The following is a 141,596-nucleotide window of genomic DNA, read 5'->3' on the forward strand; positions in this document are numbered from 1 at the left end:
TCCACTCCCCCCCACCCCTCCACCCCCCAACCCCTCCACCCCCCCACCCTTCCACCCCCCCACCCCTCCACCCTTCCACCCCTCCACCCACCCACCCCCCACCCCACCACCCCCAACCCCTCCACCCCCCACCCCTCCACCACCACTCTCACCATTTCTCCAGTGGTCGCGCATAAATCCTCGTTTTACACCGAACGCTGTAAAACTAAAACTGTGCCAGCGCCGTGTGGCGCCACACACACCGCGGGGGGGGGGGGGGGGGTGGTGAGGTGGGCTTGGGGGGGGGGGGCGGGGGGGGGGGCGATTAGTGGGGATTGGGGGGACAAAGCCTCACGCTAATATCACTGCTACCCCGCGGGATTATCCTGCTGTCGCGACGTCTGGGTTGGCTGGGACACGGCAGCGGCACGCGGCTCGCCGCGAGTAGCGGCGAGACTCGCGCGGCCCCTCGGCGCGCTCCGTGCGTCGCTCCGCTGGAATCCGCGCAACAAATATCGCCCCCCTCCCCCTCCCCACCGCCACTGCGGAATCTGTGCAGGGCTTAGCCAGGATTGAGACTCAGCGAGGCTTCACTGCTGTGTAAACAAGTAGGGATGACAACAACAACAACAATAATGATACGGAGCAGTGTTCTTCATCGCAAGGCTCGCGGGCCACTGGTGGTGACTGGTGGACTTTAGTGCGGCCCCCGACAAACCACAAAGAGTGAGAGAACAGCCCTTGCAGGCCGTGTCGCGGCCCTCGCACTGATGATGTCCTTGTCGGCGAAAGTGAAGCCCCCCCTCTCGTAAAAGTAGTGAGAGAACACCGCGCTGTGATAACCCCCAAGTGTTTGGCGTCAGCGTGCGGTGAGGAGGGCTGTGGGATCCCGGGTCCGTGGTGGTCCCAGTGCGCCCCCTGCTGACCCCCACCGCCCCCCACCCCCCACCGTTGTTGAGTTTGTGTGTTGGTGAGTTTGTGTGTTGAGTTTGTGTGTGTTGAGTTTGTGTGTTGATGAGTTTGTGTGTTGTTGAGTTTGTGTGTTGTTGAGTTTGTGTGTTGATGAGTTTGTGTGTTTGTTGAGTTTGTGTGTTGTTGAGTTTGTGTGTTGATGAGTTTGTGTGTTGTTGAGTTTGTGTGTTGATGAGTTTGTGTGTTGTTGAGTTTGTGTGTTGTTGAGTTTGTGTGTTGATGAGTTTGTGTGTTGTTGAGTTTGTGTGTTGTTGAGTTTGTGTGTTGTTGAGTTTGTGTGTTGTTGAGTTTGTGTGTTGTTGAGTTTGTGTGTTGTTGAGTTTGTGTGTTGTTGAGTTTGTGTGTTGTTGAGTTTGTGTGTTGATGAGTTTGTGTGTTGTTGAGTTTTGTGTGTTGTTGAGTTTGTGTGTTGTTGAGTTTGTGTGTTGTTGAGTTTGTGTGTTGATGAGTTTGTGTGTTGTTGAGTTTGTGTGTTGTTGAGTTTGTGTGCTGTTGAGTTTGTGTGTTGATGAGTTTGTGTGTTGTTGAGTTTGTGTGTTGTTGAGTTTGTGTGCTGTTGAGTTTGTGTGTTGTTGAGTTTGTGTGTTGTTGAGTTTGTGTGCTGTTGAGTTTGTGTGTTGATGAGTTTGTGTGTTGATGTGTTTGTGTGTTGTTGAGTTTGTGTGTTGTTGAGTTTGTGTGTTGTTGAGTTTGTGTGTTGTTGAGTGTTTGTGTGTTGATGAGTTTGTGTGTTGATGAGTTTGTGTGTTGATGAGTTTGTGTGTTGTTGGGTTTGTCGTGTTGATGAGTTTGTGTGTTGTTGAGTTTGTGTGTTGATGAGTTTGTGTGTTGTTGAGTTTGTGTGTTGTTGAGTTTGTGTGTTGTTGAGTTGTGTGTTGATGAGTTTGTGTGTTGTTGAGTTTGTGTGTTGATGAGTTTGTGTGTTGTTGGGTTTGTGTGTTGATGAGTTTGTGTGTTGATGAGTTTGTGTGTTGATGAGTTTGTGTGTTGATGAGTTTTGTGTGTTGTTGAGTTTGTGTGTTGTTGAGTTTGTGTGTTGATGAGTTTGTGTGTTGTTGAGTTTGTGTGTTGAGTTTGTGTGTGTTGAGTTTGTGTGTTGATGAGTTTGTGTGTTGTTGAGTTTGTGTGTTGTTGAGTTTGTGTGTTGATGAGTTTGTGTGTTGTTGAGTTTGTGTTGATGAGTTTGTGTGTTGATGAGTTTGTGTGTTGAGTTTGTGTGTGTTGAGTTTGTGTGTTGATGAGTTTGTGTGTTGTTGAGTTTGTGTGTTGATGAGTTTGTGTGTTGATGAGTGTGTGTGTTGATGAGTTTGTGTGTTGATGAGTTTGTGTGTTGATGAGTTTGTGTGTTGAGTTTGTGTGTGTTGAGTTTGTGTGTTGATGAGTTTGTGTGTTGATGAGTTTGTGTGTTGATGAGTTTGTGTGTTGATGAGTTTGTGTGTTGATGAGTTTGTGTGTTGATGAGTTTGTGTGTTGATGAGTTTGTGTGTTGATGAGTTTGTGTGTTGATGAGTTTGTGTGTTGATGAGTTTGTGTGTTGATGAGTTTGTGTGTGATGAGTTTGTGTGTTGATGAGTTTGTGTGTTGATGAGTTTGTGTGTTGTTGAGTTTGTGTGTTGATGAGTTTGTGTGTTGTTGAGTTTGTGTGTTGTTGAGTTTGTGTGTTGTTGAGTTTGTGTGTTGTTGAGTTTGTGTGTTGATGAGTTTGCGTGTTGATGAGTTTGCGTGGTTGATGAGTTTGTGTGTTGTTAAGTTTGTGTGTTGATGAGTTTGTGTGTTGATGAGTTTGTGTGTTGTTGAGTTTGTGTGTTGATGAGTTTGTGTGTTGATGAGTTTGTGTGTTGATGAGTTTGTGTGTTGATGAGTTTGTGTGTTGATGAGTTTGTGTGTTGATGAGTTTGTGTGTTGATGAGTTTGTGTGTTGATGAGTTTGTGTGTTGATGAGTTTGTGTGTTGTTGAGTTTGTGTGTTGATGAGTTTGTGTGTTGTTGAGTTTGTGTGTTGTTGAGTTTGTGTGTTGTTGAGTTTGTGTGTTGTTGAGTTTGTGTGTTGATGAGTTTGCGTGTTGATGAGTTTGCGTGTTGATGAGTTTGTGTGTTGTTAAGTTTGTGTGTTGATGAGTTTGTGTGTTGATGAGTTTGTGTGTTGATGAGTTTGTGTGTTGATGAGTTTGTGTGTTGATGAGTTTGCGTGTTGTTGAGTTTGTGTGTTGATGAGTTTATGTGTTGATGAGTTTGTGTGTTGATGAGGTTGCGTGTTGTCGAGTCTGTGTGTTGATGAGTTTGTGTGTTGATGAGTTTGTGTGTTGATGAGTTTGTGTGTTGATGTGTTTGTGTGTTGATGAGTTTGTGTGTTGATGAGGTTGTGTGTTGATGAGTTTGTGTGTTGATGAGTTTATGTGTTGATGAGTTTGTGTGTTGATGAGTTTGTGTGTTGATGAGGTTGCGTGTTGTCGAGTCTGTGTGTTGATGAGTTTGTGTGTTGATGAGTTTGTGTGTTGATGAGGTTGTGTGTTGATGAGTTTGTGTGTTGATGAGTTTATGTGTTGATGAGTTTGTGTGTTGATGAGGTTGCGTGTTGTCGAGTCTGTGTGTTGATGAGTTTGTGTGTTGATTATTGTTTCGCCTGCAGCGTGAACTTTGCCCTGGGCCTCATTGTGGAGTGGGCGGTCGCGTCGCGGAGCCTGCATGCGGCCTTCCTCTCCTCTTCGCCGCTCGCCCTTTTAATTTATTCGTTTTTATTTCTCTGTTTTATCCCCCCCACTCCATACACCCCCCCTCCACCTCACTCCCCTCCCACCTCCACCTCACTCCCCTCCCCGCTGCCTGCTAACATCACCACATCCATGCCAACGTTCCGCGTGGCTCTGCCCCGCTCGCCCGTGGTCACAACGACAACCATCACTCACCAACCATCCTCACCAACCCTCACCAACCATCCTCACCAACCCTCACCGACCCTCACCAACCCTCACCAACCCTCACCAACCCTCACCTACCCTCACCAACCCTCCTTACCAACCCTCACCAACCCTCACCAACCCTCACCAACCCTCACCTACCCTCACCAACCCTCACCAACCCTCACCCTAATCAACCCGAAAACCTCCATCATAACCCAACACCCGACCGTGACCCTTGACCGCCTTAACTCGCCACGATTCTCAAAAACCACGAACGCCAACGCGACCACCACCCCCACGCCACCACCCCCCACTGCCCCACGGCGCCGTCTCACCCACATGCTGCCAACACCCCCCCCATTCCCCTCCCCCCAACATCTCACCCCCCACCCCTCCCCCCAACATCTCACCCCCCCACCCCTCCCCCCAACATCTCACCCCCCCCCATTCCCCTCCCCCCAACATTTCACCCCCCCATTCCCCTCCCCCCAACATCTCACCCCCCCCCCACCCCCCCCCCCACCCCTCCCCCCCCCCGCGACCTCACAGAGGCCATGCTGGGCTTCTCTCTTGCAGCGGCGCAGGCCCCGTCCCCGCGCCTCATCGCGGGGCCCCCCCCCGCCCCCCGGAGCGTCATGACGGCCGCGGCGCTCCGCACGGCCCAGGCCGGGGGGCCCAACGCCCCGCCCCCCCGCCACCCCGGCTGCCTCGGCCGCGGCCGCCCTCATGCCGCTCATGCGGCCCTTCCAGGGGGCCCCCCTCCCGCGGGCCTGGTGCCCTCGCCAGGCGACGGCGGCGGCCTCATCTACACCCCGTACGAGTACTCGTACCCCCTGGCGCACCCCGGCGCCTCCATCCTCGAGTACCCGTTCGACCCCAGTGCGGTTGTAGGTACGTGGTGGTGGTGAGCGCTCGCTCGAATAAGGAGTGAGAAGGGGGGGCCGGTCCAGGGGGGGTGCCTGCTCCCCCCCCCCTACCACTACCCCCTGCTTGGCGATTGGGGGGAGGGGTGGGGGTCGAGGGGAAGCAAAAGATAGTCCGCACGGTGGTTACCTCTAACCCCAGCCACATTGCCCAGCCAGACTTGGAGCCCAGAGCGTTAGCCATGAACCACACTGGCCAATCGGCATCAAGCCCGACCGCTATTGCTAACCCTCACCCTGCCTCTACACAATGTGGCCCCTGCCTCTGAAGCCATCCCTCAGGGGCCCAGAGCCCCCCCCAACCCCCCCCACACACGCCCCAGCCGCCGAGCTGCCCCCTCTTGTCACTTCTTGTTCACCTGTTGTGCTCGTGTGGTGCTCACTGCACACTCGTTATGTACACGATGAGCGTCGATGCGAGTGGGCGAGTAAGTGAGCGAAGTGAGCGAGCGAGTGAGCGAGCGAGTGAGCGAATGAGTGATCATGCGTGGTGCAGACAGCATCGATGATGGGACCTGGGAGGCTGCGGGCTCTGTCGTGATGACGACGACGATGATGGTGACGGTCCTGTCCGCGTCTCACCGTTACCCCCCACCCCCCCCCCGAGCCACGCGAAGGCGAGCCAGACTCCCCCGTCTCGCGAGAGGCTCGCTCCCGATTGCTGAGTCGACGCGGTTTAATTCCAGGAGCGGTCGGAGGACGGCGGTGGCAGCGACGGTTGTCAAACGGAGAAGTGTGAGAAGTGTGAGCGTGCGGGGCTGTGTGAGTGCGTAGGGCCCGCGTGGGTGCACGCACGCGCACACACGCACGCACACACACGCACACACCCGTGGACGCACGCACTGGCACGTGGAGACACGCACGCACACACGGACGCGCACGAACACAGAGACGCGTGGTGACATGCGCACACGCAGACATCCGAATCTTTTTTTAGACTGCGGGAGGAATCTGATGAGCTCTGAAGCTCTTTCTCACAGAGGTCCAGTGGACAGGTGTCCACACACACAGACACACACAAAGATCCCCCATATAGCCTTAACAGACTGTAGGGGCAAGTGCTGTTAGCGAGCACCTATGAAGGCCGGAACGGCACACGAGGGGGTGGGTGGCCAGCACCACGCCCGACCGCCTTTGTCTCCCTAGTGGCAATGTTTACACACAGACACACACACACACAGACACACACAGACACACACACAGACACACACACACACACAGACACACACACAGACACACACACAGACACAGACGCGTGGGCACACACACGGACAAGGCAAAGACAAAGATCCCCCCGTGTAGCCTTCACAGACTGGTGGGGCAAGTGCTGTAAGCGAGCACCTATGAAGGCCGGCAGCGCACACGAGGGGGTGGGTGGCCAGCATCACTCCCCAGTGGCGATGTTTACACTCCGCAAAAGGTACTCATTTTAGGCTGAGTCGACCTAGGGGAGGTCCAGGACCGGCTCATAAAATCGTCACTAATGTTGGTCGTGAGCGAGATTCATAGCGCAGCGTGCCAACCGCTACACCACCGCTCCTCACACGGACACACAAAGACATACACACAGACGCATGGACACACACACATACCCTGAACAGACTGATGGGGCAAATGCTGTAAGCGAGCACCTTATGGACAACAATAACAACAACAACCGCCATTCACCGCTCAGTGGCGGTGACGTCACCAAAGCGCTTGTGCCAGGCTACGTGCACTATAAGGCCACGTGGAGTGTCGAACGCCCGCTGGCAGGAGGTCACGGGACAAACCCAGGTGCCGTGGGTTGACTGACTGAGATGACTAAGATGACTGGCAGATGCACCACCTGTGCCCCCTACTGTGCCAACTTATGACACACACACACACACAGATGTGTGGACACACACAGACGCCTGAACACACAGACGCACACAGATACACACGCACACAGATACCTGGACACACACACAGACGTGCACACACAGACACACACACAGACACGTACACACAGACACGCACACACAGAGACACGCACACACACAGACGCGCACACACACACAGCCACGCACACACACACAGACACGCACACACACAGAGACACGCACACACACACAGAGACACGCACACACACAGAGACACGCACACACACACAGACACGCACACACACAGAGACACGCACACACACACAGAGACACGCACACACACAGAGACACGCACACACACACACAGACACGCACACATACACAGACACACACACAGACACGCACACACACACAGACACGCACACACACACACAGACGCGCGGTGCCGATTCACGATCAGGGCAGCAGGCGAGAGATGCCCAGGGAACGGGGCGCTATTCACGCTCCCTCCACAGTGCGATGCCCAGGAGGAGGAGCAGGAGGAGGAGGAACGAGGCCCCTTGTGAGTTCATCGATTGGAGATGCCTCTGGGCCTCTACCGTCACACGCGTAGACTCGTAGACTCCGTAGACTCCGTAGACCCTGCGGGCGGTAGCAGCGCACAACATCTGTAGCGGTACATACTCTTAGGTTTTTTCGGTAAAGTCACGTAGGTAAAACATTAAAATTAATAAAAGTAAAATAAAATAAAAATCACGACGTTTCGGAGGCAACACAAGCTTCCGTCTTCAGGTGGAACCGTCACAGCCACGACAGCTGTGTCAAGTAAATGAGAGATTGCAGGAGCTACCACTCCGTTTATATAATGGTTGGAGAGGGGGGGGGACTGGGCAAGTACAGCACACTTTTTATTCAAATCTAGAATCTGTAGCGGTGCGATTCTGTGAAATGTAAATCTTCATAATTGGCGGTGGGTACATCCACGCGTGCAGCCTCGTACACACAGCGGTGCATGAAAGGGATGTGTAGCGGTGTGCATTTACATCGGCTAATTGGCGTTAATCGATACAATCTCGAGTTATGTGAAGCTATACAGCGCGATAGAATTGATGGACTGTACAGCTTGAGGATGAGCATATTTATCAATCAGAATCTGAATTTAGACTTCAGGAGTAAACGCGCATCCATCTCAATTCGTCTTTATCTGCAGGCAGAATTAGTTTGGGTTGATTTTATCAGGAACACGAACAGAGATCAATGAGCTTGAGCCCAAGTTCATCAACAGTCGCATATCGATTAATCGATCGATCATTGATTCATTCCACCCTCAAGAATATCCCCTCCCCTCGGAATCGACCAAAGCGTCGCACCCCGATTACGAATCGTGAATCGTCGCGCGCCAAGTGGAAACACAAACATCGGGGGACACTGAAACACAGTAACCTCTGTCTGCGCGAGTTCCTCCCCCCTCCCCCCACCACTCAGAGTCTAGGAGGGTTGTCAACTTCGTGTCCTGGTCGCAAAGTTTGCGCGATGTCTCTACCAAAGCGGACCAAACTTGTGCAGACGCGGGGGTTGTTATCACGCAAAACGCGTCCAACGATTTGGTGGAGAGTCGGTGGACTTCTGTGCTAAAACGTCGAACGTTACGCGTGGGTTTTCACGACCAATGTGACTGTCCAGAGCGGGGTGCCGTTTGCTGAGATGTCGTGTACAATGTCAGTGTCCAGCGACTGAAACGAAACTATGACAACAGCAGATTAATTATCTTACCAAGTAAGGATCACTGAGCTGTGTGTGTGGCTCTCTTTTCAGAAGCGATCTGACCACACATGTGGCTTATCACGTGGAGGTGTGTAGCGGTCACAAACTCTAAACGCGTGATGCTCATTCTAAACGTGGATGGAAAACCGGAGGACCCGGAGAAAAATCCACGCGAACACGGGGGGGAGAGACACGCAAACTCCACATATACATAATAGGATTTTTGTTGGGGTTAGCTCGCGTAAATATAAATGTGTCGTTAAACCCGCCACCACCCGACACAGCCATTAGTCAAATTTGTTATGTAAACAAAACATGGCAATTTCATTACTAATTCAGCACACCCGTGTGTTGGAGAGTGAACCCACAACATTAACAATTCGAGTACTGTGACGTTTGCCAGTTACTACAAGCGGACAGATTTGGCGCCTGATGATGCTGGTATCCTGGTCGCAAGTTCGTGGGTTCGATCCCGACCCTGACGCCTGCTGCTGTATATTTGGAGATCTCGACGTGGTCGTGTGGATTTTTTTCATCCGGTTTTTCCCTCCACACTTAGAATCAACGTCACGCGTTCACAGTATTTGGCTGCTACAAATTCCCACGTGATAACCCACTTCGTCGAGCACGGCATTTGTGGCTAGCTTTGTTCTGAAAAAAACAACTATATAGCTTAGTGAGCATACGCTCGTGCCCTCTTTTAGCCCCCCCCCCCCTCCCGATACGTTCCATTCATTGGCTACCACATTCTGATAAGCTCCCCCCTTCTCCTCCCCCTTAACTTGTATTTAAGAACTTGCATCTTGAATCCCTGCCTCACTTGATGCAGCAAATCTGGCTGTGACGGTCCCACCTGATGACGGAGACTTGTGTTGCCTCGGAAACGTCGTGATTTTTATGTTATTTTTATTTGTATTAATTTCATTTTTTACCTACGTGACTTTACCGAAAGAACTAAGAGTATGAATCATTGCAGTCACGAAAGCTTCAAATCTAGAATTAAGCTTAGTGAGCCTCACTTAGTAACATAAACACGGTTTCGTTTCAGTTTAGTTTTAAGATGACCAACCAATCGTTCGTTGGGCGTGACGTCAGCGGGCACGGCTCGGCTTCTGCAGTGGAAAAACCCCCCCAATCATCCCGAGCCGCGCCGGATTCTGGCTCGGGTCGGATAGACCAGTGGAAAAGAGTCGTCGGCGTAGTAGGTAGCGGGCGTGGAGCTCACCGCGCTGCCGCCGTGTGTCCCGTCTCCTCCCCCCGCAGGCGTCGTCTTCCCCATGAAGGGCTAAGAGAGCGGGCGGCGCGGGGCCCCACGCGCGTGCCGAGACCCCCGCTGCTGCTGCTGCTGCTGCCCGGCCACCCGCCGTGTCTGTCGTTCCCACGCGTTCTAGCGGCGCCAGGGGGAGGACGAGGAGGAGGGGGGGGGGGCGGACACGGCCCTCCTGATCCCACCCGGCAACGCGGAGAGGGAGAGTGCAGAGCGAGGGCCCATCGCATCCCCCACCCACCCCCCCATTCTCCTCCTCCCCTCCTCCTCCTCCACCCTGCATGGGTGACCCCTGGCTGACCCGGGGACGGCTGGGTCTGTGACCTTCTCCCCACCCTACCCACCCCCCACATCATCCACCCCGCAATCAGCCACCCCCCACCCCCCACCCCAGCACCCACTGTAGCCCCAGACGAAGTCGGCTTCAGTCGAGGCTGATGTAGCACGCGAGGTGATCACTGCTATTGTTGTTGTTGCCGTTGTTGTTGTGGTCACTGTTATCGCCGCCACCGTCGATTGTTGTTGTTGTTTGTTTGTTTGACGTCGCTAAGGGGACCAACTCGTGCGCGTGGACGGAGGTAGTCGGTCTCCGCTAGTCGTGGTCACTGTGTGAAGTGGGGGTCTCACCGCACCCCCCCCCATCCCCCTCCTCTCCCCTTTCTCCACCAAATCAACTCCTCCACCCACGTCCCCCCCCCTCCTCCTCCTCTTCCTCCTCCTCCTCCGCCGCGGTGGTGGCGGCGCCAGCGGAGCCCTGGAGGTGGGAGTTGGAGCTCGGAGCTGCGCCGTGGCTGCATGGAGCGTGGGCGAGGTGTCGGGGAGGGTGGGCGGTTTGAGAGGGAGGAGATGGGGGCCCTGGTGGTGGTGGTCAGGGGGGGTCACTGGGGCAGGCCGAGGGAGATCGGCCCAGGTCCTCCGGCACGAGCCTGGCTCGCGTGCAGCGGTGCCAGGCACGATGAGGTGGATGACGAGGTGGGGAGGGGGGGGGGGGCTCGTGGTGGCCTTCTGCTGTGAGACTTCTCATCTCTTGAGAGGAGTTCGCAGTGAAACGCGGTCGGGTCCAGGGTTTGCGGCCAATTCGTCCGCCGTCGGCTGGCGCTCCGGGCCTTGTCTCTACCACTAGCACCAGCAGCACTGTCCACGCTGCCTGCTACAGAGCACCGACCCGTATCGCGAGCTCAAAGGGTACTGATCCTGCCGCTTCTATGAGCGACGTCGTTGTGGTTAGCACCGAGATTCGCCCCGTCACCAACGCCGGCACGCTAGCACTGGCCCTGTCCATATCACCAGCCACGCCGCTGACCATATTCATATCGCTGGCGCTATCAAACTCTCCCTATTCATATCACTCGCCCCGTCACCAGCCCATACACACCATCGCCAGCACTCTCTTGCTAGCCCGACGTGGACATCACGGGCCCTGACCCTGACCCCCTCCCCAAACCCAGCCAGCCTCGTGCCGGGGGAGGGGGGGGGTTGGTGGCGGGGGCTCTGTGTGCGACCCCGCGTCACGCCGAGCCGAGCCCGGGATACGCACGCAACTCCCTCCCTCCCCACCCCCCCCCCCCCCCCCATGTCGCCCTCCCCCCCCAGGTCTCCACGCGTGTAAATACGGGAGCCCCCGCCGGGCCGTGTGACGGGACGCTAGTAACATGCGCAGCTGTGTCGGAGCAGAGCGCGCTGGTTCACGGACGGCGCTACCGGGGGGGGAAGGGGGGTGGGGGAGCATGAGTGTTAGGGGGTAGTGTGGGGGGGGGGGGTAGTGTGGGGGGGGGGGGTTAGTGTGGGGGGGGTAGTGGGGGTAGTGTGTGGGGGGGGGTAGTGTGGGGGGTGGTGTTGGATAAGGATTTGGGGTGGAGTCAACGCCGCAGATGTAAAATAGGAAGGAGAAAGTCACCAATTCTGGTGGATTTGCTGTTGCCCAGGGGACACGGGGAGGCTGAGTGTAGCTGTGTGGAGGGGCTGTAGCTGAGGGGACACGGGGAGTCTGAGTGTAGCTGTGTGGAGGGGCTGTAGCTGAGGGGACACGGGGAGTCTGAGTGTAGCTGTGTGGAGGGGCTGTAGCTGACACGGTGAGCTGTGTGGAGAATGCCAGTCCATGGTTGAGTCCCAGAGTGTGTGGGATGTCCCCACCACCTCCTCGGCTACAGGGGCTCTCTCTCTCTCTGTCTGTCACGCACGAACGGCGCTGTTATGTTTTTATCGCGAGCCATCTCGAGTACATTCCACGTTCGGTTGAATAGCGGAGTCGTGTTAACACGAGAAGTTAGTAGCCCAATAATAACGATAATAGAAACATACGTTTAATAATGCATATTGAGTGAATTGGCTTTTACACCCCCTCCCCCCTTTCTAGAGGTATATTTAGCTCGCTGTGGGGGGGAGGTAAGTGTATTGTTTGCCCCCCACTCCCCACACCTGGAGCCCCCCTCCCTTTCTTCTCATGTTCCTCTCTTGCATCTCGATTCGCACGGTACAGACGCGTGCTCCCCACGTGCTTCCCACGTGCTCACCACGTGCTCACCACGTGCTCCCCACGTGCTTCCCACGTGCTCACCACGTGCTCACCACGTGCTTCCCACGTGCTCACCACGTGCTCACCACGTGCTTCCCACGTGCTCACCACGTGCTCACCACGTGCTCATCACGTGCTCACCACGTGCTTCCCACGTGCTCCCCAACGTGCTTCCCAACGTGCTTCCCACGTGCTCCCCGCGTGCTCCCCACGTGCTCACCACGTGCTAACCACGTGATCCCCCACGTGCTCCCCACGTGCTCACCACGTGCTAACCACGTGATCCCCCACGTGCTTCCCACGTGCTCCCCGCGTGCTCCCCACGTGCTCACCACGTGCTAACCACGTGACCCCCCACGTGCTTCCCACGTGCTCCCCGCGTGCTCCCCACGTGCTCACCACGTGCTAACCACGTGATCCCCCACGTGCTTCCCACGTGCTCCCCGCGTGCTCCCCACGTGCTCACCACGTGCTAACCACGTGATCCCCCACGTGCTCACTACGTGATCCCCAACGTGCTCACCACGTGCTCCCCATCTATGCGTCGGTCGCGTTAGGTGGAGTCGGGCGGGCGGGCGGATCTGGAGCTGCGGGAGGAGGGTAACTTGTGGTGGGGGGCAGACGACACAATGACACGAAACAGAATCCCCGCCAGCCTCCCAACGTGGCCCCCGATCCTCCCCCGTGTCCAGGGAGAGTGGCACGGCGCCTGATAGCCACACCACTACCCCCCCACCCCCCACCCCCAGGTGTACACGTGCGTGTGTACGTATGTGTGTGTACCTGTGCGCGTGTACCTGTGCGCGTGTACCTGTGCGCGTGTACCTGTGCGCGTGTACCTGTGCGCGTGTACCTGTGCGCGTGTACCTGTGCGCGTGTACCTGTGCGCGTGTACCTGTGCGCGTGTACCTGTGCGCGTGTACCTGTGCGCGTGTACCTGTGCGCGTGTACCTGTGCGCGTGTACCTGTGCGCGTGTACCTATGGGTAGGCGGGGGCGTAGCGGTCACCGCACTGCGCTAAGAAACCCGGCGACCCAAGTTCGATTCCCGCTCGCGGCAACCGACTTTCAGTGACGATTGTCTGAACGGGTCCTGGGCCTCCCCTAGGTCGACTCAGCCGCAAATGAGTACCTGGTGCGATGAGTAAACATCGCCAAACGGGAGACAAAGGCGGCCGGGCGCGGTGTTGGCAACCCACCCCCTCGTGTGCCGTGCCGGCCTTCATAGGTGCTCGCTAACAGCACTTGCCCCTACAGTCTGCTAAGGCTACACGGGGGATTTTTGCCCATTGGGCACGTCACGTTATAAACCCCCCGAGAGAGAGAGAGGGGGGGGGGGGCACTCAGACGCAGGCGTCAACCCCGGGGTCGATGAACCCTCGTCAGAGGCCGAACTGGTCGAAGCCACCTCGGTGGATCTCGGAAACTACGAGCATTGTTGAGCAAACCAGGTGCTATAGGCTGCCGCTGCTGCTGCTGCTCATGTGGTAGCGCGACTAGGCTGTGGGCAGCAGAGGGCAGCAGCGCAGCAACATTCACCGCTGCCCTTTTGCTTGTGCCCCCCTCCTCCTCCTCCCCCGTCACCTGACCCCCCCTCCCCCTCACCGAGCCACGCTGACCGGGCCCGTCAACCACGAACCATTAACGACCGCCACGGACCCGCACACACGTGGGGGAGGCCCTCATCCAGCAGTGGATTGACACAGCGGCTGTACAAGTGCACACACACACACGTGCACACACGCACGCACGCACACACACACACACAACAAAGTTCAAACAAAGATCCCCCGTATAGCCTGTAACAGACTGTAGGGGCAAGTGTTGTTAGCGAGCACCTATGAAGGCCGGAATGGTACACGAGGGGGTGGGTGACCAGCACCACGCCCGACCGCCTTTGTCTCCCCAGTGGCGATGTTTACACATCGCACCGGGTACTCATTTGAGGCTGAGTCGACCTAGGGGAGGCCCAGGACCGGTTCAGATAATCGTCACTGGGTGTTGGCCGTGAGCGGGAATCGAACTCGGGTCGCACGGGTTCATAGCGCAGCGCGCTAACCGCTCCACCACCGCTCCCCCAACACGCACGCGCGCACGTGCACGCGCGTGTGTTGAGACCTGCCCAGGGGTTCTCCACGCGGCAGATTCCTCCTCTCTGTCACCTTCACACTCGAGGTGGTACTGCTCGGCCCCACGGCCCCCTCGCGTGCGCTGGCTAGGTTGTGTGTGCGTCTCTAACCAACTCGTGCTCACGTCTCTACCCCCCCCCCCCACTAGCTCTCTGCCCCCCCACCCACCCTCCCCACTAACTCCCCCCACCCTCCCCACTACCAGCTGCAAGGCCACGTTGTTGTGACCGGCTCGGTACTCGTGTGTTGTGTCCGCGTTGTGTCTCAGCCACAGACTGAACTAACTCACCAATCCACCCACCCACCCACCCTCTACCCCCCACTACCACCCACTACCACCCACTAACTCGAGCTCTCAGTGCTCGCGTCTTTGCCTTGTGTGTCAACAACAATTAAGGTGCCACTCGCTAACAGCGCTTGCCCCCACAGCCTGTTAAGGCTGACGCGGTGGGATCTTTGTCTCTGTGTGCGAGTGTGTGTGAGTGCGTGTGTGAGTGTGTGTGCGTGTGTGTGTGTGTGTGCGTGTGTGTGAGTGTGTGTGTGCGAGTGTGTGCGAGTGCGTTTGTGTGTGTGTGTGCGGGTGTGTGAGTGTGTGTGTGCGAGTGTGTGTGTGCGAGTGTGTGTGTGCGAGTGTGTGTGTGAGTGAGTGTGTGTGTGCGTGTGTGTGAGTGAGTGTGTGTGTGCGTGTGTGTGTGAGTGAGTGTGTGAGTGTGTGCGTGTGTGTGCGTGTGTGTGTTGCGAGCCATCCAAGCCCAGTTGTGACTGGACCCTGTTCGCTAACCGTGCTTGGTGGTGGTGGTTGTTGTTGTTGTTGTCGCTGCGTGGTGGTGGTGGTGGTGGTTGGCGTACGCCGCAGGAGCCGTGGCGAGTAAACTGCGAAGGCACCACGACCTGCGGGTCCATCCTTACCAGAGGATTGTGGCCGCAGACCGAGGTCAGTGGTGCATGAGCACGTGCGTCTTGTCGCTTGTCACGTGTTGTGACCCCCCCCTCACTGGACTCAGTGCATGCCCCCCCCCCCAGCCCCCCCCCCCCAGCCCCCCCCAAACCACCCAGCCCCCCACCACCATCTGTCTTACAAGTCGACGCGTTCATTCACTTGGTGTTTCATTCACTTGGTGTTTCGTTCACTTGGTGTTTCATTCACTTGGTGTTTCATTCACTTGGTATTTCGTTCACTTGGCGTTTCGTTCACTTGGCAGCTCCCAGGAATGTCAGGATTAGTCTTTTTTCTAAAACTCGTTCACACCTCCACACACCACCGCCGTAGTGTTACTGGGGATCGCACCGTGGACTTGCGATCCAGAGGTTCGATTCCCATCTCCCTTGGTGCGGCGGCCGAAAGGATTTGGTGGCACAGATTTCTCTTAGAAATAAAATGTCCCATCCGTGAAAACACGAGCTTCATAGCTCATCGGATTCTGGCAGTCGAAATGACGATTCTGATGTAAATGGTCACCGCCGCCGCGGTGAAGCCGGCAGGGATTCTGTGTGGTGGGGAGAAGTGCGGCCACTCCAACCTCCTTCAAGACATCGTCTGGCACAGCGTGGAAGAGTAGGCCAATTACCCCCCCCCCCCCCCCCAGGGCAGTGGAGCGAGTGAGCACTTTCACGGCGGCGCCTTTACCTTTCTAGCAGCACCACCGCATCCTGAAGAAATGGGTTTCGGTATTCAGGCAAATTGAAAGGGGATTTTAACACCGTAGTTGTATTGACACGTGCGCGTGTGTGTGTCTGTATATATGTGTACACACATTCGTTAATAGCACTGTACGTGGCCTTAAACAAATATACAAATTATATAATAGGCGACGTTTCGGGACATGGGCCTTCTTCACAGCACATGGAGAGAGAGAGGGCAGAGAGGTAGCGTGAGTGGCTACGAGCCGGAGCCGGCTCTTGACAGCGATGAGTGTATCTCGTGGTCTGTAACATTAAAAACCCTCCTGTATAATAATAATCATAGGGGTTTTCCCCTTTTTTCTGGCAACAAAACTGAAACCTTTTTTTACGAGGAATCACATCTGCATTAACCACAATGCTTGTGGTCAAAATGCAAGCAAAAAACACACTCTGATAATAAATGCATTGTCCTTGAAACTGATTGGTCCACGCCAGAGACGGCTTTCTTTTGAGCCTCGTCTCAATTGGTGCTAGACCAGAGGACGCCAAAAGGCGTACACAGCTCAAAGACAATGCACTATCAAAGTAATGTGAGCTCGGGGTGAGCATCTACATCATTAGACCTTCTTTGCCAGTACCAAAATATAATCATAGGGTTTTTCCCCTTTTTCCTGGCAACAAAACTGAAACCTTATTTTACGAGGAATCACATCTGCATGAACCACAATGCTTGTGGTCAAGTATTGTGGTTAATGCACACGGGGTTACAGTTTTGTTTGCCAGAAAAAAGGTGGGGAAACCCCTATGATTATATTTTGGTACTCGCAAATGAGTTCTAATCATGTAGATGCTCACCCTCCAGTAGCAGCGTTGCGACTGTGCCCACCGAGGAGAGGCCCGCACAACGCGTAACGACGCAATGCCCCCGATCCACAAACACGAAGCAGACATCACGACGATGAACTCCTGATGCGGCTGTCCGGGCTTGACCCCCTGGACGTGGCAGGGCAGTTGGCGCTCTGCATCTCCGCGCATCAGGCGCCGTATGCAAACTCTATTCGGGACCACCCCCCCCCCCCCCCCGTGTAAGCCAGAGGTCGCAAACGGGTTTTGATTTCTTACCCGTACCCGGCCGCACCAGGGTCGCAAATGGGTACCCGTACCCTACCCGTACCCTACCCGAAATGAGTGACAAACGGTTACTCACCAGTGACTCACGGCCTACCCGTACCCGTACCCGGCCGCACCAGGGTCGCAAACGGGTACCCGTACCTGGCCGGGTACGGGTAGCCGGGTATCGGGTAGGGTACGGGTATCGGGTACCCGGATGCGACCTCTGGTGTAAGCCTCGCGTGGCTTGCCACTTGAGACGCCCTCCCTTCGTCAGATCTTACACGGATCGGCGTCGCGGAGATTTTACCCAATCAATTATTTCCGACAGCGGACAACTTTTCTTTTTTCCTTTCTTCAAATGTTCCCCGATTCACGATCGCGCGTTTGACCAGCGTCGATTCCACATTGGCCGTGGATCAAATCGCGCCCCCACAACAGGCGCGTGGCATTTTACACAAAGATCCTCCCAAGTAGAGCCTTCGTATTGTTGGGGCAAGTGCTGTTAGCGAGCACCTATTGCACAGACACACGTGTGTGTCTGTGCGCGTGCGTGGTGCTGGCCACCCACCCCCTCGTGTGCCGTGGCGGCCTTCACGGGTGCTACTCGCTAACAGCACTTGCCTGCCCCCCCCCTACCGCCGGTTAAGGCGATACGGGGGATCGCTGCCTTCGTGTGTTCGTGGGAATCTCTCTCGGGATGAAACGCCAATTGACGTGATCCGCAGATTGGTTGTTCATCCATTCTCGCCTGCGCGCGAGCTCACTGCATGTGTCGCACTTGCCACAGTCGACCGTTCATCATTGCACCTCTCATCATCTCCCGAGTGCCAACTTCTCATCACCTCCCGAGTACCAACCTCTCATCATCTCCCGAGTGCCAACTTCTCATCATCTCCCGAGTACCAACTTCTCATCACCTCCCGAGTACCAACCTCTCATCATCTCCCGAGTGCCAACTTCTCATCACCTCCCGAGTACCAACCTCTCATCATCTCCCGAGTACCAACTTCTCATCACCTCCCGAGTACCAACTTCTCATCATCTCCCGAGTGCCAACTTCTCATCACCTCCCGAGTACCAACCTCTCATCATCTCCCGAGTGCCAACTTCTCATCATCTCCCGAGTACCAACTTCTCATCACCTCCCGAGTACCAACCTCTCATCATCTCCCGAGTGCCAACTTCTCATCACCTCCCGAGTACCAACCTCTCATCATCTCCCGAGTACCAACTTCTCATCACCTCCCGAGTACCAACCTCTCATCATCTCCCGAGTGCCAACTTCTCATCATCTCCCGAGTACCAACCTCTCATCATCTCCCGAGTACCAACTTCTCATCACCTCCCGAGTACCAACCTCTCATCATCTCCCGAGTACCAACTTCTCATCACCTCCCGAGTACCAACCTCTCATCATCTCCCAAGTGCCAACTTCTCATCACCTCCCGAGTACCAACTTCTCATCACCTCCCGAGTACCAACCTCTCATCATCTCCCGAGTACTAACTTCTCATCACCTCCCGAGTACCAACCTCTCATCATCTCCCAAGTGCCAACTTCTCATCACCTCCCGAGTGCCAACTTTTCATCACCTCCCGAGTACCAACCTCTCATCATCTCCCGAGTACCAACTTCTCATCATCTCCCAAGTGCCAACTTCTCATCACCTCCCGAGTGCCAACTTCTCATCACCTCCCGAGTGCCAACTTCTCATCATCTCCCGAGTGCCAACTTCTCATCATCTCCCAAGTGCCAACTTCTCATCACCTCCCGAGTACCAACCTCTCATCATCTCCCGAGTGCCAACTTCTCATCACCTCCCGAGTACCAACCTCTCATCATCTCCCAAGTGCCAACTTCTCATCACCTCCCGAGTACCAACCTCTCATCATCTCCCAAGTGCCAACTTCTCATCACCTCCCGAGTACCAACCTCTCATCATCTCCCGAGTACCAACTTCTCATCACCTCCCGAGTGCCAACTTCTCATCACCTCCCGAGTGCCAACTTCTCATCATCTCCAGAGTGCCAACCTCTCATCATCTCCCGAGTACCAACCTCTCATCATCTCCCGAGTGCCAACCTCTCATCACCTCCAGAGTGCCAACCTCTCATCATCTCCCGAGTGCCAACCTCTCATCATCTCCAGAGTACCAACCTCTCATCATCTCCCGAGTGCCAACCTCTCATCATCTCCAGAGTACCAACCTCTCATCATCTCCCGAGTGCCAACTTCTCATCATCTCCAGAGTGCCAACCTCTCATCACCTCCCGAGTGCCAACCTCTCATCACCTCCAGAGTGCCAACCTCTCATCATCTCCCGAGTGCCAACTTCTCATCACCTCCCAAGTGCCAACTTCTCATCATCTCCCGAGTGCCAACTTCTCATCATCTCCCGAGTTCCAACCTCTCATCATCTCCCGAGTACCAACTTCTCATCACCTCCCGAGTACCAACCTCTCATCACCTCCCGAGTGCCAACTTCTCATCACCTCCCGAGTGCCAACTTCTCATCACCTCTCGAGTGCCAACTTCTCATCATCTCCCGAGTGCCAACTTCTCATCATCTCCCGAGTGCCAACTTCTCATCACCTCCCGAGTACCAACTTCTCATCATCTCCCGAGTGCCAACTTCTCATCACCTCCCGAGTGCCAGCTTCTCATCACCTCTCGAGTGCCAACTTCTCATCATCTCCCGAGTGCCAACTTCTCATCATCTCCCGAGTGCCAACTTCTCATCACCTCCCGAGTGCCAACTTCTCATCACCTCCCGAGTGCCAACTTCTCATCATCTCCCGAGTGCCAACTTCTCATCATCTCCCGAGTACCAACTTCTCATCATCTCCCGAGTGCCAACTTCTCATCACCTCCCGAGTGCCAACTTCTCATCACCTCCCGAGTGCCAACTTCTCATCATCTCCCGAGTGCCAACTTCTCATCACCTCCCGAGTACCAACTTCTCATCACCTCCCGAGTGCCAACTTCTCATCATCTCCCGAGTGCCAACTTCTCATCACCTCCCGAGTACCAACCTCTCATCATCTCCCGAGTACCAACTTCTCATCACCTCCCGAGTGCCAACTTCTCATCACCTCCCGAGTGCCAACTTCTCATCACCTCCAGAGTACCAACCTCTCATCATCTCCCGAGTGCCAACTTCTCATCACCTCCCGAGTGCCAACCTCTCATCCTCTACCCTTGCCTCCATCCCACTGAGTCCCACCCCCTCTCCCCCTGCCACTGTGTGCGATATCTTCCATGGGAAGACACCTGCTGACGCTCGTGTCGACGTCTTCGTCACTGTGCCTGGCTGCAGCTGCCTTGTCACTCCGTTGCGGCCCTTGTCCTCTATCCGATGGCGTGAATGTAACCGTAGCAGTAGAGAGAGAATGGTGACTGGAAACTCGATGCCTTCATTGCCCTAGAGGCGCTTCCTTCCCCTCCACTGTACCGCCCGCCCGCCCGCTCGCTCGCTGCGCTTTTATCCGCCCGGTGCGCTCCGCTCGTTGTTGTGAGCTTCGCCTCGGTTGTTGTTGTTGTGGTTGTTGTGGTTGCTGTGGGAGGGCGGCTGCCTCCGATGCTACGTCTACTGAGAAGAGCGGCCCGTCGCAGAGACGAGGCTGAGTCGATGTCACTGTTGCGGGATAGTTGCATTATGCTGGTTACTGTCACGGGACGCGCAGGCTCGCTCTGCGCGCCCGTGGGCAGACCTAGAGGTAGCGGAGTCGCGTGTTAGTCCATCAGCTGCCCCGTGCCGATAATATCCGGCAGCGTTTGTGTCCGCGAGTCGCTCGTGTGGAATTGTCTCGGCCGACGACGACGACGACGACACCCGCGGCAAGGGGACCCATTGGCTCGTGTCAGAGGAGCTCACAACTAGCGCTGATGAAATGGGTGCAGATGATTGTTTGGTTGAAACAGATGCTGGTCGATACTATTGGTCTCGAAGCCAGGAGCTGATGAGTATTATTCTTGTTGTTGTTGTTGTTTTGTGTTGTTGTTGTTGTTATTATTGCCGAGCGAACTGCAGATACAGAGAGATGATTCTATATTTCACACATCGTGTTATACTGTGTGTTCACTGTCATGTGCGTGAGTGACACATTGCTCCTCCACCCGCCGACCCACCCACCCGCTCACCCACCCGCACACCCACCTACCCATCCATCCACTCACTCACCCGCCGACCCACCCACCCGCACACCCACCTACCCATCCATCCACTCACTCACCCGCAGACGTACGAACCCACTCACTCAGCCACTCACCTACCCGCTCGCTCACCTACCCCTCTATCCACTCACTCACCCGCTGACCCACCAACCCAATCAGACACTCACCCACGCGCTTACTCACCTACCCCTCTATCCACTCACTCACCCGCTCACCAACCAACCCAATCAGACACTCACCCACGCGCTTACTCACCTACCCCTCTATCCACTCACCAAACTGCTGACCCACCAACGCACTCATCCACCCACTCACCCGCCAATACCCCTACCCACACGCTCACCCACTCACTCACTCGGCAAGCTGCTCACGCACTCACTCGACCACCAGCTCACCCACCCACCCACCACGCACTCACCCGTTCGCCTGCCCTGCCTGCCTGCCTGTCCCCCTACTCGCGAGGCCCTGGCCCTGCTGTAGGCGCCAGTGATGGGTGATAGGCGATAATGATGATGGTGATGGTAGTGGTGGTGGGTGATGGTGGGTGATGGTGGTGATGGTGGAGGTGCAGGGGGGTGCACCCCGGCTGGTGGAGGTCCCAGCGGTGTGGTCGTTATATCGCACCGAGGTCTCGAGTCATTTTGAAACAGAATTTTTGTTTTCATTTAAAAATAAAAGTTCCCATAGCGTAACTACGATAACTTTCGTGTATTTTTATCTTTTTTTTTGTTTTTTGTTTTAAGATGTCATTCTTACCTCCGTTGTCCCCTCCCGCCCCCTCCCCGCGCTATCGATGCCACGTGGTCTCATTAAGGGGGGGGGGTCGCCCCCCGTCTCTGTCTCCATATTATATTTGTGTAAACTTACAAACACAAATACATCAATACATTTCATGCAGCGTCTTCTCTTGGCAGATTCCAGGGCAGGCAGAGCTGTCACGGGGGATAGGGGGGGTGGGGGGTGGGGGGGGGGGCTTGCCCGCACAGTGCCCCCCCCCCCCACCTCATCCCGTCCACTGGCTCCGCACAAGCCGTGGGCTGTCCGCGAGAGAGACGGAATATTCTGTTCTCTCCTCGTCATTCCTTCGCTTCGTTACCCCAGAGGGCCTCCTCGAGTCCACGGCATTCTTTGCTTACGAGGGTCCCTGTCACGAATTCACGGCAGGCCAGGGGCCAATGATTGCGATCCCGCCACTCGTGCCAGCTGAGTAATGTGACAACAGTTTTTACAAATGTTGGACACCGTGGCCCAGCCTCGCGAATCACGGCCCTGGATGTTGAACGGTCCGCCGAGTGAGTGGAGCCGACGGCGCGCAGCGAGCGGTGTTAATGTACCGCACACCGCCGTGGTTACCAGGGCGGCCCGCCTGATTCGAACCGCCGGTCTCTATGCAACAAGCGGCGGACGCGCTACGAGGCCTCAAATATATAGCAAATAATCCCGCGTATGACCTTAACATATCGGCGATGAAAGTGGTGTTTGCGAGCACCGATGTAGACTGGCCGCCTTTTGTCATTTGAGGCCGAGTAGACCTAGGGGGAGACCCAGGACCGGTTAAAAAAATCCGTCAGTGGTGCTGGCGCGCAATCCGCTGCACCACCGCTCCCCATACCGTTCCTCACCAGCACACAGACTCACAGACGGAGAGTGACACTCAGGAGAGGGGCGGGCGGTGAGGGGGTCGGGGGGAGGCTGGGACACCTCGGAGCTCCGTGACCTTCCCCGTGACCTTCCCCGTGACCTTCCCCGTGACCTTCCCCGTGACCTCGCCCACCCGCGTGGCTCTGAGCACCGAGCCGACACTGCCCCTCCGCACAACCAGACGCACCGCCCTGCCGCTTCTCACGATGCTGCTGCTGCTGCTTCTCCCATGCTGCTGCTGCTTCTCCCATGCTGCTGCTGCTGCTGACCGTCGGCACGTGGCGCGTCTTTGCTTCATCTTTCTCTCTCTCGCTGATACTGCTGCTGCTGCCCCCTGCTTCCTGCTTCATCCACGTGCTCGTGACGGCGATCGAGCCGTTAACACCCCGCGCCCCATGCTAAGACCCGTGCCTGAGCTCTCGCCCCGTGTGTCTATGGGTCAATGGGTCACGCCGAGGTGCCCCATCGCTTACATTTGCGCGATCAGAATTGACACAAACGAAACTCAACTATTTTATTCAGCAGGTAAAGCTCACTCAACTACAGGCCACCTGGCCACACGTGATGATAGCTCATCATCGCCGTGGCTGATATCATCATCATCATCACACGTGGCAATCCATAGCAGCAGAAGCCAAGGGGGGGTCCCTTGAGCAACGTTGGGGCGGCGGGATTTTCAGCCATCCTATAACCCTCGCACCTCTAACATCCCGACGTTTCGGGGCCGCATCCATCGATGACCGACAGCCAGCGAGGCCGTCACTACCGACTAACAACCTTGTGTCCTTGTTTGTCTTCTCTGGCTCTGTGCGTCTCTCTCTCTCTCTCTCCACGTTTAACCCTCAGCCGCCAACGGCAACTAACCCCATGCTGCTCCTACTGCTGCTGCCGTCTGTGAACTGTGATCCTGGCGCCGGTACTCGGCCGGGAGCCCTCCCCGTGAGCCGCCCGTGGTCCCCACGGCCGCCTCCACGCGCACGCCGCTGCCGCACTGCCCGCGTCTCTGAGCTGGTGGGGGGGGGGGGTGACCGTCTCCAGGTTGTGGTCAACCCCCTGCCTCCCCCCCCCCTAACCCACGCCCCCCCCCCCCAAGCCCCCACACACACCGCGAGGGATGAAGACCAACGCAGCCCTCCTCCTCATTGCATCCTCCTCCAGCCAGCGACCCCCACACACGTCCAGCCGTGCTGCAGGAGTCTAAACTGTGCCCCGACTCTCACGACCGCGACCACCACCGTCAACAACAACAACAGCAGCAGCAGCAGCAACGACAACAACGAGACCCCCGCCCGCCTCGCCGCGCGCTGTTGGGAACAGCAGCAACAACAACAACAGCAGCAGCAACAACAGCAGCAGCAGCAACAACAGCAGCAACAACAGCACTGTCCCACTGGCTGTGAAGAGGGAGACACTGAAATGTGTTCGTTCTCGAGACAGACGCCGGCACCGTGGCTGAGAGAGAGAGGGAGCGGAGAGAGAGAGAGGTACTTGCTCCGGCAGTACAGACACTAAGATTGGGACGATACAGAGAAGATTAGCATGGCCCCAGCGCCAGGATGACACGCGAATTCGTGAAAAAAAAGAGAGAGAGGAGAGAGAGGGAGGGGAGGGAGAGAGGGAGGGGGGAGAGAGGGAGGGGGGAGGAGGAGGTTCGCGTCCACTCTGGAGGCGGAGGGTTGGCGTGGCCAGGTTGTGATGGGTGTGGTGGTGGTGGTGTGAGAGGGGTGTGCGTGGTGGTGGTGGTGGTGCCGTGTGAGTGTTGGTGGTGCGGTGTGAGAGAGGTGTGGTGGTGGTGGTGTGAGTGGTGGTGGTGTGCGTGGTGGCGCGCAGGCGGTGCAACTGCGCCGGTCTCCCCCCCCCCCGGGGAAGGCTGGAGTGGGGGTGCGGGTGGGGGGCAGGCCCCGAGCTACGAAGAGAAGGGGGCGGAGTTAGACAGCCCCCCCCCCAAACCAATTTAAGTTCGTGGACCAAGGCCGACCAGAGAGGGACGATGGCCTCGGGTGGGGGCTGTGATGGGGGGTGGGTGGGATGGGGGTGGGGGTGTGATGGGGGGGTAGATGGGATGGGGGGTGGGGGTGAGATGGGGGTGGGTGGGATGAGGGATGGGGGTGTGATGGGGGGTGGGGGTGTGATGGGAAGAGTGACACTGGGTGAGGAGTGACACTGGGTGGGGAGTGACGCTGGGGGCGAGGGGTGGATGTGAATTCAGTCCCAGATGAAGCCCCCACCCCTCTCCAATTCACAGGGACCCCCCCCCCCCCACCGACCCCCCCCCCCTGGAGAGGCGGGGTGAGGGCCTAAAAGGCAGAGCCCCCGTCTCGTCCACCATCAAAACGCAAAGACAAAGGTCCTTCATGTAGCCTCAATTGGCTGTTGGGGCAAGTGCTGTTAGCGAGTAACACCCATCAAGGTCGACGCGGCACGCGTGGGGTGGTTGGCCGGCACCACGCCCGGCTACTTTGCACATCGCCACTAGGAACTCGCTTGAGGCTGAGTCGACTTAAAGGAGGCGCAGGGCCGGCTCGTCACTGGCTTTGGTGGTGAGCCGGAAATCGACCTCGGATCGCCAGGTTCCTAGCGAAGCACGCTAACCGCTGCGTCACCGCTCCCCACACACACAGACAGACACACACACACAGACACACAGACACAGACACACAGACACACACAGACAGACACACGGACACACACACAGACAGACACACGGACACACACACACACGCACACACGCACACGGACACACACGGACACAGACACACACACAGACAGACACACACGCACACACGCACACGGGCACACGGACACACACGCACACACACACAGACACACACACAGACAGACACACACGCACACACGCACACGGACACACACGGACACAGACACACACACAGACAGACACACACGCACACACGCACACACGCACACAGTCAGACACACACACACACAGACAGACACACACGCACACACGCACACGGACACAGACACACACACAGACAGACACACACGCGCTGTGCAACTCCATTACACGCACGTGGTGGGTTCGTGCTGGTCGTCCCAACGTGGCCCTGATGATGAGCGTGCGCGTGTGTGTGTGTGTGTGCGTGTGTGCGTGTGCGTGTGTTTGTGTGCGTGTGTGTGTGCGTGCGTGTTTGTGTGCGTGTGCGTGCGTGTGCGTGTGTGGGTGTGTGTGTGTGTGCGTGTTTGTGTGTGCGTGTGTGTGAGCGTGTGTGTGCGTGTGTGTGCGTGCGTGCGTGTGTGTGTGCGTGTTTGTGTGCGTGCGTGTGTGCGCGTGCGTGCGTGTGTGCGTGCGTGTGTGTGTGTGCGTGCGTGTGTGTGCGTGTGTGTGTGTGCGTGTGTGTGCGTGTGGGAAGCGGTAGCATATGAACCTGGCGACCCGAGTTCGATTCCCGCTCACGGCTAACACCAATGACGATAGCTGAACCGGTCCTGGGCCTCCCCTTGGTCGACTCAGCCTCAAATGACTATTTGGTGCGGTGTGTAAACATCGCCACGTGGGAGATGAAGACAAAGGCTGCCGGGCGTGGTGTGCCATGCCTGCCTCTATAGGTGCTAACGGCACTTGCCCAAAAAGTATGTTCAGGCTATACGGGGATCTTTGTCGTTGTGAGTGTCAGTGAGTGAGTGAGGATGTTGCAGAGAGTATGAGTTTGAGCGTGTGTGTGTACATGTGTCTGAGTGAGTGTATATGTACATGTGAGTGTGTATGTGTACATGTGAGAGTGTGTCTGAGTGAGTGTGTGTGTGTGTACATGTGAGTGTGTATGTGTCTGAGTGAGTGTGTGTGTACATGTGTGTGTGTGTGTGTACATGTGTCTGAGTGAGTGAGTGTGTGTACATGTGAGTGTGTATGTGTCTGAGTGAGTGTGTGTGTACATGTGAGTGTGTGTGTGTACATGTGAGTGTGTGTGTATGTGTCTGAGTGAGTGTGTGTGTGTACATGTGAGCGTGTGTGTGTACATGTGTCTGAGTGAGTGTGTGTGTGTGTACATGTGTCTGAGTGAGTGAGTGTGTGTACATGTGTCTGAGTGAGTGTGTATGTGTACATGTGAGTGTGTGTGTGTACATGTGTCTGAGTGAGTGTGTGTGTGTACATGTGTCTGAGTGAGTGAGTGTGTGTCCATGTGTCTGAGTGAGTGTGTGTGTGTACATGTGAGCGTGTGTGTGTGCATGTGTCTGAGTGAGTGTGTGTGTGTACATGTGTCTGAGTGAGTGAGTGTGTGTACATGTGTCTGAGTGAGTGTGTATGTGTACATGTGAGTGTGTGTGTGCATTTGTCTGAGTGAGTGTGTGTGTGCATGTGTCTGAGTGTGTGTGTACATGTGTCAGAGTGAGTGTGTGTGTACATGTGTCTGAGTGTGTGTGTACATGTGAGTGTGTGTGTGTGTACATGTGAGTGTGTGTGTGTACACGTGTCTGAGTGTGTGTGTGTGTGTACATGTGTCTGAGTGAGTGTGTGTGTACATGTGTCTGAGTGTGTGTGTACATGTGTCTGAGTGAGTGTGTGTGTGTACATGTCAGTGTGTGTGTATGTGTCTGAGTGAGTGTGTGTATGTGTCTGAGTGTGTGTGTTCATGTGAGTGTGTGTGTATGTGTCTGAGTGTGTGTGTGTACATGTGAGTGTGTGTGTATGTGTCTGAGTGTGTGTATGTGTCTGAGTGAGTGAGTGTGTGTACATGTGAGTGTGTATGTGTCTGAGTGAGTGTGTGTGTATGTGTCTGAGTGAGTGTGTGTGTATATGTGAGTGAGTGTGTATGTGTCTGTGTGTGTGTTTATAACGACCCCTGGGCGGTCGCAGGGGAGTTTGCGTCACAGCCAGCGGGCAGCCACAGCACGCCTGCTGTTACACAAGTGCCTTACCGGTCGCGTGCACAGCTCCCCCCTCGCCCACCCACACCAACCCGACTCGCACCCCTCCCTTGTACATGGATTCTCCCAGTGCAGAGCTGTCCGTCCGTCGTTGCGTGTTCGTTACGATGAGCTCCGTTAGGCGAGCTCATGTCGTTTTATTGGGTGCCGGGCGGGGTGGGTGGTGTTGGGGCGTTGTGCGTTATTCCATTATTGCGTTTGTATTGAATCGATGCGGTGTATACATGATGCGGACGGAGAGAGAGAGATGGGGGAGGGGGAGGGGGGCAAAGGGAGGGGGCTGCTTCTGTTTGGGGCAGACACGTGACACCCCCCCGTGAGCCGTATTTAGCAATCATCAGGCACGGCGAACAGGCACAACAGGCGGAACGCCCTTCCCCGGATTCTGCGGGAGGATGGGGGAGGCTTGGAGTGTCCTCTCTGATACTTCGCCCCGCCCCCCCTTACCCCAATTACCCCCACCCCCCCGTCCCTTGCGAGCAACCCCCCAAGGGGCCGTCCCTAAATGACGTCACGCAGCTAGGGAGGGGGGGTCAAACATTTGTGACGATGTGTGACGAGGGAGGGGGGGGGTTTGAGAAGTGTGACGTCACATCAAAATGCGCAACTTTAAATAGATATAGACAACACGTTCTACTTAATTAAATAGACTTTTTAATAAATGTTTTCTCCTACAACATCAGAGTGCAGCGCCACATTAAATACGCACTACAATGACAATAGTTTAAAGCGATTTGAAGCATGTTTAATTTTTTTTAGGGGGGGGGGCAGAGCTTCGTGACGTCATATTTGAGGGGGGGGGGTCTGACTTTTTGTGACGCCGTGTGACGAAGGGGGAGGGCTCAAAAAATCGTCCACAATCGCGTGACGTCATTTATGGACGGCCTCCAAGCTCGCATGGCCCCATGGGCGGCATCTTGAGTGTGTGGGGGGGTGGGGGGTCAGTGGAGGTCACGCGTGCGATTTGTGTTCATTTTGGGGAGTTGAGAGGCTGTCATCCAGCAGTGGAACGACCGTGGCTGTTGACGACGTTGATGGAGGCGATGTCTGAACAGTTGGGAGGAGGCGGGTGTGGGACGCGTCCTGGTGGTGGTGGGTGGGGGGCTGGGATGGGATGGGGGTCTCGGGTCGCGCGTAGGCGCCGTAGCCCCCGCGTTGGGGGGGGCGACCCCCCGTGGGTGGGGGTGCCCCCCCCCTCTCCTCCACCAACGGGGGTTCTGATCCGCTCCTCGGGTGAACGCGGCCGCACCCCTAGCCCATCGGCTGCGGCGTCTCTCTCCGGAGCGGCGCGGCTTTTGACCTTTTTTTGTTACAATAATGGCGGTGAACCTTTGTAATTACGATGACGGTGTTGATGATGATGGTGTTGATGATGGTGTTGATGATTATTGTGTTGATGGTGTTGATGATGATGTTGATGGTGTTGATGATGATGTTGATGGTGTTGATGATGATGTAGATGATGATGATGTTGATGATGATGGTGTTGATGATGGTGTTGATGATGATGGTGTTGATGATGATGGTGTTGATGATGATCGTGTTGATGGTGTTGATGATGATGGTGTTGATGATGATGTTGATGATGGTGTTGATGATTATTGTGTTGATGGTGTTGATGATGATGTTGATGGTGTTGATGATGATGTTGATGGTGTTGATGGTGTTGATGATGATGTAGATGATGATGATGTTGATGATGATGGTGTTGATGATGGTGTTGATGATGATGGTGTTGATGATTATAGTGTTGATGATGATGATGATGTGGCTGACGAGGAACGGGTGACGCTGTTGCAAGCAGAGTGCGCGCTCACGATCACGCACGACCACGTGTCCACAGGGGTGCAAGTCGAGAGGCGGGGTGGGTCCATCAGCTGTTGGGTTGCCACCTCGGGCAGATGACGGGATGCAGGTGAAGGGGGCCTCGCAGTGCCAGTCGAGGGGAGAGCTGCGCGCGGATCGCGTTGCCTCGACTGGTGAAATGTTCATCAGGAACAGGCGACTCATGAATTCTGGATTTGTAATGTCCCCTCAGGAGTGACAGATTGCCCAGGACGGATTCCGCCGGGATAGATTCCTCGGGACAGATTCTCTAGGACAGATACGTCGAGATAGATTGTCCAGGATAGATTCCTCGGGACAGATTCGCTAGGACAGATACGTCGACATAGATTGTCCAGGATAGATTCCTCGGGACAGATTCGCTAGGACAGACACGTCGACATAGATTGCCCAGGATAGATTCCTCGGGACAGATTCGCTAGGACAGATACGTCGACATAGATTGCCCAGGATAGATTCCTCGGGACAGATTCGCTAGGACAGATACGTCGACATAGATTGCCCAGGATAGATTCCTCGGGACAGATTCGCTAGGACAGACACGTCGACATAGATTGTCCAGGATAGATTCCTCGGGACAGATTCGCTAGGACAGACACGTCGACATAGATTGCCCAGGATAGATTCCTCGGGACAGATTCGCTAGGACAGACACGTCGACATAGATTGTCCAGGATAGATTCCTCGGGACAGATGCTACCGACTCCACGCAGCCCTCACGATCCCCGTGAAGCTGCACGTGGACTCGAGCGCGAAAAATGTTAAACAGCGGTCAACAGAAATGCGACTTTGTCGGAGGTTTATTCCTTCTGAGCTCAAGGGAAGAGACCAACAGGGCCCCGGAAACTGTGTTCGAGTGCGGGTTGCAGCCACTGACCCACGATTAAACCGGAGTTTGCAAGTGCAGTTAGTCAATGGTCTCATCCTGGTCACAGATGATTACGTTACAAAAAAACAAAACGCCATCGCGTCCAATTCGGCACTGCACCTAATGTCGATCAATTCGTCGTCGTCATCATCGTCGTCGCCAGCGAGTGAGCGAGTCGCGTGGTCCCTATGCAGACAGCTCCCCACCGCGCCAGCGCGGTGGGGAGCTGCGAGAGAGGCGCTGTTCTTCCCCTCCCCCTCGTTCCGCACTCTCTCTCTCTCACCAAACAACGATCCCCCCGTACAGCCTTCACAGACTCTGGGGGCAAGTGCTGTTAGCGAGTAGCGCCCATGAATCCCGGCACGGTACAGGACGGGGTTGGGTGGCCAACACCACTGACGGACGGATGACACCCACACTGCACGCCCCGTGTCGCCCACACAGAGGAAGGATGACACCCACACTGCATGCTGGCGGCCAGAGTTGTTTGTAAGCAACTATTGAGGCTGGCACGGCGCACGAGAGGATGGTGTGACCAACATCAAGCCACGCCGCCGCCTTTGTCTCCCCAAGTGCTGATGTTTACACACCGCACCTAGGTACTCATTTAAGGCCGAGTCGACCTAGGGGAGGCCCAGGACCGCTGCGCCGATGTCGAGAGTCAGGTCAGCCTGCGCGAGGTGATGATGGTGGTCGTGGTGATGATGGTGATGGTGATGATGGTGGTGATGGTGGTGATGGTTGGTGGTGGTGAGGATGGTGGTGGCGATGGTGGTGGTGGGGATGATGATGATGGTGGTGGTGAAAAAGGTGGTGGTGGTGGGGATGATGATGGTGATTTTTATCATTGATTTGTTATCTTGATTTATTGATTAATCGATTATTATTTGTTGTTGACTCTTTATCGTTTCCGCCGTCGCTCGCTGCCGATTCTGATCGAAGGTTTCTGTTCTTTTAATAAAAAACCGTCTCGGAGTTCCCGCGTCCCCACGAGCCACTACTGTCGCGACTGGGAACTCCGCAGACCACGTGGCCTCCAGAGTTCAGCCAGAGACGCGGAGCACCTGGGTTCGAATCCAGGCTTCGGCTCCCTGTGACGTGGGGCACACGCTGAGGTGTGATAGTTCAAAACAGTACATACACTCCAGCACACAGACAAAGATCCCCCGTATAGCCTTAACATAATGTTGGGTCAAGTACTGTTATCAAGCACTTGCCGTAGAGGAGAGTTCCCCACGAGGTGGACGAGAGAGAGATTAGAGAGCTGTAGAGGAGAGTTCCACACGAGGTGGACGAGAGAGAGAGATTAGAGAGCTGTGGAGGAGAGTTCCACACGAGGTGGACGAGAGAGAGAGATTAGAGAGTTGTAGAGGAGAGTTCCACACGAGATGGACAAGAGAGAGATTAGAGAGTTGTAGAGGAGAGTTCCACACGAGGTGGACGAGAGAGAGAGATGAGAGAGCTGTGGAGGAGAGTTCCACACGAGATGGACAAGAGAGAGATTAGAGAGCTGTAGAGGAGAGTTCCACACGAGGTGGACGAGAGAGAGAGATTAGAGAGCTGTGGAGGAGAGTTCCACACGAGGTGGACGAGAGAGAGAGATTAGAGAGCTGTGGAGGAGAGTTCCACACGAGGTGGACGAGAGAGAGAGAGGAGAGAGCTGTGGAGGAGAGTTCCACACGAGGTGGACAAGAGAGAGATTAGAGAGCTGTGGAGGAGAGTTCCACACGAGGTGGACGAGAGAGAGAGAGTAGAGAGTTGTAGAGGAGAGTTCCACACGAGGTGGACAAGAGAGAGATTAGAGAGCTGTAGAGGAGAGTTCCACACGAGGTGGACGAGAGAGAGAGAGGAGAGAGCTGTAGAGGAGAGTTCCACACGAGGTGGACGAGAGAGAGAGAGTAGAGAGTTGTGGAGGAGAGTTCCACACGAGGTGGACGAGAGAGAGAGATTAGAGAGCTGTGGAGGAGAGTTCCACACGAGGTGGACGAGAGAGAGAGATTAGAGAGTTGTGGAGGAGAGTTCCACACGAGATGGACAAGAGAGAGATTAGAGAGCTGTAGAGGAGAGTTCCACACGAGGTGGACGAGAGAGAGATTAGAGAGTTGTAGAGGAGAGTTCCACACGAGGTGGACGAGAGAGAGAGAGTAGAGAGTTGTGGAGGAGAGTTCCACACGAGGTGGACGAGAGAGAGAGAGTAGAGAGCTGTAGAGGAGAGTTCCACACGAGATGGACAAGAGAGAGATTAGAGAGTTGTGGAGGAGAGTTCCACACGAGGTGGACGAGAGAGAGATTAGAGAGCTGTAGAGGAGAGTTCCACACGAGGTGGACGAGAGAGAGAGAGTAGAGAGTTGTAGAGGAGAGTTCCACACGAGGTGGACGAGAGAGAGATTAGAGAGTTGTAGAGGAGAGTTCCACACGAGGTGGACAAGAGAGAGATTAGAGAGTTGTAGAGGAGAGTTCCACACGAGGTGGACAAGAGAGAGATTAGAGAGTTGTGGAGGAGAGTTCCACACGAGGTGGACGAGAGAGAGATTAGAGAGCTGTAGAGGAGAGTTCCACACGAGGTGGACGAGAGAGAGAGTAGAGAGTTGTAGAGGAGAATTCCACACGAGGTGGACGAGAGAGAGATTAGAGAGTTGTAGAGGAGAGTTCCACACGAGGTGGACAAGAGAGAGATTAGAGAGTTGTATAGGAGAGTTCCACACGAGGTGGACAAGAGAGAGATTACAGAGTTGTGGAGGAGAGTTCCACACGAGGTGGACAAGAGAGAGATTAGAGAGCTGTAGAGGAGAGTTCCACACGAGGTGGACGAGAGAGAGATTAGAGAGTTGTAGAGGAGAGTTCCACACGAGGTGGACAAGAGAGAGATTAGAGAGTTGTAGAGGAGAGTTCCCCACGAGGTGGACGAGAGAGAGATTAGAGAGTTGTAGAGGAGAGTTCCACACGAGGTGGACAAGAGAGAGATTAGAGAGTTGTAGAGGAGAGTTCCACACGAGGTGGACAAGAGAAAGATTAGAGAGTTGTGGAGGAGAGTTCCACACGAGGTGGACAAGAGAGAGATTAGAGAGTTGTAGAGGAGAGTTCCCCACGAGATGGACGAGAGAGAGATTAGAGAGTTGTGGAGGAGAGTTCCACACGAGGTGGACGAGAGAGAGAGAGTAGAGAGTTGTAGAGGAGAGTTCCACACGAGGTGGACGAGAGAGAGAGTAGAGAGCTGTGGAGGAGAGTTCCACACGAGGTGGACAAGAGAGAGAGATTAGAGAGCTGTGGAGGAGAGTTCCACACGAGGTGGACGAGAGAGAGATTAGAGAGTTGTGGAGGAGAGTTCCACACGAGGTGGACGAGAGAGAGAGAGTAGAGAGTTGTGGAGGAGAGTTCCACACGAGGTGGACGAGAGAGAGATTAGAGAGTTGTGGAGGAGAGTTCCACACGAGGTGGACAAGAGAGAGATTAGAGAGTTGTAGAGGAGAGTTCCCCACGAGATGGACGAGAGAGAGATTAGAGAGTTGTGGAGGAGAGTTCCACACGAGGTGGACGAGAGAGAGAGATTAGAGAGCTGTGGAGGAGAGTTCCACACGAGGTGGACGAGAGAGAGATTAGAGAGCTGTGGAGGAGAGTTCCCCACGAGATGGACGAGAGAGAGATTAGAGAGCTGTGGAGGAGAGTTCCACACGAGGTGGACGAGAGAGAGAGATTAGAGAGCTGTGGAGGAGAGTTCCACACGAGGTGGACGAGAGAGAGATTAGAGAGCTGTGGAGGAGAGTTCCACACGAGGTGGACGAGAGAGAGAGATTAAAGAGTTGTAGAGGAGAGTTCCACACGAGGTGGACGAGAGAGAGATTAGAGAGCTGTAGAGGAGAGTTCCACACGAGGTGGACGAGAGAGAGAGATTAGAGAGTTGTAGAGGAGAGTTCCACACGAGGTGGACAAGAGAGAGATTAGAGAGCTGTGGAGGAGAGTTCCACACGAGGTGGACGAGAGAGAGAGATTAGAGAGTTGTAGAGGAGAGTTCCACACGAGATGGACAAGAGAGAGATTAGAGAGCTGTAGAGGAGAGTTCCACACGAGGTGGACGAGAGAGAGATTAGAGAGTTGTGGAGGAGAGTTCCACACGAGGTGGACGAGAGAGAGAGAGTAGAGAGCTGTAGAGGAGAGTTCCACACGAGGTGGACGAGAGAGAGAGATTAGAGAGTTGTGGAGGAGAGTTCCCCACGAGGTGGACGAGAGAGAGATTAGAGAGTTGTGGAGGAGAGTTCCACACGAGGTGGACGGGAGAGAGAGATTAGAGAGCTGTAGAGGAGAGTTCCACACGAGGTGGACGAGAGAGAGAGAGTAGAGAGCTGTGGAGGAGAGTTCCACACGAGGTGGACAAGAGAGAGAGTAGAGAGTTGTGGAGGAGAGTTCCACACGAGGTGGACAAGAAAGAGATTAAAGAGTTGTAGAGGAGAGTTCCACACGAGGTGGACGAGAGAGAGAGATTAGAGAGTTGTAGAGGAGAGTTCCACACGAGGTGGACGAGAGAGAGAGATTAGAGAGCTGTGGAGGAGAGTTCCACACGAGGTGGACGGGAGAGAGAGAGTAGGGAGCTGTAGAGGAGAGTTCCACACGAGTTGGACGAGAGAGAGAGATTAGAGAGTTGTAGAGGAGAGTTCCACACGAGGTGGACGAGAGAGAGAGATTAGAGAGCTGTGGAGGAGAGTTCCACACGAGGTGGACGGGAGAGAGAGAGTAGAGAGTTGTAGAGGAGAGTTCCACACGAGGTGGACGAGAGAGAGAGATTAGAGAGTTGTGGAGGAGAGTTCCACACGAGGTGGACGAGAGAGAGAGAGGAGAGAGTTGTAGAGGAGAGTTCCACACGAGGTGGACGAGAGAGAGAGAGGAGAGAGTTGTGGAGGAGAGTTCCACACGAGGTGGACGAGAGAGAGAGAGGAGAGAGCTGTAGAGGAGAGTTCCACACGAGGTGGACGAGAGAGAGAGAGGAGAGAGTTGTGGAGGAGAGTTCCACACGAGGTGGACGAGAGAGAGAGAGAGTTGTAGAGGAGAGTTCCACACGAGGTGGACGAGAGAGAGAGAGGAGAGAGCTGTGGAGGAGAGTTCCACACGAGGTGGACGAGAGAGAGAGAGGAGAGAGCTGTGGAGGAGAGTTCCACACGAGGTGGACGAGAGAGAGAGTAGAGAGCTGTAGAGGAGAGTTCCACACGAGGTGGACGAGAGAGAGAGATTAGAGAGTTGTGGAGGAGAGTTCCACACGAGGTGGACGAGAGAGAGAGATTAGAGAGTTGTGGAGGAGAGTTCCACACGAGGTGGACGAGAGAGAGAGATTAGAGAGCTGTAGAGGAGAGTTCCACACGAGGTGGACGAGAGAGAGAGTAGAGAGCTGTAGAGGAGAGTTCCACACGAGGTGGACGAGAGAGAGAGATTAGAGAGTTGTGGAGGAGAGTTCCACACGAGGTGGACGAGAGAGAGAGATTAGAGAGCTGTAGAGGAGAGTTCCACACGAGGTGGACAAGAGAGAGAGATTAGAGAGCTGTAGAGGAGAGTTCCACACGAGGTGGACGAGAAAGAGATTAGAGAGCTGTGGAGGAGAGTTCCACACGAGGTGGACGAGAGAGAGATTAGAGAGCTGTGGAGGAGAGTTCCACACGAGGTGGACAAGAGAGAGATTAGAGAGCTGTAGAGGAGAGTTCCACACGAGGTGGACGAGAAAGAGATTAGAGAGCTGTGGAGGAGAGTTCCACACGAGGTGGACGAGAGAGAGATTAGAGAGTTGTGGAGGAGAGTTCCACACGAGGTGGACAAGAGAGAGATTAGAGAGCTGTGGAGGAGAGTTCCACACGAGGTGGACGAGAGAGTGAGAGAGTAGAGAGCTGTCGACGAGAGACGCAGATGGTGGCAGCGGTCACAACAACAACCCAGAGGCCTTCAACCAGCCCTGGATCCAGAAAGCGACGGTACATTCAATGGCAATACACAGCGATGCATGACATAGGTCGTAACCGGGTACCCGATACCCGTACCCTACCCGTACCCGGCCGGGTACGGGTACCCGTGTGCGACCCTGGTGTGGCCGGGTACGGGTAGGCCGTGAGTCACTGGTGAGTCACCGTTTGTCACTCATTTCCCAACTTCTTGTCTCTTCTCACAATTCAAGATCCTAGAATCAACCCACCCGCGCCTGCAACATGGCTTCATCCCAGAGGTCGAAATCAGGTACCCGATACCCGTACCCTACCCGTACCCGGCCGGTTACGGGTAGGGTACGGGTGCGGCCGGGTACGGGTACGGGTAAGGAATAAAAACCCGTTTGCGACCTCTGATGCATGACAGTCCAACAACAACAACAGCCAATCGCCACTCAGCGGCGGTGACGTTACCACGGCGCTTGTGCCAGGCTAGGTGCACTCCGGGGCCACGCGAGGCGTCGAAGGCTCGCTGCTGACAGGAGGAGCGTGCCTCCTCCGCCCTCCGTCGTTGCTGGATGACGGCTGCCTCCAACTGCCCGGTAGCAGCAGCAGCAGCGTCCTTCACCAACCTCCTGCACAGAGGCCGATGTTGACACCGCTGGTACATCCCGACACACCGGGGGTAGCCTGGGGGTGAGGGGGCGTGGGGCAGGGGGCCCCTCGACTCGAGCCCCGGGTCCTTCGTCTGAAGGGGTCCAGGGGAGATCGAGGTACCCCCCGACCCCCTTGAGGTCTGCCGTGGGGGTCACGCTCCCCCGTTGGCTCTGCGAGGGGATACCCCGCGGGGAAGGCGGGGGGGGGTCTCCCCCCCCCCGCCTTCCATGAGGACTTCGCGGAGGCGGCGGCCGAGGTGGAGGAGGCGAGTGGCGAGGGCCACGTGGGCAAGGTCCACGTGGGTGAGGGTCACGTGGGTGAGGGCCACGTGGGCGAGGTCCACGTGGGTGAGGGTCACGTGGGTGAGGGCCACGTGGGCGAGGTCCACGAGGGCGAGGGCCACGTGGGCCCCGCGGCCCTCCGGGAACTCCACGAAGACCCCCCCCCCAGAACGGCAGGGTCCACCTAGCCTGGCACGGAGACACGGAGAGAGAGACACACAGATGGATAGACACACTTACACACAGACATAGCCATACACAGAGACAGACACATACAGATAGACACACAGACATAACCATACACAGAGACAGACACATACAGATAGACACACAGACATAGCCATACACAGAGACAGACACATACAGATAGACACACAGACATAACCATACACAGAGACAGACCCATACAGATAGACACACAGACATAACCATACACAGAGACATACCCATACAGATAGACACACAGACATAACCATACACAGAGACAGACACACACAGATAGACACACAGACATAACCATACACAGACACACACAGATAGACACACAGACATAACCATACACAGAGACAGACACATGCAGAGAGACAGACAGACACAGACACACACACAGACACACACAGACACACACACAGATATAGCCATACACTGCTGTTAGCGAGCACCTATAAAGGCCGGCAGAGCACACGAGGGGGTGGGTGGCCAGCACCACGCCCAGCCGCCTTTTTTCCCAAGTGGCGATGTTTACACAACGCACCAGGTACTCATTTGAGGCTGAGTCGACCTAAGGGAGGCCCAACATCGGTTCAGATAATCGTCACTGGTGTTGGCCGTGAGTGGGAATCAACATCGGGCTGCCGAGTTCGTAGCGCAGCGCGCTAACCGCGACACTACCGCTCCCCATAGAGAGATAGACACACACGGAGACACACGCAGATAGACACAAGCACAGACATTGCCAGAGATAGACACACACACAGACATAGCCATACAGAGAGACACACACAGAGATAGACACACAGACACAGACACACACACAGATAGACACACACACAGACATAACCATACACAGAGACAAACACACACAGATGGGCACACTTACACACAGACATAGCCATACACAGAGACAGACACATACAGACAGACAGACACAGACACACACAGACATAGCCATACAGAGAGACGCACACACAGAGATAGACACGCAAACATAGACATGAACACATCCCCAACTCTGACAGTATCCACTGTGTGTCTCTGTGGCCTCTCTCTTTATTTATGTGACGTGAATCAAGTTCAAGTTCATTGATTAGGTGTAGCCCTGTGAGCCATTCGGCTCTTGAATCGGGTGCAACCGCAACAAACAAAAAAAACATGAACAAAAAACATCTTAAAGTGAATATGTGACTAAGTGCAAACAGAAAATCCAAGAAAAGACAGCAAAATATTGCAGAAAAAAACACCGTACACCAACGCTGTGTGCAAAAATCCCAGTGGGATGCAAGTCAAACAACAACAACAACAACCACAAGACAATTTAGATTAAGGCCATCAGTCTAACTCTGTACTACAACAAACAAACATGGCTAAACCAATACACTTTTCGAAATCACCAAAATAAAGCCATGAAAAAGCAATCATCATAGGAACTGTGACGGAATTTTCACAATAAATGGCAATCAAGAGAGAGGCTTGCGACAGCGACAGGTGACGTCAGCGTGGAGCCTCCGTTCGGCGAGAGGGGAGAGAAAGGGGAGAAAGAGAGAGAGAGACATTTCTCCCCGACGGTCCTCATCTTTGGATACCCGAAGGGCGACGGATCCCAACACCTTCAGGGGCTGTTCAACGTGCTCATCGGCTACGCCCAAGCTCGCTGTGCACAGGGCGAGGAAGGAGGCCCTGGAGGGGAAACGTCCTGCCAGCAGCCTGGGCATCTTCCGCGCTCTGGTCGGAGCCCCCAGGGTGTGTGGGCTGGTGACCCACGCTGTGCCGGCCTTCGAGGAGCAGTGGGCGCTGTAGGAGGCCGCGTGCTCGGTGGCAGAAGAGGGATAACTCTACATGCAAGAGCTGAGCTACCGTCGGAGGCCGTAGGACTGCGAGAAAAGCTGGGTGCAGATGCAGCGCTTGTCGTAGTAAAACATATATAAATATTACGTAGAAAACACATTGTCCTTCGGAGGGAGCTGGTAGGAACGTTGGGTTGCTCGGTCAATGGCCAGGGTCAACGGCGGCGTGGTGTATTCCGCAAATATGGTCGACTGTGAGGGCGGGCACAAGCCGGCGTGAGTAGGTTAAACGTTGAGTTTTATAAGGGCACCACGGGGTGACCAGCGCCTCCCCACCCAGCCCCACCCTCCCCACCCAGCCCCTCCCCACCCTCCGTACCCAGCCCCACCCTCCCCACCCAGCCCCACCCTCCCCACCCAGCCCCACCCTCCCCTCCCCACCCAGCCCCTCCCTCCCCACCCAGCCCCTCCCCACCCGCCCCTCTCCACCCAGCCCCACCCCTCCCATTTTTGGATTCACGACGGACGGACGGACGGACACAATAATCCCCTGTGGGCTGGTGTAACCAGGAGGTTCCTACCAGTATAAAATCGTTTATTTTAATTGTAATCACGTGTTCATCATCATCATCGTCGGTCATGATCAATCCACTGCTGGATGAAGGCCACCCCAAGCCGGCGTTGAGACGCAACAATCCCACGTGACTCCTGCTCGTGATCTCATTTCATCGCTCCGTCTCCTCCAGGGACGTGTCCCTCGCATCGGGAAAGGTCACTCGGATGCGTGAGTGGCGCGCTGCTGCTGCTGCTCTCAGGCGAGGGGACAGCGGCCTCTAGCGGACGCGCCGGGGAGCGTGAAGGGTTGCCGACCAGCACGAATAACGTCAAGCGGCCAGCAACATTCAGCACCATCATGTTTGTCATCGATGAGAACAGGTTCCTTTAATTGAGCAATGTTATACGAGCTGGGGGGCGGGGGGGGCAATGGGGGGGGGTGAGACGATGTTGGGAGGAGAGTGGACCAGTGCGAGGGAAGACGCGGAGAGAAGTGAGGTGAGCTGCAGGGTGGTGAGTGGGTGAGTGGGTGAGTGAGTCGGTGGGTGGGTGGGTGAGTGGGTGAGTGAGTGGGTGGGTGAGTGAGTGGGTGAGTGGGTAGGTGGGTGAGTGGGTGAGTGAGTGAGTAGTAAAGTGGGTGATCGAGTGGGTGTGTGAGTGGGTGGGTGGGTGGGTGAGTGAGTGGGTAGGTGGGTGAGTGGGTGAGTGAGTGTGTGAGTGGGTGGGTGGGTGAGTGAGTGAGTGGGTAGGTGGGTGAGTGGGTGAGTGAGTGTGTGAGTGGGTGGGTGAGTGAGTGGGTGAGTGGGTAGGTGGGTGAGTGGGTGAGTGAGTGTGTGAGTGGGTGGGTGTGTGAGTGGGTGGCTGGGTGAGTGAGTGAGTGGGTAGGTGGTTGAGTGAGTGGGTGACTGAGTGAGTGGGTGAGTGAGTGGGTGAGTGGGTAGGTGGGTGAGTGGGTGAGTGAGTGAGTAGTAAAGTGGGTGATCGAGTGGGTGTGTGAGTGGGTGGGTGGGTGAGTGAGTGAGTGAGTGGGTAGGTGGGTGAGTGGGTGAGTGAGTGTGTGGGTGGGTTGGTGGGTGAGTGGGTGGGTAGGTGGGTGAGTGGGTGAGTGAGTGGGTGGGTGAGTGGGTGAGTGAGTGGGTGGGTGAGTGGGTGAGTGGGTAGGTGGGTGGGTGGGTGCGTGAGTGAGTGTGTGAGTGGGTGGGTGGGTGGGTGAGTGGGTGAGTGAGTGGGTGGGTGAGTGGTGAGTGGGTGGGTGAGTGGGTGAGTGAGTGGGTGAGTGGGTGAGCTGCAGTGTGGTGAGTGAGTGGGTGGGTGAGTGGGTGGGTGAGTGGGTGAGTGGGTGGGTGAGTGGGTGAGCTGCAGTGTGGTGGGTGAGTGGGTGAGTGAGTGGATGGGTGGGTGAGTGGGTGAGTGGGTGAGTGGGTGGGTGGGTGAGTGGGTGAGTGAGTGGGTGACCTGCAGTGCGGTGAGTGGGTGAGTGGGTGGGTGACCTGCAGTGTGGTGAGTGAGTGGGTGGGTGAGTGGGTGACCTGCAGTTCGGTGAGTGAGTGGGTGAGTTAGTGGGTGAGTGGGTGACCTGCAGTGTGGTGAGTGAGTGGGTGAGTTGGTGGGTGAGTGGGTGACCTGCAGTGTGGTGAGTGAGTGGGTGGGTGAGTGGGTGACCTACAGTGTGGTGAGTGAGTGGGTGAGTGGGTGGGTGAGTGGGTGACCTGCAGTGTGGTGAGTGAGTGGGTGAGTGGGTGGGTGGGTGAGTGGGTGACCTACAGTGTGGTGAGTGAGTGGGTGAGTGGGTGGGTGAGTGGGTGACCTGCAGTGTGGTGAGTGAGTGGGTGAGTGGGTGGGTGAGTGGGTGACCTGCAGTGTGGTGAATGAGTGGGTGAGTGGGTGGGTGAGTGGGTGACCTGCAGTGTGGTGAGTGAGTGGGTGAGTGGGTGGGTGAGTGGGTGACCTGCAGTGTGGTGAGTGAGTGGGTGAGTGGGTGGGTGAGTGGGTGACCTGCAGTGCGGTGAGTGAGTGGGTGAGTGGGTGGGTGGGTGGGTGCGTGGGTGGGTGAGTGAGTGGGTGGGTGAGTGGGTGGGTGAGTGGGTGGGTGGGTGTGTGAGTGGGTGGGTGAGTGAGTGAGTGGGTAGGTGGTTGATTGAGTGGGTGACTGAGTGGGTGGGTGGGTGAGTGGGTGAGTGGGTAGGTGGGTGAGTGGGTGCATGAGTGAGTAGCAAAGTGGGTGATCGAGTGGGTGTGTGAGTGGGTGGGTGGGTGGTTGGGTGGGTGAGTGTGTGGGTGAGTGAGTGGGTAGGTGGGTGAGTGGGTGAGTGAGTGTGTGAGTGGGTGGATGGGTGAGTGGGTGGGTGAGTGGGTACGTGGGTGAGTGGGTGAGTGAGTGTGTGGGTGGGTGAGTGAGTGGGTGGGTGGGTGGGTGGGTGGGAGTGAGTGAGTGAGTGAGTGGGTGAGTGGGTGGGTGCGTGGGTGCGTGGGTGAGTGGGTGGGTGAGTGGATGAGTGGATGAGTGGGTGAGTGGGTGGGTGGGTGAGGTGGGTGAGGTGAGCGAGTGGGTGAGTGAGTGGGTGGGTGAGTGGGCGATCGTGTGGGTGGGTGAGTGAGTGAGTGGGTGTGTGAGTGGGTGTGTGAGTGGGTGTGTGACTGAGTGGGTGCGTGGGTGGGTGGGTGAGCGTGTATTCTGACCCCGCAGTGTGGTGAGTGGGTGGGTGGGTGAGTGGGTGGGTGGGTGAGTGGTGCGTGGGTGAGTGAGTGGGTGGGTGAGTGAGTGAGTGGGTGGGTGGGTGGGTAGGTGGGTGAGTGAGTGGGTGAGTGAGTGGGTGAGTGGGTGGGTGAGTGGGTGAGTAAGTGGGTGGGTGAGTGGGTGGGTGAGTTGGTGGGTTGGTGGGTGAGTGAGTGGGTGTGTGAGTGGGTGGGTGAGAGAGTGGGTGAGTGGGTAGGTGGGTGAGTGGGTGAGTGAGTGAGTAGTAAAGTGGGTGATCGAGTGGGTGTGTGAGTGGGTGGGTGGGTGAGTGAGTGAGTGGGTAGGTGGGTGAGTGGGTGAGTGAGTGTGTGAGTGGGTGGGTGGGTGAGTGAGTGGGTAGGTGGGTGAGTGGATGAGTGAGTGTGTGAGTGGGTGGGTGAGTGAGTGGGTGAGTGGGTAGGTGGGTGAGTGGGTGAGTGAGTGTGTGAGTGGGTGGGTGTGTGAGTGGGTGGCTGGGTGAGTGAGTGAGTGGGTAGGTGGTTGAGTGAGTGGGTGACTGAGTGAGTGGGTGAGTGAGTGGGTGAGTGGGTAGGTGGGTGAGTGGGTGAGTGAGTGAGTAGTAAAGTGGGTGATCGAGTGGGTGTGTGAGTGGGTGGGTGGGTGAGTGAGTGAGTGAGTGGGTAGGTGGGTGAGTGGGTGAGTGAGTGTGTGAGTGGGTGGGTGGGTGAGTGGGTGGGTGAGTGGGTGGGTGAGTGAGTGGGTAGGTGGGTGAGTGGGTGAGTGAGTGGGTGGGTGAGTGGGTGAGTGGGTAGGTGGGTGGGTGGGTGGGTGAGTGAGTGTGTGAGTGGGTGGGTGGGTGGTGGGTGAGTGGGTGAGTGAGTGGGTGGGTGAGTGGTGAGTGGGTGGGTGAGTGGGTGATTGAGTGGGTGAGTGGGTGGGTGAGTGGGTGAGCTGCAGTGTGGTGAGTGGTTGGGTGGGTGAGTGGGTGGGTGAGTGGGTGAGTGGGTGGGTGAGTGGGTGAGCTGCAGTGTGGTGGGTGAGTGGGTGAGTGAGTGGATGGGTGGGTGAGTGGGTGAGTGGGTGAGTGGGTGGGTGGGTGAGTGGGTGAGTGAGTGGGTGACCTGCAGTGCGGTGAGTGGGTGAGTGGGTGGGTGACCTGCAGTGTGGTGAGTGAGTGGGTGGGTGAGTGGGTGACCTGCAGTTCGGTGAGTGAGTGGGTGAGTTAGTGGGTGAGTGGGTGACCTGCAGTGTGGTGAGTGAGTGGGTGAGTTGGTGGGTGAGTGGGTGACCTGCAGTGTGGTGAGTGAGTGGGTGGGTGAGTGGGTGACCTACAGTGTGGTGAGTGAGTGGGTGAGTGGGTGGGTGAGTGGGTGACCTGCAGTGTGGTGAGTGAGTGGGTGAGTGGGTGGGTGGGTGAGTGGGTGACCTACAGTGTGGTGAGTGAGTGGGTGAGTGGGTGGGTGAGTGGGTGACCTGCAGTGTGGTGAGTGAGTGGGTGAGTGGGTGGGTGAGTGGGTGACCTGCAGTGTGGTGAATGAGTGGGTGAGTGGGTGGGTGAGTGGGTGACCTGCAGTGTGGTGAGTGAGTGGGTGAGTGGGTGGGTGAGTGGGTGACCTGCAGTGTGGTGAGTGAGTGGGTGAGTGGGTGGGTGAGTGGGTGACCTGCAGTGCGGTGAGTGAGTGGGTGAGTGGGTGGGTGGGTGGGTGGGTGCGTGGGTGGGTGAGTGAGTGGGTGGGTGAGTGGGTGGGTGAGTGGGTGGGTGGGTGTGTGAGTGGGTGGGTGAGTGAGTGGGTAGGTGGTTGATTGAGTGGGTGACTGAGTGGGTGGGTGGGTGAGTGGGTGAGTGGGTAGGTGGGTGAGTGGGTGCGTGAGTGAGTAGTAAAGTGGGTGATCGAGTGGGTGTGTGAGTGGGTGGGTGGGTGGTTGGGTGGGTGAGTGTGTGGGTGAGTGAGTGGGTAGGTGGGTGAGTGGGTGAGTGAGTGTGTGAGTGGGTGGATGGGTGAGTGGGTGGGTGAGTGGGTACGTGGGTGAGTGGGTGAGTGAGTGTGTGAGTGGGTGGGTGAGTGAGTGAGTGAGTGGGTGGGTGGGTGGGAGTGAGTGAGTGAGTGGGTGAGTGGGTGGGTGCGTGGGTGCGTGGGTGAGTGGGTGGGTGAGTGGATGAGTGGATGAGTGGGTGAGTGGGTGGGTGGGTGAGGTGGGTGAGGTGAGCGAGTGGGTGAGTGAGTGGGTGGGTGAGTGGGCGATCGTGTGGGTGGGTGAGTGAGTGAGTGGGTGTGTGAGTGGGTGTGTGAGTGGGTGTGTGACTGAGTGGGTGCGTGGGTGGGTGGGTGGGTGAGCGTGTATTCTGACCCCGCAGTGTGGTGAGTGGGTGGGTGGGTGAGTGGGTGGGTGGGTGAGTGGTGCGTGGGTGAGTGAGTGGGTGGGTGAGTGAGTGAGTGGGTGGGTGGGTGGGTGAGTGAGTGGGTGAGTGAGTGGGTGAGTGGGTGGGTGAGTGGGTGAGTAAGTGGGTGGGTGAGTGGGTGGGTGAGTTGGTGGGTTGGTGGGTGAGTGAGTGGGTGTGTGAGTGGGTGGGTGAGTGAGTGAGTGGGTGAGTGAGTGGGTGAGTGGGTGGGTGGGTGGGTGGGTGAGTGGGTGAGTGAGTGAGTGAGTGGGTGGGTGAGTGAGTGGGTGGGTGAGTGAGTGGGTGAGTGGGTGAGTGAGTGGGTGGGTGAGTTAGTGAGTGGGTGTGTGAGTGGGTGCGTGGGTGAGCATGTATTCTGACCAGTGTGGTGAGTGAGTGGGCGCGTGGGTGAGTGGGTGCGTGGGTGAGCGTGTATTCTGACCTGCAGTTTAGTGAGTAAGTGGGTGAGTGAGTGGCTGGGTGAGTGGCTGGGTGAGTGGGTGGGTAGGTGGGTGAGTGGGTGGGTGAGTGGGTGGGTGAGTGGGTGGGTGAGTGGCTGGGTGAGTGGGTGGGTAGGTGAGTGAGTGGGTGGGTGAGTGGGTTTGTGAGTGAATGCGTTGGTGAGTGTGTATTTTGACCTGCAGTGTGGTGACAAGTGCTGGAGCGGTGGCGCAGCGGTTAGCGCGCTGCGCTACGAACCCAGCGACCCGAGCTCGATTCCCGCTCACGGCCAACACCAGTGACGATTATCTGAACCGGCCCTGGGCCTCCCCTAGGTCGACTCAGCCTCAAATGAATACCTGGTGCGGTGTGTAAACATCGCCACTAGGGAGACAAAGGCGGCCGGGCGTGGCGGTCGCCACCCAGCCCCTCGAGTGCCGTACCGGCCTTCATAGGTGCTTGCTAACAGCACTTGCCCCAACAGCCTGTTAAAGACTACACGGGGGATCTTTGTATGTGTGTCGGGATAGGTGTGCAGCTATGTGGATGTGCGTGTGGGTTTGGGAGGTGTGCAGGTGCGTGCTCAGGTGAGTGCAGGTGCGTGCAGATGAGTGTAGGTGCATGCTCAGGTGCGTGCAGGTGCGTGCAGGTGCGTGCAGGTGAGTGCAGGTGCGTGCAGGTGCGTGCAGGTGCGTGCAGATGAGTGTAGGTGCGTGCTCAGGTGCGTGCAGGTGCGTGCTCAGGTGCGTGCAGGTGCGTGCAGGTGTATGCAGGTGCGTGCAGATGTGTGCAGGTGCGTGCAGGTGCGTGCTCAGGTGCGTGCAGGTGCGTGCTCAGGTGCGTGCTCAGGTGCGTGCAGGTGAGTGCAGGTGAGTGCAGGTGAGTGCAGGTGCGTGCTCAGGTGCGTGCAGGTGCGTGCAGGTGCGTGCTCAGGTGCGTGCTCAGGTGCGTGCAGGTGCGTGCAGGTGAGTGCAGGTGCGTGCAGGTGAGTGCAGGTGCGTGCTCAGGTGCGTGCAGGTGCGTGCAGGTGCGTGAGGGTGAGTGCAGGTGCGTGCAGGTGCGTGCAGGTGAGTGCAGGTGCGTGCTCAGGTGCGTGCAGGTGTGTGCAGGTGCGTGCAGGTGTGTGCAGGTGCGTGCAGGTGAGTGCAGGTGCGTGCAGGTGAGTGCAAGTGTGTGCAGGTGAGTGCAGGTGTGAGCTCAGGTGCTGCACGTGGCCCCGCGCCTCGCGTGGCCCAGCCTCGGGCACGCGCTTGTAAATCTCTGCAGCGCAGACACGAGAACGCGCGGTCAGCAAACTCACCCAGCTCACCAACTCACTCACCCACCCGCCCTCTCGCCGACTCGTCCACTCTCATTCACTCGCTCGTCCACTCACTCACCTACCAGTCGACTCACTCACGAGCTCACCCACTCACTCACCAACTCACCCACTAATTCACCTACTCGTCCACTCACTCACTAACCCACCCACTCACTCACCAACTCACTCACCCACCCGCCCTCTCGCCGACTCGTCCACTCTCATTCACTCGCTCGTCCACTCACTCACCTACCAGTCGACTCACTCACGAGCTCACCCACTCACTCACCAACTCACCCACTAATTCACCTACTCGTCCACTCACTCACTAACCCACCCACTCACTCACCAACTTACTCACCCACCCGCCCTCTCGCCGACTCGTCCACTCTCATTCACTCGCTCGTCCACTCACTCACCTACCGGTAGACTCACTCATGAACTCGCCCACTCACTCACCAACTCACCCACTCACTCACCAGCTCGCCCACTAATTCACCTACTCATCCACTCACTCACTAACCCACCAACTCGCCCACCAACTCACTCACCCACCCGCCCTCTCGCCTACTCGTCCACTCTCATTCACTCGCTCGCCCACTTACTCACCTACCAGTCGACTCACTCACGAACTCGCCCACTCACCCACTAATTCACCTACTCGTCCACTCACTCACTAACCCACCCACTCACTCACCAACTCACTCACCCACCCGCCCTCTCGCCTACTCGTCCACTCTCATTCACTCGCTCGTCCACTCACTCACCTACCGGTCGACTCACTCATGAACTCGCCCACTCACTCACCAACTCACTCACCAACTCACTCACCCACTCACTCACCAACTCACTCACCAACTCACGAACTCGCCCACTAATTCACCTACTCATCAACTCACTAACTCACCCACTCACTCACCCACTCACTCACCAACTCACGAACTCGCTCACTCACTCATCAACTCGCCCACTCACTCACCTAGTCATCCACTCACTCACTAACTCACTCACCAACTCACCCACTCACTCACCTACTCATCCACTCACTCATCCACTCACTCACCAACTCACCCACTCACCTAGTCATCCACTCACTCACTAACTCACTCACCAACTCACCCACTCGCCCACCAACTCACTCACTCACCAACTCTGACGCTAATTCACCAACTCGCCCAACCCGCTTAGCACATCGCTCACCCATCCACTCACTCGGCTACCCACTCACCCACCCATTCACTCGTCCACTCACCATCCCACGTACTCACCTGTTTCACGGCGCGTCCCCGCGGAGACAGAGCGAAGGGGTCGTACTCCCAGGGGTCAAACGAGTCCAGGAACACGAAGCCCTGACCGCATCAACAAAGATTTACATCGTCAGCCATGATCGATGCACTGCTGGATAAAGTCCCCCCTCCCCTAGCCCATCGCTATCTCTCTCACGGCCCTGCGAAGTAGGAATCCATCGATCCCCTCCGTATGAGCCGGTTTCGTCGCTCCATCTCCGCTTTGGCTGACATTCCGGCGTTAGTCTTAAACATGTCCTGACCCCGAAAGCAGGTCTGGGTGTACTGTACTGTTGATGATCATCGCTGTCATCATGAGTGCATGGCGATGTGGTGATGATGGCGCGTGATGTGATGATGATGGTGCACTGATGTGATGAGGTGGTGGTGCGCGCTATGATGGTGCGCTGATGTGATGATGGTGATGGTGGGCTGATGTGATGATGTGATGATGTGATGATGATGTGATGATGATGTGATGGTGATGGTGGACTGATGTGATGATGTGATGATGATGATGATGTGATGATGGTGTGCGCTGTGATGATGGTGATGGTGCGCTGATGTGATGATGTGATGATGATGTGAGGGTGATGGTGGACTGATGTGATGATGTGATGATGATGATGATGATGCTGATGGTGCGCGCTGTGATGCTGTGATGATGTGATGGTGTGCGCTGTGATGATGGTGGTGACAGCTCTTGCCCCCAGCAGTCCGTTGAGGCCACACGGGAGATCTGTGTCGCATCGCTAACACGCAGCGTAAATGTCGAGCGCAGGTGCGCGTGGCGTGCCAATCCCGCGCACCTTCTCGCCCACGTGCGCCAGGTAGCGCGCGTGCAGCTCCCGCTGCGGGCCGGGACCAGCTCTCAACTCCCGCCGGGGGCTCAGCCTCGACCCAGACACCCGCTGTTCGCCGGGCCCCGCGCTCATCTCCTGCCGTGCACTCAGACCCGACCCAGACACCCGCTGTTCGCCGGGCCCCGCGCTCATCTCCTGCCGTGCACTCAGACCCGACCCAGACACCCGCTGTTCGCCGGGCCCCGCGCTCATCTCCTGCCGTGCGCTCAGGCCCGACCCAGACACCCGCTGTTCGCCGGGCCCCGCGCTCATCTCCTGCCGTGCGCTCAGACCCGACCCAGACACCCGCTGTTCGCCGGGCCCCGCTCTCATCTCTCGATGCGTTCCGGGCCCCGCGCTCATCTCGCGCCGCGCGCGCTCCTCCCAGCGCGCCAAGCTCAGCTCCGCTCGCCGCACGCGCATCACCTCCTCGTGCGCCAGGTAAGCGCGCACCTGCTGCAAGGTGGGGGTGGGGGGGTGAGCGTAGCGGCATCCAGTGGCTGCGGTGACGACTCGGTCAGGAGTCGACAACATGTGGGGGGCTTTACACCATTGGAACCTCATTTGCCAGTAAAACATATGATAATTGGTTTTTTACCCTTCTATCTGGCAACAAAACTGACACTTTTTTTTGGGAGAGTGCATATATTTTCAGAGTTATGTTTTTTGTTTGCATTATGGCTGCAGGTATTGTGATCTATGCAAACATGACTCCTTGTAAAAAAGGTGTCAGTTTTGATGCCAGATAGAAGGGTAAAAAACCAATTATCATGTGGGGGGCTCTTTGGATTCCCTGTTGCGGGAAGACGTTTGTTTTGTGTGTGTGTGTGTGTTTGTTACTTAAATATAAAACATAATTTAACGTAAAGATCATTGATTTAAATATAGCAGAGAATGGGTCACTGTGGAATGTCTTGGTGACGACAGAATGTACAACTGGAGTGTTAAAGAATAACTTAGCGGGGAGCGGGGGTATAACTAAATGGACGCAGTTTATTCCATCCTCATATTTCAAGTCAGAATGCGTCCTGTCGCCTGCCGGATACCCGCTGCTGTGTCTGTGTGTACACGTGGATGTGCTCTCCAAATACTTTGGTCAAAAACAAAGAGATGGCTTTTAAAGGCTGCCGACTCCTACACGAGGCGCGCCCGCTAACGGTACTTGCCCCGACAGCACGTTAAGGCTATACGGGGGAACTTTGTCTTTGCGCCGCTCTTACACGCGCGAATTCCTGCTCCGAATCCAGCACGGGTTGAGTGGCGGCTCTGCTCCGTCTCGTGTCCACGCACGCACGCTCCTGCACACACACACATCATCATCACCATCATCACCAGCATCACCAGCATCACCATCATCACATCATCATCACATCATCACAGCGTCAGCATCATCACCATCATCACCAGCATAACCATCATCACCATCATCACATCATCATCACATCATCACAGCGTCAGCATCATCACAGCGCACACCATCAGCATCATCACATCATCATCACATCATCATCACATCATCATCACCACATCATCATCATCACATCATCATCACATCATCATCATCACATCATCATCACAGTGCGCAGCGCACACCGTCACCATCATCACATCATCACATCACCATCATCACATCATCATCATATCATCATCATCACATCATCACAGCGCGCAGCGCACACCATCACCATCATCACCATCATCACAGCGCACACCATCAGCATCATCACATCATCACAGCGCACACCATCACCATCATCACCATCATCACAGCGCACACCATCACCATCATAACAGCATCACAGCGCGCACCATCAGCATCATCACAGCGCGCACCATCATCACTACATCGCCATAAACTCATGATGACAGCGATGATCATCAATCAGCTCGGTCTCTCTCTGTCTCTGGAGCGGGCATCGCAAACTCTCGTAAACGCGGCCCACTGCAAACTCAACTTGAGTCTAAAAGTTGAGTTGCCCTTCGGGACCTGTCCTGTGAGATTGAGTGGCGAGGAAGGAGCGGCGGCGCAGCGGTTAGCGCACCGCCAGACGATTCCCGCCCACAGCCAACATCGGTAACGAATACCGCACCTTGAGCCGCCCTTGTCTAGTCAACATCGCCACTGGGGAGACAAAGGCGGCCGGGCGTGGTACTGGCAACTGTTAGCGAGCACCTATTGCACAGACACACGTCTGTGCGCGTGCGTGGTGCTGGCCACCCACCTCCCCTCGTGTGCCGTGCCGGCCTTCACAGGTGCCGCTCGCTAACATCACTTGGGGGGGGGGGGGCAGCTTTACCTTTGTGTGTCGTGGAGCCCCCCTGCACTCACCTGCAGGCGGCTGACGGAGCGTGCCGACAGCCACGGCGACACGGGCTCACCCAGCCTCGCAGCGCCGCCTACCGCAGAGCCGCGGCGCGCCGGTTGGACTCCAAACCCGGGTCGACGCGCGTGCAGGGGGACACCTCTCCCCGAGCCCCCGTGCCCCCGTTCCATGACGCAGCGAGGTCTGTGTGTGGTTGGGGAGGGGGGGCAGTCACTTATAGAGGGAGGGGCGGGGGGTACAGCGGTGACGTCGCCACGGCGCTTGTGCCAGGCTAGGTGCACGTTGAGGCTGCTCGGCAATTTGTCGCAGTCGCCCTCCAGCAATGACGGAGGGCGGAGGAGCGTCGCTCGCGTGTACACACACAAAGATCCCCCGTGTAGCCTTAACAGACTGTTGGGGCAAGTGCTGTTAGCGAGCACCTGTGAAGGCCGGAACGGTACACGAGGGGGTGGGTGGCCAGCACCACCCCCGACCGCCTTTGTCTCCCCAGTGGCGATGTTTACACACCGCACCAGGTGCTCATTTCAGGCTGAGTCGACCTAGGGGAGGCCCAGGACCGGTTCAGATAATCGTCACTGGTGTTGGCCGTGAGCGGGAACCGAACCCGGGTCGCCAGGTTCATAGCGCAGCGCGCTAACCGCTACACCACCGCTCCCCACACACACAGACACACGTGTACACACACACACACACGTGTACACACACACACACACGTGTACACACACACGTGTACACACACACGTGTACACACACACGCGTGTACACACACACGCGTGTACACACACACGCGTGTACACACACACGCGTGTACACACACACACGCGTGTACACACACACACGTGTACACACACACACGTGTACACACACACACACGTGTACACACACACGTGTACACACACGCGTGTACACACACACGCGTGTACACACACACACGCGTGTACACACACACACGTGTACACACACACACACACACACGTGTACACACACACACGTGTACACACACACGTGTACACACACACACACACGTGTACACACACACACGTGTACACACACACACGTGTACACACACACACGCGTGTACACACACACACGTGTACACACACACACGTGTACACACACGCGTGTACACACACACGCGTGTACACACACACACGCGTGTACACACACACACGTGTACACACACACGTGTACACACACACACACACACACGTGTACACACACACACGTGTACACACACACACACGTGTACACACACACACACGTGTACACACACACACGCGTGTACACACACACACGTGTACACACACACGTGTACACACACACGTGTACACACACACACACGTGTACACACACACACGTGTACACACACACACACGTGTACACACACACACGCGTGTACACACACACACGTGTACACACACACACGTGTACACACACACGCGTGTACACACACGCGTGTACACACACACACGCGTGTACACACACACACGTGTACACACACACACGTGTACACACACGCGTGTACACACACACACGCGTGTACACACACACACGTGTACACACACGCGTGTACACACACACGTGTACACACACACACGCGTGTACACACACACACGCGTGTACACACACACACGTGTACACACACGCGTGTACACACACACGTGTACACACACACACGCGTGTACACACACACACACGCACGTAACGTACGAACGCGGCGATGCAGAGTCGCAGCAGTCTCCCTGCTCACACACACACGTGTACACACACACGTGTACACACACACGCAGAGACACGCGTGTACACACACACACACACACGTGTACACACACGCACACACACACGTGTACACACACGCACGTAAAGTACGAACGAGGCGATGAAGAGTGGCAGCAGTCTCCCTGCTCACACACACACGTGTACACACACACGTGTACACACACACGCAGAGACACGCGTGTACACACACACACACGTGTACACACACACACACGTGTACACACACACGCACGTAACGTACGAACGAGGCGATGCAGAGAGTGGCAGCAGTCTCCCTGCTCACACACACACGTGTACACACACACACACGTGTACACACACACACACGTGTACACACACATACACACACGTGTACACACACACACACGTGTACACACACATACACACACGTGTACACACACCAGAGGTGTGGACTCGAGTCATGTGACTTGGACTCGAGTCAGACTCGAGTCATGAATTTGATGACTTGCGACTCGACTTGGACTTGCATAACAATGACTTTGTCCCACCTCTGACACACACACACACGTGTACACACACACACACACGTGTACACACACACACACACGTGTACACACACACACACACGTGTACACACACACGCACGTAACGTACGAACGAGGCGATGCAGAGTGGCAGCAGTCTCCCTGCTCACACACACACGTGTACACACACACACACGTGTACACACACACACGTAACGTACGAACGAGGCGATGCAGAGTGGCAGCAGTCTCCCTGCTCACACACACACGTGTACACACACACACACGTGTACACACACACACACGTAACGTACGAACGAGGCGATGCAGAGTGGCAGCAGTCTCCCTGCTCACACACACACGTGTACACACACACACACACGTGTACACACACACGCACGTAACGTACGAACGAGGCGATGCAGAGTGGCAGCAGTCTCCCTGCTCCGGCTGAAGGCGCCGCAGGGCTGAGAATCGGGACGTGAGCTGCGAGACTCTCTCACTCCCGTTGCCATGGCAGAGTTTGAGAAACACAGCCACTCTGCTGTGTGTGCGTGTGTATATGTGTGTGTGTATATGTGTGTGTATGTGCGTGTGTGTGCGTGTGTATGTGCGTGTGTGTGCGTGTGTATATGTGTGTGTACGTATGTATGTGTGCGTGTATGTGCGCGTGTGTGTATGTGCGGGTGTGTGCGTGTGTGTATATGGGTGTGGGCGTGTGTGGGCGTGTGTGGATGTGGCTAAAGCACAGCAAGTTGGCACAGTAGGGGGCACAGGTGGTGCATCAGCCAGTCATCTCGGTCAGTCGACCCGTGGCACCTGGGTCTGCCCCGTGACCTCCTGCCAGCGGGCGTTAGACACTTCACGTGGCCTCAAGGTGCACATGGCCTGGCACAAGCGTCGTGGTGACGTCACCGCCATTTAGTGGCGAATGGCGGTTGTTGTATGTGAGTGTGTATATGCGTGTATGTGCGTGTGTCTATGTGCGTGTGTCTATGTGCGTGTGTGTATGTGCGTGTGTGTATATGTGCGTGTCTATGTGCGTGTGTGTCTATGTGCGTGTGTGTCTATGTGCGTGTGTGTCTGTGCGTGTGTGTATGTGCGTGTGTGTATGTGCGTGTGTGTATATGTGCGTGTCTATGTGCGTGTGTGTCTATGTGCGTGTGTGTATGTGCGTGTGTGCGCAGCTTCCACCTGGCCACGCAGCGGGGGCTAAACGGGCGCGGCACGGGCTGGAGAAGAGATGGAGTGATGTGGTACAGGAGGACGTGGAGCTGAGTGGACTTGCCGATGACTGGTACCAGCGGTGTCAAGATCGGCCTCAGTGGAGGAGGCTCGTGAAGGACGCTACTGGGCAGTTGGAGGCAGTCGCCCTCCAACAACAACGGAGGGCGGAGGAGCGACGCTCACAACAACGAGCGGAGCGCTGGGTGGCTAAAGCACAGCAAGTTGGCACAGTGGGGGAGGGCGGGCACCGATGATGCATCCATCAGTCATCTCAGTAAACCCATGGCACTTGGGTCTGTCCCGCGACCTCCCGCCAGTAGTGATCATTCATACCTCACCTTGGCTTCAAGGTGCACCTATCCTGGCACAAGCACCGTGGTGACGTCACCGCCGCTTGGTGGTGAACGGCGGTGGCTGTCAATTGGCTGCTGCCGTGTGAACGACGCGTCGGCAATGAGCAGCCAGGCAGCCGGGCGTGGCGTTGACCACCCATCCCCCTCGTGTGCCGTGCCGGCCTTCATCCGTGCGTGCACACTAACAGCACTTGCACCATCAGCCCGTCAGAGGCCATACAGGGGAGGGGAGGGGATCTGTGTGTGCGAGTCCACGTATGCCAGTGTCCATGAATGTAAACAACGTTGACGCAACCTTTATTCATCAGTACAGCAGAGCACGGATAAACTATACAAGAGCAGTGGGGTAAAAAACACATTCAGTTTTGTTAAAACTCGCGAATCTTCGTACTTCGTATCGTCATGGCAACACGACTCCGTTCACGAGAATTGCTCACACGCTCGCATGGTTCTGTGCGTCGCTGCGCAAGGTTCTGTGCGTGGTTCTGTGTGTGGCTGCACGTGGTTCTGTGTGTGGTTGCGAATGGTTCTGTGTGTGGTTGTGTGTGGCTGCACGTGGTTCTGTGTGTGGTTCTGTGTGTGGTTCTGTGTGTGGTTCTGTGTGTGGTTCTGTGTGTGGTTCTGTGTGTGGTTCTGTGTGTGGTTCTGTGTGTGGTTCTGTGTGTGGTTCTGTGTGTGGTTCTGTGTGTGGTTCTGTGTGTGGTTCTGTGTGTGGTTCTGTGTGTGGTTCTGTGTGTGGTTCTGTGTGTGGTTCTGTGTGTGGTTCTGTGTGTGGTTCTGTGTGTGGTTCTGTGTGTGGTTCTGTGTGTGGTTCTGTGTGTGGTTCTGTGTGTGGTTCTGTGTGTGGTTCTGTGTGTGGTTCTGTGTGTGGTTCTGTGTGTGGTTCTGTGTGTGGTTCTGTGTGTGGTTCTGTGTGTGGTTCTGTGTGTGGTTCTGTGTGTGGTTCTGTGTGTGGTTCTGTGTGTGGTTCTGTGTGTGGTTCTGTGTGTGGTTCTGTGTGTGGTTCTGTGTGTGGTTCTGTGTGTGGTTCTGTGTGTGGCTGCACGTGGTTTTGTGTGTGGCTGCACGTGGTTTTGTGTGTGGTTCTGCGCGTGGTTCTGTGTGTGGTTGCGAATGGTTCTGCGCGTGGTTACGAGTTGCATGCAGTTAGGTAGTTAAAAGCAGTGGGGCAGCGGTTCGCACTGCAGCAACAGCCAAATGCGGTACGTAAACAACATCGGCAACGGGGTGTGTGGCTGTGTGTGGCTGTGTGTGGCTGTGTGTGGCTGTGTGTGGCTGTGTGTGGCTGTGTGTGGCTGTGTGTGGCTGTGTGTGGCTGTGTGTGGCTGTGTGTGGCTGTGTGTGGCTGTGTGTGGCTGTGTGTGGCTGTGTGTGGCTGTGTGTGGCTGTGTGTGGCTGTGTGTGGCTGTGAAGAGAGACGCACAACGCGCCGTCGTCCCGCGCAGCCCCTCGGCTACTTCCGTGCGAACTCCGTGCGCCCGGCTCGCGGCCCCCTGGCCCTCGCCGCGTCGTCGTCGTCGCGCCGCAAGCGGGCGGCCAGCGCCGCGACGGGGTCGGCGCGGTCGGGCAGCAGCACGTAGCGCACGCTGCGGCCGCTCACCAGCACCTGCGCGTGCCGCGTCACGCGGCCGGAGCGGCGCTCCTTGAGCTCGGCGTCGGCCAGGCGCACGTTCATGAAGGCGTCGACGTTGAGCACGAGGCCTCGCACCTGCGTCTCGTCGCGCAGCTCCACGGCGGCGTGCGCCCCGTGCAGCACCGCCTGCAGCAGCGACACGAGGCTGTTGCGCGCGATGGCGCGCTCGCGTGGGGTGGCCATCGATGGTGCGCGAGCGGGCGAGGGACCGATGACGGGGGGAGTGCAGAGCTGGGTTGGGGAACCTGCAAAACGAACACACAAGTGGACGCGTCACACCTCCTCCCCCTCGTTTCCTGCTCCACGGGACGATTCGTAAGATTCGTGGGTCGGACCGCGTCGATAAAATGTGTCGTGCATCCTCAGCTACTCGACACAGCCGATTGACGAGTCGTCGGGAATCGAACCCAGGCACTTCTTACTCCGAGTAAGATGGTGTTACGACCGCGCTATGATCAACATAAAATTATTTTGTATACATCCCATCAACCACACGGCCTTCTGGCAGGTTTCACCAGTGCTGGTTCAACACGTCAACCAGTTTGTTTTACATTCAGAGTCTCATCAGCAGTCAATCTAGACCTGGACCAATACGGTTGACCTTCCAGATGTTTAGGAGGCAAGGGAAATTAAATTGAAAATTAAAACCACAAGCCACGGTAGTGCGATTGTGGCCATGCAACCCAGACTATTGACCACGTGGTAGAGCCCATAAACACAGAGAACCACACAGATGCATTAATGACACTAGCCCCAGAAGTGCGACTGTGGCTATGCAACCCAGACTATGGACCAGAGATAGAGACTCGTAGAGATACATTGAGACACGCTCAAGACACAAGCAACAGGAGTTCGACTGTGGCCATGCAACCCAGACTATGGACCAGAGAGAGACTCGTAGAGATACATAGAGACCCACTGAGACACGTTAAAGACACGCAACAGGCGTTTGACTGTGGTCATGCAACCCAGACTACGGACCGCAGTGAACCCACCACTGTGGTCCGCACTGTTTCAACAACAGCGACACGAACTCTCTCAGCTGAAGCGCTCTCGTGGTGGCCAGAAGCAGTAATTGAACATAGACACTGGTATGGAGCTCCTGAACAACATTGCTGGTTGGAACCTCATTTGCCAGTAGAAAAATATGATAATAGGTTTTTTTTTGCCTTTTGTCTGGCAACAAAACTGTTTTGTTGCCAGACAAAAGGATAAAAAAAACAATTATCATGTTTTTCTACTGGAAAATGAGGTTCCAATGGTGTAAATGCTTACCCCGAGCTCTCATACTCTGATGGCGTCATCTGGTCCAACACCATGTGAGACTAGGCTCTAAGGAAAGCCGTCTCGGGTGTGGACCAATCAACTTCAAGGACAGTGCATACATTATCAGAGTTATGTTTTTTGTTTGCATTACGACTGCAGGTATTGTGGTCTATGCAAACATGACTCCTTGTAAAAAAAGGTGTCAGTTTTGTTGCCAGAAAAAGGGGTGTAAAAAAACAATTATAACATTGCTGGTGCCATCACACGCAAGAATAGAATTGGCAGGGACCCTCTCCATGAGGTATGGGTCCGCTTCGCCGTAAACCCATTTAATTATGCCGAACAGCACGACGTTGTTTGCGTCGTGGAGACTAATACATAGATTAGAGAGCGCCTGTCATTTTAAAATATCTCAAAGCGCCGTGCATAAAAATTTTAACTACACTCGCAATTAGAAATAAAACCTAAGCGAACTTGAAAGCTGACATTAACAACACTATACTAGAAATTCCGATAACATAATTAATTATAGAAGATGGCCACACTGGGGTTGCGTTGTACGGCCTGCGACGGACGGATTGCTGGAGAGTTAGGCCGGAGAACGAGGCGAGGGATGCGATGCATAGAGAGAGAGAGATCGTGAATTAGTGAGCTCACAGACGGACACAGGCCAGGCAAAGACCACACGGGCGAGCAAAAATATCCCCTGGGATAGAGACTTTAACAGGCTGCCGTTTTGGTTCAAGGGCTGTTAGCGCCGATGCAGGTTGGGAGCGTACACGAGGGGGTGGATGGCCAACACCACGCCGAGCCAAGCTGCCTTTTGTCTCCCCACCACTGCTGATGTTTAGGCCGAGTCAACCTACGGGAGGCCCAGGACCTGCTCAGATATCACTCGCTACTGATGTTGGCCGCGTGGTTAAACCACTGAAAACGCAACTCTTTAGAACGGCTGTGTTTTGGTTTGTCCTTCCCCCCACACACCAACGATTAGCACGGTTAGCTACGTACGGTGCGAAAAAAGTTCAACAGACATAACACTGCGCCACCGCTCCCACCCACGAGTACAACCATTCAAGAGTACAACCATTCAAGACTACAACCATACGATAGTACAACCATAGAGTACACAAAGACACATTGACAGCCACACGAAGGGAGCTTGTTGTTGTAACGGTCGGACCCGCACTGAACATCCGTGAAAAGGAGCTTCACAACTCGCCGTATTTCTCCAGGACAAATAATTATTCTGATTCTGAGAGATAGAAGCGGACTCGACGACACGGACACACAAAGGGACACACACACGCACGACGCAGCACCAACAACATCAACCCCTCAAATATAATGCTTCGTAAACATTGACAAAATACTTTAAAAGTTCGGACAGTTTCTGCTGCGACTTTCTTCCGTGCCGAGGACGCTGGGATCGTTATTGCTGCTGATGATATCCTAGTACTTACAGCAGCAGCAGCAGCTGATGATGATGTAGGTGGTGGTGGTTGTCGTAGTCTTTGCTGCTGCTGCTCTGCCGATGCTGATTTGAAGCGAGACGAGACCCGGAAGTGCTGCTCACTTCCCGCCACTTGCGGCATCTCCCGCGTAAAAAAATGCCCTCGCAGCCAATCACAGCGCGAGGCCTCGTGACGTCACCACCGCGCGGGCCAATCAGCGAGCAGGACGCTGGCACCCCCCCCTCCCCCCGCCCCTCACGAGGGTCTCGCCTCCAACGGAGGGCGGGAAAATGGCCGAGAGATGAGGAGGAGGTGGATGATGAGGAGGAGATGGCCGCGAGTTTTAAAGTCGTGTAGCCGAGCTGTCAGCTCTCTGAGCTTCTCACCGCCCCGTCCTGAGCCGCGTGGGGGAGGCCCCGGGGGGGTGGTGATAGAACTGGAGTGGTGGTGGTGAGGCAGAACCTGGGGTGGTGGTGGTGGTGAGGGAGGCCCCGGGGTGGTGAGGAAAGCCCGGGGTGGTGGTGAGGGAGACCTGTGGTGGTGGTGGTGGTGAGGGAGGTCCCTGGGTGGTGAAGCAGCCCTGGGGTGGTGGTGGTGAGGGAGACCTGGGGTGGTGGTGAGGGAGGCCCCGGGGTGGTGAGGCAGACCTGGGGTGGTGGTGGTGAGGGCAGACCTGGGGTGGTAGTGAGGATAGACCTGGGGTGGTGGTGGTGGTGAGGATAGACCCGGGGTGGTGGTGGTGAGTGAGACCTGGGGTGGTAGTGGTGAGGATAGACCTGGGATGGTGGTGGTGGTGAGGATAGACCCGGGGTGGTGGTGGTGAGGATAGACCTGGGTGGTGGTGAGGATAGACCCGGGGTGGTGGTGGTGGTGAGTGAGACCTGGGGTGGTGGTGGTGAGGATAGACCCGGGGTGGTGGTGGTGAGGATAGACCTGGGTGGTGGTGAGGATAGACCCGGGGTGGTGGTGGTGGTGAGTGAGACCTGGGGTGGTGGTGAGTGAGAGCGGACGATGGCCATGTCCGCGGAGCGGGTGAGACGGTGGCTCGCCTCCACGTGGCACGTGACGGTGCCGGCAGAGTGGCTGGCCGCCTGCCTGGACTGGCTGGCGCAGGACAACGCGGTGAGAGACCACGACGACGAGACGCAGCAGTAGTAGTAGCAGCAGTAGCAGCAGAGCCACAGAGTAACCCAGCGGAGACGACACGAATCACAGAGCCACAGGCTATGGCCAAGCTGTCCTGTGATGGTAATCGTGCTGTGGTTGTGGGTTTTTGTGCTGTCACTATTGTGGTTGTGGTGTTATTGTGGTGTCACTATTTGTGGTGCTGTTGTCACCGTGGTAGCGTTGCGCTACGAACCCGGCGACCCAAGTTCGATTACCGCTCACGACCAACACCGGTGACGATTATCTGAACCGGTCCTGGGCATCCCTTCGGTCGGCTCAGCCTCAAATGAGTACTTTTTGCCGGCCTTCATAGGCACTTGCTAACAGCACTTTCCCCGACAGTAAGGCTATATGTGTAATCTTTGTCTTTGGTGTTGCAGGGCCGGACCCTGTCCCCCTCGGAAGTGAACCGGCAGGTGTTTGAGCAGTGGCTGCTCACCGACCTGCGAGACATGGCCCTGCCGGTGCTGCCCACGGGCATGGGAGAGGTGCTCACCACCACGCTGGGTGGATACTACGCCCTGCAGGTGCCGTCCGCGCCGCAGTACCGGCCACACCACCAACACGCTAAAGGACGCAACATTAGACACATCACCAACAACCCCACTGGACACACCACTAGACACACCTTCTAGATGTGAAGCTTTCGTGACTGCGAGGATTCATACTCTTAGGTTTTTTCGGTAAAGTCACGTAGGTAGAAATAATAATAATAAAATAATAATAAATGAAAATAACTCAATTAAATCACGACGTTTCGGAGGCAACACAAGTCTTCAGGTGGGACCGTCACAGCCAAATTTACTGTATCACTTACTGTATCACTTATTTAGAGTACTAGACACACCACCAACACACCGCCAACACACTGGGACTGCCTGTGCTGTAAACTCCACCAACACGCCGCCGGTCCAGTGTTAGCCATAACCACTTCTCCACCAACTGACCACACCACTACCACCACATCTATTGAACATGTGTATGCGTGCGTGCGTGCGTGCGTTCGGGTGTGCGCGCGTGCATACGCGTGTGTTGGTGTCTTTACACTACGTATGCTGAACGTCTTTCGCGCCATGCGTGGCCGACTGTGCTAATCGGAGGTGCCTGTGTGCGGCCACGCGCATTTCTGCTGCTGCTGCTGCTGTACAGATGGATTCTCTGGTGGACGTGAGCCAGCCCATGTACGCGCAGCTGCAGAAGCTGCGGGGCCGAGACACGAGCAATGAGCAAGTGACAGCTGCTCCCAGGCCTCAGCAGGTCCGGGCAGCTGCCGCTCCACACACACACACAGGTCCCCCGTGTAGCCCACACAGGCTGCAGGGGCAAGTGCTGTTAGCGAGCAGCACCTATGATTGATGTGTAGGCTCTGTGTGTGTGTGTGTGCATCTTCGAGTGTGTCCGTGTGCATGCGGGGGAGCGGTGGTGCAGTGGTTAGCGCACTGGGCCACGAACCCGGCGGCCCGAGTTTGATTCCCGTTCACAGCCAATAACAGTGACAGTAAATATCTGAACTGGTCCTGGGCCTCCCTTAGGGCAACTCAGACTTAAATGGGTACCTGGTATGTTGCGTAAACAGCAGCACTGAGGAGACAAACGCGGCCGGGCGTGGTGCTGGCCGTCCACCCCCTCGTGTGCCGTGCCAGCCTTCATAGGTGCTACTAGCCAACAGCACTTGCCCCCGGCAGTCTGTTGAGGCTACACGGGAGAGGGGGTCTTTGACTTTCGTCTATGCAGCCGTGGGAGGTGAAGGCCGGGAGGATGCTGCTGCTGCAGCTGACGGACGGGGTGCAGGAGATCCAGGCGATGGAGTACCGCCCCATCCCCACGCTCCACCCGCTCCTCCCGCCTGGCACCAAGGTGGGGGCCGCCCTCTCCCTGCGTGCAGCTGCAGTGGGCTGATTGTCGATTTATCGTCATGAGGTGTGTTTCCGACCAAGGAAGGTCTCGCTGAGTTTCGATTTGAAGCTTTCGTGACTGCAGGGATTCATCTTCTTGGTTCTTTCGGTAAAGTCACGTAGAAGGGAAGTAATAAAATAATATAAATAAAACATAATAAAATAATTCTCACGACGTTTCGGCCACAACGCAAGCAGCCGTCCTCAGGTGAAGACCAGGTCTGTCAGGGAGACAGCGTCTGAATGACCTGTTCTTCACCTGAGGACGGCTGCTTGCGTTGTGGCCGAAACGTCGTGAGAATTATTTTATTATGTTTTATTTTTATTATTTTATTACTTCCCTTCTACGTGACTTTACCGAAAGAACCAAGAAGATGAGCCTCACTGAGTCTCAAGACTCTTTTTCAGGAGGGTCCTGCCAAGTTTTTGTAGGAAGGGAGGTGACGTTTCTGCGTGTGGGGAGCAGTGGCGCAGCGGTGTGCGCTCTGTGCTACGAACCCGGCGCCCCAAGTTCGATTCCTGCTAATGTACAAATACATTGCCGAACGTCTGAACCGGTCTCAAATGAGCACCTGGTGCGATGTGTAAACATCGCCACTGGGGAGACAGCGGCGGCCAGGCCGACCACCCACCCCCTCGTGTGCCGTGCCGGCCTCCATAGGCGCTACTCGCTAACAGCACTTGCCCCACCGGTCTGTTGAAAGCGTTCGCAAAGAGTTCGCAAACGGGTTTTGATTCCTTACCCGTACCCGTACGCGGCCGCACCAGGGTCGCAAATGGGTACCCGTACCCGGCCGGGTACAGGGACCTGTTCCCTACCCGTACCCTACCCGAAATGAGTGACAAACGGTTACTCACCAGTGACTCACGGCCTACCCGTACCCGTACGCGGCCGCACCAGGGTCGCAAACGGCTACCCGTACCCGTTCCCGGCCGGGTACGGGTAGCCGGGTATCGGATAGGGTACGGGTACCCGGTTGCGACCTCTGGTTGAAAGGCTATGCGAGGGATTTTTGTACGTTTGGTGAACTTCTTTCGCACCGTACGCAGCCCACCACGCTAATCGTAGGTGCGTGTGTGTGCACGCCAGCTGCTCGTGTCGGGCCGCGTGCCCTGCCGCCTCGGGGTGCTGCTGCTGGAGTCGGCGCACGTCTCGCTGCTGGGCGGGGAGGTGGAGGCGCTGGCGCAGGAGAACGAGCCGCAACGCCTCCTCGCACGCCTCATGTGCGTCCCACCGGGTCAGCGTGACCCCTCGCGTGACCTCGCGTGACCTCCCGCACGACATCTCACGACCTCGCATGTGACCTCGCACGTGGCCTCGCGTGACCTCGCGTGACCCCTCGCGTTACCCCTCGCGTGAACTCGCGTGACCTCCCGCACGACATCTCACGACCTCGCATGTGACCTCGCATGTGACCTCGCACGTGGCCTCGCACGACCTCGCCCGGAGGGGCAGTGCGGTGGCTACCCCAGTCCCCCGTGCGTCCCCCTCGGCCCAGAGTGGCCGTGCCACCCCACAGAGTGGCACGCGGGGCCACACCACTACTACAGCAACCCTCACCCCATATTTTTTACCTCTCCCCTGCCCTATCCCCTACCCTATCCCCTGCCCTATCCCCTACCCTATCTCCTGCCCTATCCCCTGCCCTATCCCCTGTCCCCTACCTCACCCTGAATCCCAACCCTAACCCCATCATTCCCCTGTTCCCGTGTTTATGGCCGTCTCCGCGACCCATGATTGGCAGTGACGGTGTTTTCCATCGCAGGGCTGTCAATCACTTCCAGTTACGCGCACACACACGCACACGTAGACGCATGCACATGAAGGCCAGAACGGTAAACAAAGGGGTGGGTGGCCAACACCACGCCCGACCGCCTTTGTCTCTCCAGTGGCAATGTTTACACACCGCACCAAGTACTAATTTGAGGCCGAGTCGACCTAAGGGAGGCCCTGAACCGGTTCAGATAATCGTCACTTGTGTTGGCCGTGAGCAGGAATCGAACTTGGGTCGCCGGGTTCGTAGCGCGGCGCGATAACCGCGACACCAACGCTTCCCCCCCCGCGCACACACACACATATGCACGCGCACACACACATACGCACATGCACACACACATACGCACGTGCACACACACATACACACGTGCACACACACCCACACTTGTGTGTCTGTCCGTGTCTCGTGGGTTTAGCGGAGAGCCAGAGTCGGCGCCAACTCAGCAGCAGGATCAGCAACAGCAGCAGCAGCATCACCAGCAAGACGTTCACATGCAGAACGGTTCGTCAGACACTCCAGCCTCGAGCATCGTTGCCGCCCTCGTTGATGCGCTTGGGGTTCCGGTCTCAATTCCATTCGGAAATCAAAGTGTTGGTTATGTTTCATCTCGTTGCATCTAGTTCGTTCTGTTCCGTCTCGTTCTACCTTGTTCTCTGTTCTGTCTCGGATGTTTTGTTCCGTTTCGTTTAAGGCACAGTCGACCTCGGGAGAGGCCCAGGATGGGTTCAGATATTCACCACTGTTATTGGTTGCGAGTGGGAATCGAACTTGGGTCGCCGGGTTCTTTGCGCCATGCAGCCCGAACCACGCTGGGTGATGTTGGGGGGGGGGGCAGGGGGTGACGTGACCCCCCACTCCCGTGCGCAAACTCGGAACTCGCCCTGCGTCGCGTCCCTCCCTCTGCAGGCGCCAGCGACGCCGACTTCCCGGATGATTTCTCCGATGACTTCCCCGTGGACGACCTCCCCGATGACAACGACCTGAACCTGCAGGGAATGGCCGGAAATTCATCGGCACCACCGCAGCCGTCACCACCGCAGCAGCGTCAACAGCGTCAACAGCTGCACCAGCAACAGTACCAGCAGCAGTATCAGCAGCGTCAGCAGCAGCAGCCGGTCGTTGCTGAGGACCCCAGTGCTGCGTTGGAGCACGACTGGGCCATGGATGAGTGGGACACGGAACTGGAGCCGGAGCCGGAGCCGGCGTCTCTCAGCGCCGAGCCGGCCGGAAAAACCCTGCGGGAGAAACAGGCGCCAAGCTGTGGCACGGTGGAGCAAGTCGCTCCGCAGCACGGGAGGGTGAGTCATGCGGCAGGGTGAGCCACGCGGCAGGGTGAGCCACGCGGGAGGGTGAGTCACGCGGCAGGGTGAGCCACGCGGCAGGGTGAGCCACGCGGCAGGGTGAGCCACGCGGCAGGGTGAGCCACGCGGCAGGGTGAGCCACGCGGCAGGGTGAGCCACGCGGCAGGGTGAGCCACGCGGCAGGGTGAGCCACGCGGCAGGGCGAGCCACGGGTCACGGTGCCTATCGTGGAGACGTTGCAGGCTGAGCGGAGCGCGGCTGTGGAGTCGTGAGGCGGACGCGACGCAGGGCGCGCCGCACGCAGCCTCCGCCGCTGACGAGCGGCCCCTCCCCCCTCCCCCTTCTCCCCTCCCCCCTCCCCCGCACTCTTTGATCTCGTTCCAGGACGTGGGGGTGTCTGCTCCGGAGCGTTGTGGCTTCGTGCCCCCCATCAAGAGGCCGCGCCCCGGTCCCCCACCCGCAGGTGCGTGCCCCTCCCCCCCCAATACCAACAGCCGCCGTTCGCCACTCAGTGGCGGTGACGTCACCAAGCGTCTGTGCCAGGCTAGGTGCACTTTGAGGATGATGAAGTACCCCCCCCCCCCCACCAACAAGTGCGCTCCATCGTCAGTCCGGGCCGATCCGGGCGAACGAAACTCAAAACGCCGAGCTGCCTGAGCAAGAGAGAGAGAGTATTTGTATTTGCTGGGCGACGTTTCTGGCAATAGCCCTTCATCAGAGAGACGTAGAGTGGGATTCGAGTTTGAGACGGCGCTATATACAGTTCCTAGGAAGCACAGACACGAGCGCGGAGGCAGCAGCTGGGCGGTCGGGAGCCGTCGCTGCCAACGATTGCCCAAGCTCTGAGGTTCTCTGCATGTCGAGGTGTTTTTAGCCAATTGATGAGTGCTGACACATGCGGGAGGAAATTGGAGCGCCCGGAGAAAACCCATGCATGAGAGCAAGGGGGAAACACTCTATCCCATCACAGAAGACAGATGATAGTTGTCCGCAGTACCGCCTTAAAATAAACTATTAAAACTAAGCTATCTTTTGTATTTTAACAGGTAAGGCCCACTGAGCTATGCAGCTCTTTTCCAGGAGCGACCTGGCCACAAATGATAGCTCAACGAAGTGGCTTATCATGTGGACATTTATAGCAGCCAAACGCACGTCGATTATAAATGTGGACGGGAAAACTGGAAGGCCCGGAGAAAAATCCACACGACCACGGGGAGAGAGAGAGACAAGCAAGCTCCAAATATACAGCACACGACCACAGACCTGCATAATGCAGGCCCGTGGTCGTGTGCCTGCATCATGCACGTTGCCTCAGTAATCCTCCCCCCCCTCACATTGTGCAAGAGCGCAGAAGCGTGGTCACCACATCTACGCCTCTATATAAGGAACGAAACAGGTGGACTTCTCCAAAAATCTGGCTGTCTCCTGATGAAGCTAATTGTAATTACTGGCGAAACGTCGTACTCAGTTTGTAAATGTTGTGGCTTGGCTCTCCAACACACCGGCGTGCTGTACTAGTATACTACACTATACACTACACTACTACACACTACACTATATACTACACTAGTGCTGTACTAGTATACTACACTATACACTACACTACTATACACTACACTATACACTACTATACACTACTATACACTACACTACACACTAATGCTGTACTAGTGACGAATTGGCACGTTCTGTTTACGTGACAACCCTTACTAGTTGGCTGTGTCGGATGGTGGCGGTGTTTTAACGACACATTTATATATTTACGCGATCTAACCCAACAACCTTTATCATGGATACAGCAGGCGTCTGGGTCGTGATCGAACCCACGACCTCCTGCATACCCGGTGAGGTAGTTAACATCTCGCCACCATGGATCCCGCCTTCTGGCAGGCCAGAGTATGGCTACTCAACGGACATGGGAGGGGAGATGGAACAAATGGAGATTAGTCCCCACTTGGCTGTACTGCCTTCTCCTGGTGAGCCAGGGTATGGATCAATGCCCATGGGAAGAGAGTTCACAACGTGTGTGTGATCCACCAGCCTTGGGGAATGTCACAGAAGAAGAGCCGTCGTGACCATGATGAATTAAAGCTGTCAAACCCTCTCCCCATCTATGCCTCCACCCTCCCATTCCCCCCCAGTTACCAGCAGTAGCATCAGCAGCAGCAGCAGCAGCGGCATCGGCAATATCAGCAGCAGCAGCAGCAGCAGAGCAGCGTGGGTCTGCACTCTCCGCCCTTCACCTACCTAAGCCGGGTGCTGAGTACCCACCGCCCAGCACAACGCATCCAGATCACCGTCAAGGTGAGCTCACCCTTGCGCCGAGGGTGATCCACGTGGTGGGGGTGATGTGCGTGGTGGAGCCCCATCGACACGCAGAGAGACTCGCTCGCATAGAGACCCACTCGCATAGAGACCCAGACTCGCATATACAGTAAAACCTTGGATTGCGAGTAACTTGGTCTGCGAGTGTTTTGCAAGACGAGCAATTTTTTAAAATAAATATTAATTTGATAAACGAGCGAGGTCTTGCAATACGAGTAGCGCGTGTATACGCTTTGTCTGTCGAGCGTCACGTGATCACAACTGATACACGAGTGCTTTGGATTACAAACACGTTTCCGGAACGAATTATGCTCGCAATCCGAGGTTTTACTGTAGTCCCATAAACCGGGCTCACGGCACCCTTAGCCACCATGACCCCTCTGTGCCTTCCTATACCCTTCTGTGACCCCCTCTATACCGTATACGCCCTTCTATCCCCTGTGCTCCTGTGACCCCCCCCCACCCCGCTTAGGGGTTTGTAGTGACGCTACTGGGCCCCCTGCAGACGCGGCGTGGAGCGTGGAGCGTGCGTGCGCGCATCACGGATGGGACGGCCTTCACTGAAGCAACCTTCAGCGACCACGTGCGCACCGCACCGGGGTCACCAAGGGGTCACCAAGGGGTCACGGGAGAAGTGGTGGCGGCCTATCTCTGGAAGTTCATTATGATCTCACAGCCGTGCCGGAGTAACATTTAGCGAACGTGGAAATTACGTGAATCGAAAAGCGTCCGTAATTTTTCAATTGCCTTAACGCTACATTTTGTAAACCGAACGTTTGTAAATCGTAGGATACCGATGTTATTTTTTACTTTAGTGAAGAAATGTCCACCACAGTGGCGGATTGACCCCCACTCTGACCTCCCGACCCCCAGGTCCTGACCCAGCTGATGGGATTCAGCGTGGACAAGATGAAGGTGCTCAAGAGGGATCCAGCTTGCGCGAAGACGATCACACAGGTGCAGCACACAGACACGACCACACGGGTGCAGCACACAGACACGACTACGCGGGTGCAGCACACAGACACGACCACACGGGTGCAGCACACAGACACGACCACACGGGTGCAGCACACAGACACGACCACGCGGGTGCAGCACACAGACACGATCACACAGGTGCAGCACACAGACACGACCACACGGGTGCAGCACACAGACACGACCACACGGGTGCAGCACAGACACGACCACACGGGTGCAGCACACAGACACGACCACGCAGGTGCAGCACAGACACGACCACGCGGGTGCAGCACACAGACACGACCACGCGGGTGCAGCACACAGACACGACCACACGGGTGCAGCACACAGACACGATCACACGGGTGCAGCACACAGACACGACCACGCAGGTGCAGCACAGACACGACCACACGGGTGCAGCACACAGACACGACCACACGGGTGCAGCACACAGACACGACCACGCGGGTGCAGCACACAGACACGATCACACAGGTGCAGCACACAGACACGATCATACGGATGCAGCACACAGACACGATCACGTGTGTGCAGCACACGGACACGATCACGCGGGTGCAGCACACAGACACGATCACACAGGTGCAGCACACAGACACGATCACGCAGGTGCAGCACACATACACAATCACGTGTGTGCAGCACACAGACACGATCACGCAAGTGCAGCACACAGACACGATCACGCAGGTGCAGCACACAGACACAATCACGGTGCAGCACACAGACACGATCACGTGTGTGCAGCACACAGACACGATCACGTGTGTGCAGCACACAGACACGATCACGTGGATGTAGCACACAGAGACGATCACTATGCAGCACACAGACACAATCATGGTGCAGCACACAGACACGATCACGCGGGTGCAGCACACAGACACGATCACACAGGTGCAGCACACAGACATGATCACGCAGGTGCAGCGCACAGACACGATCACGTGTGTGCAGCACACAGACACGATCACGCAAGTGCAGCACACAGACACGATCACGCAGGTGCAGCACACAGACACAATCACGGTGCAGCACACAGACACAATCATGTGTGTGCAGCACACAGACACGATCACGTGTGTGCAGCACACAGACACGATCACGTGGATGTAGCACACAGAGACGATCACGTGTGTGCAGCACACAGACACGGCACGCAGGTGCAGCACAGACACGATCACACAGGTGCAGCACACAGACACGATCACACAGGTGCAGCACACAGACACGATCACGTGTGTGCAGCACAGACACGATCACACAGGTGCAGCACACAGACACGATCACGTGTGTGCAGCACACAGACACGGCACGCAGGTGCAGCACACAGACACACGACCACGCAGGTGCAGCACTCAGACACGACCACGTGTGTGCAGCACACAGACACAATCACGTGCGTGCAGCACACAGACACAATCACACGGGTGCAGCACAGACATGATCACGCGGGTGCAGCACACAGACACGATCACACAGGTGCAGCACACAGACACGATCACGCAGGTGCAGCACACAGACACGATCACGCGAGTACAGCACACAGACACGACCACGTGTGTGTAGTACACAGGTACATGCAGTCAATTTGTCAATCCACTGCTAGATGGAAGCTTTCTCATGCCGTGCGCGTCATGGTGGTTCGTTTGACCATACTTGACCATCCTCGTCAGTGCAGGTTGGTGAAGTGAGTGGAGCTTTGACATTACAGCACAGTGCGGTATAACAATGGATTTTGCAGCACTATCCTGATGTATCCAGACCCAACCCTGCTTAGCTTCTGAGATCTGATGAGACCAGACGCACACACACACGCACATACCCAGGACCACCCTGGGACCATCAACGCACTGGCCTTGAGAACCCGGTGTAATCACGTCTCAGCCTGAGTCTATGGGTCTCTGTGCGGAGTCATTGGCGACCATCAACTCACTGCAGCCGAGACCCGGATTGAACCCAGGCTCTCAAGCGGTACCAGCTCAGCGCTCTCACCTCCGAGCCACGTGGCCTCGTGTGTGATAAGAGGTGCAGCCCCGCAATGACTTGCTCACATCACTGCTGGCCGAAGGGGGCCCCCTTCGCGAGGGTACGCTCTAGAGAGCCCGTCTCGTAGGTATTTGGCCTACTCTTCCACGCTGGCCAGACTTCTTGCAAGACGTGGGGGCGGAGTACTCTCGATTTACTGCACCACATGCAACCTGCCGATCAACCGTGGCACTGATTAGACGTTAACTACCTCGCCTGGTATACAGGAGGGTGTGGGTTTGATCCCGACCCTGACGCCTGCTGCTGTATATTTGCAGTTTGTCTCTCTCCCTGTGGTCACGTGGATTTTTCTCCGGGTCCTTCAGTTCTCCCCTCTACATTTAGAATCAACGTGCGTTTGAAGTATTTGTCCGCTATAAATGTGCACGTAAGCCACTTCGTTGAGCCATCATTTGTGGCCCAGGTCACTTCTCAAAACAGAGCGACACAGCTCAATGGGCCTTTCCTGGCAAAGCAAAGCGTAGAGCTCGTTGACGCACGGTGAGAGAGCGCTGCGGGCGCTGATGAGGGGGACGCCGGTTGGGTTCGCAGGCCCTGGAGCAGTGTCGGCAGCGGCTGGTGGACCTCTGCTGTCTCATGGAGCTGGAGTTTGGCGCGGCGGAGGGTAGGGAGGGGGAGGGGGAGGCACCGCTGCTCGTGAGGCTGGAGGAGGTGACGCGAGAACACGTGGAGCAGCTGCGGAGCCGCATCGGGCTCGTGTGAGCAAGGACGCTGGCGCACACAAAGACAGGTCCCCCGCGTCAGCCGACTGAAGCCGGTGGGGCAAGTGCTGTTCGAGAGAACCTCCGAAGGCTGGCAAGGCGCATGCAAGGGAATGGTGTGGCCAGCATCGCACCCGGCCGCGTGGTGCCGAGTCAACCTCGGGCAGTGGCCCTGGACTGATACTTCGATGTTGATGAAGAGCAACAGCTGTAATTTTACTTTGAGGTGGTTGAGCCGGAGTAATGCGCAGTGAGGCAGCGCATCGCTGCGATGATGCGGTCGATGTTGCAAGTTCCATGGTTCTGTTCTGGGTGGTGACCGCAGGCTCCGCACGCCGCCCAGATAAATTTTTTTAATCTTCCTTTTGTGCATCAAGGGCCGCGACCGATGTGTTGGCCGTGAGCGGGAATCGGAACGCGGCATGACGGGTTTGGTGTAGCCAAGTAAACGAAACAGAGTCGGCGACGGTGTTACGCGAAGGTGCGTCTGTGGATTGTGCACGAGTTGGAGGAAGCTGTCGTTGCTCCTCCCAGCTGCTACCCCCATCACGGTAACGAGTTTTTGTCAAGTGGTAAGGAGTTTGTTCATGTTAAGGGGATGGTGTCATTAACGAGTTTTATCCAGGGTGAATAAGTGGAATCAAAGTCTGAGACCGATCCCCTGTATAGCCTGAACAGAAAACGTGCAAATGCTGTTAGCGAGTAGCACTCGAGGGCCAACACACGACTTGAGGGGTGGGTGGCCAGCAGCATGGCTGGCCGCTTTTGTCTCCCCCAAGGCTGAGTTGATGTAAGGTGGGCCCGGGAAATTAGTCACCAGTGTTGTCCGAGTAGGAATTGGAACTGATGGGTCGGGTTTGCAGTGCAGTGCGCTAACCACCACCACCACCACCACTCATAGGCTCCCAACCAAGCCTCTTCCCAGTGGAGTCGGAGACATTCAGAAAACCACGATTTTATTATAAACAAATTGTGTTTTACTTGGGATATTTGTGAATAAAACCAAATTTTAACCTTGGAATAATGATGACCGCACACGTGATTGTGTTTGCTGATAACAGCTGCCATCCAACACTCGGCGGCTGTGCCATCACCAAGCTGCTTGTACCAAGCTAAGTGCACTTTAAGGTCATCACATGCACGTCTCTTTGGGTCACCAGTCAGATCTTTCCACGTCTCTCTCTAGGAACACTACATCTGCTTGTCCCCATCCTCCCTGAGCCTGTCTCCCCACGCTGGACATTGTCTTCGTTTCCCCGTGTCTGTCTCCTACGTTGCACCGTGTCTGTCTCCTACGTTGCACCGTGTCTGTCTCCTACGTCGCACCCCGTCTCCCTGCGTCTCCTCCGTCGCGGAGCTTGAGCCGCCCATGTCCCCGTCTCCGCAGCAGCGAGCTGGGCTGGTCGCGGGCGAGCGGAGCGTCATACACGGTGGAGATGACGACGGCATCCGTGTCATCTTCCCCGTTTCGGCGTCGCCGCTTCGGCGCCAGGGAGAAGTTTTGCAGCTTCTCGCCTCGATAGCTGCGCCACCGTCCACAGCAGACACAAGAGTAATTGCTTCTTACAACAGTGTGGGCCTATGAGTTCGGTGTATAAACTATTAACTTTTTTATTTTACCAGGTAAGGCCCACTGAGCTCCATAGTTAGTTTTCATAAGCGACCTTGCCACAAACAATAGCTCAACGAAAGTGGCTTGTCACGTGGAAATGTATTGCACTAATGTATCGCAAAATCTATTCCAATAAAACGCGTGTTGCTAAACGGAGTGAAAAACCGGAGGACCCGGAGAAAAATCCACGCGGCTACAGATAAAGAGACACGCAAACTCCAAATATACAGGCGTCAGGATCGAACCCACGACCTCCTGCATACCGGAGCAAGGCAGTTAACATCTCGCCACGGTGGCGCCCTTACATCACAGTGTGGACCTATTCGGTATAAATGCCAGACTCATGTCTGTGGCTCTTGCACACACACAGCCGCGAGTGTGATGGGTGTCATCTCTCCGTGGTCCGTGCGTTACCCGAGTCCGTGTCGGCACTTGGGGTGCTGCCCGTCTCCCTCCAGCGCTCGAGCCATCCCGCTGCGCGAGCCGCCCAGCCCAAGGCCGTCCCGCCAACCCTGCCTCTCCAACAGTCGGCGCCCAAAACCCTGAGCGGAGGGGGGGGGGTGGCCGGTATTGAGTCTGTCGGAGTTGAGGCCGCGCGTCGGATGTTGGGGCTGCGTCACCGCATGATGCGCCTCACCCGCGTGTGCCGCTCAAAGCTGCCGATTCGCGCCTCCAGCTCCGCCGAATCGTCGAGTCCGCGACGGCGCCGGCCCTCCTCCCGCAGCGTCACGAAGTCGCGCGCATCCATGTCGCCTCCGTCTGCGCCGGGGAGAGGAGAGAGACGGGAGAGGAGAGTGGCATGAACACAGCGGGGAGGCAGGGTCTGTGTGATTGTGGGCGGGGGGGGGGGGTCTGTGTGAGTGGGGGAGGTCTATGATTGTGGGGGGGTCTGTGTGATTGTGGAGAGGGTTTGTATGATTGTGGGGGGGTTTGTATGATTGTGGGGCAGGTCTGTGTGATTGTGGGGGGGTCTGTGTGATTGTGGAGAGGGTTTGTATGATTGTGGGGGGGTTTGTATGATTGTGGGGGGGGGTCTGTGTGATTGTGGAGAGGGTTTGTATGATTCTGGGGGGGTCTGTGTGAGTGGGGGAGGTTTGTGATTGTGGAGCGGGTCCGTGTGATTGTGGGGAGAGGGCCTGCGTCATTGTGGAGAGGGTTTGTATGATTGTGGGGGGTCTGATTGTGGGTAGGTCTGTGTTATTGTAGAGGGGTCTGTTATTGTGCGGGGCGGGGGGGGTGTTCCACCCCTGGAAGGGGGGTGGGGGGCCTAAGTGTCTCCGGTGGGAGGGGTTCGCTCACCTTTGTCGTAGTACGCACTCATGTCCACGTCCCAGTCGTCCGACGTCTGGGCATCAAAATCTGGGGAAGAAACAAAGCAGGATGAGCGTTATGGGGATGCTATTAGCATGAATGTCGTCAATATCGTAGTGGGTGTCTTCATCAACAGCACCGTCGCCGTAACGCGGGCAACGCAATTGGCACTATCAGCAGGTCTGGTTTATCGTGGTCACGCCACCACGGGTTTACAAGTAACCGCAATGTCACAAAATAAACACTTTTTAAATGGATTTCTCGTTCTTGTTTTATTTTGTTTCCCCAATTGTGTACCCTTTGTGAATGTGTGCGAATATCAGTGTGTGTCAGTGAATAAAGAGGGCGCGGTAGTGTAGCTGTCAGCGTGCGACAAACCTGGTAGACTGATTTCAATTCCCGCTCACAGCCAACATCAGTGACAATTATCTAAACTGGTCCAGGGCCTTCCCTAGGTCGACTCAGCCTCAAATGAGTACCTGGTGTGTAAACATCGCCACTGGGAAGACAAAGGCGGCCGGGCGTTGTGCTGACTACCAACCCCCTCGTGTGCCGTGTTGTCCTTCATAGGTGCTCGCTAACAGCACTTGTCCCAACTTGATACAGCTATCGTGCTGTGACGGTTCCACCTGAAGACGGAAGCTTGTGTTGCCTCCGAAACGTCGTGATATTTATTTTATTTTTATTTAACTTTTTTTAATTTTAATTTTTTTACCTACGTGACTTTACCGAAAAAAAAAACCTAAGAATAAGTCTATTAAGGCTATACGGGGGATCTTTGTTACGTGCCGGCCACCCCCCATCATAGGTGCGCCGTGTTGACCTTTGCAGGCACTGCTCACGAACAGCGCTTGCCCCCCCCCCACAGCCTGCGGAGGCTACACGGGGGATCTTTGCGTGCGGGTGCCTCACCGCCCTCCGCCTCCTTCCAGAGCTGCGCGTCGGTGTAGAAGACAAGGCCACTGCCTCCCTTCTCCCACTTGAGCTCGATCTCCTCCTCGTAGAGGCGCTCGTCGCAGCGGCCCTGCCGCGTCACGTCCTCGTGCAGCGCCTCGTGCCGCTCCCACTCCTCGCACGAGTCGTCGTCCTGCAGCCACCCCCACAAGACAAAGATCACCCACCACCCCCACAAGACAAAGATCACCCACCACCCCCACAAGACAAAGATCACCCACCACCCCCACAAGACAAAGATCACCCACCACCCCCACAAGACAAAGATCACCCACCACCCCCACAAGACAAAGATCACCCACCACCCCCACAAGACAAAGATCACCCACCACCCCCACAAGACAAAGATCACCCACCACCCCCACAAGACAAAGATCACCCACCACCCCCACAAGACAAAGATCACCCACCACCCCCACAAGACAAAGATCACCCACCACCCCCACAAGACAAAGATCACCCACCACCCCCACAAGACAAAGATCACCCACCACCCCCACAAGACAAAGATCACCCACCACCCCCACAAGACAAAGATCACCCACCACCCCCACAAGACAAAGATCACCCACCACCCCCACAAGACAAAGATCACCCACCACCCCCACAAGACAAAGATCACCCACCACCCCCACAAGACAAAGATCACCCACCACCCCCACAAGACAAAGATCACCCACCACCCCCACAAGACAAAGATCACCCACCACCCCCACAAGACAAAGATCACCCACCACCCCCACAAGACAAAGATCACCCACCACCCCCACAAGACAAAGATCACCCACCACCCCCACAAGACAAAGATCACCCACCACCCCCACAAGACAAAGATCACCCACCACCCCCACAAGACAAAGATCACCCACCACCCCCACAAGACAAAGATCACCCACCACCCCCACAAGACAAAGATCACCCACCACCCCCACAAGACAAAGATCACCCACCACCCCCACAAGACAAAGATCACCCACCACCCCCACAAGACAAAGATCACCCACCACCCCCACAAGACAAAGATCACCCACCACCCCCACAAGACAAAGATCACCCACCACCCCCACAAGACAAAGATCACCCACCACCCCCACAAGACAAAGATCACCCACCACCCCCACAAGACAAAGATCACCCACCACCCCCACAAGACAAAGATCACCCACCACCCCCACAAGACAAAGATCACCCACCACCCCCACAAGACAAAGATCACCCACCACCCCCACAAGACAAAGATCACCCACCACCCCCACAAGACAAAGATCACCCACCACCCCCACAAGACAAAGATCACCCACCACCCCCACAAGACAAAGATCACCCACCACCCCCACAAGACAAAGATCACCCACCACCCCCACAAGACAAAGATCACCCACCACCCCCACAAGACAAAGATCACCCACCACCCCCACAAGACAAAGATCACCCACCACCCCCACAAGACAAAGATCACCCACCACCCCCACAAGACAAAGATCACCCACCACCCCCACAAGACAAAGATCACCCACCACCCCCACAAGACAAAGATCACCCACCACCCCCACAAGACAAAGATCACCCACCACCCCCACAAGACAAAGATCACCCACCACCCCCACAAGACAAAGATCACCCACCACCCCCACAAGACAAAGATCACCCACCACCCCCACAAGACAAAGATCACCCACCACCCCCACAAGACAAAGATCACCCACCACCCCCACAAGACAAAGATCACCCACCACCCCCACAAGACAAAGATCACCCACCACCCCCACAAGACAAAGATCACCCACCACCCCCACAAGACAAAGATCACCCACCACCCCCACAAGACAAAGATCACCCACCACCCCCACAAGACAAAGATCACCCACCACCCCCACAAGACAAAGATCACCCACCACCCCCACAAGACAAAGATCACCCACCACCCCCACAAGACAAAGATCACCCACCACCCCCACAAGACAAAGATCACCCACCACCCCCACAAGACAAAGATCACCCACCACCCCCACAAGACAAAGATCACCCACCACCCCCACAAGACAAAGATCACCCACCACCCCCACAAGACAAAGATCACCCACCACCCCCACAAGACAAAGATCACCCACCACCCCCACAAGACAAAGATCACCCACCACCCCCACAAGACAAAGATCACCCACCACCCCCACAAGACAAAGATCACCCACCACCCCCACAAGACAAAGATCACCCACCACCCCCACAAGACAAAGATCACCCACCACCCCCACAAGACAAAGATCACCCACCACCCCCACAAGACAAAGATCACCCACCACCCCCACAAGACAAAGATCACCCACCACCCCCACAAGACAAAGATCACCCACCACCCCCACAAGACAAAGATCACCCACCACCCCCACAAGACAAAGATCACCCACCACCCCCACAAGACAAAGATCACCCACCACCCCCACAAGACAAAGATCACCCACCACCCCCACAAGACAAAGATCACCCACCACCCCCACAAGACAAAGATCACCCACCACCCCCACAAGACAAAGATCACCCACCACCCCCACAAGACAAAGATCACCCACCACCCCCACAAGACAAAGATCACCCACCACCCCCACAAGACAAAGATCACCCACCACCCCCACAAGACAAAGATCACCCACCACCCCCACAAGACAAAGATCACCCACCACCCCCACAAGACAAAGATCACCCACCACCCCCACAAGACAAAGATCACCCACCACCCCCACAAGACAAAGATCACCCACCACCCCCACAAGACAAAGATCACCCACCACCCCCACAAGACAAAGATCACCCACCACCCCCACAAGACAAAGATCACCCACCACCCCCACAAGACAAAGATCACCCACCACCCCCACAAGACAAAGATCACCCACCACCCCCACAAGACAAAGATCACCCACCACCCCCACAAGACAAAGATCACCCACCACCCCCACAAGACAAAGATCACCCACCACCCCCACAAGACAAAGATCACCCACCACCCCCACAAGACAAAGATCACCCACCACCCCCACAAGACAAAGATCACCCACCACCCCCACAAGACAAAGATCACCCACCACCCCCACAAGACAAAGATCACCCACCACCCCCACAAGACAAAGATCACCCACCACCCCCACAAGACAAAGATCACCCACCACCCCCACAAGACAAAGATCACCCACCACCCCCACAAGACAAAGATCACCCACCACCCCCACAAGACAAAGATCACCCACCACCCCCACAAGACAAAGATCACCCACCACCCCCACAAGACAAAGATCACCCACCACCCCCACAAGACAAAGATCACCCACCACCCCCACAAGACAAAGATCACCCACCACCCCCACAAGACAAAGATCACCCACCACCCCCACAAGACAAAGATCACCCACCACCCCCACAAGACAAAGATCACCCACCACCCCCACAAGACAAAGATCACCCACCACCCCCACAAGACAAAGATCACCCACCACCCCCACAAGACAAAGATCACCCACCACCCCCACAAGACAAAGATCACCCACCACCCCCACAAGACAAAGATCACCCACCACCCCCACAAGACAAAGATCACCCACCACCCCCACAAGACAAAGATCACCCACCACCCCCACAAGACAAAGATCACCCACCACCCCCACAAGACAAAGATCACCCACCACCCCCACAAGACAAAGATCACCCACCACCCCCACAAGACAAAGATCACCCACCACCCCCACAAGACAAAGATCACCCACCACCCCCACAAGACAAAGATCACCCACCACCCCCACAAGACAAAGATCACCCACCACCCCCACAAGACAAAGATCACCCACCACCCCCACAAGACAAAGATCACCCACCACCCCCACAAGACAAAGATCACCCACCACCCCCACAAGACAAAGATCACCCACCACCCCCACAAGACAAAGATCACCCACCACCCCCACAAGACAAAGATCACCCACCACCCCCACAAGACAAAGATCACCCACCACCCCCACAAGACAAAGATCACCCACCCTCTCACCCTCTCACACCCCCTCACCCCCTCACCCCCCCTCTCACCCTCTCACACCCCCTCACCCCCCCTCTCACCCTCTCACACCCCCTCACCCCCTCACCCCCCCTCTCACCCTCTCACACCCCCTCACCCCCCTCTCACACCCCCTCACCCCCTCACCCCCCCTCTCACACCCCCTCACCCCCTCACCCCCCCTCTCACCCTCTCACACCCCCTCACCCCCTCACCCCCCCTCTCACCCTCTCACACCCCCTCACCCCCTCACCCCCCCTCTCACACCCCCTCACCCCCCCTCTCACCCTCTCACACCCCCTCACCCCCCTCACCCCCCCTCTCACCCTCTCACACCCCCTCACCCCCCCTCTCACCCTCTCACACCCCCTCACCCCCCCTCTCACCCTCTCACACCCCCTCACCCCCTCACCCCCCCTCTCACCCTCTCACACCCCCTCACCCCCTCACCCCCCCTCTCACCCTCTCACACCCCCTCACCCTCTCACACCCTCTCACCCCCTCGCCCCCCCTCTCACCCTCTCACACCCCCTCACCCCCTCACCCCCCCTCTCACCCTCTCACACCCCCTCACCCTCACCTCCCCTCACCCTCTCACACCCCCTCCCCTCACCCTCACACCCCCTCCCCTCTCACCCTCACACCCCCTCACCCTCTCACACCCCTCACCCCCTCACCCTCTCACACCCTCTCACCCCCTCACCCCCCCTCTCACCCTCTCACACCCCCTCACCCTCACCTCCCCTCACCCTCACACCCCCTCCCCTCTCACCCTCACACCCCCTCACCCTCTCACACCCCTCACCCCCTCACCCCCTCAAACCCCCTCACCCTCTCACACCCCCTCACCCTCTCTCACCCCCTCACCCTCTCTCACCCTCTCACACCCTCTCAACCCCTCACCCTCTCACACCCCCTCACCCTCACCTCCCCTCACCCTCTCACACCCCCTCACCCTCTCACACCCCCTCCTCTCACCCTCTCACACCCCTCACCCCCTCACACCCCCTCACCCTCTCACACCCCCCCTCACCCTCTCACACCCCCTCACCCTCACCTCCCCTCACCCTCTCACACCTCCTCACCCTCTCACACCTCCTCACCCTCTCACACCTCCTCACCCTCTCACACCCCTCCCTCACCCCCTCACCCTCTCACACAGCAGTGAGCACGCACACCGCCGCTCCCCAAATCGAGATACACAGACACGCATCCATACGTGTATGTACCCACACCATGTGGAGGACTCATCCGCACTGTTCAACAACCACACTGCAGGTCACAACACGCCCGCCACCCATACTACCCCGTACTGCCCATCCATACCATCCCACTCACCCACACACCTGGGGTCAATTAAAATTACAATCACATTAATCACTACATTGTGGTTGCATTCGATCACGAAGTGCACATTTGCAATTGTGAGAGACGCCGGGTCTGCGTGTTAATAACCCCACAAAGCTTTACACGCACACGTCACGCACACGTCAGGCACACGTCAGGCACACGTCACGCACACGTCAGGCACACGTCACGCACACGTCACGCACACGTCACGCACCACGTCACGCACACGTCAGGCACACGTCACGCACAACGTCACGCACACGTCACGCACACGTCAGGCACACGTCAGGCACACGTCACGCACACGTCACGCACACGTCAGGCACACGTCAGGGACACGTCAGGCACACGTCACACACACGTCAGGCACACGTCACACACACGTCACACACACGTCAGGCACACGTCACACGTCACACACACCTCACACACACACGTCACGCACACGTCACGCACACGTCACGCACACGTCACGCACACGCAGAACCCTCCTCACATCGTCCGAGTGCGACTCCTCCTCATCTTCTTCAGGCTCCTCATCTTCACTCGGCAGCTCCGTCTTTCTCCTCCGCAGGCTCCGTCCTCCCCTCCTCTCCTTCCCTGTACGGCCACCGGCTTCGCTCCCACGCCGCTCTCCCTGCTGCTGCTCTCCCTGCTGCGACTCTCCCTGCTGCGACTCTCCCTGTTGCTGCTCTCCCGTCCGCTCTCCCGTCGGCTCTCCCGTCCGCTCTCCCTGGAGCCGCGACGACGGGGATGGCGGCGGTAGCGTCGCACCGCCTGGCGCGATCTCGGCCCCGGTTCCCGCGAGCACGCTGTCGGCCACACGCACCGTCCTGCCGAGCGCGTAACTGTACGGCACGTTGCCGTAGCGACGGGACGAGCCCGTCTTGGGGAAGGAGAGGCCCAGGCGGGTGATGATGCGGGGCGGCAAGCGGCACGAGCGGATCAGCTGCAGGAAGGTGCCCAAGGGCGTGCCAACGTTGCCCTGGGGCATGAGGGATGGGGGGTTGAGCTCGGGCAGGAGGAGGAGGTCGCTGCCAGTCACCTCGGCGGGCGCGGCACCCTGGCACCGGCGGTGAGCGGCGTAGGGGAAGAGCGACGATTTCGAGGCTGTGATATCGAGGAGGACGGACGCACGTGGAGAGAAGCAGAGAGAAGCAGAGAAGACTGTACAGGGAAATGCATCGTGCGTGCCATAGCCAGACTCTGCATCAATGACGTTATTCTACAAGATCTCACTCCCCATCACTTTACCCTGTGCTTAAACACCTCACCTTCCCTCACCTCTTTATTGCCTCAACTCTCACTTTCAACCTCTCTTCTGCTCCCTCTTCCCACAGCCTCACCCCTTTACTTTCTCACCTCACCCCCTCACCATCTCCTTGTCAACTCAACCTCTCACTCCCTATTTATATTCTTAGGTTTTTTCGGTAAAGTCATGTAGGTAAAAAATCAAAATTAATAAAAGTAAAATTAAAATAAAATTAAAATCACGACATTTCGGAGGCAACACAAGCTTCCGTCTTCAGGTGGAACCGTCACAGCACGCTTGCTGTATCAAGTAAATGAGAGATTCCAAGAGATACTACCCCGTATATATACTGGTTGAGGGGGGGGGGATGGGCCAGGACCGGCCCACTTTTATTATTATGGTAAGGTGCGGCTTGAGACCACGGCTAGTCTACATAACAAAGGACTGACCTCCGTCACCCACACGATCTCACCCTCACCCCTTCACTATCTCACATCAGCTTTTTTCACCTTCTCTTTGTACTTTTGTCCACCATATGTAGTCAACCGTGCTAATCACTCTCCCCCACCGTCACGTCCACTCATCTCTCACTACCTCCCTTCCACCCCGACCCTCTCAGATAATCAGTCTCACTCCTCTCCTTCACTACGCGGTCTCACCTCACACGTTCCACTTCTCACAATCTCACAATCCCTCACTCTGTCACTTCACCTAATCACACCCTTATCCTCTCACTTCCTCACCTGGCACATCCCCCTGCTCTGACCCACCCCTACCGGACATCTGTGAAAGAGCTTTATACCTCATCGAATTCCTCCAGCATAAATCATGATTCTGAACTCCCTCACACCCCGTTCATCCTCTCAAACCACCTCACCCCCCCTCACACCACCTCACCATCTCACCCCCTCACACCCCCTCACACCCCCTCACCCTCTCACACCCCTCACCCTCTCTCACCCTCTCACGCCCCCTCATCCTCTCACACCCCCTCACCCTCTCACACCCCCTCACCCTCTCACACCCCCTCACCCTCTCACCCCTCTCTCACCCTCTCACGCCCCCTAACCCTCTCACACCCCTCTCACACCCCTCACCCTCTCACACCCCTTCACCCTCTCACACCCCCCCTCACCCCTCTCTCACCCCCTCACACCCCCTCACACCCCCTCACACCCCCTCACCCTCTCACCCCCCTCACACCCCCTCACACCCCCTCACACCCCCTCACCCTCCCTCACCCTCTCGCCGCCTCACCCTCTCACACCCCATCACCCTCTCACACCCCCTCACCCTCTCACCCCCTCACCCTCTCACACCCCCCCTCACCCTCTCACCCTCTCACACCCCCCCTCACCCTCTCACCCTCTCACACCCCCCCTCACCCCTCTCTCACCCCCTCACCCCCTCACACCCCCTCACCCTCTCACCCCCCCTCTCACCCCCCCTCTCACCCTCTCTCACCCCCCTCACACCCCCTCACACCCCCTCACCCTCCCTCACCCTCTCACCGCCTCACCCTCTCACACCCCCTCACCCTCTCACACCCCTCTCACCCCCCCTCACACCCCATCACACCCCATCACCCTCTCACCGCCTCACCCTCTCTCACCCTCTCACCCCCCTCACACCCCCTCACCCTCTCACACCCCTCTCACCCCCACCTCACACCCCCTCACCCTCTCACCGCCTCACCCTCTCACACCCTCTCTCACACCCCCTCACCCCCCCTCACACACTCTCTCACCCCCCTCACACCCCCTCACACCCCCTCACCCTCCCTCACCCTCTCACCGCCTCACCCTCTCACACCCCATCACCCTCTCACACCCCCTCACCCTCTCACCCCCTCACCCTCTCACCCCCTCACCCTCTCACACCCCCTCACCCTCTCACCCCCTCACCCTCTCACAACCCCCCCTCACCCTCTCACACCCCCCCCTCACCCCTCTCACCCTCTCACACCCCCCTCACCCCTCTCTCACCCCCCTCACACCCCCCTCACCCTCTCACCCCCCCCCCCCTCTCACCCTCTCTCACCCCCTCACACCCCCTCACCCCCCCCTCTCACCCTCTCTCACCCCCCTCACACCCCCTCACCCTCCCTCACCCTCTCACCGCCTCACCCTCTCACACCCCCTCACCCTCTCACACCCCTCACACCCCCCCTCACACCCCCCTCACACCCCCCCTCACACCCTCACCCTCTCACCGCCTCACCCTCTCTCACCCCCTCACACCCCCTCACCCTCCCCTCACACCCCCTCACCCTCTCACCGCCTCACCCTCTCTCACTCTCACCCTCTCTCACCCCCTCTCACCCCCTCTCACCCCCTCTCACCCCCTCTCACCCCCTCTCACCCCCTCTCACCCCCTCTCACCCCCTCTCACCCCCTCTCACCCCCTCACACCCGCTCACCTCCGCACTCGGCCTCTGGGGCCCCGCGCACTCTGCGCACAAGGCAGCGCGAGGGGACGGGTCCCCGGCCGCGTCCACCCAGTGGCGGCCCGAGTAGGAGGCCAGGAGCTCACCCGAGCCTCCCCGCGCGCACGCGAACCACGCAGCAGCAGCAGCCCGAGCGGCGGCGTGTCCCGGGAGTCGTGGCCAGGGTCCCAGTCCCGGGTCTCCCTCCCTCAGCCGGGGGCCCCGGTCCCTCTTACCGAGCCCCGAGTCCCGGCTCCCTCATCCCCAGTCCTGGCCGAGCTCCCGGGGCCCTGTACCCCCGGACCCTGTGTCCCCTCGGCGTCTCCGCTCGCCTCCGTCCTCCCCGCACGGCCTCCGCTCGCGCGCTCGGGCCGGTGTCGGTAGTGGAAGCAGTGGAAGGCGCCGCTCTCCACGAGCTGGGAGAAGTAGTTCCTGAGGTCCGCGGCGCGAAACGCGCCGGGGATGTTGGCGATGACGACCAAAGCGGAGCCGTCGCCAACCGTGGAGGCCGCCATTGTGGCTGTGGGTGACGTCATCGCGATCAGTGGTGGGGGGGGACGGCCGGGCGTGACGTCATCGCGATCAGTGGTGGGGGGGACGGCCGTGCGGTGGGGGTGGCGCTACGGGGCCTCTTGGGGCTCAAACGCAAGAAGCGATTCTAGATTTGAAGCTTTCGTGACTGCAAGGAATCATCTTCTTAGGTTTTTTCGGTAAAGTCACGTAGAAAGTAAAATAAAAACAAAAATCACGACGTTTCGGAGGCAACACAAGTCTCCGTCATCAGGTGGGACCGTCACAGCCAGCGAATTGCGAAGTGCGAATTCACGTGAACTGCGGCACGCCACTGCGCATTACCTTCACGTTTTTTCTTTAAAATACCACCATGCGCAAATATCCCAATCTTTCACAACAAAAGTCGCCTCAATTTATTACGCGAACATACCTATGCACGAAGTATGTTTGTTGTTGCTTTTATGCACGAACTTTTTTTTTTTAAACCCCGCCAAATGTTGTGAGGGGAATTTTTTTGTGGCAACGTTGTGACGGCTCGGGTGCCCGCACCGCGATGCTGTGACGACGAGGAGATGCCGGTGGGTGGTGGGTGGATGGTGGTGGAGAGAGGAGGCGAGAGAGAGAGGGGGGCGAGAGAGAGAGAGAGCCGCCGCTTGGCTCAACCCCGCCGCCCCCTGACCTCTGACCACCTCGCTCGCGTCAGCGACCACGACGCCGCCTCCATCTTGCGGCTCTCTCCTCCCACTCTCCCCTCCGTCTCCCCTCACACTCTCCTCCCACTCTCAGCGCTCTCCCCTCCGTCTCCCCTCACACTCTCAGCGCTCTCCCCTCCGTCTCCACTCACACTCTCAGCGCTCTCCCCTCACACTCTCTCCTCCCACTCTCCCCTCCGTCTCCCCTCACACTCTCAGCGCTCTCCCCTCCGTCTCCACTCACACTCTCAGCGCTCTCCCCTCACACTCTCTCCTCCCACTCTCCCCTCCGTCTCCCCTCCCACTCTCAGCGCTCTCCCCTCCGTCTCCACTCACACTCTCAGCGCTCTCCCCTCACACTCTCTCCTCCCACTCTCCCCTCCGTCTCCCCTCACACTCTCGGCGCTCTCCCCTCCGTCTCCACTCTCGGCGCTCTCCGTCACGAGTCCAGGCCGCCTCGGCCGAGTCGCTCGATCCCTCCACGCACGTGGCGGTGTCGTGTGTCGTCGTGTCCCAGCCTCGCCACACCGAGGACGGCACCAACACCACCACAACCATCATCACCACAACCATCATCACCGCCACCACCTCCACCACCACAACCATCACCACCGCCACCACCACCAACGTCATCTTCCAGCAGCCGCAGCCCTCCTCACGCGGGAGACGACTAGGGGACGACTTGGGGCTGTGTCAAGACGAGGAGGAGGACCCCTGGCCACTTCGTCGTCGTCGTCAGCGAGGAGCTCCATACGCCGCGACTCGATGGCGGAGTTTGACTTCGCGCCGTGGCTGAGCAGGCGCCTGGAGGCGATGCAGGTGGACGCCGAGGTGTACGGGACCTACCTCGCGGGCATCCTGGCAGAGGAGGACGACCCGGACGAGGAGAAGGAGGACGCCATGCGGGCCGTGCTGTCCGCAGTCGTGGCGGTAAGGGCTTTAAAGATTACACCGGTTGTCTTCTTAGTTCTTTCGGTAAAGTCACGTAGAAGGAAAAGAATAACATTTTACCATAATAAAATAATGTTTTCTTTTTTATATTATTGGTTCTTTCGGTAAAGTCACGTAGAAGGAAAATAATAAAACATTTACATAATAAAATAATGTTTTATTTTTTATATTATTGGTTCTTTCGGTAAAGTCACGTAGAAGAAAAATAATAAAAATTAAACTTAATAAAAATAAAACAATAATAATAAAATAATAAAAATAAAACATAATAAAATAATGTTATATTTTTTATATTATATTTAATTTTTATTATTTTATTACTTCCCTTCTACGTGACTTTACCGAAAGAACCAAGAAGATGAATCCCTGCAGTCACGAAAGCTTTAAATCGAAAATTACACTGGTCAACAACAACAAAAATAATTTTTTTCTGGCCTGGACTTTTGCAGCTGTTCTAGACTAATTTCAGGGTGCTGATTCCAAATATGATCTCAGATTTGCTCTATCACATCTCGTTTTTATGCTATCGGCATACCCCATTTTCATTGATTTTACCCGAAATTAACTCTGTCACTTATGATTGCAAGTTGTTGCGAGTCAGTGACTGCTTTAGTGTTAAAATATGGTGCTGTATTTTTAGGATAGTGTGTTTATAATATCATTTTATGTAGATATCCACATTTATTTAATATTTTTATTTTGCAGTTTTTATTGAAAATGCAATATTTGATATCTCAAAAACCTGATGTGATGGACAAAAACTGATGTCAGATTTGGAATCAGCACCCCAAAATTACCTTTAAATCGTTGGAATACCGTATGCCAGAAAAAGTGTGTTGACCAGTGTAATTTGTAGGCCACTGTGTGCCGGATTTGAAAGATTTTAAACCGCAAATGACTCGGTTGGAAGGCGCAGTAGCAGCAATCATCGCCTCGTCTGCTGTGCAAACTTGGCAGAAACCCCGCTTGAGAGACCGGCTTTGCTGGGTAAAACAATCGCAAATAACAATACAGATGATGATGTGCATCTCATGGGAGGTCTCTCTCGTTTCTAAACGGCGTGCATGCGACGTGTGTGGCGGTCACGGTGTGTCTACGGCAGGGGTCTGCAACCTTTAAGACATAAAGAGCCACTTGGACCCGTTTCCGAAGGAAAAAATAAACTGGGAGCCGCAAAACCATTGCAACTATTAAAACAAATATAACACTGCATATATTGTTTCTTACCTTATTGCTATATACAGGATCGTGCAGTCAGCTGTCAATCTGAATAAAAAAAGGACTTTTTCACTTAACAATGTAAAATATATTTTTGCAAATTAATAGCTAAATTACCTGGTTAATGGGATTTTTGCTCCTGAACCTCAGTGCACAGTGTCTGCACATCAGGGCTGTAAGACGTCACCTTCATTTTCACACAGGCTTGCAAGCTGTCATCTGTGAGGCGTGATCGATGTTTGTTTTTAATATAGTTCATGTTGGAGAAGACCTGCTCACATACATATGTGGAGCCGAAGATCGACAGGACTCCAAATGCATACTTTTTCATGTTTATATAAGTGTTGGGGATGGCATTCCATGTTTCGAATACAAGTTTGTCCTGTTTGGGAAGGTTTTCAATATCACTCCATTTATGATTCTGAGCTAGAATGGCCTTCTGACGGGCAACATCCTCAAGAGTAGCGGTCAAGCATTTGAACTTGGACACCCATATATCTTTGTCGGCTATATCGGCCAGTTCCATCTCAAGATCAGGTTGACTTACACCTGCAAATGCAGTCATATTCAATAGGGATGGATCGATCGCCAGGGGAGTGACAGGGAAGGATAATGTCGTTTTTTCCTCTCTGAACTCACAGAATCGTTTCCCAAACGAACTTTGCATTGTGGTGATTGCAGACTTGAAATATTCCAAATTTATCGTATCATGACTTTGTTTGAACTCTCTCAAAGAGGGAAAGTGAGACAGTGTACCTCTCTGTAAATCTTTGACAAACACTGTCAACTTGCGCTCGAATGCCAAAACCTCCTCCAGCATGTGCAGGGCTGTGCCTCCTTTCCCCTGAAGGGTTGTATTTAGCGTGTTTAGATGTGCTGTCATGTCTACCATAAAATGTAATTTTTCCAGCCACTCTGGCTGTTCCAGCTCAGCAAAGGTGAGCTCTTTGCTGCCCAGGAAGGTTTTTACTTCTTCCAAACATGTGACAAAGCAACGGCAACGTTATTGCCTGTCACCGGGCGGGCAGTGTGGAGCGGAGCGGCGACCTGTCAGCAGCGGCAACGCCAGAGCAGGTGTCACAGTGCGCCTCCTCCCCTCGCTAGCATCCGCCCCGGAGCCGCGGTCAAGGTTCAAAAGAGCCGCATGCGGCTCCGGAGCCGCAGGTTGCCGACCCCTGGTCTACGGTGTAACACAAGGACGTAGCCATGGATCTTCCAGGGGAACTGCCATTTCCTGCCTAAAATATGAAAAAATTCACTTACACATAATAGGATTGACTTTTTTTTTTTACAATAATGTTTAATAGTGTGTTGTCTTACATTACTCTGTTTTTACTTTTTTACCATTTCGTGTTTCATTGTATGTAAGGGCAGAGATTAGGGATTAATAAAGTAATAACCACAATCATATAAACAGAAATCTATTTTATAGCAATATATTGGGGCCTTGGTGTTCAAGTTCATTTATTAGGTATATAGCCCTGTGAGCCATTCGGCTCTTGAATCGGGTGCAACCGCAACAAACAAAAAACAAAAACATGAACAAAATCATCTTAAAGTGAATATGTGACTGAGTGCAAACAGAAAATCCAAGAAAAGACAGCAAAATATTGCAGAAAAACACCGTACACCAATGAGGTGTCACCTCATTCTGCGTCTCGAGTGTTTGGCAACACAGGCAGCGATATTGCTGCTGCTGCTGATGGTGCTGCTTGTGATCCCAACTGAGGAATTTGCAGGTATTTTTCCAGCATTGGAATGTTTTGGCTCATACCAGTTTACATTGCGTGCGTGCATGTGGGTGCCACGGTGGCTATGAGATGTCAACTACCTCGCCTGGTATACAGGAGGTCGTGGGTTCGATCCCGACCCTGACGCCTGCTGCTGTCTATTTCGAGTTTGCGTGTCTCTCTCTCTCATCATCATCATCATCACGGTGGCTAGGAGATGTCAACTACCTCGCCTGGTATACAGGAGGTCGTGGGTTCGATCCCGACCCTGACGCCTGCTGCTGTCTATTTCGAGTTTGCGTGTCTCTCTCCCCGTGCTCACGTGGATTTTTCTCCGGGTGCTCCAGTTTATCTCCTCCACATTCAGAAACGGCATCACGCGTTTAACGTATTTGGCTGCTTTAAATGTCCACAAAAGCCACTCATTTGTGGCCAGGTCGCTTCTGAAAAAGAGCTACATAGCTCAGTGGGCCTTACCTGGTAAAATAAAATAGTTTAAGCTATATGAGGAGAACCAGGAGAAAAACTATGCAGAACAGGGGAAGAGCGAGAGCTTACAAACTCCACGTAGAAAATGTAGCCGAGTGGGGAATAGAACCCAGGCCCCCCTTGCTAGGCGTTACCACTTGAACCAACGTGCTGTGCTTATTAGCTGCGCTAATCGTCTACTGGAGGGGGGGGTCTGCTCGTGGTACGGGTGCTGGGTGAATCGCTCTCGTGGGACCGTGGCGATGGAGCCCTTCATCCAGCAGTGAATTGACCCTGGCTGCTGCTACTGCTGCTGATGATGACCGTGACGGTGGTACGACTGCCATTGCAATATTGAAGCACAGCAGACTGCCCTTGCGCTCAGAGGCCAAGAATACATCGGTGGCTTTTTATTTTTAGTTGCAGCTGCTAGAGCCTCGGACACGGGCGACCGATAACAGAACGGGGCAACGACAGTGCCCGCTAAAGATAGCGCAGCAGACACCCACCCACCCCACCTTACTCCCCCCCACGGAGTTGAGCAGGGCCACAACAGCGCTTAAAAAAAAAATAATAGTTTTTTACCCTTCTATCTGGCAACAAAACGGACACCTTTTTTGTTACAAGGAGTCATGTTTGCGTAGACCACAATACCTGCAGTCATAATGCAAACATAACTCTGATAATGTATGCACTGTCCTTGAAGTTGATTGGTCCACATGTTGTATATGTTGGGTAGGAAAATGTTGATGTGTTGTATGCGTGCGTGGGTGAAATTATTATGTTGTATATGTGGGTTATGAATATTCAATGAAAATAATAGTAATCAAATGAAATTTGGCCAAATGTGTAATTATCCGGAAATATGTTAATTTTATGTAATTATGCACATTTAATTATGCCAATTCGAGAAGTAATTGTAGTAATTATACGAGTGGGTGTAATTATGATGATGCAAGTCGTTATGATAACCAGACCCCGCCTCGGTGACGAGGGTGGGTTATCGATCGGAATAAGGCAATTAATCGTATGCAGTTATGCAGGTGTGGTGTAAGTATGCAAGATTAACTTAGATTAACTCGGCATCGTTGTCTAGGTTCGTCTCATTCTCGCTTATCTTTAGGTCCCCGGTTCACCCCGTTATCGCTTTAACATTTATTGAGTATGTGTTAGTGTGTTTATTAAGGTCACCAAGTTCAGATCTCAACGCAGAAGCAGATCTTATGCATAGACTTCAGGAAAGAATCACACAACCACTTCTGTATTAATCAATGTATTACTAATTCAACCTCAACTATGATATAGTATGCGAACTCTCAATCACGGAACGTCAACACGGCATCAATACAGTATCATCAAAGATTGTCTGATTTCACTTGACAACGGCACATGGATCCCGCGTAACGCGATGGTTGTTAGTGAGAGAGAGTCGTTAAAACATGCAAATACTATGCTAAGAAAACCTTAACGTTAATGAATGAAAGATACTTGAAAGATTATACGGCGATAAAAACACAATCAAGACAGTTATTATTCTTAAAGGCACCAATCTCAACAGATACATCGGCAGGTTATCTGACAACAGAATGGCTCGGAGTAAGGGCCGGCGACGATGCTCCTTTTCCGAAGATCGTTATCTTATATCAAATTTACTAATTGGGGACCAGATCACCTGATAAGGATCTGGTGGGCCACCACTCCCCACGTGAGCGTGGCTCGGCGGAAGGAGGTGCCAAGAATCAATTCGTATTGATGGATCTGTTGGGAATTTATGCGATTAAGAGTGCAGCCCACTAAATATTAAAGATAAAATTACGAATACTCTTATAAACGACGGATGGCCATCACTTGGTCTCGAGTGTTTTCTTCACAGCCACGGATGGCTTATGGGTTCGAGTGGGTTTGAGTGGTAAGAGTTGTCTTCAATAGTCAGTGTTCGGAGTCGGTTCTTTATGTCAAACAGACGCCTGGGGGTCGTGTGGTGAGGGGGCGGTGCGCGTCATACGTATTAGTCGCTCCTCTGTCGCCGTGGGGAATTTGGTTTGGATGCTCGGTCGGTAGGTGGCGCCCACAGCTCGCTCCTGGCGTGCAGTGTTGGGTCGTCACCTCGTCGCCAAACCGCGACGCTGGCGGCCAGCAGAGGGACCTTCGACTCGCAGAGGTTGGCCCACGCAGGCCGAGTTGAGCTGTCAAGCGGGTCTTGCCCGCCTGCAGAGGAGACGGGGAGCCGCTTGAGTCGAGCCCCGAGAGCCGTCTGAACTCAGCTGAGTCCCAGAAGCTGAAGAGTCGAGCCGACCCGTTAGTCGCAGCTCGCCCTTGAGTCGACCCGCTCGGTCGAGCTGAAGATGAGTCGAGCCGACCCGCTGGTCGAGCTCGGCTGGTGAGTTGACCCTTCTGGTCGAACTCGGCTGGTGAGTTGACCCTTCTGGTCGAACTCGGCTGATGAGTCGAGCCGACCCTTCCGGTCGAGCTCGCTCATGAGTCGACCCGTTGGTCGCACTCGTGATGAGTTGACTCTCCTGGTCGAACTGGTTTCCAATGCTCAGAGTCCTTTCTTTTATGCCGAAAAATCCCTTTGGGTCCTGCCCACAAGGCGGGGTTTTCTTTTGATTTACTGTGTCAGGATCTGTCCGTGTGTAGGTGTGTTCATGTGTGTGTCCGTACGTCCGTGTGTCCTTGTGTGCATCACCCACGGCATATTCCGTTGTCATACTCCCTCCATAAAATCCATGAGCAAACAATCAGATGTTACAAATTGCCTCGAGGTCGTCTCTCTGTCTGGGTGCGATATTATCTCTTGTTTGGCCTTCTTCATGAACCAAAACACAGACGTTACAAATCGTCTCACAGGCGTCTCTGTCCGTGTTGCACGACCTGGAGGGAGGGGCACACTCCCTCCGACCCTTACAGACGCACACAGACATGGTTAAAAAGTTTTAAATTAACATTTGTCCCTTACCATTTCCCAATTATGATTCTGTATGTAACCTCAGGTGTGTCGTTTCCCATCGTGGTGCTTGACCCAAGTGGAGGTGCCTCCCCGAGCACATACACACTCCCATCCCGCGCTGCGGGGATACAAAGACGGCCGGGATCTCCCTTTCTCTCCGACCCTGGGTTTAACATCGCTCTTTTATTATGTATTTTATTTCGACCTGGTGGTGATTTATCCCGTTATGCTTCGGGTCGAGTTGTATCAATAACTTTAGCCTACCCTGTTGTTAAATTCCGACTTTAACGTGACTTTAATAGCAATACAGAATAATTGAGCTTTTTGACTTAACTAGGCGAACACGAACTTCTGCTAACCCCCGCAGCCTCGCTGTTCAGCTGAGCCTGCAACCTTGAGAGTAACACAACACCCTATTCTCGTCTCACTGTGGTCATCCAACCTTCTTCTCTGGGAGGGTGATTAATTCCAGGACAAGGCCCCCTCACGTTCAGACGTGCAGTGGTTGTTAATCAGCCCCCTCTCCTGTGTACACAACCTTGAGCTGAGTTTATCTTGGCTCTTTCAGCTGCAGAGAACAAGGCGTGTTTCTCCTCTCTGTGTGCACGTGTTCCAATTAGCTCGAAATCCCTGACACACAATCAGTGATGACCCCCCCGGCCTTCTGTGGCCGTGATCCAGACAAGGCGCCTCTGCTTCCATTCCATGACACTGCCCCATTATTCGCCCATGTGCTGAGGTCATAGACGGTTGGGCTTTTTGCCTTAACTGTCTGGCTGACTCTCCCACTGTCTCTGCCCTTGCACGGGTGACATGCCCGTTCATCAGGCCTTATCTATCCCTGAAGCAAGGTTGCAATTCTGCCATCTTAGCCCTCCTCCCGTTCATTACTACAACACCTGGTGTTTTGCAGTTTGCTGCGCTTTGGTGTGTTTTCATTCATTATATATCAATGATGGAAGAAGGCTAGAATACAACACACACCAGAGACAGCTTTCCTTAGAGCCTAGTCTCACATAGTGTTGGACCAGATGACGCCAAAAGACGCACTAAAAAAAAAGGTGTCAGTTTTGTTGCCAGATAAAAGGGTAAAAAAACTATTAATCATATTTTTTACTGGCAAATGAGGTTCCAATGGCGTAAAATAATAAAAATCAAACAATACAATCATCATACATTTTTTTTGCTGTGGTTTTCACACCTGATGATGATTGCTTGTGTTGCAATCGAAACGTCGTAAGAATTTCATTGTTTTATTTTTTTATTTCCCTTCTACGTGACTTTACCGAAAGAACCAAGAATATGAATCCCTGCAGTCACGAAAGCTTTAAATCGAAAACTCTTGCTCTGTGACCAAATCGCCCGCCAGTCTCAGCAGATCGCGGAAGCTAAGCAGGGTTTGAGTCTGGATAATGCTTGCGAGTTTGGAGAGCTAGGGCTCTTGAGTTGGATCATGTAAAATATACTCGATCTAACCCAAAATAACTTTATTGTGAATCATATTGTTTGCGAAAGTCCCACGGGATAAATTGGGGACTGCATGGCGGGCAGTGCAGTAACATCCATCAGTGTGCTGCACTTCTATGCCACCGCATTTGTGCACCCCCCCCCCGCCAAACCCGCACTGACCCAACCGTGGTGAAGTGTGGTCAAACAACTATGGCATGGAGAGGCCCTCATCCAGCAGTTGATTGACACAAAGCGCTGTGTGTGTTGTTATTTGATGATTGTGGGATACCGAGTCGTGGTGGAACAGGGCTAATTTGACTGAGTAGAGTAAAACATGATTCACATGAACACGGCAAGGTCAGGCACTGGGCCTAGGTTGAGAGGAATGGTTCTAATTTAATATATTTCAGCTGGATAGGCCCTTGAAATGGGACATCGTCTGTTAACAGCACTCACTTCATGACTTGTCAAAGACAAAGGTCCCCCATATAACCTTAGTAGATGTTTGGGGCAAGTGCTGTTAGCGAGAACCTATGAAGGCTGGCACGGTACACGAGGGGGTGGGTGGCCAGAACCACGCCCGACCGCCTTTGTCTTTCCAGTGGCAGTGTTTACACTCCACACCAGGTACTTGATTGAGACTGTGTCAAATTAGGGGAGGCTCTGGACAGGTTCAGATAATTGTCACTGGTGTTGGCCTTGAGCGGGAATTGAACTTGGGGCGCCGGGTTTGCAGCGCACTAACCATGACACACTCACCCACTCAATTACCCTCCCACTAACACCCTGAACATCCACACACAACAACAACCGCCATTCGCCACTAAGTGGCGGTGACGTCACCATGACGCTTGTGCCAGGCCATGTGCACCTTGAGGCCACGTGAAGTGTCGAACGCCCGCTGGCAGGAGGTCACGGGGCAGACCCACGGGTCGAATGACCGAGATGGCTGGCTGATGCACCACCTGTGCTCCCTACTGTGCCAGCTTGCTGTGCTTTAGCCACCCGGCGCTCCGCTCGTTGTTGTGAGCGTCGCTCCTCCGCCTTCCGTTATTGCTGGAGGGCGACTGCCTCCAACTGCCCAGTAGCGTCCTTCACGAGCCTCCTCCACAGAGCCGATCTTGACACCGCTGGTACCAGTCATCGGCAAGTCCACTCAGCTCCACGTCCTCCTGTACCACATCACTCCATCTCTTCTCTAGCCCATGCCGCGCCCGTTTAGCCCCCTCGATCCGGCCGAACAAAAGCTGTTTAGGCATGCGGTGGCATGCCTAAACAGCTACCTACTGCCCAGGTATGGGAAACTCTCCACTCTCTCCACTACTGCCCCATCACCGATTGGGAGTTGTGGGGGTTGAGTGTCCGATGGTACAAAATACCCAGGCAGGTGCTTAGTTTTGGTGGGGTTGATGGTAAGGCCCCACACAGCCACTCTCCCACACACATACATAGCATACACAGTTACTTGCATACATTGTAAATCTATAACATACACGTTTGTATGTATACAACGAACATCACTCCCAGTCTCACAGAGATGAATACAGTAGATAGCTAATTAAATCGTACATATAAACAGAATATACAGACCAGGAGTCTGCAACCGAAATAACAAGAAGAGGCATTTTTTGTCGAATTCAGTAAAAACCTCAATATTTCATGAGCCGCAATGGATTTGAACAACGAGACGGTGATCCTTAATAAATGACGTCACAAAGCAGCCCTTCAAGAGCCGCATGCGGCTCCAGGGCTGCAGGTTTGCCGACCACCGACGTAGACCATCCTCCCGCGGTAACAGTTGCAGAGGCGTGAAATGTAAAATCGGTTGCGACGGGTAGCGTATGGTGCCACGTGGCAGCAGCTCTGCGTCGTTCTGTGATGGCGCGCCCATCGCTACCTCTAAACGTTCTGTGCGCCACACGTACTCACCGTTCACAGGAGGAAGACTCGCTGGACTCGATTTGCAGGGAGATCCTGAGAAAGTGGAGGGAGATGGAACACCTTTCCAAAGAGAAACGGCGACTCCTCAATGGTAAACGCAGATGTGCAGTGCCGCTCTTGTTTGCGTGTCTCCACGTTTTGTGCTATAACCCTTTGATCGACATGGGCCATTTTCTCTTGGGTGGTCATTTTGAGTCAACGAGTGGATGGGCGAGCAGGTGGTTGAGCGGGCGAGCGGGTGGTTGAGCGTTCGAGCGGGTGGTTGAGCGAGCGGGTGGTTGAGCGGGCGAGCGGGTGGTTGAGCGGGCGAGCGGGTGGCTGAGCGGGCGAGCGGGTGGTTGAGCGGTCGATCAGGTGGTTGAGCGGGCGAGCGTGTAGGCGAGCGAGTCACGGTGTGCTGCTCGCAAATAGCACCAAGGCTTGACCCCCATCAGGCGTTTCGTGCATGTCATGTGATCACATTGCAAGTGTAAAATTCTCTTAGCCTTATCTCGACCACCAGCTCACGAGCTGAATGTTGCGACGTTTTGAAGTTGAGGCCACTGAATTGGAGGGTTGAAAAAGTGGAGACCGGTTTCCTTCTCATTAGGGTTGCACAGTGGTGACACTAGCGCCTTACAGCAAGAAGCACCTGGGTTCGATTCCTGACTCAGGTGGAGTCCGTGTGGAGCTTGTATGTTTCCTTAGAGTTCCCAGTTTCCTACCGTAGCAACGAAAATGACCAGACAATTTAACCGATATTGGCCAAAACAATCCAATGCTGAAAAATCACCTGCAAATTTCTCAATTGGGATCACACGGCTTCAGCAGCATCGCTCCCCAATTGCGAAAACTTGGCAGGATCCTCCTGACAAATAGTCTTGAGACTCTGTGAGGCTTTCCTGGGTAAATGAACGTATAATAAAAATGAGGACCCACCGCTACGGTACAGTTGTCAATGCTCACTCCTGCCTCATGCCTCCAGGAGCCCTTGTATGGATCGGACTCAAGTATGAATTTCTTGTTATAATGTGTAACTTGCCTGAAGTGTTGGGTTTTAATCTGAGAGTTTTCGTGTCCCCCCATCTCCACCTCCCCCATCCCTCCCCCCCCCACGTAACAGACAGGCGGACAGAGCTAACACATCACCATTTATACATTTCGTCATTTCGCGTTAAACACAAAGCGTTGTAGCTACGCCAGAACCGGGTATCGGGATGTTCCCAATTCTCCGATTATCCCAAAAAAACGCGACAATCTCGCCTAGAATTTCGATTTAAAGCTTTCGTGACTGCAGGGATTCATCTTCTTGGTTTTTTCGGTAAAGTCACGTAGAAGGGAAATAATACAAATAAAACATAATAAAATAATTCTCACGACGTTTCGGCCACAACGCAAGCAGCCGTCCTCAGGTGAAGACCAGGTCTGTCGGGGAGACGCTGTCTCTGTGACTTTACCGAAAGAACCAAGAAGATGAATCTCGCCTAGGTACCGAGTTCCGGGTGCTCAACAACAAAAAGAATGGGTGGAAGTGACGTCGCTAATAAGGCATCACTTTCCATGCTTTGGCCCCCCACCGAAAGTGGTGTCACATGGCACCCGTTGACGTCACGATGGTCAGCGCAAAGATATTTCAAATCGCTACGTAACGGTCCAGTAAAGATCCGAATTGTTCTTTAAATTACAAAATCTTGAAATTTCTCAAGCCATCTCTGACACGAAACGCACGTGAGGCGTGATGGTAATGTGTCCCAACTGGTCATGGGCCTCCCCTAGTTTGACTCGGCCGTAAATGAGAACCTTCTTCCGGTGTATAAACATCACCAATCGGGGAGGAGAAGGTGAAAAAATTAACCCGTAAAAACTAAGTTTTTCACTATGAATCCTTTATATGCGTGGCATCGGTTTTATTTTATTATTCATTTCTGTTTTTCTTGAGTAAGAGTTTCATTTTTATCACATTGGTATTTTAAATTAAATATGAAAAAAAAAAATTCCTAAAAAGTGGAAAATTTTGGAAAAAAATTCACGAAAATAAATTGTCACGCACAACGAGTCTGTGTGCAAAATGTCAGCTCGATTGGATCACGGGAAGTGGGTTAAAAACGACCGAAAGATTTGCACGGTCGTAAGCACGCAAGCAAGTGAACTTAATATAAAGGATTTAAAAAGGTGGCTGGGCGCGGTGCTGGCCACCCGCTCCCTCGTGTACCGTGCCGGCCGTCATTGGTGCAACCCGCTTACAGCACTTGCCCCAAAAGTGTGTTCAGGCTTTCGGGGGGGGGGGGGGGCCTTTCAGAATCAGAATCTTTCTTTAGACTGGAGGAATCCGATGATCTATGAAGCTCTTTCTTTCACAGATGTCCAGTATGGGCGGGTCTTCGGCGTGTAGGCGGTTGTATATGTAACACGTCTGCGTGCGTGCGTGTGAGACAGGCTCGCGGGACGAGGTGCAAGTCCTGGCCAGCATGATCGAGCAGCAGGCCCAGCTGGTGGTGGCACCCCGTGAGGTGACGCGCGAGGAGCGCCAGCGCAAGGAAGCGCTGCTGGCGCAGTACGCCACCGTGGAGGAGGCCCAGGAATATCCTCACTCGCGAGAAGTACTAACCACCTCGTCTGGTATACAGGAGGTCGTGGGTTCAACCCCGACCCTGATGCCACCTGCATGTGGAGTTTGCGTGTTCTCTCTTTCTCTCTCTCTGTGGTCGCGTGGATTTTTTTCTGGGGACCTCTGGATTTTTTCTCCGTATTTAGAATCAACATTGTGTGCTTAGAGTATTTGGCTGCTATGAATTTTAACGTGATGATAAGCCACTTCGTTGAGCTATCATTTGTGGCCAGGTCGCTTCTGAAAAAGAGCTACGTAGCTGACTGGGCCTCACCTGGTGAAGTAAAAATAGTTGAGAGTTTAGTTTGGAACCCTGACGTGGAACCCCACGCCCCCAGGTCTTTTGACGCTTCCCATCTCGCTGTGCGTGCCCGTGCAGGACAATGTACCCCACAGTGTCACGTGTGTGTACGTGTGTACATGTGTGTGTACGTGTGTACATGAGTGTGTGTACGTGTGTACGCGAGTGTGTGTATGTGTGTACATGTGTGTACGTGTGTGTGTGTGTACGTGTGTACGTGTGTGTGTGTACGTGTGTATGTGTGTGTGTGTACGTGTGTACATGTGTGTGTACATGTGTGTGTGTATGTGTGTACATGTGTGTGTACGTGTGTACATGTGTACATGTGTGTACGTATGTACATTGTGTGTGTGTATGCGCCAATGTTGGGAGAAGTGTCGTAGCGGTTCGTGTGCTGCGCTACAAAACCCGGCGACTCGGGTTACATTCCCGCTCATGGCCAACACTCCGTAACGATTATCTGTACCGGTCCTGGGCCTCCCCTAGGTTGACTCCGCCTCAAATGAGTACCTGGTGCGGTGTGTAAACATCGCCACGAGGGAGAAGAAGGTGACCAGGCATGGTGCTGACCGTGCCGGCCTTCGTAGTTTGGCCACACGGTGCGAACGAAGTTCAACACACATACATGGTTGCTACTCGCAGCACTGTCTCTTAAAGCCTGTTAAGGCTACGTGGGGGTGTGGGGGGGTGGGGCGATCTTTGTCGTTGTGCCCTCAGTGACGGTAACTCCTTTACTCGCCGCACTGAGGAGAGCGAGGAGCCGGAAGGAGCCACGGCAGCCAAGCCCGCGGGAGTGACGGACAAGAGCAAATGTATCCTTGCACTCCACCACGGGGCACCGATCAGCGCGCTCAGCCCGTCGGATGTCGCAGATGTCGTAGATGTTCCTTGGGGATCGGTGGGTCTACACGATGACAAGGCCACGCATTCGGTTATGTTGAGCTGGGGGTCTGGGTAAGGCCTGGGAGCTTTGTACGTTGCGGTGATGCACGCCGATGCGTGTGTGTGCGTTGTGAAATGTTAATGTACCTCCGCAAGAATTGGTGGCACTATCCTAACCGTGCGAGTGATAGAGACTGGGCCCTGCTTGGCTGGACGGCTGCCGTGAATAACAGGTGTTATAGGCTGTTGCGGTGGTCGTGCTACGTGATGGGCTACAGAAGGCAGTGTGTCAAAATCTATTGCGCTGTGATTTCTATGCTCCCCATGTCGAGATTTAAAAGCAAAGGGTGTGCAGCATCATTTGTACGACAGCTCTCAGCCTTGTCCAGACCACCAGCTCAAAATAACTGAATGTGTGGCCATGTGTGGCTCATCCCTACATCGGGTAGCAGCAGTGAAATGAAGACGACTGTAGACTGGTTTCAGCCTCATTGGGACTCATCAGCAAAGCACAGTCATCAATGCACTCTACTGCCAAACGCTTCTGCTCCCGCACTGACCGGCATGGTGCAGCATGGTCCAGTAACCCCCCATGACGAGCACGCTGTGGGGAGGAGGCCCTCATCCAGCAGTGGATTATTGGCAGAGAGGCTGCAAACCAATCCATCGCAACCCCATTTGTTAAGCAACAATTCGAGAGCGCTCAGCAAAAAATCGTGCAACGCTCTCCATGGATTGCGTAACGCAAGAGGTCCCACGTTTGGCGCAACGCTCCTTCGCTGACTATGCGTGACAAACGAATGAATGATGTTGGATGACGTTGGCATCGGGTGATCTTCTACGGGAGTTCCCGTGTCCCCGTCAATCGCCGGCCCGGCGCTATCCGGTTGCATTGCTTAACACGCGGCCGTGCGCGCAGCTCTGTTCCGCAACACGAACGCGGAGACGGTGGCGGAGAAGCAGCGTCTGCAGCGCGAGCAGGCGCGCGAGGACTCTCAGCGCAAGAAGGAGCAGGACAAGACGCAGCGGGAGAAGGACAAGGTGCAGAAGCAGGAGAAGAAGGACGAGAAGCGCAAGAAGGCCCAGAAGGTCGAGCGACGGCGATGATGAGAGAGCGGGGTGGTGGGGTGGTGGGGGGTGGTGGGGGGGGGGGTGCGAGGGGGTGGCGACCGGACCGGGCGGCGTGGGGGTCGGGGACGATCTCGGCCGCACCGGCGCCGTGCCCGCGTCCCCCGTGTGGCTTCTTTTTTCGGCGATCGGCAATAAACGGACTTAATTATTTGCTTTGGTAACCTCGCTGCGGTTGTGCGGCGTGGTTGTGCGGCGCGGTTGTTGTGTGGCTGTGTGGTTATGTGGTTGTGTGGCTGTGTGGTTGTGTGGCTGTGTGGCTGTGTGGTTGTGTGGCTGTGTGGCTGTGTGGCTGTGTGGTTGTGTGGCTGTGTGGTTGTGTGGCTGTGTGGTTGTGTGGCTGTGTGGTTGAGTGGCTGTGTGGTTGTGTGGCTGTGCGGCTGTGCGGCTGTGCGGTTGTGCGGCTGTGCGGTTGTGCGGCTGTGTGGTTGTGGCTGTGTGGTTGTGTGGCTGTGTGGTTGTGTGTGTCTGTGTGTTTGTGTGACTGTGTGGTTGTGTGGCTGTGTGGCTGTGTGGTTGTGTGTGGTTGTGTGTGGCTGTGTGTCTGTGTGTGGCTGTGTGTGGCTGTGTGTGGCTGTGTGTGGCTGTGTGTGGCTGTGTGGTTGTGGCCGGCCGAGCGAGCGAGACGCGCCGCTGCTTTCCCCATCCACAAACCGGCCACGTGGCCGTGGAGCAGGCGGCGTGAGGTTGCGAGTTCGAATCCTGATTGGCGGGGGGGTTTCCTTGGCTCATCATCCAACCCCTCCGAGGTTCGATAAAAATGAGCATCGCTTTGTTGTCGGCAGTGGTTGTCGCACAGACTCCTGCAGCCGCTGATGGGATGTGGAGTTTCTGCTCGGGGCTGTAAGCAGGGGATGGGCGCCGATGATTGCTTATTTGAGCCAGAGATGACTGATTTTTTTACTTGACATTCTGAAAAGGTGGAGTGGGCTGTTGTATTATTATTGCTGCTACTACTACGCTTTACCCCGCAAAGCTGTGAGTCTCAAGACTTCTTCAGGAGGGTCTTGCTAAGTTTATGCAGTAGGGGGGCGATGCCACTGCTGCTGCTGTGTGTGATCCCAATTGTGAAATGTTCAGGTAATTTTTAAGCATGCAGCAGCTTTGTCAATACTGGTGACATTGTGTGGGGATTTGTTTTAGCTATGGGAGAACCCGGAGGAAACCCATGAAGAACAGGCAGAGACCATCCAAAGACAAAGATCTCCAATGTAGCCTTTAGAGACTGTTGGAGCAAGTGCTGTTAGCGAGCACCTATGAAGGCCGGCACGGCACACGAGGGGGTGGGTGGCTGGCACCATGCCCAGCCGCCGTGTTATTTCCAGTGATGCTGTTTACACACCGCACCAGGTACTTATTTGAGGCTGAGGCGACCTAGGGGAGGCCCAAGACCGGTTCAGAAAATTGGTGTTGGCCGGGAGCGGCAATTGAACGTGGGTCACCGGGTTCGTAGCGTAGCGCAGCGCGCTAACCGCTACACTGCAGATACAAACTCCACATTAACACAACCCACACTGCAGAGCATGAGTAGCCCATAACTCCACACGGAGGCGTCGGAGCTGAGAATCGAACCCAGGCCCACCTTGCTGCGAGGCACGAGTGTTTACAAATGGTCTCATGAATACCATACCCCCCATCGGTGGAGAGAATTAAGTTCCTATTTGGTCACACTGATTCTGCATTGAGACACTTTGGACTGTGTACAGAGAATGCCTGTGGCCAATTTATCCGGCGTTTGGCAGGCCATGGAAGCGAAGCAGAGTTGAGCCTGGATAGAGCGTGTAAGGTTAACCACCACCATGCACAATAACAGGTGTTATGCCCGAAGAAACCAGCAGATAAATGAACATGGGCCATGGTCTATCCCAGCGTTCACTATTTCCAGAGGGGGGCCACTTTCGTCGAGAAGATATCGGTGTGAGGGCCGCCACGCTTGAGACGATTGGGAGTTTGACAGCAGCACGATGATGATGGGGGTTAAATTTCGATTTAAAGTTTTCGTGACCGCAGGGATTCATCTTCTTGGTTCACCTGAGGACGGCTGCTTGCATTGTGGCCGAAACGTCGTGAGAATTCCCTTCTACGTAACTTTACCGAAAGAACCAAGAAGATGAATCCCTGCAGTCACGAAAGCTTTAAATCGAAATTTAACCGCCGCTACGGGGTGGGATTCCATACATTCTTCACCTGAGGACGGCTGCTTGCGTTGTGGCCGAAACGTCGTGAGAATTCCATTCTACGTGACTTTACCGAAAGAACCAAGACGATGAATCCCTGCAGTCACGAAAGCTTTGAATTGAAATTTAACCGCCGCTACGGGGTGGGATTCCATACATTCTTCACCTGAGGACGGCTGCTTGCGTTGGGGCCGAAACGTCGTGAGAATTCCCTTCTACGTGACTTTACCGAAAGAACCAAGAAGATGATGGGGGTTGTTTTCACTCTGTGTTGTCGGGGGCCGCACTCAAGGCCCCGATGAAGAACACTGGTCTCTCCACTGCTGGATGAAAGCCTCCGCGAGCCGTCGCCACCTCAAGCTCCAGTGCTCCTCCCACCATCCATCCCGCTCCCTGCTGCGTAATCGCCAATCGCATCGCTCCATCTTCGGAGGTGGACGCCCTCTGGCACATTCCCTCTTTGGCTGCCGTTCCGTCGCGGTCTTAGCCAAGCGAATCAAGTTCATGTATTAAATATAGCACTGTGAGCCATTCGGCTCTTGAATCGGGTGCAACCGCAACAAACAAAAAACATGAACAATAAAACATCTTAAAGTGAATATGTGACTGAGTGCAAACAGAAAATCCAAGAAAAGACAGCAAAATATTGCAGAAAAAACGCTGTACACTGATGTAGGGAATCGTTACGTAAATGCTTCTTGTCTCCAGCGTGTAACATCTGTATACTGATTTAAAGCTTTCGTGACTGCAGGGATTCATCTTCTTGGTTCTTTCGGTAAAGTCACGTAGAAGGGAAGTAATAAAATAATATAAATAAAACATTACAAAATAATTCTCACGACGTTTCAGCCACAACGCAAGCATCCGTCCTCAGCTGAAGACCAGGTCTGTCGGGGAGACAGAATGAATGACGCTGTGAAGACCAGGTCTGTCGGGAAGACAGCGTCTGAATAACGCTGTCTCCCCGACAGACCTGTTCTTCACCTGAGGACGGCTGCTTGCGTTGTGGCCGAAACGTCGTGAGAATTATTTTGTTATGTTTTATTATTTTATTACTTCCCTTCTACGTGACTTTACCGAAAGAACCAAGAAGATCTGTATACTGTTTTGTCGTTTACAGCAATGCCTGAACGCATCATGAGCGGCGGATTTCTCACGCGTACTTTGTCAACAAACGCAAACACTCGATTCACGTGCCGGAAATCGATACGATTAGTTCTTTTTTTTTAATCGATACGGAGGCGTTCATACGCCTGGCCATGCCCCACATGTATTTTGAACTTCTTTTGCACCGTATGTAGCCAACCGTGCTCATCATGGATGCGGGGGGGGGGGAAGGACAAACGAAACAACAAACTCTACATTAAATAAGTTTGTAAATGTAGATTATTTAAAAGTGCGTAGCTAGTGGCTTCCTAACATCGGAAGGAAGAGCGTTCCAGACAGCCGCCGAAGTGCATCTGGAAGCACCACGCGATGACCACTGGCAGCCACAAGTCGCTGCGAGGATGACCGAAGCGAGGATGACATACACAGGGTGCTTCAAAAACACGTTCCTTCGGAGTGGGCAGGTAGGAACTTGGTCGGATAGCGCATTCGTGCACGACAGACAAATAATCCCTGGTGGGAAGTGTGGAACCTGTTTCTACCTGTAAAACATACCATGCCACTAACCCACCGTTTCAATAATGGCCATGCAATGCAGAATGGAGGATATGAAGCTCGATACTCTGGTTCTGTCAGTAAAGTCACGGTGAAAAGAACCAAAGAGTGGATCCTTGCAATCACGAAAACGTCAAATTTAGAATATGAAGCTCAATGTAACTACAAAAAAAAAATCCCTGCCAACAGCAAATGGTGAAATATCCATGTCTATAAACATTAGAACCTCGTAAAAAAATGTCAATTCCTTACATGCAACCACAAACATGCAAAGAGAAAATTGAAGTGCAATGCAGAAGGCTTTTATTCGTAGTCAGCCACAATTATTCTCAGAACATTTGATCAAAAAAACGGTAGAAAACGCGGCTCTACTTCTCAGCAGCACGGGCGGTCATTTTGGTGTAAGTGAGCCCCTTGTAGACGCCACTCAGGGGAACGTCAAATAGAGCGCCGTTCGTGCAGGTGATGCGCAGCAGGGCCGTGTACGGGAGGTCGATGTTGGCACGCCCGATTTTGGCGACAACGGTGACAGTCTTGTGCGGAGGAACGGAGACGGGGAACGTGAGAGTTTCCGTCCGCTCCTCCGAGTTCTCCAACGCGTGCGTGGTCTCAGAGCTCAAGGTGAAGCTGAACCCGGTCTCCCCCTCCACGACCTCAGGTATGCCTGCCGAGACGGTCAGGCTGAAGGTGAACTCGATCTTGTTGGTCGTAGACCACGACGACTTTTTGGTTATCGTCTTGGAGCTCTCGAAGGTGTGAGACTGCACGACGCTGGTGTCGTTTATGTACTCCATGTCTTTAATCTCCTCCATCTGCACGTTCGGCAGAACCTGGTGCATGGTTGGGTACTTCATGTTCTGGATCACAGACGACTTGACAGCATTGATGAAAAGGAAGCCCATGGAGTCGATGTCAGCCCCCGCTCGGCCCTGAACGCCCAAGCAGATGCCGGAGCCCACGTCGATCTTGTACTCGGTCTTGAGACCCCAGTCCGTCATCTTGGCAAAGAACTCGCGGTTGCGGCTCGTTCTGAACTTGATGGCACCCAGACGCGTGCCGGCCCCATTGCCCCACAGGGAGAGCTGCGACATGAACTCGCCCGACTGGAATTCAAACTGCTGAGCAGAGGAGTCCACGGTGCCGAATTTCTGCCTTCGCCCGTCAGTCAGCCACACCTCCACACCCCTCACTTGCCAGCCTCCAACGCTCACGGAGAGTTTCTGCAGCGTGGCCGCATTGCTCCTCCCATCAAACGAGAACGCATTTCCACCTTGCCCTCCAATGATGTGCAGCGTAAGTGGGTACGACATTATGTCAACCTGGATGGAGAAGGAAGGGAAAGCATGGTTTCAAGCCAAGTATACCCACCTTACCATCATTTACAAGTATAACCCGTAAAAGCAAAGTTTTTCACTATAAATCCTTTATATGCGTGGCGGCAAGTCCTCTCGCCCTCTGGCTTGAGATGGCTGCCACCTATGGGTCAGATGATTGCATTGCACCATTAAGCAATTGGTAATTAAATATAATAATATTTGTCCTAAAAAGCGTAACATTTTGGAAAAATTTTCACGAACATTAATCGTCACGCACAACGAGTGCGAAAATGTCAGCTCGATTGGATCACGGGAAGTGGGTTAAAAAACGACCGAAAGATTTGCACGGTCGTAAGCAAGCGAACTTAATATAAAGGATTTAAAAAACAGAATCAGGACTACAGTTCACTAGCAACTGTAGTTCAGTGTACCAGTCGCGTCTTAAAATTTGGACATTAAAATACTTCGGAAGGGCTGAAAAATAGTGGGCACCAAATAGTGCGCAATAGCCATTTTACATGCTGTCAAATAATGTCTTAAATCTTTGGCAAGTATGCAACACACCTAATCAGTCAAAATTACTACCGTTTTTAGATTTTAATTTGTAGAATCAATACTAAAGCAAAAAGTGCGCAACACGATGAACTCTCCGCTGATCAATTAACAATTAGTCCTGGAAGCACAAGCGTGCGTGCTCATGGAACTGCGGGCAACGTTGGTGGCAGTGTCAAAACTAAATTCCCATACATTTCTCCCAACATTTTAGTGCGTCTTGCTCCTGATTTCCAAGCTTGCGTGCCGTGCCGTCATCTTACTTGCAGCAGCACGTTGCCGTCCACTCATTGATATGCTAATTTTTTCTCTGCCCCCTCCCTCTCTCCACCCCCGCCCTCTATATTTAAGGCACCGTCACAGAAACGTTCTCTCTCTGCGTGTCCTTGTGATGTCTGTCTGCTTGTATGTCTGTCTATAGTTTTCTAGTTAGATTTGTGTTGCCATTTCTTTTATGCCTGATGATTGCTCGTGTTGCAATCGAAACGTCGTAATATGCTATTATTTAATCTTTAGACGCGACTTAACCGAAAGAACCAAAGAATAAAGGATTGAGTATGGCCCATTTCCAGAACCCTCGATCCACTCAGCCACAGTAGACCATCATGCAGTGGGGCAATGCAAGAGGGATGCACGTGTCAAGTTGCAGTAGCACAAATACCTTTTCTTTCCACGAATAATGAAAAGCTCGAATAGGGGATCCAGAGACTTGGCTGAAGGCGACCTAAACGGGTCATATGAACAGAAGCAATTGGGTTAAGGTAGTGTGGGGAAACCAGATTAACCCTATAATCCAAGGCAACCATGTTTGCATATGCAGATCGCCCAGGCAAGAACCATCCTGGCCAAAAAATAAACAGCGGAGGTTTTTTTAGAACGCAGGCATAATGCAGTGGTCGTTAGGTGTTGCATCATATCAGGGTGGAGAAATTTATGACAGCACTGTTTAAAAAGGGGTCAAATTAGACCCTTTAAATTTTAAAAAAAATTAAGTGGCAGGACAAGTAAAATTAATTTGAGAAATCCCATTAACCGTGTTTCAAACTTAAAAGGGTTTTCAGCTTCTGCCATACAACCCTCAGATTTCAGGTCAATAAAACGGAAGTAGTGCGGCCTAATGCTACGAATCAATTTTTAAAACATAAGAGATTCAGCCAGAATTTTAGCAGGTGAGACTTTAAGGTACAGAACACATGGTTTAAAAAATTACAGGGAGATCAACCCGGCTAATATAGTTCAAACAACAAGCCCATTGTTGATGTTGGAAAGGGAGAATTTAGGTTAACAAGCCAATGAATGCTTTTATTTGCAGTATAAAACTTCTCGACCCCAAAATTATTCAAATTTCGTGTCTTTAACGAGTGGTTGGCTTGCATAAAATGTCGAAATGGAAGGTTATATGGATTATGTTAAAACGCAATAAGGAGCAAAATGTAGGAGACCTGGGACAGGTTCTCTTCAGGAAATATTGAATTGTCATGCACGGCGAGTGCGTGTGGAAAGCGTCAGCTCGTTCGGCTTGGTACCTCCGAAGACATCAAGCCTCAAAGCTAAAAAAGAAAACCGACAACGCAGAAAGTGAAATAAAAGTATGAAAAAATTAACCCGTAAAAACAAAGTTTTTCACTATAAATCCTTTATATGCGTGGCGGCTAGAGTCCTCTCGTCCTCTGGCTTGAGATGGCTGCCACCTATGGGTCAGATGATTGCCTGCCACCATTAAGCAATTGGTAATTAAATATAATTCATTTTTTCCTAAAGTGTAATATTTTAGGAAAACATTTTTCACGAAAATAAAGTGTCACGCACAACGAGTCTGTGCAAAATGTCAGCTCGATTGGATCACGGGAAGTGGGTTCAAAAACGACCGAAAGATTTGCACGGTCGTAAGCGAACTTAATATAAAGGATTTTTAAAAAAAGACAACCAGCATGCACCCAACATGGTCTGGCAAGGGGCACTACAGCAAATCCTACAGCAAACCCTACAGCAAACCCTACAGCAAACCCTACAGCAAACCCTACAGCAAACCCTACAGCAAACCCTACAGCAAACCCTACAGCAAACCCTACAGCAAACCCTACAGCAAACCCTACAGCAAACCCTACAGCAAACCCTACAGCAAACCCTACAGCAAACCCTACAGCAAACCCTACAGCAAACCCTACAGCAAACCCTACAGCAAACCCTACAGCAAACCCTACAGCAAACCCTACAGCAAACCCTACAGCAAACCCTACAGCAAACCCTACAGCAAACCCTACAGCAAAGTAGCTCGCCCCACTCACCACTTACAAAAGCAGTCAGCCCCGTGAAGCGCAGATGCGGTGTGCCGTCTACTCACTCCTTTATATCGAGGGAGCGCACGTCACGTGGAACAATCACGCGGGTTTGCCTTCCCATCCCTGGCCAATCATGGGGGTCGGAGGGAGAAGGCAATCATCGCGTGTCAATCAGTATGATGATTCACTAATTGGATGGGTGGCGCTCCCTGCACTCGTTCCTATTTTGCGTGAGACTCCGTTAACGAGCCCAGCCACGCGCGAGAGGGCTTCATAGACGCAATCACGACCCCCAAATGAGTTTGGTTGAGAGTCATACTCTAAGGTTTTTTCGGTAAAGTCACGTAGGTAAAAACAATACAAATTAAACGTTAATAAAAGTAATAATGAAAATAAAATAATAAATCACGACGTTTCGGAGGCAACACAAGTCGCCGTCGTCAGGTGGGACCGTCACAGCTAAAATTACTGCATCAAAAAAAGGATGTTGAGAGTCCATTGAGGGAGCTCACATCACGTGACAGAATTACACGCGCGTGCCTCCGCCCATCTTCCCCTGCAGGCCAATCATCGGGAGCCAATCACAGCGAAGATTCGCTCATTGCACGCGCGCCCATTGTGCGAGACGCCGTTCATGAGCCGAGCTACTGGCACGCGCCTCGTTAATGCAATCACGGTCCCGATACTAGGCCCGTGAGTCGATTGAGTTGTGTGCTCAAGTGATTTAAACGTTTTTTAAAAATCCTTTATATTAAGTTCACTTGCTTGCTTGCTTGCGCGCTTACGACCACCGTGTAAATCGTTCGGTCGTTTTTTAACCCACTTCCCGTGATCCAATCGAGCTGACATTTTGCACACAGACTCGTTGTGTGTGACAATTTATTTTCGTGAAAAATTTTTTCCTAAATTTTACACTTTTTAGGGAAAAAAATTATATTTAATTACCAATTGCTTAATGGTGGCACGCAATCATCTGACCCATAGGTGGCAGCCATCTCAAGCCAGAGGACGAGAGGACTCTAGCCGCCCGTTTCAAAGACCAATGTGGGCTGGGTTGTGGCCCATTGAACACGCATATAAAGGATTTGTAGTGAAAAACTTTTTTACGGGTTAATTTTTTTCTCTCTTTAACATGGTCCACACGAAAAAGTTCAAATTAGCCTCGCTACCATCACCATCTGTAATTCATGTTGTTAATAAGTGCCTTATCAATTGAACTGAACGTGCCTCTGGATATTTTGTTTTTACTCATTTGTTCAATTGTGGAATGGTTTGATTTGTCTGCTGGCCGGGTCTCCCTTGAACACGTTCCTTCGGAGTGGGCAGGTCAGAACTTGGTTGGACAGCGAATTCGTGCGATCCGTGTCACGCGGCAGGAGCTGCGTGGGGCGGCGCGTCACGTGGTGCTGAGCCCGCCCGAAGCGCTCCATGAAATACAAATCGAGGGCGGGGCTATGCACGACAGACAGACACATACTCCCTGGTGAGCAGTGAGGAACTGCTGTTCCTACCTGTTTAACACGTTCCTTCGGAGTGGGCAGGTAGGAACTTGGTTGGACAGGGCATTCGTGCACGACAGACAAATAATCCCTGGTGGGCAAGTGTGGAACCTGTTGTTCCTACCTGTATGTATACAAGATAACTTGACTTTAGGTAGCCAGGCAGACAGCCCCCTTAACTATCGCCCCCCCACCTCCCTTAGGCCCCTCCCCCCTCCCTTAGGCCCCTCCCCTGACCCCCTTCCCTTAGGCCCCTCCCCTGACCACCCCCCATATCCTTAGGCCCCTCCCCCGACCCCCCTTCCCATAGGCCCCTCCCCTGAGCACCCCCCCCCATATCCTTAGGCCCCTCCCCTGACCCCCCTCCCTCAGGCCCCTCCCCTGACTCCCCCCTTCCTTAGGCCCCTCGCCTGACCCTCCTCCCTTAGGCACCTCCCCTCTCCGTACCCGGCAGTAGGTCTCCACCAATCAAAGAGCTGTTTATGTTATATATTTATTTATGCACGACAGACAGACAGACAATAAATCCCTGGTGGGCAGTGTGGAACGTTGTTCCTACCTGTAAAATGTGAACACTTCTGAGAATTTGCAACAACACCACAATAAGTGTGCCGCTTCCAGGCTCTGGAGACCACCTGGGGAAGATTCCAGGCACGCGTTGACAACGATGGCGAACAAGTTGAGGATTTTTGACTTTCGATTTAAAGCTTTCGTGACTGCAGGGATTCATCATGGGACCTGTTTTGCCAGTCATCTGGTCGAACACCATATGAGACGAGGCTCCAAAGAAAGCTGTCTCTGGTGTGGACCAATCAGTTTCAAGGACAATGCATAAATTGCCAGAGTGTTGTTTTTTGTTTGCATTTGACTGCAAGTATTGCGGTTAATGTAAACATGATTCCTTGCAAAAGGTGTCAGTTTTGTTGCCAGAAAAAAGGGGAAAACCCCTATTAGTATATGCAGGGATTCATCTTCTTGGTTCTTTCGGTAAAGTCACGTAGAAGGGAAATAATAAAATAATACAAATTTAACATAATAATATTATGCAATTACAACTCGCTTCTTCAGGCGACAGCCAGATTTGTGTAGAACTCCACCTGTTTCGTCCCTTATATAGAGGCGTGGTAGATGTGGTGACCACGCTTCTGCGCTCTTGCGCAAAGTGAGGGGCCGTCCATAAATGACGTCACGCACCTAGGGGGTGTCAGACATTTGTGACGATGTGTGACGGGGGGGGGGGGGTTGAGGAATGTGACGTCACATCAAAATGCGCAACTGTAAATAAATATAGACAACACGTTCTACTTAATTAAATAGACTTTTTAATAAATGTTTTCTCCTACAACATCAAATTGCAGCGCCACATTAAATACGCACTACAATGACAATAGTTTAAAGCGATTTGAAGCATGTTTCATTTTTTTTGGGGGGGGGGGGTCTGACTTTTTGCCACGCCGCGTGACGAGGGGGGGGGGGTCAAAAATCGTCAAAAATCGCGTGACGTCATTTATGGACGGCCCCTTACGTGTAAAATTAAAAGGAGCGCACCAGGTAGTAATTTGAGGCTGAGTCTACCTAGGGGGCGGGGGGGGGGTAATCGTCACGTGATGTTGGTGGCCGCGAGCGGTAATTGGAACTCTGCTCTGTGTGCAGGGGTCGTACCCGCAGCGCGCTAACCGCTGCGCCACCGCTCCCCACAAAGAACCCCGACCACGTGGGGACTCCGCCCCGCCCACGTGGTGACTCCGCCCACTTGGTGACTCCGCCCACGTGGTGACCCCTCTCACGTGGTGACCCCTCTCACGTGGTGACCCCTCCCACTTAATGACCCCTCCCACTTGGTGACCCCTCCCACGTGGTGACCCCTCCCACGTGGTGACCCCTCCCACGTGAGGACCCCGCCCACTTGGTGACTCCGCTTACTTGGTGACTCCGCCCACTTGGTGACTCCGCCCACGTGGTCACCCCTCCCACGTGGGTACCCCGCCCACGTGGTGACCCCGCCCACGTGGTGACCCCGCCCACTTGGTGACTCCGCCCACGTGGGGACCCCGCCCACTTGGTGACTCCGCCCACGTGGGGACCCCTCCCACGTGGGTACCCCGCCCACTTGGTGACTCCGCCCACGTGGGTACTCCGCCCCGCCCACTTGGGTACGCACTCAGCACGCGGGAGTCGCGGCGGAAGGCGGCGAGGAGACCCCCCCGGCCCGCTCTATCCCCCGCCGGACGAGGGCCTCTTTCCCGAGGCAGTGCGAGTCCCAGCGAGCGAGCGAGCGGTGAGTGTGCAGGGGGCAGGGCGCTTGAGCATACTTCACCGCGCTGGTCAGTGCGTGTCGTTGACTGAGCGGGCTAGGCCCAAGGCTCGGCCTTCTGACCAAACAGCGACTTCTTCTTGGTTCTTTCGGTAAAGTCATCACGTGGAAGGGAAGTTATAAAATAACAAAAATATTAAACATAATAAAATAATTCTCACGACGTTTCGGCCGCAACGCAAGCAGCCGTCCTCTTCACCTGAGGACGGCTGCTTGCGTTGTGGCCGAAACGTCGTGAGAATTAGTTTGTTTTATTTTTATTATTTTATTACTTCCCTTCTACGTGACTTTACCGAAAGAACCAAGAAGATGAATCCCTGCAGTCACGAAAGCTTTAAATCGAAATTTAAACGGCGACTTCTACGCGCCAACCGGCACTGACCAGCGTGGTGAAGTATGGTCAATCGACCCGCAACGGCGTCTCGCAGTGGAGTAACGGAAGGGTCCCAGCTTGTTGTGTGTTCATGGAGTTCTGCGTCGAACTGAGGCCCTTGCCTGCCCGCATCGGTGCTGATGAAGACAACACATGTCGAAACCAGTCTGGGTTATTCGCCCTCGTGCTAAGTGCGATGCTGCTGAACATATATAAATATTACGTAGAAAACACATTGTCCTGCGGAGGGAGCTGGTAGGAACGTTGGGTTGCTCGGTCAATGGCCAGGGTCAACGGCGGCGTGGTGTATTCCGCAAATATGCCCGACTGTGAGGGCGGGCACAAGCCGGCGTGAGAAGGTTAAACGTTGAGTTTTATAAGGGCACCACGGGGTGACCAGCCCCTCAACCCCTCCCAGCCCCTCCCAGCCCCACCCCTCCCATCCCCCACCCAGCCCCACCTTCCCCAACCAGCCCCTCCCTACCCTCCCCACCCAACCCCTCCACACCCTCCCCCCACCCAGCCGCTCCTCCCCACCCTGCCCCTTCCTGCGCGACGGACACAATAATCCCCTGTGGGCTGGTGTAACCAGGAGGTTCCTACCAGTATGACATTGTGGACTGCCCCCAGAAGGAATGCTGCCGCGGGGCTGATGGGATGAGGAAAAACTCGCCTTCCCCGGCAAACTCGTCCAAAAACAATGATAACGAAAGACAAAGATCCCCCCCCCCCCCGTGGAGCAAGTGCTGCCAGCAAGCAGCAACTATTACGTCTTCTTGGTTCTTTCGGTAAAGTCACGTAGAAGGGAAATAATAAAAATAAAACATAATAAAATAATTCTCACGTTTCGGCAACAACGCAAGCAGCCGTCCTCAGGTGAAGAACATCCATCCTGCTTGCGTTGTGGCCGAAACGTCGTGAGAATTATTTTATTATGTTTTATTTTTATTATTTTATTATTTCCCTTCTACGTGACTTTACCGAAAGAACCAAGAAGATGAATCCCTGCAGTCACGAAAGCTTTAAATCGAAAATAAACAATTAAGTCCTACAGCGCGCGAGGTTGTGGGTAGCCAGCACCACGCCCGTCCGCCTTTGTTTTCCTCGTGGCGATGTTCACCGAACCAGGGCTACCAGCACAGGACTCGATTTAAGGCAGAGTCGACCTAGGGGAGGAAGTCCCAGGGACTGTGTTCAGACAATCGTCGCTGGCCTTGGTGGGCGTGAGCGGGGAATCGAACTCAGGTAGCCAGGGGCCGCAGCACCTGACCGCTGCACTCGCCTGGATTACAACGCGCAATCTCCCCCCCCCCCCCTTCCGTGCTACCACCAGGGAGGACCCCGGTCCCCACGGCGACCCCGGTCCCCACGGCGACCCCGGTCCCCACGGCGACTCCGGTTCCCACGGTGACCCCGGTTCCCATGGCGACCCCGGTTCCCATGGCGATCCCGGTCCCCGTCTTGAGGTTGCCCCTCGGCCCCAACGGCGGCAAAGGCTTCGACCCGAACTCTGCGCGCTTCCGCGCCCTGCACCGTGTCGCTTCCTCGCACGAGACGGGCACCTCCTGCTCCTCCTCCTCCAAGGCGGCGGCTCACTCCTCGTTAGTGTGCCGGGAGCAGGCGGCCCGCGCCCAGCTGCGCGAGAGGTTCCTGCTGGGGCTGGGCGCCGCGTGCGGGAGGCCGGCGCGGTTCCGCCTCTTCTCGCGCCCGGAGCGGCTCCCCGCGGTGCTGAGCGCCTGCGACCTCGAGCTGCTGAGCCTCCTCGTGTCGGCGCTCGGCACCCCGCTGGGCGTGCAGGAGAGCGCCCTGCTGCGCGCCAGCGACGTCCTCCACTTCTCCTGCGCCGTGCCCGCAGCGCTGCCCCGCGCGCCGGAGCGTGCCGAGGGAGCGTGGGACGAGGCCGCCGCGCTTGCTTGAGGGGGACGCTACCGCTTGGTGAAGTCTCGCCGCTTGGTGACGCCAGGGACGTGCTGGACTGTTGAGAGGCGTGACGAACAGGGAGAGATCTAAACACATTCCTGCTGCGGAGGGAGCTGGTAGGAACGTTGGGTTGCTCGGTGTATTCCGCAAATATGGCCGACTGAGGGCGGGCACAAGCCGGCGTGAGTAGTTGAGTTTTATAAGGGCACCACGGTGGTGACCAGCCCTTTCCCACCTAGCCCCACCCCTCCCACCCCCCACCCAGCCCCACCCTCCCCACCCAGCCCCTCCCTGCACAACGGACGGACACAATAATCCCCTTAGGGCTGGTGAAACCAGTGGGTTCCTACCAGTATGAATGCTGTGATGAACGCTGAGAGATGTGACGAACAGGGAGAGACTTGATGGCATGCTGGACTCTTGATGGACGTGATGTACTCCTGCGCTGGTAAAACATTTGAGAGACGTGCTGCACGTCTGAGACTCGATGGGACTGTGAACTTGTGTGACGTGATGGACAGAGACGTCATGACTTACTGGACTCTTGAGAGACGTTATGAGGCTGTGAGAGGTGTATGGGCCTTTGAGACGTGTCGGATGTGACGTCAGGATTAACCTATGGCACTTGTTCTGCATAGCACGCATCACACGTGGAACGATGTTGGGTCTACACCACATTCATCGTCCGTTCCTGAAAAGCTCCCCAGCACACGCAGCGAAACGTCGGACATCGTGCCGAACAACACTTAGCACCGGCACAACCGCAAAAACGCCACGCGGCTCTGTCCGTCCCGTTGACGGAGTCGCTCCGTTCCAAGCCTTCCTCGATCCCTGCTGCTGGTCGCGAGATGAGATGGACTCTCCCAAGTCACGGGCAAAGGTCCCCCGTGTAGCCTTCGCTGGCTGCTGGGGCAAGTGCTAGTCTCCGGCAGTTCTTGCAAGGAGCCGTCTCACACACAGCCCTGTCCAAGCAGCAGCAGCAGCGTCAGCGTCAACCCAGAGTCCTTCGCTGGGCCGAGTCTCGTGTTCTCCCCGTGTCCAGGCAGCCTGCGGGGTTTTTGTGGGGTGGGGGCCCTCGCTCTATGGGTTGGAGGACCCCCACCACACCACCTTGTGCTCCCCCCCCCCCCCCCCCCCAGTCTCGGCAAGGGTGGATTTGGTGGAGTGAATCACGATCACCAGACACGTTTCATGTATTTTTTTTAACACGCAACGAAAGTGAGAAATAAATTGTGGGCACAAGCTTTTGATGGAAAGGTTTATTATATTAATATTTAACGTTCAATAACTTTTGTTTTTACATTAGTGCGAGTATTTCATTCTCGCTGCAAATATTTTGAATCGGCTTTACTGCGTCTCTTTTGTTATTCACTGCCGGTCACACCGTGCCGGTTTCAGCTGCCTCCCCCCCCCCATCAACTCCCCACATTCACCTACCACCTACCCCTTACCCCACATTTCTGTTTTGATTTCACCAGCATTTCCCAACTCGAGGAATGCAAAGAGTTTAACAAAATAACACACATATATATATAAGAACAGCGAGGTGAACATACATCACAGGTCATTACAGAGCTCACCACTGACCATCCATCGGAGGTACACGGTTCCTTCTGTCACAACATTGAGACTGCCCCACACACGCACGCAAATTAAAGTCATTGCAACGCACGCGCTTCTCCCCCTTTCGCCGGTCAACTGGAATGCGCCCGACCTTAACAGACCTCAAAGCCCGAGACGGTCACGTACGGGCGCCCACCGTGCACCGTAGCCGCTATCGGCTGGGCCACGTGGTGGGCAAACAGGGTAGTGCAGAAAAAGCCTTTCTTGTTCCGTACTTGTATGCTCCCATATCCACGCTTCCCCAACCGTCGCCAAACCAAGATGACCAAATAACCCCCACGGAGCCAGAGTAACCCGGTTCCAGCAGTGGAGTGACGCAGGGCTGTAGGTTTCGTTTTAACGCCACACCTACGGCGGTCACCTAGGTGACCCTTGTCACCATGGTGACCCCCGTCACCATGGTGACCCCCGTCACCATGGTGACCCCCGTCACCATGGTGACCCCCGTCACCATGGTGACCCCCGTCACCATGGTGACCCCCGTCACCATGGTGACCCCCGTCACCCTGCCCCCGTGCAGGGTGGGGGGGGGGGGGCGCCGTGCACCCCTGGGACTCGTGGCAGACGCCGCAATGACTGAGAGCGGCTCCTCTCCCAAGGTGCGGCGCACGACGGCCCTTGGGAGAGGCCCGCTGAGCTTCGGCCCACTCGGCCGCAGAGAGATAAATGAGAGAGCGGCAGACGAGAGACGCACACGGGTCGGTCGTGCGTCCGTGCGTTAAGCCGCGAGTCGCCGCGAGTCCCCGCGAGTCCCCGCGAGGCGCCGAAGGAAAGCGTAAGAAGGGCGCCGCCCTGCGGCCGCGCGCATCGATGGCCGATGGGAGGGCCCGTCGTGCGGGAGGCAACTCTCGTGTGGGTACAATTTGATCGGCTCCCACGTTGACCTGGGCGTGTCGGAGGGGGAGGCGGACTTGCCCACATTTTATCCGGCCCCACACTGGACCCTGCCGATCCAATTTTACCGTGGGGGTATTCATACTGCCGGATCGGCGGAGGTTGGGGGCGGGACGCACCCCGGTTAAGGAAACTCGCGCCATTCCTTCAAAACTGCCCGACCGGCAGATGAAATGGAACCCTGCGTCCTCTCAGATCGCGGGTTCCGGCGTGCGAAACGTGGCTCGGCGCGCGGCCGCGACGATCCCGACTCAGAGCGACGACTCCGGCGGGAGGACCTCCCTGACGTAGTTGGAGGGGAAGAGGCCGCGCAGGCCGCCGGCCTCGCCCTCCCACCAGTCGGGGTGGGCCTGCCGCGTCACGCCGATGCTCTGGCCGCGCACGAACGAGAGCTCGTCCGAGTTCTGCGCGCAGTAGTCGTAGAGGGCCACGACGCTGCGGGCCGACGGGCCCCCGGGCCGCGACGCGGTGGTGTCCGCGCCGCGACCGGCGCTGCCGCCGGGGCACGCCGGTGCCGACGCCGGTGCCGACGACGGTGCAGACGGTGCGGACGGTTCGCCGGCCTGAAGGGAAAGGGGGACAAGGCAGCGTGAGCGACGACGGGACCAGGGTGTGATGACGATTTGAGTTGAGCGTATTTTTTATGATACTTTTTACAGCAGCACATGGGGTCTGGCATACCACACCGAGGGGTTCCAACAACGGGATACAAAAATGTAAAATTAAAGCTTGTGTTGCCTCCGAAACGTGATTTTTATTTTATTTTACTTTTATTAATTTTAATTTTTCACCTACGTGACTTTACCGAAAAAACCTAAGAATATGAATCCTTGCAGTCACGAAAGCTTCAAATCTAGAACAAAAAAAAACCGCAAACATCCATTCCGGCGCGGCAGAACCACGTAAAGGGGACAGAAGAATGAAGGGGAGTAGGGCCTCCCCCACTGCCCCATGGAGTTGAGTTTGTTTTGACCGGGTATGGACCAGAGAGTCGAGGAGAGAATCGTTTCCCCCCCAACACGTTGCCCACGCCACCACCCTGCACGCACCCACCTTGGTGGTCAGCACCTCCACGTGATTGCTCGGGAAGAGGCCCGTCTTGCCGTTGAGCGTCCCTGTCCACCAATCCCTGTCGTTCTTACTGACCAGCGTGATGATGTCGCCCTTCAGGAAGGACAAATCGCCGGCCTCTTTGCTCGTGTAGTCAAACAGCGCGGCGCACTCTGCAGAGAGACACAGAAGCCAGCAGAGACAATGGTGTAGATCAAAAAGGAAGGCCTCACCGAGTCTGAAGACTTTTTTAGGAGGGTCCTGCCAAGTTTTTGCAGTCGTGGGCGATGTTGCTGTTTGCTTCGTGTGTGTGATCCCCAATTGAGTAATTCAATTCCCGCTCACGGCCAACACCAGTGACGATTATCTGAACCGGTCCTGGGCCTCCCCTAGGTCGACTCAGCCTCGAATGAGTACCTGGTGCGGTGTGTAAACATCGCCACTGGGGAGACAAAGGCGGCCGGACGTGGTGCCGGCTGCCAGCCCCCTCGTGCGTAGTGCCGCCCTTCCAAGGTGCTCGCTCACAGCACTTGCTAAGGCTACACGGTAGACATTTGTCTTTGCGTGTGTGCGTTGTTGTGGACGTGTGTGCGTGTGGACCTGCGTGTGTACATGTGGACGTGTGTACATGTGGACGTGTGTGCGCGTGGACGTGTGTGTACGTGTGTGTGCGTGTGGACGTGTGTGCGCGTGGACCTGTGTGCGCGTGTGTGTGCGTGTGGACGTGTGTGCACGTGTGTGCGTGTGGACGTGTGTGCGTGTGGACGTGAGTGTGTGTGGATGTGTGTGCACGTGTGTGCGTGTGTGTGCGTGTGGACGTACTCTCATGTCTGTGGACTGGAGGAGCAGGGGCCTTTGGCTTGGAGACTGAAACACAAAATGGTCATCAGCCGAGCCCAAAACAAAACGCTCAACCGCACATTTAATGTTTTCGACAATCTCATCCCGATTGTGCCAACACCGGCGTGGCGTAATGAGATGGAGCACCCGTTCTGAACTCCTGTTATTAGACAACGGCCCACGGAAGCGGACATCACGGAACTACCGCTGAGATGCCTTCAATTGACCTCTGGTCCACACAGTGGGTTGGGGGGCAGTACGTTCCCACCCGATGTTCTCCACACGACGATGCAACTTGAGACTTTTAGATCTCGGGGCTAGAATTTGTCCACGTTGAACGTGTTCCGTGGGGCCGTGTGGTCCCGGCGGCGCTGCCTCACAGCGCCGCGGAAGTACCAGAGCCGCCGCCAATTCTCCGCAAGGCACACACAGAGTCACGGCGGAATCCGGGAGGTGACATCAAAATCGGGGGAGGCCAGCGGCAGGGGCGGGGGGGGGGGGGGGCACAGGTGGAGGCGGCCGTTACCTCTCTCAGGATGCTCGTGTACGGCCGCGACTTGGAGTGGTTCCACGAATCTGGACAAATTGAAACAAAAAAATCGTGATTTACTCGGGGGGGGGGGGGGGGGGGGGGATTCGCTGCGATCCATCGGCCATCGTCGCCCTCCTGGCCACAACCCAAGCCCGGTCCATGTCAACAACAGTCGGCTGAATTAACACTATGAGACATCTCCTTTACCAGTAGGCAAAATATAGTAATAGGTTTTTACCCTTTTAACTGGTACAAAACTGACACCTTTGCAATAACCACAACACAAGCAGTCAAAATGCTAACAAAAATAAACAACTCTGATAATGATATTCACTGTCCTTGAAGTTGATTGGTCCACACCCGAGACAGGTAAAGGAGATGTCTCAGTGTAAATGCTTACCCCGAGCTCTCAATACTCTGATAGTGCGCTGTTTGTGAGTTGTACGCCTTTTGGCGTCATCTGGTCCAACACCAATGGAGACTATGCTCTAAGAAAAGCTGTCTCGGGTGTGGACCAATCAACTTCAAGGACATTGCATATCATTATCAGAGTTCTTTCTTTTTGTTTGCATTTTGACTGCTTGTGTTGTGGTTATTGCAAATTATCCCTTGTATAAAGGTGTCAATTTTGTACCAGTTGAAAGGGTAAAAACCTATTACTATAGTGGGCTGAATGTTGAATGACTCACCCTTGTTGTGAGGGTTGTCACTCGGCTCGGCTGTTTGGCTGCGTTGGGTGGTGGGGGGGTCTTGTGACAAAGACTTTGCCAAATTATTAAACTAATCGATGTTTATTTTGTCAGGTAAGGCCCACTGAGCTACATAGCTCAACGACGTGGCTTGTGTGGGAATTTATAGCAGCCAAATACTTCAAACGCGTGATGTTGATTCTAAATGTGGAGGGAAAAACCCTCAGAAAAATCCACGCGACCACGGGGAGAGAGACACGCAAACTCCAAATATACAGCAGGCGTCAAGGCCGGGGTAGAACCCATGACCTCCTGCATACCAGGCGAGGTAGTTAACATCTCACCGACATGGCGCCATAAAATATTATTAAGTGACCTCACAAAATCTTTAAAGAATCATCAAATTGGCCACAGAAACCGTCTCGCAGAGTTGATGTTGACACGCCGCACCAGGTTCTCGTTTAAGGCTGAGTCGACCAAGGGGAGGCCTAGGACAGGTTAAATGCTCACCACTGTTAGTGGTCGTGAGCGAGTAATTGGCCGGGTTCGAGGCGCAGCGCGCTAATCGGGCGGGTCAAGTGGTTGGATTGTTATGGAGTGCCTGGGTGCTAGTGGTGGTGGTTGTGGTGGTGGTTGTGGTTGTTGTGGTGGTGGTTGTGGTGGTGGTTGTGGTGGTGGTTGTGGTGGTGGTTGTGGTTGTTGTGGTGGTGGTTGTGGTGGTGGTTGTGGTGGTTGTGGTGGTGGTGGTGATTGTAGTGGTTGTGGTGGCGGTGGTGGTTGTGGTGGTGGTGGTTGTGGTAGTGGTTGTGGTTGTTGTGGTGGTTGTGGTGGTGGTTGTGGTGGTGGTTGTGGTGGTGCTAGTGGTGGTGGTTGTGGTGGTGGTTGTGGCGGTTGTGGTGGTTGTGGTGGTGGTGGTGGTGGTGGTGGTGGTTGTGGTGGTGGTTGTGGTGGTGGTGGTTGTGGTGGTTGTGGTGGTGGTGGTCGTGGTGGTGGTGGTTGTGGTGGTTGTGGTTGTTGTGGTGGTGGTTGTGGTGGTGGTGGTTGTGGTGGTGGTGGTGGTTGTGGTGGTGGTTGTGGTGGTGGTGGTTGTGGTGGTTGTGGTGGTGGTGGTCGTGGTGGTGGTGGTTGTGGTGGTTGTGGTTGTTGTGGTGGTTGTGGTGGTGGTGGTTGTGGTAGTGGTAGTGGTTGTGGTGGTTGTGGTGGTTGTGGTGGTGGTTGTGGTAGTGGTTGTGGTAGTGGTTGTGGTGGTGGTGGTTGTGGTGGTGGTGGTTGTGGTGCTAGTGGTGGTGGTTGTGGTGGTGGTTGTTGTGGTGGTTGTGGTTGTGGTGGTTGTGGTGGCGGTGGCGGTGGTGGTGGCGGTTACCTGACGGCACTGCAGCATCTCTGCCCTCCCGCCGGGCCTCCTCCTCGCTCGCCGTGCACGCCCCCCTCTGGCTCCTGGGGGGGGGGGGGGGGGACACAACGCGCCGATGTTGGCGATGTTAGCGATGTTAACGATGTTAGCGATGTTAACGATGTTAGCGATGTTGGCGTGACGCGGGGCGGTGCCAGGGGGGGCCACAGGCTTTCCACTGCTCGACGACGACGACGAAGATGGTTTCCCCAAGGAAGCCGTCGCCACCTCTCCGGGTCCAGTGGCCGCCAACCCACATCCAGCTCCCAGCTCCCACGGCGTCGCCAAGCAGAAAAACCACGTCGCTGTCGGGCGCGCGCGCGCGCGACGATTTAGTCGCTCCATCTCCGCGGCGGACGTCGCCTCTCGGAGCGCTCCATTTCCTTCCTCTGTCTGCCGTTCCGTCGCCAGTCTCGACCCAGCGGCCGTCATCCCCTCCAGCCAGAGCCGACCGGCTCACTTTATTCATTTATTTAACAACCGCCGTGACATGTGTCCTCTAACACTGGTCAACAACAAAAAAAAATTTAATACAAATCTGGCCTGGACTTTTGCAGCTGTTCTAGACTAATTTCAGGGTGCCGATTCAAAATCTGATCTCAGATTTGCTCTATCACATCTCATTTTGATGCTATCGGCATACCCCATTTTCATTGATTTTACCCGAAATTAACTCTGTCACTTATGATTGCAAGTTGTTGCGAGCCAGTGACTGCTTTAGTGTTAAAATATGGTGCTGTATTTTTAGGATAGTGTGTTTATAATATAATTGTATGTAGATATCCACATTTATTTAATATTTTTCTTCTGCAGTTTTTATTGAAAATGCAATATTTGATATCTCAAAAACCTGATGTGATAGACATCAGGTTTTTGGAATCAGCACCCCAAAATTACCTTAAAACCGTTGGAATACCTTATGCCAGAAAAAGTGTGTTGACCTGTGTAATCGATCGGTTCCTCTCTCAGGCTAAGTCCAAGCACGCACACCTCCTTCCATGCTTCCTTGTGTACTCTTCATCTTTGTTGAGGAATTATCTTTGCCCAAAATTCCCCCCGGCTCTAACGATGACCGAAGCGTAACGATGCAAGTTCATCTCGCAGTGGATTGGCAGAGGGATGTGAAACAACAACAGCCGCCGTTCGCCACTAAGTGGCGGTAACGTCACTACGGCGCTTGTGCCAGGCTAGGTGCACTTTAAGGCCACGTGAAGTATCGAACGTCCGATGGCAGGAGGTCACGGGACTCAGGTGCCATGGGTTGACTGGCTTAGATGACTGGCAGATGTGAAAACACACGCGCACAAATAAACTCGAATCCCAACACGACATGGGGCGGCAGTTGGCGCAGTGCTAATGGCTCTGCCTCCCAGCGAGAAGGGCCTGGGTTCAAACCCCAACTTGGGTGCCTTGTTGCGTGGCGTTCGTGCGTTCTCTCCCTGCACAGTTTCCTCCCATAGCTAAAAACACATCCAGGCATACAATGCAACTGGTGGATCTGTGGGTCTATATGTAATTTTACGAATCTCTACGTGAGTCTACAGTTCAATTCTATGGTTCTCTTTGCAAGTGTATGGGTCTCTCCGAGTCTATGGCCTCTATGGGTCTGTATGCGAGTTTACGGCCTACGTATAACTCTGTGCATCTCTATGCCAGAGCTACGGGTCTCTACGCAAGTCTCTACGCACCGTGGCACCGACCACCCCGCCCCCACCCTCCACCGTCCCCGCGGTGCAGTCGCACCGCCTTCACACCCACCGGGCTCCGTTGGCGAGGAGCGGGAGCGGCGGCGGGAGCGGTGGCGGCACGGCGGCCGCGTCCCCGTCCGTCACGCGCACGTACGACTTGGGGAACCACCCCGAGCGGCCTGCCACCTCGCCCAGCCACCACAGGTCCTGGCGCTCGCGCACCGAGATGACGTCTCCCGTGCAAAACGCCAGGTGGTTGGGCTGCACCGCCTGGAATCGGCAGAGCGCCACGGCGCGCACGCACGAGCCCAGCTGGGCACGCGCGGGAGAGACGGGCAGGGATGGAGAGAGAGCACAGGTGGTGTTAGGGGAGTAGCGGTCACCGCTAATCGCCACGACAACCACCACCATGACAGCCACACCACCGCCAAGTACATCGTCGCCACCAACACAGTCACCATCGCCGTTATAATTTCCACCAAGATGACTATCATCATCACAATCATCACCACCACTATTACAACCGCCATCACAACCACCACCGTCATTTCCATCTCCATCATCACCACCAGCACCACCAGCACCATCACAACCATCACAATCACCACAATCACCACAATCACCACAATCACCACCAACACCAGCACTGAAGAGACCAGGATGTTCTCATTTGCACGAGTGACCTGCGTCGTCACCGAAACGACAGCAGCAAGTCGAATACAAAATAAAAGTACTGCGATGGAGAAAAACGGAAATCCAAGCAACAAAAAAAACAGCAGCAGCGTGACACGAGAATCTGAAAGTATGGCGCAAACACAAATTCGCGTCGAACGCCGAATCGCGAGTTATCGCGCGAGCCGGCTGGGCCGGGCCGTGTCTGTCCTCTCACCGGGCAGTAGGCGGAGGCCGAGGGCGCCTGCGGAGTGAAGGCCGAGGCTGCGCTGGGTTTCCCATCGTTCCCGTGGGACCCGTCCACCGCGGGGAAACTCGAGATGTTGCGCTCCAGACTGAGAACAACAAACAGCAACGGACGTGGTCCTCAAGGAGCGCACCACAAAGTGCCGTCCGTCTTCTCGTCTGTTTTCTCGTGAATTTGTGTCGCGATCGAAGCTCCGAGTCGGACTAGTCCACTCGGAAATCTCGCAGAGCAGCAGCGCGACCCATCGTGTCGCCGGACGATGGCCCGCAGAAGAGGATGTTGCAGAGCTACCTCCAAGATCCCTTCTTCTACCTCAAGTGACCATTGGTCTACACGGTAGAGGGCGGGCGCTCTCCCACCCACCCTGCCGTACGAGAGTGACGTTCGTTGCGTGAAGCCGGGGGATACTCATACTCTTAGGATTTTTCGGTAAAGTCACGTAGGTACAAAATAAAAATATATAATACAAATTATAGAAATGAAATAAAAATCACGACGTTTCGGAGGCAACACAAGTCTCCGTCTTCAGGTGGGACCGTCACAGCTAAATAAGTGAAACAGTAAATATGGCTGTGACGGTCCCACCTGATGACGGAGACTTGTGTAGCCTCCGAAACGTCGTGATTTTTATTTTATTTCTATTATTATTTCTATTATTTAGTTTTTTACCTACGTGACTTTACCGAAAAAACCTAAGAGTATGAATCCTTACAGTCACGAAAGCTTCAAATCTAGAAAGAAAAAAAAAAGCCGGGGGATGTTTTGCGTGCCGTCGCTAGCGAGATCGTGGGGTGATGACGAGAGCGCGATGCAGAACTTGTCCTTAAACGCTGCCACCTGCCAATGTGCCAACGCTGCCACCTGCCTACGTGCCAACGCTACCACCGGTGCACGGGCGGTGGTGTTGGTGTGACAGCAGTGCCACTGGCCTGCTTGTGATCAACAGTGCCGCTGGCGATGGTAGGTGCGTGCGTGCGTCTCTCTCAAGCTGCTTGTGATCAACAGTGCCGCTGGCGATGGTAGGTGCGTGCGTGCGTCTCTCTCAAGCTGCTTGTGATCAACAGTGCCGCTGGCGATGGTAGGTGCGTGCGTGCGTCTCTCTCAAGCTGCTTGTGATCAACAGTGCCGCTGGCGATGGTAGGTGCGTGCGTGCGTCTCTCTCAAGCTGCTTGTGATCAACAGTGCCGCTGGCGATGGTAGGTGCGTGCGTGCGTCTCTCGCAAGCTGCTTGTGATCAACAGTGCCGCTGGCGATGGTAGGTGCGTGCGTGCGTCTCTCTCAAGCTGCTTGTGATCAACAGTGCCGCTGGCGATGGTAGGTGCGTGCGTGCGTCTCTCTCAAGCTGCTTGTGATCAACAGTGCCGCTGGCGATGGTAGGTGCGTGCGTGCGTCTCTCTCAAGCTGCTTGTGATCAACAGTGCCGCTGGCGATGGTAGGTGCGTGCGTGCGTCTCTCGCAAGCTGCTTGTGATCAACAGTGCCGCTGGCGATGGTAGGTGCGTGCGTGCGTCTCTCTCAAGCTGCTTGTGATCAACAGTGCCGCTGGCGATGGTAGGTGCGTGTGTGCGTCTCTCTCAAGCTGCTTGTGATCAACAGTGCCGCTGGCGATGGTAGGTGCGTGCGTGCGTCTCTCTCAAGCTGCTTGTGATCAACAGTGCCGCTGGCGATGGTAGGTGCGTGCGTGCGTCTCTCGCAAGCTGCTTGTGATCAACAGTGCCGCTGGCGATGGTAGGTGCGTGTGTGCGTCTCTCGCAAGCTGCGTGTGATCAACAGTGCCGCTGGCGATGGTAGGTGCGTGCGTGCGTCTCTCCTCACAAGCTGCTTGTGATCAACAGTGCCGCTGGCGATGGTAGGTGCGTGTGTGCGTCTCTCGCAAGCTGCGTGTGATCAACAGTGCCGCTGGCGATGGTAGGTGCGTGCGTGCGTCTCTCCTCACAAGCTGCTTGTGATCAACAGTGCCGCTGGCGATGGTAGGTGCGTGTGTGCGTCTCTCGCAAGCTGCGTGTGATCAACAGTGCCACTGGCGATGGTAGGTGCGTGTGTGTGTCTCTCGTCACAAGCTGCTTGTGATCAACAGTGCCGCTGGCGATGGTAGGTGCGTGCGTGCGTGCGTCTCTCCTCACAAGCTGTTGGAGCCGGCGCCCCCGTGCGGCCCCGTGCGCCGCTCCGACTGGGAGCCTCTGCTCCGGGCGACCCCGGCTCTGGGCTGGGCCGGGCGGGGGTCTCCGAACTCCGGGAACCGCGCCCAGCCCACGTCGGGCTGGGAGGCGCCACCTCCCCCACCTCCCCCACCGCCACCCCCCCACTCCTCCGCCTCGCACGCTGCCACGCACGGCCCGCCTTGCTCCTGCGGCTGCTGCTGCTGCTTCTGCCACTGCTGCTGCCGCTGCTGCTCGGAGAAGGAGGAGGAGGAGGAGATAGCGCCGCCCGCGTTGCTCGGCGTCGGCGCTAGGGAGGGAGGGACGATGGCGACGGGGGGCTGGAACGCCGGGGCCGAGCCGGCGTGGCCAGCGGAGCTGGCGCGGGAGCTGGCGCTGGCGGTCGTGGCGGTGGCTGCCGACGGCGGGTCCTGTGCGGGTGGACAACGTGAAGGGGACGTGGGGAGACGCGGGGATTGTCCACCCCCCGGGGCACAGTTCGTGTTACCGCGGGTCTCGGAACAGACACCGACGTCATCAGCAGAGAGCAATTCCCGTTATGGCTGATGGCAAATAATGAGAGTTTAAATTATTAAAATTCATACGTTAAAAAAATAACTTCTACCAATAGATGGCGGTAGTACTCTAAGTCTGTGTGCAAGTATGTTGAACTTCTTTCCCACCGCACGTGGCCAATCGTGCTAATGGGAGGTAATGTTCGCACGAGATCACGGGGTTAAATCCATCCAGGTAAGTTTTGTGTCAGCAAATGGATCACAGCGCTTGGCAGACTGGCTGCTGCTGCCATCACCGCCGCCGCCGCTTTAGGGAATATTAATACCAGCGAGGTGGCAATATCAGGCTCTTAGCAGCCACGCAACACGATGATCGGTGTCCGTGCTTGGCGCTACGATCGCATCACCCCCACACTGAGCTCGATCTCGTCAGAGCTAAGCGGGACATCACTTGGATGGGCGATGACGGATTTTATTTTTAAATTGCTCGTGTTTTCCCCGCAAAGCCTCACAGTCTCAAGGCTCTTTATCCAAGAGGGTTCGGCCAATTATTTGCAGGAGGGAGCGATGCTGCCACTGTGTGTATGGTTATTTTGTTAGCTTATAGAAGGAAATCAGAGAACCCACAGAACATGGGGAGAACATAGAAACTCCACACAGAAAGGCGCCCGACTCAGAATTCGGGCGCTCACTCACACACTTGCTTGTATGCTCATACACAAAGACAAAGATCCCCCGTATAGTCTTTAACAGACGGCTGCGGCAAGAGCTGTTAGCGAGCAACTTGGGTTGCCGAGTTCGTGGAGTAGCGTGCCAACTGGTTCACTACCGCTCGTACGCACGCACACCTCGCACGCACACCTCGCAAGCACACCTCGCACGCACGCACACCTCGCACGCACGCACACGCCGCACGCACACCTCGCACGCACGCACACCTCGCACGCACACCTCGCACGTACAACTCGCACGCACGCACACCTCGTACGCACGCACACGCCGCACGCACACCTCGCACGCACACCTCGCACGCACACCTCGCACGCACACCTCGCACGCCGCACGCACCTGCCGCTGAGCTTGCGTCTGCTGGATCTGAAGCTCGATGGCTTCCACCTTCTCGCGCAGACTCTGCACGGCCTCCCTCCTGCAATGGACCTCGGCTGCCAGCGAGTCCAGGCCTCCGCCTGGCCCGCAACACCACCACCGCGTCACCACCACCCCGTCACCACCACCCCGTCACCACCACCGCGTCACCACCACCGCGTCACCACCACCCCGTCACCACCACCCCGTCACCACCACCCCGTCACCACCACCCCGTCACCACCACCGCGTCACCACCACCGCGTCACCACCACCCCGTCACCACCACCCCGTCACCACCACCCCGTCACCACCACCCCGTCACCACCACCCCGTCACCACCACCGCGTGACCACCACCCTTCACCACCACCCCATCACCACCACCCTTCACCACCACCGCGTCACCACCACCCCGTCGTCACCACCCCGTCACCACCCCGTCACCACCACCCCGTCACCACCACCCCGTCACCACCACCGCCGCGTGGTCATGCAAGCAGCACACGCCATGTACACAACAACAACAACTGCTGCCGTTCGCCAAGCGGTGGTAGTGACGACCGCTTGCCGCGTGTGCCAGGCTAGGTGCAGATAGAGGGCTGCCACGTGAACTGTCTAAGGTTCTCGGGACAAACCCAAGTGGTATGGGTTCATTGAGATGACTGGCATATGCATCCAAAAACCAAAACCAAAGATCCCCGTATAGTCTGAATAGACGTTTTGGGGCAAGTGCTGTTAGCGAGCACCTATGAAGGCCGACACGGTACACGAGGGGGTGGGTGGCCAGCACCACGCCCAGCCGCCTTTGTCTCCCCAGCGGCGATGTTGTTACACGCCCGCACCAGGTACTCATTCGAGGCCGAGTCGACCTAGGGGAGGCAAGCGCGCGTACGCACCGCCGCGGGCTCCGCGTTGCAGGCGCCCCTCCAGCTGGGCGCGCTGTGCCCTCAGCGCCTCCAGGGAGCTCTGTGCAGCGCCCACCTGGGCCTCCAGACGGCGCGACTCGGCGTCGAGCCGGCCCGCTCGCTCGTCGAGCGCGTCCAACCGCGAGCGGCACTCCGCCGCGCTCTGCCTCGTGGCCGCCGCGCCGGCCTGCGCCTCCTGGCGGGACTGAGCCTGGCGGGGCGGTTGGGGCGGCACGGACACGGCGGCAGCAGCAGGCGTGGGTCACGGGAGCTACGAGGGAGTTGCGCAAGACGACGTCTGCCTCCTGTTACATCCGCTCACGTGCCGTGTATTGTTAGAGCGGATCAAACGGCAACAAGCCCCTGGGTGCGATTGCCCTCCCCGCATACGGGAGCTCGTGGGTTCGATCCCGACCCCTAAACCTGCGTATAATCAACGTGCGTTTAGAATATTTGGCTGCTATAGATTTCGACGTGATGAGCCACTTCACTGAGCATCATTTGTGGCCAGGTGGCTTCTGAAAAAGGGCTATAACACTGGTCAACAACAAAAAAAAAAATTTCTGGCCTGGACTTTTGCAGCTGTTCTAGACTAATTTTAGGGTGCTGATTCCAAATCTGATCTCAGATTTGCTCTATCACATCTCATTTTTATGCTATCGGCATACCCCATTTTCATTAATTTTACCCGAAATTAACTCTGTCACTTATGATTGCAAGTTGTTGCGAGTCAGTGACTGCTTTAGTGTTAAAATATGGTGCTGTATTTTTAGGATAGTGTGTTTATAATATCATTTTATGTAGATATACACATTTATTTAATATTTTTCTTCTGCAGTTTTTATTGCAAATGCAATATTTGATAGACAAAAACTGATGCCAGATTTGGAATCAGCACCCCAAAATTACCTTAAAACCGTTGGAATACCTTATGCCAGAAAAAGTGTGTTGACCAGTGTAATAGCTCAACAAAGTGGCTTATCACGTGGAAATGTACAGCAGGCAAATACTCGAAACGTGTGACGTTTATTCTAAATGTGGAGGGGACAACCAGAGGACCCGGAGAAAAATCCACACGACCATGGGAGAGAGAGACACACTCCATAATCACAGGCGTCAGGGTCGGCAACCAACGGCCTCCTGCATACCAGGCGCCCCGTCACTTGGCCCGAACCGACAAGTAGTGTAATTTTTCGATTGAAAGCTTTCGTGACTGCAGGGATTCATCTTCTTGGTTCTTTCGGTAAAGTCATGTAGAAGGGAAGTAATAAAATAATAAAAATAAAACATAATAAAATAATTCATTTAGACGCTGTCTCCCCGACAGACCTGGTCTTCACCTGAGGACGGCTGCTTGCGTTGTGGCCGAAACGTCGTGAGAATTATTTTAGTATGTTTTATTTTTATTATTTTATTATGTTTTATTTTTATTATTTTATTACTTCCCTTCTACGTGACTTTACCGAAAGAACCAAGAAGAAGTAGTGTAATACTGCGCCCTTGATGATGTAAAAATGTTTGAAGATTCCCCGCGTCCCATTCTCTCTCCCCTCAAATCTCCCGAGCGGCCCCGGTGGGCCGGGGTGTTTGTCCGGCGCGCGCCGGGGGGCCGAGCGGCACTCACGAGCGCCAGCAGCCGGGCGGCGAGGACGTCACGGCGCTGGCGCAGCGCCTGCACCTCGGCCCGCGAGCCCTCCCGCTGTCCCTCCAGCTGCTGCCTGCGCGCGGCCTGGCACAGAGGGACGGACGGGGCATGCGGGATCGCCACCGTCATCATCGTCTTCATCACCGTCGTCGTCATTCCCTTCATCATCGTCATTCCCTTCATCATCGTCGTCACGACCATCACACTCATCGCCGTCACCGTGCTGATCAGAATCAGAATATTTATTTTTTCTGCAAGAATCCGATGAGCTATGAAGCTCTTTCTTCACAGATGCCCAGTAGCGGCGGGTGATACAGTCACAATAACAACACAAAAACACGAGACGAGTGCAAAGTATAGGAAGGGTAAACAAATCCCGATAAAAATATGTAGAACTAAAAATAAACTATGTTTATTTCATAAACGATGTTTATTTTACCAGGTAAGCTCCAATGAACTTTTACTGGTAGGAACCACCTGGTTCCACCAGTAAGGAGATTATTGTGTCTGTCCGTCCATCCGTTGTGCATCCAAAAATGGGAGGGGTGGGGCTGGGTGGAGAGGGGAGGGTGGGGAGGGGCTGGGTGGGGAGGGGAGGGTGGGGAGGGGCTGGGTGGGGAGGGAGGGGCTGGGTGGGGAGGGGAGGGTGGGGAGGGGCTAGGTGGGGAGGGTGGGGAGGGGCTGGGCTGGGTGGGGATGGTGGGGCTGGGTGGGGCTGGGTGGGGCTGGGTGGGGTGGGTGGGGCTGGGTGGGGTGGGTGGGGTGGGTGGGGCTGGGTGGGGGATGGGAGGGGTGGGGCTGGGTGGGGTGGGGCTGGGTGGGGAGAAGCTGGTCACCCCGTGGTGCCCTTATAAAACTCAACGTGTAACCTACTCACGCCGGCTTGTGCCCGCCCTCACAGTCGGGCATATTTGCGGAATACACCACGCCGCCGTTGACCCTGGCTATTGACCGAGCAACCCAACGTTCCTACCAGCTCCCTCTGCAGGACAATGTGTTTCAGAAGCGACCTGGCCACAAATGATTGCTCAACTAAGTTGCGGCTCATCATGTGGAAATTTACAGCAGCTAAATAATCTAAATACACGAAACGCAGGTTTGTAAATGTCGAGGGACAAACCGGGGAAAAAAAATCCACGTGAACACAGGGAGAGACACATGCAAATATACAGCAGCAGGTGTCTGGTTCGGGATTGAACCCCCGACCTCCTGCCTACCAGGCGAGGAAGATGACGTCTCAGAACCACGAGGTGCCCCTTAAATAAATAAATTATAACTGCGTAAGTACATCAATTCCCAAGCTTGGTAGAGGCAGTAAAAACAACGGCAGGAACAGTGCCAAACCACACCAAGTCAACAACAACAACAACCACCAACACGACAGTCTCTCACCGTCTGCCGAGCGATCTCCTCCTGCTCCTCCTTGCGCTGCGCTTCGCGAAGCGCCTCCCGCCTCCGCTGCAGCTCCGCCTCCCCTCGCTCCATGTTCTCCCTGCGACGCTCCAGGAACGAATCTGCCGAGCGGCGCCGTCACTCGTTAAAGCACTTTCACAAACGTCTCTGCCACGCGACCGTGGCGGGGCCATGCTCGGCACGTCGCTCGGCACGCAACCGCGGCCCCGGGGGCCCTTCGCAGTGACGGCTCTGGATTGGGACAAAAATAAAATAAAAACCACCGGCCGATCGTTTTCCACCTCGAGCATCGGCTGATGTGAAGAAATATGTTCTTGCACTTGACTTGCGACAGATTCGACCGTTGCCTGCGTTTTCTGACACGGCCACAACCTGTTCACTCGCTCGCTCGCCCGCTCTATCACTCACTCGCTCACATGCTCACCCGCCCGCTCAATCATCCACCCGCTCACCGACCCACTCACCCACCCGCTCAATCACCCACCCACTCACCGACCCACTCACCCACCCGCTCAATCACCCACTCGCTCACCGACCCACTCACCCGCACACTCAATCACCCACCCACTCACCGACCCACTCACCTGCCCACTCACTCGCTCGACTACTCACCAACCCACTCACCCACCCACTCACCCACCCACTCACTCGCTCAATCACCCACCCACTCACCCGCCCACTCACCCGCCCGCTCAATCACCCACCCACTCAATCACGCACCCACTCACCGACCCACTCACTCGCTCGACTACTCACCAACCCACTCTCTGACTGCGCCTGTCTTCCTGACGTGCCTACAAGCGCTTCGCTCGCTCACTCGACTGTAAAGACCCAAACCCCAGAGGGGCCGTGTAGGATGCAGCAGACCTTTCGTGTGAACTGCTCAACGTGAGAGGGAGCCACAGCCCACAGCCACCAACCCTCTTGCTCTGTGCACCGTGCAATAGAAGCTGGCTCAGAATGATCACGATGATAATCATTGAAATTCACACAGTACCATTCATGCCAAGTGCCTCCCACTACACCGCACATTAATTACCTACTATAATCACCCAGAAATGTCCGTCCGTCCCGCGCGTGACGTCACTCCACATGAGGCCCACCCCCCCTCATTAATATTCATGAGTGGGTGGATTTTTACACCAACGCAGAGGAAGGTCGAGCTGAATTAAATGATTTATTACACAAAGTCGCTTCAAATATGACGTTTCTTGACAGATAGTGACGGTAAAAAATAAATCTACGCAGCACAGTGCTACATCCGTGCGTGACGTCACTGCAAAAGAGCCCCCCCCCTTCATTAATATTCATGCCCCACGTGAGCGGGTGACGTCACTCCACATGCCGCACCCCTCCCCAATAACCATGAGCGGGTGACGTCACTCCACATGCCGCACCCCTCCCCAATAACCATGAGGGGATGACGTCACTCCACATGCCGCACCCCCCCCCAATAACCATGAGCGGGTGACGTCACTCCACATGCCGCACCCCCCCCCAATAACCATGAGCGGGTGACGTCACTCCACATGCCGCACCCCTCCCCAATAACCATGACGGGGTGACGTCACTCCACATGGGGAAACCCCCCCCCCCTCATTAATAATCATGAGCTGAACAATTTTTCTATTTAATATTTCAGATTTACTGCAAAATACACCCGTCCTTGGACGGGCAAAAAGCTAGTTATACATAAGGGCCAAATCCTTTCTACGTGGCTACTGCCGAGCAAGTGAAAAACTACAAATATATAAACAAATGAAGAAATGCCACCAAAACTTAAGGCACCAACAATGAAGGAATCAGTGTGTTGAGCCACAACCCAGACTATGGTGGTGATGATGATGATGGTGGTGACGATGATGATGATGGTGGTAACGATGATGGTGGTGGTGGTGACGATGATGGTGGTGACGACGATGATGGTGACGATGATGATGGTGACGATGATGATGGTGGTGACAACGATGATGATGGTGGTGGTGACGATGATGGTGGTGACGACGATGATGGTGGTGACAATGATGATGGTGGTGGTGGTGACGATGATGGTGGTGACGACGATGATGGTGACGATGATGATGGTGGTGACGATGATGGTGGTGACGATGATGATGATGGTGGTAACGATGATGGTGGTGGTGGTGACGATGATGGTGGTGACGACGATGATGGTGACGATGATGATGGTGGTGACAACGATGACGATGATGGTGGTGACGACGATGGTGGTGACGACGATGATGGTGGTGACAATGATGATGGTGGTGGTGATAATGATGGTGGTGACGACGATGATGGTGGTGACAATGATGATGATGGTGGTGACGACGATGATGGTGGTGACAATGATGATGATGGTGGTGACGACGATGATGGTGGTGACAATGATGATGATGGTGGTGACGACGATGATGGTGGTGACGATGATGATTATGGTGGTGACGACGACGATGGTGGTGACAATGATGATGATGGTGGTGACGACGATGATGGTGGTGACAATGATGATGATGGTGGTGACGACGATGATGGTGGTGACGACGACGATGGTGGTGACAATGATGATGATGGTGGTGACGACGATGATGGTGGTGACAATGATGATGATGGTGGTGACGACGATGATGGTGGTGACAATGATGATGGTGGTGACGACGATGATGGTGGTGACAATGATGATGATGGTGGTGACGACGATGATGGTGGTGACAATGATGATGATGGTGGTGACGACGATGATGGTGGTGACGACGATGATGGTGGTGACGACGACGATGGTGGTGACAATGATGATGATGGTGGTGACGACGATGATGGTGGTGACAATGATGATGATGGTGGTGACGACGATGATGGTGGTGACAATGATGATGATGGTGGTGACGACGACGATGGTGGTGACAATGATGATGATGGTGGTGACGACGATGATGGTGGTGACAATGATGATGATGGTGGTGACGACGATGATGGTGGTGACAATGATGATGATGGTGGTGACGACGATGATGGTGGTGACAATGATGATGATGGTGGTGACGACGATGATGGTGGTGACAATGATGATGATGGTGGTGACGACGATGATGGTGGTGGTGACGATGTATAAAGCCGCTGCTGTAGGCTGCTGCCGTGGGGCGATGCTGCAAGCAGTAGCGGGCAGTGACACCACATCCACTGCTGCACTGTACTATGCTTCCGGATCCATGCCGACCGCCTCCACCCACCGACACTGCTCGGCGTCGTGCAGCACGGCAAAGCAACCCCGGCGACACGCCGCACGGCTCGGGGAGGCCCTCGTCGAGCGGTGGATAGATCACGGCCGGTGACTGACGACGATTGTGACGCCGGTTTGCATTCTTGTCAAGAGTGCTTGAGAGGTCACACGTTCTCTTGTGCTGCCCCGAGGGGTCTGCAACTCACTTCCCCCCCAGCCGTCCGTACTGTCAACACCCTCCCTCCCCTGCCATTGTTCGTGTCCACACTGCAGACACTTCCTCCATCCCTTAAGATGACACGATCTGAACAATGGAAACGTGAATGCGTTCCAACACCGAGAAATACGGAGACACAGGGAGAATACACACGGAGAGAAACGCACAAACGCACACATACGCAGAGAAATGATACAGAGAGAAACAGACACACGCACAAAGAAAAACACAACAACAATAACCGCCACCATTCGCCACTAAGTGGCGGTGATGTCTCCACGGCACTTGTGCCAGGCTAGGTGCCCTTTGAGGCCACGTGAAGTGTGGAAGGCTCGCTGTTGGCAGGTCATGGGTCAGATCCAGGTGCCATATGTTGACTGACTGGAAAGACTGGCAGAGGCATCACCTGTGCTCCCTACCATGCCAACTTTCAGAAACCCACTCACATAAACAATGACAAAGATCCCCCATATAGCCTTCAACAGACTGTTGGGGCAAGTGCTGTTAGGGAGTAGCACCTATGAAGGCCGTCACGGCACACGAGAGGGTGGGTGGCCAGCACCACGCCCGAAACACACTCACACAGACACTCACACAGACACTCACACATTTGCTTACAAAACAACCGCCATTCGCCACTAAGTGGTGGTGACGTCACCACGGCGCTTGTGCCAGGCTATGTGCACTTTAAAGCCACGTGAAGTGTGGAACGCCCGCTGGCAGGTCACAGGACAGACCCAGGTGCCATGGGTCGACTGACTGAGATGACTGGCCGATGCACCACCTGTGTCCCCTACTGTGCCAACTGGCTGTGCTTTAGCCACCCGGCGCTCCGCTCGTTGTTGTGAGCGTCGCTCCTCCGCCCTCCATTTGTTGGAGGGCGACTGCCTCCAACTGCCCAGTAGCGTCCTTCACGAGCCTCCTCCACAGAGGCCGATCTTGACTCTGCTGATACCAGTCATCGGCAAGTCCACTCAGCTCCACATCCTCCCATATTACATAACTCCATCTCTTCTCTAGCCCGTGCCGCGCCCGTTTAGCCCGCTCGATCCGGCCAAACAAAAGCTGTTTAGGCATGCAGTGGCTGGGCATGCGGGCTACATGACCCAGCCAACGCAGCCTAGATGGCCGGAGGAGCTCACCGATGGGGCCTTACCCAGATCTTTCAAGGATTTGTGAACTCCTCACACAATCCAACTTGGTTAAACCCAGGATCGATTGTAGGCAGGTCAGCCTTAATATTTCTAATCAGCGAAGATGTTCCATTTGGAGGGTCCACGTTTCACAAGCAAAAGAGGGGCGGGCATGACCGTGGCTAAGAAGACTCAAAACTTGGTGCGGAGCGACAGACCAGGAAGCTTCCACACAGCGTTATGCAACCGATGAAAAGATAATGCCGCTCGACTGATTCAGAGTGAGACCTCTTCTGTAAAACCGGAGCCGGTCATGAGCACACTGCCCAGGAATGGAAAACTTTCCACTTTTTCCACAACTGCTCCATCACCAATTGAGAGTTGTGGGGGTGGAGTGTTTGATGGCACAAATACCCAGGCAGTTTTGGTTGGGCTGATGGTAAGGCCCCACCTCTTAGTGGCACGCTCCAGGTTCAGCAGAAGCACCTCCAACTCATCCTCTGAGTGAGCAGCAATCACCAGATAATCAGCATACATAACATGGTTGATCAATAGGGAGCCATCCCTTGACCGCACCCGTGCATCGATCAGTCTCCCATTGTATCTGTACCAGATGGAAATTCCTCCGGTACAGCCATTGAAGACTTCACGAACTACGTGATCAAAAATATGTAAAATAATATGGGAGCCATAGGACATCCCTGTCACACTCTAAGGTGAACAGGGAATGGCTCCGACTCCCAGCCACATAGTTTTACCCAGGCCTGTCCACCATCATGAAGGTCCTTAATGATTGTGAACAGAGAGTTAGGGACTCCGAAAGCACGAAGAACAACCCAAAGCCCAAGCCTACTGATGGTATCATAGGCCTTGACCAGGTCAATAAAGTAGAGATATAGGTCCTGTTGGAGTTCCCTACACCTGTACGGACACACAGACACTCACACAAACACAAACTCACACATTCACACAAAGACAAAGACCCCCTGTGTAGCCTTAACAGACTGTTGGGGCAAGTGCTGTTAGCGAGTATCACCTATGAAGGCCGGCACGGCACACGAAGGGGCTGGCTGGACAGCACCAAGCCCGGCCACCTTTGTCTCCCCAGTAGCGATATTTACACATCGCCATCAGGTACTCATTTGAGGTCGAGTCGATCTAGGGGAGGCCCAGGACCGGTTCAGATAATCGTCACTGGTGTTGGCCGTGAGCGGGAATCGAACTCAGGTCGCCAGGTTTGTAGCGCAGCGCGCTAACCGCTGCACCAGCGCTCCCCACACATTTACAACAACAACAACCGCCATTCGCCACTAAGTGGCGGTGACATCACCACGACGCTTGTGCCAGGCCAAGTGCACCTTGAGGCCACGTGAAGTGTCGAACACCCGCTGACAGGAGGTCACGGGGCAGACCCAGCAGGTGCCACGGATCGACTGACCGAGATGTCCGAGATGACATTTACACTCACTCACACACAGACAGGAGCAGGGCAAAGGAGGGCTCACCAGACACTGGGAACGCGGGAGCGTGAGTCGGCCCCTCCCCCACAGAGACGCAGGGTGGCACGGCGTGCGCTGGGCCGGGCAGCATGGGTGGCGGCGCCACTCCGGGGGAGAGATGACAAGGGGCAGCAGCTGCCGTCCTCCCTACAAATACCACCACCAACATGTCCCACACTTCCTGTCAACGATGAGTAGCGCCGTCGCTGCAGGAGAACGCAACGTGCAGGCTGGAGAGCGAATAAGGGGGGTGAACAGCACGCGGAGGTACGGGCAAGTGAGTGAGTGCGTGATCGAGTGAGTGGATGAGTGAGTGGATGAGTGAGTGGGTGAGTGGGTAAGTGAGTGGGTGAGCGAGTTGGTGAGTCGGTGAATGAATGGGTGGGTGGATGGGTGGGTGAGCAGTCAAGGTGTGCTGCTCACAAACAGCAGCAAGGCACGACTCTCATCACGCACTGCGTAGGTGTCATGTGATCACCACAGTGCATGTACAATGCTCTCACAGCCTTGTCCATGTGAGTCAAGACACCTTCAAAGAAGATGCGGGGATGGGGGGGGTTTGCCGACACTTGTAAAATCATCAGACAGAAGAAGCGCACGCTGGCTGGCCACTCACGAGCAGAGGTCGCAAACGGGTTTTGATTCCTTACCCGTACCCGGCTGCACCAGGGTCGCAAACGGGTACCCGTACCCGGCCGTACCCGTACTCTACCCGTACCCAGCCGGGTACGGGTACGGGTATCGGGTACCTGATTGCGACCTCTGGGATGAAGCCATGTTGCAGGCGCGGGTGGGTTGATTCTAGGAACTTGAATTGTGAGAAGAGACAAGACGTTGGGAAATGAGTGACAAACAGTTACTCACCAGTCACTCACGGCCTACCCGTACCCGGCCGCACCAGGGTCGCAAACGGGTACCCGTACCCGGCCGGGTACGGGTAGCCGGGTATCGGGTAGGGTACGGGTATCGGGTACCCGATTGCGACCTCTGCTCACGAGCCCACACCACACGCCACAATTAGGGGTGAGCACCGAAGACCCGCGCTGAGGAACGAGCGGCGAGGAGCGGCGAGGAGGAGGAGCGGCGAGCTCACCGTGGGCGTGCCCGGTGAGCGAGTGAAGCGTGATGGGCGGCACCGCGAGGGGCAGCGGGTGGCCCAGAAGGGCCATCTTGATGAGCTTCATCGCCACCGAGAAGCCAACGAGGTCGACGCGGCCGTCGCGATCGTCGTCGGCGAGGGCCCTACGCACGCACGCGGCCACACGGACACACGTCACACGCGACGCACGGACACACGTCACACGCGGCCACACGGACACACGTCACACGCGGCCGCACGGACACAATTCACACACAAACATACCACCACACACGCCTGCACGCAGCAACACACAACCACGCGCAGCATCGTACACCGCCACGAGCCAGACACAACCCCACACACCGAAGGGCTGTACACGCACGTCAAGGCAGGTGACAGTAAATCAGCGAACCGCGGCGAGGGGCGGGGAGGGCACTCACCAGACTTGCGCCAGCACCAGCTGCGGCAGCCCAGACTGCAGGAAGAAGCCTCGTGCCTGCTCCCCTACATGTGCGCACACAAAGACAAAGGTCCCACTTAATTTGGAGCTTTCGTGACTGCAGGAATTATTCTTTGGTTCTTTCGGTAAAGTCACGTATAAAGATAAAATAATAAATTAAATTAAATACTAGCATACGACGTTTCTGTGTTCCTATGTTTGTGCTCTCTCTATGTATCTCTGTGATATCTGTCTGCTTATATGTCTGTCTATATGTCTCTGGTTCTGTGTTTGATCTCTCTCTCAAATTTTAGCATTCTCAGGAAGAACGTAATCAACCAGGTAGGGTGTTGACTGTTATGTAATCCGACTCTCTGTTGTATTACATTACATTTCTAAGTATACTAGATTTGTGTTTCTATTTAATTTATACCTGATGATGATTGCTTGTGTTGCAATCGAAACGTCGTATGCTAGTATTTAATTTAATTTATTATTTAATCTTTATACGTGACTTTACCGAAAGAACCAAAGAACAAAGATCCCACGTCTTGTCCGAACACACTTTTGCGGCAATTGCTGCAAGAAAGCAGCTGCGAAGGCCGGTATACGGCACCAGGCCCGGCTGCCTTCGCCTCCCTCTTGTCGATGTTTAGACATCGCACCGGGTACTCATGAGGTTGAGTCGACCTAGGGGAGGCCCAGTACCACTTCAGATAATCCTCACTGTGGGCGTGAGTCGAACTAAGGCCGCTGGGGATCGTAGCCCAGCGCGCTAGCTAACTACTGCACCACCGCGCTCCCTACGCACGCACACACACAGCGACACGGTTAAGGACTCCAGTGCGTAGCCAGAGGTCATGAACGCTGATCCAACACCACTGAGATCGAATCCCAAGTCTCAACCCTCGCCTGTGATTAAACCGCATCCTCAAGTGGAGCGAGTGGATGGTGTCAGCCCGGTCACCAATCACTGCACAAAACAAGAACTCATCTTCTTGGTTCTTTCGGTAAAATCACGTAGAATGGAAATAATAAAAATAATAAAATAAAACATGATAAAATAATTCTCACGACGTTTCGGCCACAACGCAAGCAGCAGTCCTCAGGTGAAGACCAGGTCTGTCTACGTGACTTTACCGAAAGAACCAAGAAGATGAATCCCTGCAGTCACGAAAGCTTTACATCAAAAACAAGAACTCATCGCCGCGTTAGATTCGGTTTTGCATTCGGGTACCTCAATGGTAGAGCGAGTGGCTCACAATCGGAAGGCAAGGTCAAATCCTGTTTGGGGAGTTGTCTCAGCCCATCATTCATCGGGGGTCGATAAAATCG

General features: G+C 55.0%; 9 protein-coding genes, 1 long non-coding RNA gene and 1 other non-coding gene across 17 annotated transcripts in view; 6 read left to right on the top strand and 5 right to left on the bottom strand.

The window, feature by feature from the left end:
• Positions 1-23,873, top strand: part of QKI (QKI, KH domain containing RNA binding) — a 211,100-nt gene extending 187,227 nt beyond the window's left edge. The window contains exons 6-7 of one of the 4 annotated variants that reach the window (XM_078877239.1): positions 4,400-4,741; positions 23,688-23,873. In XM_078877239.1, coding sequence (XP_078733365.1) covers positions 4,400-4,741; positions 23,688-23,704 — 359 coding nt within the window. In that variant the 3' untranslated portion in view covers positions 23,705-23,873. Of the gene's footprint in view, positions 1-4,399; positions 4,742-9,644; positions 9,972-10,395; positions 11,231-23,687 lie in introns of those variants that run through there. The other 3 variants (XM_078877237.1, XM_078877236.1, XM_078877238.1) reach the window with 3 other exon arrangements.
• Positions 23,874-24,325: 452 nt separating this feature from the next.
• On the top strand, positions 24,326-24,432 carry LOC144947960 (U6 spliceosomal RNA). Its single transcript, XR_013640120.1, has one exon. It is a non-coding gene; the product is annotated as a U6 spliceosomal RNA (small nuclear RNA).
• Positions 24,433-45,950: 21,518 nt separating this feature from the next.
• Positions 45,951-46,598, top strand: LOC144947825 (uncharacterized). Of its 2 annotated transcripts, none has more exons than XR_013640099.1 (3): positions 45,951-46,342; positions 46,383-46,434; positions 46,525-46,598. It is a non-coding gene; the product is annotated as an uncharacterized LOC144947825 (long non-coding RNA). The 2 variants fall into 2 exon arrangements; XR_013640098.1 differs by having other exon boundaries at positions 46,383-46,454; positions 46,525-46,553.
• LOC144947824 (uncharacterized) lies at positions 46,488-53,801 on the bottom strand. 2 transcript variants are annotated; one of them, XM_078877177.1, is made up of 6 exons: positions 53,761-53,801; positions 51,093-51,270; positions 49,984-50,061; positions 48,731-49,219; positions 47,904-47,984; positions 46,488-46,595 (listed from the first exon to the last, which is right to left on the bottom strand). In XM_078877177.1, exons 2-6 carry the CDS (start codon positions 51,255-51,257, stop codon positions 46,533-46,535), a joined length of 876 nt encoding a protein of 291 aa, XP_078733303.1. In that variant the 5' UTR covers positions 51,258-51,270; positions 53,761-53,801; the 3' UTR covers positions 46,488-46,532. The 2 variants fall into 2 exon arrangements, with proteins under 2 accessions (XP_078733303.1, XP_078733302.1); XM_078877176.1 differs by lacking the exon at positions 53,761-53,801 and adding an exon at positions 53,482-53,497.
• A 2,119-nt stretch (positions 53,802-55,920) lies between these two features.
• Positions 55,921-65,072, bottom strand: LSM10 (LSM10, U7 small nuclear RNA associated). 2 transcript variants are annotated; one of them, XM_078877242.1, is made up of 2 exons: positions 65,001-65,072; positions 55,921-56,809 (listed from the first exon to the last, which is right to left on the bottom strand). In XM_078877242.1, the coding sequence occupies exon 2, from the start codon at positions 56,745-56,747 to the stop codon at positions 56,385-56,387; it is 363 nt and encodes a 120-aa protein (XP_078733368.1). In that variant the 5' UTR covers positions 56,748-56,809; positions 65,001-65,072; the 3' UTR covers positions 55,921-56,384. The 2 variants fall into 2 exon arrangements, with proteins under 2 accessions (XP_078733368.1, XP_078733369.1); XM_078877243.1 differs by lacking the exon at positions 65,001-65,072 and adding an exon at positions 59,294-59,446.
• Positions 59,976-72,448, top strand: RMI1 (RecQ mediated genome instability 1). Its single transcript, XM_078877241.1, is given in 13 exon segments — positions 59,976-60,406; positions 60,832-60,978; positions 61,601-61,708; positions 62,186-62,308; positions 63,437-63,570; positions 64,540-64,625; positions 65,031-65,422; positions 65,810-65,888; positions 67,567-67,625; positions 67,628-67,729; positions 68,223-68,333; positions 68,624-68,707; positions 71,321-72,448. Coding segments are annotated over 13 exon segments (1,707 nt in total). The 5' UTR covers positions 59,976-60,295; the 3' UTR covers positions 71,492-72,448.
• A 357-nt stretch (positions 72,449-72,805) lies between these two features.
• Positions 72,806-84,974, bottom strand: GPATCH3 (G-patch domain containing 3). Its single transcript, XM_078877240.1, is given in 10 exon segments — positions 72,806-73,013; positions 73,517-73,644; positions 73,740-73,861; positions 74,402-74,461; positions 75,326-75,500; positions 81,256-81,869; positions 84,431-84,487; positions 84,490-84,544; positions 84,546-84,668; positions 84,670-84,974. Coding segments are annotated over 10 exon segments (1,845 nt in total). The 5' UTR covers positions 84,973-84,974.
• Positions 84,975-85,450: 476 nt separating this feature from the next.
• CCDC43 (coiled-coil domain containing 43) lies at positions 85,451-101,232 on the top strand. The gene is made up of 5 exons (XM_078877244.1): positions 85,451-86,571; positions 96,346-96,439; positions 98,764-98,908; positions 99,981-100,048; positions 101,038-101,232. Exons 1-5 carry the CDS (start codon positions 85,522-85,524, stop codon positions 101,223-101,225), a joined length of 1,545 nt encoding a protein of 514 aa, XP_078733370.1. The 5' UTR covers positions 85,451-85,521; the 3' UTR covers positions 101,226-101,232.
• Positions 101,233-105,379: 4,147 nt separating this feature from the next.
• Positions 105,380-109,273, bottom strand: LOC144947827 (aerolysin-like protein). Its single transcript, XM_078877178.1, has 3 exons — positions 109,242-109,273; positions 107,615-107,677; positions 105,380-106,404 (listed from the first exon to the last, which is right to left on the bottom strand). Exon 3 carries the CDS (start codon positions 106,393-106,395, stop codon positions 105,454-105,456), a length of 942 nt encoding a protein of 313 aa, XP_078733304.1. The 5' UTR covers positions 106,396-106,404; positions 107,615-107,677; positions 109,242-109,273; the 3' UTR covers positions 105,380-105,453.
• Positions 109,274-112,869: 3,596 nt separating this feature from the next.
• GEMIN7 (gem nuclear organelle associated protein 7) lies at positions 112,870-116,583 on the top strand. The gene is made up of 2 exons (XM_078877254.1): positions 112,870-113,012; positions 114,755-116,583. Exon 2 carries the CDS (start codon positions 114,844-114,846, stop codon positions 115,336-115,338), a length of 495 nt encoding a protein of 164 aa, XP_078733380.1. The 5' UTR covers positions 112,870-113,012; positions 114,755-114,843; the 3' UTR covers positions 115,339-116,583.
• A 1,526-nt stretch (positions 116,584-118,109) lies between these two features.
• The window catches only part of LOC144947791 (uncharacterized), a 30,513-nt gene continuing 7,026 nt past the window's right edge, over positions 118,110-141,596 (bottom strand). The window contains exons 3-17 of the mRNA XM_078877145.1: positions 140,263-140,326; positions 139,835-139,983; positions 138,748-138,888; positions 132,652-132,773; positions 131,239-131,343; positions 129,606-129,825; positions 128,690-128,808; positions 127,092-127,537; positions 124,940-125,057; positions 124,121-124,362; positions 122,333-122,406; positions 120,145-120,324; positions 119,731-119,775; positions 118,912-119,081; positions 118,110-118,421 (exon numbers count right to left, since the gene is read on the bottom strand). Of these exons, the coding sequence (XP_078733271.1) occupies positions 118,110-118,421; positions 118,912-119,081; positions 119,731-119,775; positions 120,145-120,324; positions 122,333-122,406; positions 124,121-124,362; positions 124,940-125,057; positions 127,092-127,537; positions 128,690-128,808; positions 129,606-129,825; positions 131,239-131,343; positions 132,652-132,773; positions 138,748-138,888; positions 139,835-139,983; positions 140,263-140,326 (2,507 nt within the window). The remainder of the gene's footprint in view (positions 118,422-118,911; positions 119,082-119,730; positions 119,776-120,144; positions 120,325-122,332; positions 122,407-124,120; positions 124,363-124,939; positions 125,058-127,091; positions 127,538-128,689; positions 128,809-129,605; positions 129,826-131,238; positions 131,344-132,651; positions 132,774-138,747; positions 138,889-139,834; positions 139,984-140,262; positions 140,327-141,596) is intronic.

The sequence above is a fragment of the Lampetra fluviatilis genome, chromosome 47 (genome assembly GCF_964198595.1).
Source record: "Lampetra fluviatilis chromosome 47, kcLamFluv1.1, whole genome shotgun sequence".
Taxonomy (NCBI): domain Eukaryota; kingdom Metazoa; phylum Chordata; class Hyperoartia; order Petromyzontiformes; family Petromyzontidae; genus Lampetra; species Lampetra fluviatilis.

Excerpts from the sequence above, each read along its gene's own strand:
- LSM10 (XM_078877242.1), bottom strand. The coding sequence starts at position 56,747 with ATGGCCACCCCACGCGAGCGCGCCATCGCGCGCAACAGCCTCGTGTCG.
- LOC144947827 (XM_078877178.1), bottom strand. The coding sequence starts at position 106,395 with ATGTCGTACCCACTTACGCTGCACATCATTGGAGGGCAAGGTGGAAAT.
- CCDC43 (XM_078877244.1), top strand. The coding sequence starts at position 85,522 with ATGCCGGTGGGTGGTGGGTGGATGGTGGTGGAGAGAGGAGGCGAGAGA. Across the intron at positions 96,440-98,763 it reads GAAACGGCGACTCCTCAATG|GCTCGCGGGACGAGGTGCAA; the intron begins GTAAACGCAGAT and ends CGTGTGAGACAG. Across the intron at positions 100,049-101,037 it reads AGTGACGGACAAGAGCAAAT|CTCTGTTCCGCAACACGAAC; the intron begins GTATCCTTGCAC and ends CCGTGCGCGCAG.
- LOC144947824 (XM_078877177.1), bottom strand. The coding sequence starts at position 51,257 with ATGGAACGGGGGCACGGGGGCTCGGGGAGAGGTGTCCCCCTGCACGCG. Across the intron at positions 50,062-51,092 it reads GCTCCGTCAGCCGCCTGCAG|GAGCGTGCGTGCGTGGACAC; the intron begins GTGAGTGCAGGG and ends GTGTGTGTGCAG. Across the intron at positions 47,985-48,730 it reads TGGCGCACGTGGGCGAGAAG|GGCTTCGTGTTCCTGGACTC; the intron begins GTGCGCGGGATT and ends TGATGCGGTCAG.
- GEMIN7 (XM_078877254.1), top strand. The coding sequence starts at position 114,844 with ATGGCGACCCCGGTTCCCATGGCGATCCCGGTCCCCGTCTTGAGGTTG.